The 125600-nt window shown below is 35.9% G+C and overlaps 4 protein-coding genes across 4 annotated transcripts in view; 1 reads left to right on the top strand and 3 right to left on the bottom strand.

Annotated features, from left to right (window-relative positions):
• Positions 1-8612: 8612 nt before the first annotated feature.
• On the bottom strand, positions 8613-31332 carry LOC111058822 (mucin-4). The gene is made up of 5 exons (XM_039435912.1): positions 31179-31332; positions 25076-25279; positions 21389-21465; positions 18320-18705; positions 8613-15071 (listed from the first exon to the last, which is right to left on the bottom strand). The coding sequence occupies exons 2-5, from the start codon at positions 25249-25251 to the stop codon at positions 9459-9461; spliced, it is 6252 nt and encodes a 2083-aa protein (XP_039291846.1). The 5' UTR covers positions 25252-25279; positions 31179-31332; the 3' UTR covers positions 8613-9458.
• Positions 31333-53312: 21980 nt separating this feature from the next.
• LOC111059595 (ubiquitin-conjugating enzyme E2 Q2) lies at positions 53313-84703 on the bottom strand. The gene is made up of 8 exons (XM_039435911.1): positions 84405-84703; positions 79595-79699; positions 77601-77837; positions 73777-73936; positions 70537-70757; positions 65118-65264; positions 58379-58445; positions 53313-54371 (listed from the first exon to the last, which is right to left on the bottom strand). Exons 1-8 carry the CDS (start codon positions 84564-84566, stop codon positions 54340-54342), a joined length of 1131 nt encoding a protein of 376 aa, XP_039291845.1. The 5' UTR covers positions 84567-84703; the 3' UTR covers positions 53313-54339.
• Positions 84704-87435: 2732 nt separating this feature from the next.
• Positions 87436-101059, top strand: LOC120353159. The gene is made up of 5 exons (XM_039435910.1): positions 87436-87652; positions 88994-89137; positions 91961-92090; positions 97626-98474; positions 98508-101059. The coding sequence occupies exons 4-5, from the start codon at positions 97866-97868 to the stop codon at positions 100947-100949; spliced, it is 3051 nt and encodes a 1016-aa protein (XP_039291844.1). The 5' UTR covers positions 87436-87652; positions 88994-89137; positions 91961-92090; positions 97626-97865; the 3' UTR covers positions 100950-101059.
• An 18097-nt stretch (positions 101060-119156) lies between these two features.
• Positions 119157-125600, bottom strand: part of LOC111059596 (hemicentin-1) — a 434222-nt gene continuing 427778 nt past the window's right edge. The window contains exons 7-8 of the mRNA XM_039435906.1: positions 121497-121640; positions 119157-119595 (exon numbers count right to left, since the gene is read on the bottom strand). Coding sequence (XP_039291840.1) covers positions 119489-119595; positions 121497-121640 — 251 coding nt within the window. The 3' untranslated portion in view covers positions 119157-119488. The remainder of the gene's footprint in view (positions 119596-121496; positions 121641-125600) is intronic.

Raw genomic sequence — 125600 nt, 5'->3', positions numbered from 1 at the left:
GTGAGGCTCTGTCATCAAGTTAATTTCATCATTGAGTCAAGTTCTATCATTTGGTAGGTACCTAATTCCACGATATATAGAAGAAATATTCATCTAAATACCGAGCCTAATTCAACAGAATCAAATCAGAGTTCTTAAAAATAACTGATGTACATACAGTCCATGAATTTTTTTTTTTAATTAAACGTAAAGTATCTTAGATTTGGCTGAAATTTGCACCATAATAAGGCTTGACCTGGGAAATGTTCGAGCCAAATTTGGCACCCCCAGCTACTATACAGGGTGAGTTATGGAGCTGCGAACATAAAATTTTAAATTTTCAAACGGTCATATCTCCTGAACGGTAAGAAATTTTGCAAATATGATTCCAGGTTTGTGTTTCTCGCATCAAAGAGCATAAGGTTACAAAGTTTGAGTTATTTTTATTTTTCACAAAAAATTGATGAAAATTGATGAAAGACAAAAAGTATCTCAGATTTGGCGCTAATTTGCACAATAGATGGAACTTGACCTGGGAAATGTCGGAGCTAAATTTGGCATTCCTAGCAACTATACAGGTTGAGTTATGAAGCTGCAAACATAAAATTTTCAAATGGTCATATCTCCTGAACGGTGAGGAATTTTGAAAATATGATCCCAGATTCGAGTTTCTCGCATCAAAGACCATATGAAAACCATCGTGAAAACCATGTTTCTGTTGCCCTGGTAGTATTTTAGTTGGCTCTAATTCTGTACCAGGGATTCAGAACACTTGAAGAGGTAGCAGGTTTTTTCAACGCCTTCCAATGCAAGCATAGGCAACCCGCAACACTGATCTAGTTTGTGTACCTCTTGCATGTTTCTGATGCCCTGGTAGAAATCTGGTCATTTCTAATATGCAAATGAGCTACTATTTGAGCGGGAAATTCAAATTTCTTATGATTAGCGGGAAATTCAAATTTCTCATGATTTATACTATTAGAGCGGGAAATTCAAATTTCTCATGATTCCCAAGATAATTTACGTCATTTGAATTCTGGAAACAGACAAAAAAATTCAATTACAATATTGAATATATTTAAAATATGAAATTCCAATATTGATTGTAATCATGGTCTAAACCATCGTGAAACACTGAAACAAAAAGTATCTCAGATTTGGCGCTAATTTGCACAATAGATGGAACTTGACCTGAGAAATGTCAGAGTCAAATTTGGCACCCCCAGCTACTTACAGGGTGAGTTATGAAGCTGCAAACATAAAATTATCAAAATTTAAAATGGTCATACCTCTGAACGGTAAGGAATTTTGCAAATATGATTCCAGATCCGTGTTTCTCGCATCAAAGACCATATGATCACGAAGTTTGAGCGATTTTTATTTTTTACAAATCAATGACAAAATCCATGGACAAACAACCATCGTGCAAACAGCGAGAGAAAGAAGTATCTCAGATTCGACTGAAATTTGCACCATAATTAAATATTATTATTTATATCATTGCTGAGAGTCTTAGCGATTTTAATTAATTTTTGGATTCATGAAAAATGAATCCGTTACCTGTTACTTTTTTCTGCTGTGCTGTTCTAATTCTCATCCAATACAAATGAGCTCAGTAGTCACAAAAATCCTGAGAAATTTGAATTTCCCGCTCAAATCAGTCAGTACCTCTTGCATGTTTCTGTTGCCCTGGTAGTATTTTAGTTGGCTCTAATTCTGTACCAGGAATTCAGAACACTTGAAGAGGTAGCAGGGTTTTTCAACGCCTTCCAATGCATGGATGATAGCATTTGGTACCGGTACCTATTCAACCAAATCCGATCACAGTTCTGAGTTCTTAAAAATTCATTACTTTTTCAATACTAGTAGTTCTGTGAACAGTAGACCTCACGCAGTATTATCATCCACAAGTACCTGATTGAAACTATAGACCTTATGGAAATACAGCAATAGACTGGCTTCTCCACACATCTGTGTAATCACTTTTCAGCTGATTTATGATGAATAATTCTATAGTCTGATTTTTACTCTAATATTGGCTTCTGAAAGAGGCTCCATTCTCCTTTTATATTATCCTTGAAATGCTAAATTAAAAAAAAAAACTTGTATATAAGGTCTATAGTTTCAATCAGGTACTTAAAGGATAATATAAAAGGAAAAAGGAGCCTCCTTCATACGCCAATATTAAATAAAAATCAGACTATAGAATTATTCATCATAAATCAGCTGACAAGTGATTACACAGATATGTGGAGAGGCCAGTCTATTGCTGTATTTCCATAAGGTCTATAGTTTTAATCACGTACGTGTGGATGAGAATACTGTGTGAGGTCTACTGTTCACAGAACTACTAGTTATATAGTCCATGAAATTTCTTTGAGTAAAACCAAAAGTATATTATCTTACACCTTTTTATTTTTATTGAAATTGGATGATCTTTTTCAATATAATTGAAAATTGATCATTACAAGAGTGAGAAAAAGTGGCAACTGAAATTTTCAAGTGGTCTAATAAGCGAGTTATGGGTTGTTGAAGTGCTAACTCAGTTTTCTTACCAGATCATAAACGGTTTCGAATTTTTTAAACTACATTCAGTATATTATTGGCTTTGTTCTAATATGCGTTTTTTCGCGATTTATGCCAAAATAAACAAGTTATCGAATTTACAAAAAAATGTTATTTATTTATGAACGATATGGGGAATAAAATATTTTAGTTTGGAAAGTTACTTTTTTTTTAATTTTTAAGAGAAGTTCTAATAATATAGTCAAAACTGTTTATGATCTGGAAAGAAAACAGAGTTTAGCACTTCAACAACCCATAACTCGCTTATTAAGCCACTTAAAAATTTCAGTTGCCACTTTTTCTCACTTTTATAATGTTTTATTTTGGAAAGATACATTTTTTGAATTTTTAAGAGAAGTTCTAATAATATAGTCGAAACCGTTTATGATCTGGAAAGAAAACAGAGTTTAGCACTTCAACAACCCATAACTCGCTTATTAGACCACTTAAAAATTTCAGTTGCCACTTTTTCTCACTTTTATAATGTTTTATTTTGGAAAGATACTTTTTTGAATTTTCAAGAGAAGTTAAAATAATATTGTCGAAACCGTTTATGATCTGGAAAGAAAACAGAGTTTAGCACTTCAACAACCCATAACTCGCTTATTAGACCACTTAAAAATTTCAGTTGCCACTTTTTCTCACTTTTATAATGTTTTATTTTGGAAAGATACTTTTTTGAATTTTCAAGAGAAGTTCAAATAATATTGTCGAAACCGTTTATGATCTGGAAAGAAAACAGAGGTTAGCACTTCAACAACCCATAACTCGCTTATTAGTCAACTTAAAAATTTCAGTTTCCAGTTTCTCACTCTTATAATGATCTTAACAATCATATTTGGAAAGATTATCCAATTTAAACTAGTAGTTCTGTGAACAGTAGACCTCACGCAGTATTCTCATCCACAAGTAACTGATTGAAACTATAGATCTTATAGAAATACAGCAATAGACTGGCTTCTCCACATATCTGTGTAATCACTTGTCAGCTGACTTATGATGAATAATTCTATAGTATGATTTTTACTCTAATATTGGCGTATGAAGGAGGCTCCTTTTTCCTTTTAAATTATCCTTGCAATGCAAAATTTCCAAAAACCTTGTATATACGTCGACGCGCAATTAAAAAAACTGGTGTGGCGCACTCACACAACTTTCCTTGCCGTTATTAAAATTGATCACCTGAAGCTAGTGTTCTCGCGCATCTCAAGTCTCTATTCAAAGATTTGAGCCAGCTGGTGACAGGGCAATAACGCTGGAGACACACATGAGGTCTGCTATCTCTTCATAGTGAATGATTTAATAGAATCAACAATAATTTGCAATTGAATAACCACATTTTCTCGAATTTAAAGCTAATTTTCAATTTTAGGTGAAAATGTTATTGAACATTGATTGTAGAAATTTCCATGCTCAATCTACTCCACTTGATTTTTTTTGTTTCAATTGTATCTGAAGCCTGTAATTGGGAATCTAAAATCGAACTTTGCATTGATGGGGCGGAGCTCCTGGAATTTTCACAGATATGAGACTTGTGGCAGTTGATAGAGACTCAATGACTGGTATATTAGGTATAAATTTGATCAAAATCATTGGAGCCGTTTTTGATAGAATGGCGAAAACCCCTGTTTTTGACAACATTTTAAACCCAGTTTTTGACAAAATTTCCGCCATTTTAGCCACCATCTTGAATTGCATTTGATTGAAATTGTTCGAATCGGATACTTAAGGTGCGTACAGACTTTCGTTCCGCTCCGCAACCGAACGTCACTCCAGCAGAGCGATTGATGATCGACCGGCGAGCAACAGTGGTTCGACCGGGGAACGCGAGAAGATCTTCCGTAACGTTCATGATCGGTGCGAGTAGAGAGCGGAAGCGGAGCGATGGCTGTGCGATGGTGGTACGAGGGCGGTACGTGCTCGGTGCGGGTTGGAAGCACGAGTATGTGTACGCAGCTTTATAGTATAAGGACCTTAAGTTTCAAGTCATTCCGTTAATTGGGAGATGAGATATCGTGTACACAGACGCACATACACTCATACACACACACACAGACCAATACCCAAAAGCCACTTTTTCGGACTCAGGGGACCTTGAAACGTATAGAAATTTAGAAATTGGGGTACCTTAATTTTTTCGGAAAGCAATACTTTCCTTACCTATGGTAATGGGACAAGGAAACTGTCTGGGCCTTAACATAAACTGTGTCTAATATCAAGTCTCAAGGATTATACAATAATAACAAAATGGAAGCAAATTAAATGAAGATTTATTCTTAACTAGAACAATATAAGTCTCAAACAATTTAAATACAAAATAAACATAATTAATGTATAGCTTATTAACAAAAACGTAACCCCATTTTATGATAAAGTAAAGACTGGAATATTGAAACAATATTGTTTTCTAGATTATGATCTTTGTGACTATGTGTCATATGGGACAACTGAGTTTTTCAATTTATACTTTGTACTTTCCGCTATAGCTTATAATTATACAGAGTGTTTCAGAAGTAAGTTAGTGTCGAACATTTCAGGGTATTGTTCCTGGATGATAGGAGACTACAAATGTCGTATTTGAAGTGTCCAAAACTCAGTGGTTATCATTATAGCTGCCATTTTGTTTTTTTCACTTAGGAATTTTTATCTCAAGAATGAAATGTTATATTGATCTGAAATTTGGCATGAATATTTATGCTATAAAGACCCAACTTTAAAAAATAAAATGAAACATTTTCGATGCACATATTCAAGATGGCGACAATTTCAAATTTTTGATGGCAAATTTCACGAAAACCGTTCACTTTACAGAAAATTTACAAGAGACAATAAAGTTGGGAAATTTTATCAATATTTCAAGGATACCTTATTCATTAAGATAGGTCAGAGAATAACAGAGAAATTAATTATTTTCGTACAGCATGCATGATTATGAACAAACAAGATCTTTTGAAAAACATTGTAAAATCAGCTGTATGGCCATATGGAGTTTCAAAGCTTCATCTCAAATACAATTGGAATTAAATATTTTATATTGATGTTTAAGGGCCGTTTGCATAGTCAAAGCTCAAACTTGATGTAATCAGCTGATGGCTTGAACTCAAAATGAAACACATTACAACAAACTGGACTTGATACGGATTTAATACAGTTTAGAATGGAATTTAGTTTAAACTGACACTGTGCAAACGGCCCTAAATGGTGGAAAGTGGTCATGCATGCAGTAATAAAAGATGTAATTTCTCTGTTATTCTTTGACCAATCTTAATAAATAAGCTATCCTTGAAATCTTGATAAAATTTTCTAACATTTTGTCTCTTATAATTTTTCAGTAAATTGTACGGTTTTTATGATATTTGCCAACGATATCAAAAATTTAAAATGGCCATCATTTTAAAAATTTACATACTAGAACATTTTTTTATTTTATTTTTCAAAGTTGAGTCTTTATACCATAAATATTCATACCAAATTTCAGATCAATACAAAATTTCTTTCTTGAGATAAAAATTCCTAAGTGAAAAAAAACAAGATGGCAGCTATAAGGATAACCACTGAGTTTTGGACACTTCAAATACGACATTTGTAGTCTCCTATCATCCAGCAACAATACCCTAAAATATTTGACACTACTTCTGAAACACTTTGTATATTTTGTATCAGATTAATTGCATATCATGTTAGTTAGAACATCTTCCGCTGTATAACAATATTAATGGAGAAAAAAAGGCAGCAGATTCAACCAAAAAGAAAAATACAAAAACCATCAAGGTAGTTCTAGAATTCAAGGCAACCGTCTATAATGGAACAAAATCATTCCATGAGAATTTTAAGATATAGTGTAGCACAATTTTTCTAAACTACTAACTGCATTTTCAATAAATTTGTACACGCCCGGTGAGTTTTATCAATTGAAAAAAATTTCAAGACTTTACTGAATAAACATGTAATATATATTTTTTACTTTCACTCTACTTTTATGATACAATATTTACAGTTTTGCATGTTTGAACATGGATCAAAGAAATGTAATTTGCTATTGAGTAAATTCCTCAATAATCCTTCCCTAGGTAAGATCAGTTGGAAAAAATGTCACGTTTTTTGGAAAAAATGTCACGTTTTTGGAAAAAATGTCACGTTTTTTGGAAAAAATGTCACGTTTTTTGGGAAAAATGTCACGATTAAATAAAATTGTCTCCTCATTCAAAACTGAAAAGGAATACCCCAATTTTTGAGATGAACAAACAATATTCACAATCTATTTTTTTACAGATTACAGACATCATTTCAACTATAGTGAGGTCCAAGTTATAATGGCAGTGTAGGAAGATAGGAGAAAAGGGTTGCCAGATCTCAGCTTTGCCACCCAAACAGCTGATATCTGATGAATTTAACTGTTCATTAATTTTGAAAAAAGTTAATCATATTTTAGTTGTCAAGAATAGTATATTTCGCACCTAGAGCAGAAAAACATTTTTGCGCGTGGTGCGAACGCTATTTTTCGCCACACACAAAAATAAAACAATATATATATGAGAATAGTTGTTTACTAAGCACTTCCGAAAGCAGAAGTGGAAGGTGATAGCTCTAGCAAATCTGAGGTAATCTGAATATCAGGAAACTGTCCAAGTATTTCCATTTTTTATTCTGATTTGTCTAAATAACCTAAAAGATGATGTTCATTTATGTGGGAGGTTGAGTTTATACTTTTTCATTATTTCAAATGACAATAAGATGATATTATTATAAATGTTTTAATTATTGAATAATGAACACAAATAATGAAAAGTTTTTTGATCACCTTTCTTAGTTCCATGTTAGCGGCTGGAAAGGGTACTCTTTCAGGCCTAGGCCGGAAAGAAACCTGTTCTGACGTCAGACGAGAGTCGTCTGCAAACAATGTCTTTCAAATCTACGTAGGGACTGGAAAACAGCTGCTTTCTGTGCAGTGTGGCGAAAAATAAATTTCTCAAATGTGTAATAATAAATTTTCATGATTGAGATAAAATATTTTGTCAATTAGTTGAATTTCTACATTGTTGGCAACGTCGCAAAGCATGAAAGAGATAGCGCCATCTGCTTTGTTGAATGATAGACAAGGATAGCAACACCATTGCAATTATAACGTGGACCTCGCTATAGTATGAAGGGGAATATATAAACAGAGAAATGATTTGAATATGTAAGGTAATTATGTAATTATAAAAAGCATTATAATAAATTACCTCAACACTCTTTTGCTCAAGAAAGCAATATAGAGAAGGAAAAGTGACAACCATGATTGTGTTCCTATAATTTTCACTGACTTTAATAAAATGTGAATCTTGTTGGTAATAAAAATTGACAATATATAAATAATAATATCATATTACATATTTACGTAAGTAAATATACGTATTGACTATACACATTTATCTAATTATGTACTTAAATATGTGTAATGAGAAAACCAGCAAACTCAATCTTGATATTACTATATTCAATATATTATTATAATCCAATAACAAACATGTGAATAGTTGAAAAAATTGTCTAGTGTCCCAAAAAATTGGATAGGTTCACAATTTATTGTTCAACATAAAGTTTTGATCACTGATAAACTAGAATATATCAATACATTTTGGAATAATGCAGATTAAAGTGGCTGAAATTTGTTCAAAGTAGAATGAAAAGACTGCATTAAATTCAAAACATAGAGGAGTGGCAACGGGGAATTTAATGTATCTTTCCATAAGCAACAGATGCTCTTTTGTATCTTCTCAAAAGCAACGCTTTGCATCCGATAAGATGCACAAGGAGCTTGTGCATATTACATTAACCCACGTGTATCTTCTCATAAGTAACGTGTTGCATCCGAAAAGATACACAAGGAGCTTTTATGCATCTTTCCTTAAGCAACTTGTATCTTCTCATAAGCAACGCGTTGCATCCGAAAAGATACACAAGGAGCTTCTATGCATCTTTCCATAAGCAACAGATGCTCTTCTGTATCTTCTCAAAAACAAAGTGTTGCACCCGAAAAGATACAAAAGAGCATCTCTTGTTTATGGAAAGAGAAATGTTCAAAAATGTTCCATGTTTTTGAACGAGTAGTATTGTAGTCTAATGGCCCTGTTTTGAGAAGTTGCTTTTGAGAAGATACAAAAGAGCTTCTGTTGCTTATGGAAAGATTCATAAAAGCTCTTAGTGTATCTTTTCAGATACAACACGTTCCTTTTGAGAAGATACAGAAGAGCATCTGTTGCTTATGGAAAGATTCATGGAAAGCTCTTAGTGTATCTTTTCGTATGCAGCACGTTGCTTTTGAGAAGATACGAAAGAGCATCTGTTGCTTATGGAAAAGATACATGTTGCATGTTTTTGAATTGGAAGTGTTGCAGTCTAGTGGCCTTCCGCCCATAGCAAAGCTAACGGACCCAGGCTTCACCTTCCATGTTACACTCCTACTTTGCCTTTCCACTATGTTTAGAATAATATACCAGTTGAGTGGAATGGAAAGATGCATTCCTTCTTTTGCTAGAGTGAAACAGAAAGATACATTCCTGCCTTGAGTGAGATGAGTTTCCTTCTTTTACATCAATTGAATATTGAAAGATACATTCCTGCCTTGAGAGAAATGAGTTTCCTTGTTTTACTTCAATTGAATATCAAAAGATACATTCCTTTTTTACATGAGTGAAATAATTGAAAGATAAATTCCTTCTTTTACTATAGTGAAACGGAAAGATACATTCCTGCCTTGAGAGAAATGAGTTTCCTTGTTTTACTTGAGTTAAATATTGAAAGATACATCCCTTCTTCTACTTGAGTAAAATGGTAAAAATAGATTCATTCTTTTACACAAGTGAAATAATTGAAAGATAAATCCCTTATGTTACTACAGTAAAATCGATAAAGCATTATCACTTCATCAACTATCTCTGTTCATCAGTTGTGTGCTGATTGGAACCATTATTGAATAAATCATCTTCACTGGACGCCACTTTTGTACCGTTGAGATCAAAACTACTACTGGCCGATGTCTCCTCAATGTTGAAGGTGCCAAACTCTGACTTGCCACACGAGGATGCCGCCGAATCCATGGTCGTTTCAGAGTAGTCGTCCTTTTTGGTCAGGTAGTCATCCTTTTTGGATGCTTCATCAGTCAGATGGAACGCAGCAAATGCTTCAGCTGACGAGTCAGTCACCAGCTGTTTGACGGCAGCTGTCAGACCTTGCTCCATGTTCGTGCTAGGAGCGGCATCTGACAAAATTGTAGTTTCTGTTGCAGGTTGACACATAAAGGTGGCAAGTTGTTCCTCGTTGTTGCTAGAAGTTGCTGCAGAATCTGAGTGGATAGTTGTCTCGGTTACAGATTGACTCATAAAAGCAGCGAGTGCTCCTTGCTCCACGTTGTTGCTAGAAGCAGAATCTGACAGGATTGTAGTTTCAGTTGCAGCAGGTTGTGACATGAAGGCATTAAGTTGCTCCTCGTTGTTGCTAGAAGTTGCTGCAGCATCTGAGTGGATAGTTGTCACAGTTGCAGGTTGACTCATGAAAGCAGCGAGTGCTCCTTGCTCCACGTTGGTGCTAGAAGCAGAATCTGACAGGATTGTAGTTTCAGTTGCAGCAGGTTGACAAATAAAGGTGGCAAGTTGCTCCTCGTTGTTACTAGAAGTTGCTGCAGCATCTGAGTGAATAGTTGTCGCAGTTGCAGGTTGACACATGAAGGCAGCAAGTTGCTCCTCCTTATTGCTAGAGGTTGCTGCAGCATCCGACAAAATTGTAGTTTCTGTTGCAGGTTGACACATAAAGGTGGCAAGTTGCCCCTCATTGCTGGAAGTTGCTCCTACACCAGGGTCTGACAGAATTGTAGTTTCAGTTACAGCTGGTTGCGACATGTAGGAAGCAAGTTGCCCCTTGTTGTTGCTAGAAGATGCTTCAACAGAATCTGACAAAATTGTAGTTTCTGTTGCAGGTTGACACATGAAGGCACCAAGTTGCTCCTCGTTGTTGCTAGAAGTTGCTGCGGGATCTGAGAGGATAGTTGTCTCGGTTGCAGGTTGACTCATAAAAGAAGCAAGTGCTCCTTGTTCCTCATTATTGCTCGAAGTTGCTACTGCAGCATCTGACAGAATTGTTGTTTCAGTTGCAGCCGGTTGCAACATAAAGGTGGCCAGTGATGTACTGATATCCGCTGCACTCGAAGTCACAATAATATTGTCAGCTGCTTCCTCAACAGTTTTGTTTGCAAGATTTGACAGTATAGTTGTCTCAGTTGCAGTAGGTTGTGACATGAAGGCAGCAAGCGAAGTACTAATATCTGCTGCACTTGAAGTCACAATGATATTATTATCAGCGCCAATCGACAGTTGAAACGTCAGTGGATTCCCACTTGAACCACTATCCACAAACACTGTATCCCTTGCAGGCTTCGCAGAATCTTCCAACAACACCGGCATGGAAGGGTTGCCCTTCAGGAATTTGGACTGGATTTGAAGTGAGGACACTGCTGAAGGCATTTCTAGCGGAGTCATGATCGGGGCCTGGTTGAGGGTGGATGATGTTTCGAGGACGTTGTGGGAGAGAGTGGGGGCTGGTGGAAGTGACTCCACCAGGACACAACTGGTTGTCTCCGGTTGGAGAACCTGAGTGTCAGCGAGTGCTTTGGCCAGAATGTCCTGACCATATCCAGAATGTCCACTGTCAGGCTGTGGAGGCACAACGTTCACTACATTTCCAGCCTCATCGATTGCCAACAGAAGGTTGTCGAGATCAGCATTGCCTGGGTCATAGTAAACAGTCTGTTGAGAGGTGGTTGATGTTTGTGACATCAATGTTGATGATGGCATTGCAGCTTCAGACTCAGATGTGCTAGCAGCAGCTAGATCCAACAAGGGAGAACTTTCCAAAGGTTTGTAGTTTCCATGCTCATCCACAGTCAGATACACATATGACTTGCGACCTTCAGAGTCTACAGTGGTTCCTTGCAGAATAGTGCCTTGTGGCATGTTCTTCATTGATGGTAGCAGCAGCATGTCCTGAGCTGTTGTTGTAATTGGGGAACTGGTTGACGGTTGGGCAGCTGCAGCTGTTGACACACTTGATTGGTTGGTGATGAAATTTTTCTTGGTCACCCGCTGCACTGGCTTTCTCTGCGTCTTTTGCAGGATATTCGGGCTGGCCGACTTTTTCGGAATAACAAGCTTCTTGTTCTGTGTTTGAAGCATATTATTCATGCTACTCGAATGAAGAATCTGTGCTTTGGATGTGGCAGCAATGAATGTAGCTGTTCCTGGTTTTGATGTAATAACTGTTTGGTTCTGAGGTGTTGCCAACACACCTTGGTTTGTTTGGATTAGAATTGTACTAGTAGAGGAGTTGGGCTGACCTTTAGTTACAAGCTTCAATGGTTGGGGTTTTGATGGTAGAGTTGATAGGACCAGTTTGGCCCCGGTTGTACTGGATGCCGATCCACTGGTCTTGGAGGCAATTAGACGCAGCTTGGAGCCATCACCTTTGCTGGCAATTGGTGTTAGGATCACACCTTTGTTGCCACTCATGGGGAAGTTGGAGGAGGCTTTGCTAGTTCCTAGTGTCAGTTTGGAGGAATCACTATTGCTGCTCAACAAAGTTGTGTTACTTTGCTTTGAAAAAGCGGCTGATAAACTACTCTTGTCAATTATGACACTTTTGGGCGCCTGAGATATTGCACCACTCTTGTCAATTAGTATCTTCTGACTTGTGTTGCCAGTTCCCTTGCCGACTACAACTGATCCTTTAGTGGTCAAGAAACGGGTGCCAGTTATGGTCTTCGATTGTGGTGCAAGAGTGCCCAGGACTTTTTGACCACTTGCACCACCCTGGGGACTAGTCAGTATCAGCACTTTGTTTCCACCAGCCGGTTGGATCATTTTCTGCAGACTTGTTTTGGATACAGCAGTTCCTGGAGGAGCGGTTGATTTCAAGATCAATACTTGTCCAGAGCCAGCTGCGCTTTGGACAATTCCTTTCGGTGAGACTGAAAGTTTTCCTTTCTGTGTTAGTAAGCCTCCTGGCACTGTCAGTTTTCCAGCCAATGGAGATGTCAGTTTACCGCCAACTTGCACTGATGGAGATTTCAGTTTGCCACCAACTTGCGTCATTTTGCCAACCTGTGATGATGATGATGATGATGATGATGATGATGCTGCAGCTATCCTGATAGCTCCTGAATTTGATTTCTTTGTCGGAGAAAGTATAACCTTTCTTGTTATTTTGTTACTGGTGGAAGTTGGTATCCTCACCAAAGTTGGTTGGTCCTTTCTAACGACTGCTGTTTTAGTCACAGGTCTTAGTTCACTCTGGTTCATCCTACTCAACTGGCCAGAACTGGTGATTACAGTCACAACTTTGTTCTCAGCTTTTTTGGGAGATGGTTTCGGTTTGATCAATGGGAACTGGGGGAGATGATGATTCTGCAATACATTCTGTGGTGCCTCAACAGCTTTCAAAATTGCCCCTTGTTGCAGTTGGTGGTCATCCTGGCCCAAGTCATCACCAATTATCACTGGCATAGAATCTATATCAAAATCCATCTCTTGATACATATTGTTCGCATCAGCCACTGTTTTACTTGTGTCAGCATTTGATGTCACTACAATGATCTGCATTTCACCTGGCAACCCTGATTCACTAGATATCGGTTTTGGTTGGTCTACAATCTCAATGAAACTTGATGACTGCTGTGATTTCTCTTTACTACTATAATTATCAATAATACAATCATCAACAAAATCATTCGATAGAAACCCTTGACTTTTGGGATGTTGTTCTTCTGGTAAAACACTTTCTCTTTCAGTTGTAGACAGAAACCCCCGACCTTTGAGACCATCTGTGGGACGTTGTTCTTCTGGTAAAACACTTTCTCTTTCAGTTGTAGACAGAAACCCCCGACCTTTGAGACCATCTGTGGGACGTTGTTCTTCTGGTAAAACACTTCCTCTTCCAGTTGTAGACAGGAACCCCCGACTTTTGGGACCATCTGTGGGACATTCTTCTGGTAAAACACTTTTGGTTGTAGACAGAAACCCCGGACTTTTGTGACCATGTGTGGGATGATGTTCTTCTGGTAAAACACTTTCTCTTTCAGTTGTAGACAGAAACTCCCGACCTTTGAGACCATCTGTGGGACATTGTTCTTCTGGTAAAACACTTTCTCTTCCAGTTGTAGACAGAAACCCCTGACTTTTGAGACCATCTGTTGGACGATGTTTTTCTGGTAAAACACTTCCGGTTGTACACAGAAACCCCTGACTTTTGGCACCATCTGTGGGACATTCTTCTGATAGAACACTTTCTCTTTCAGTTGTAACTATTGTCTCATCAATCTTGAAATCAACGACTTCTTCACTTTCTGTAACCACTTCTTCAACAATCGCTTCAAAACAAGAAGTTTCTTTCAAGGGAGTACTTTTTGTGTCAACCATGTGGTTGACAGATGTATAATTGGCAACGTTATCAGCATCACAAGGAGTGATACCTGTTTCCGATGTCTGTTTGTCAGGAGAAGTCGCTGCCTCCTCTCCTGACGTTTTCACTAAAAAATGCTGCTGATCAACTTTCGTCGTCACAACACACTCTGCCTCTTCAATGGTGGTATTGGATGGATCTTCTGGAGGATCAGGCTCAATGTTGCCATCATTTACCGCCTCACAAGTGTTTGCCAACGTTTTGTCATTCGGGGTGAACACATCAGGGATAACAGGCGCCATAGTCTCCTCCAGCAACGCTTTGAAAGCCGCATCAAACTCTTCTTTCGCTTTCTTTCTTTCTTTGCTCTTCCTCTCTTCTTCACTTTCCTCTGGCTGTGACACCGGCTCCTCCGTCACCTCCACTCTTGTCACCTTGTCATCTCTCTCCACTTCCACATCCTCTGTCCTCTTCTTCCTGTCACCCAACAGCCTCGGAATCTTCCTTCCAAACTGCATGATGGTCTCCTCTGGTTTGATGCCGTCTTCCGAGTCATCAAAATCGAAACAAGAGGTTTCTTTTGAGGGAGAACTTTTCGAATCATCCACTTTTGTACTAGTCTCTTGTTCCTTTGAGTTGTCAACTGGATTATCAACAGATTTAGCTTTGGAGCTACCAATATCGTTATCCCCCTCTTCTTCTTCATTATCGTCATCCCAGTCTTTGAGTAGATTGTCGCGGAACTCCTCAGTTTGCCTCTTCTCCTTGGCAGCCTTGTCTGCTTTATCTTTTGCCGATCGCTTCCGGCCAAAGATAGGCTTTTTGACTGGTGAAGGACTCGGAGAATCCTTGCCACTGCTTTTCAGTTCATCAGACTCTGCCTTCCTTTTGATAGGTGGTGAGCCGTCAACGTTGAGACGCTTCTCACTCATGGACCGTTTCTTCGCCTTCTTTCCGCCTGGCAGGGATGGGAGAAACGCGTCAGAATATCCAGCACTGTGCGACTTGTTGTGTAGAATAATCACGTTTATCCTTGAAGCAGAGAACCCGCACAGGTGGCAGTTGTACAGTTTGTCTGACTGCTGCTGTAGTAGTCTCTGTAACATTAAAAATTAGATCATTTATCCAATTCATATTGTATCTAATCTATTTCATATTGTACAGTTAGGCTAGGCACACACCAATTAGTCAAGACAAGACAATACAAGACACATTTAGTCACAATACTTCACATGTCTAATTGCAATGATTAATCAGTGTGTGTTGCTTCATAAGGAACTATGTGAAGTGTTGTGACTAATCGTGACTAGTCTTGTCTTGACTAACTGGAGTGTCCATCCCCTTACAGTTTTTCTGATGGTATTGAAGTAGGCCCTATTGATGGTAATAATTCACCTTGTCATATCACCAGTATATCATCTGAGCTTGACACATAACACAATAAGTTGAAACAAAACTTCCAAACTTTGACAATGTTACAGAGGTAGAAAAGGATAGCACTATCTGCATTAGAATGATAGCAACTAGAATAGATACAACACCAATTAAATTGATAGCAACACCAATGTTGATCAAATACTATCATTATATCGTGGACCTAAACACAGGACTATCGGCTTCAGTTGACACTGACTTGCTACATGATACAGTATCAACACAATATGATACAGTATCATCTAAGCTTGATACATAACACCATAATTCGATACAAAACTTCCAAGCTTTGGCAATGTTACAGAGGTAGAAAAGGATAGCACTATCTGCTTTGTTGAATGATAGACAAGGATAGCAACACCAATGTCAATCAAATACTGCCATTATAACGTGGACCTCACTATTGAACTATCGGCTTGTCATTACAATGTCAATATCACAAGTCCATATTGGCTTCAGTTAACACTAACATTTGCAATATAATGGTCCTTTACCATGGCATATCACCAGAAAATGATACAGTATCACCACACTTGATACATTATCGACACAATATGATACAGTATCATCTGAGCTTGGTACACAACACAATAAGTTGATACAAAACTTCCATACTTTGGCAACGTTGTGGAGGTAGAAAATGATAGCGCTATATGCTTTGTTGAATGATAGACAAGGATAGCAACACCAACGTCAATCAAATACTGCCATTATAACGTGTACCTCACTATTGGAAGATGATACAAAGATCACCACAATATGATACAGTATCAACACACGATATTATTATTATTAGCGTATGGCTTTGAATGGTGGGGAGACCCAAGGGTAGTTCCACCTCGCCGTATATACTCCAAAGTTCCCTAATGGAAAACCGGACACTAAGGTTATAGTCAGCACAATACTTTAAATTCACATTATGATACAGTATCATCTGAGCTTGATACATAACTCATCAATTTTATAGAAAACTTACAAACTTTGGTTCAACTCACACTTACGCGACTCAGGTCGAGAAGAGACTCGTTCTAGTTGATAGCATGTGTTTCCAAATGGTGACACTCAGACCAGTCGATTCTAGTCTCCGCGACGTCACCATTTGGAAACACATGCTCTCCACTAGAGTCCAGTCTCTTCTCCACCTGAGTCGCCTAAGTGTGAGTTGAGCCTTAGAGTGTTGTTGGAGTGTAAGAAGGGCACAGTATGAGAGACTACCAGCGTCACATAGCTTCACCAAAAACAACTACTAGGACTATTGGCTTCAGTTAACGCTCACATTTGAAACTTATCGGTCCTTCACCATGACTAATCACCATAAATGATACAGTATCAACACAGTATGACACAGTATCATCTGAGCTTGATACATAACACTATAAATTGATCCACAAATTCCAAACTTTGGCAATGTTGTGGAGGTAGAAAGGATAAATAGCACCATAGAGAAACAATAGCATAGTAGATATATCCCATGGTATAGGGTGTTTATGTCGCAACTTTTACTGTTATCCCAAGCCGATAGTTCACATAGTTCTTTCCTATGCAGCTGTGTGACGCTGGTAGTCTCCCAAATTGTGCCGTTCATACACTGTCACCCCAACAAAACATTAAAAATCTGGTGTGGCGCACTCACACAACTTTCCTTGCCGTTATGAAAATTCATCACCTGACGCTAGTGTTCCCGCGCATCTCAAGTCTACTATTCAAATATTTGAGCCAGCTGTTGACAGGGCAATAACGCTGGAGACACACATGAGGTCTGCTATCTCTTCATAGTGAATGATGGAGTGATCCGTGGTCTAGTGGATAGAGAGCTTGCGTAGCAGCATAGAGATCCCGGGTTCGAACCCACTCACAACCGAAAGTTTTTTAACCAGATCACTCCCGTGTTATCGGATGGGCACGTTAAACTGTCGGTCCCGGCTGAAGTATGACAGTCGTAAGGCCCATTGACGGCTCAAATTATATATTCAGGCGGTGGGACCTTCCCGCAAGGGACTCCCCACCAACATAGCCATACGAATTTACTTTTTATAGTGAATGATTTAATAGAATCAACAATAATTTGCAATTGAATAATCACATTTTCTCGAATTTAAAGCTTATTTTCAATTTTAGGTGAAAATGTTACTGAACATTAATTGTAGAGATTTTCATGCTCAATCTACTCCACTTGATTTTTTTTGTTTCAATTGTATCTGAAGCCTGATAATTGGGAATCTATCTGCATTGATGGGGCGGAGCTCCTGAAATGTTTACAGATATGGGACTTGTGGCAGTTGATAGAGCTTATCGATGACTATTTTAGGTATGAATTTTATCAAAATCGTTGGAGCCGTTTCCGAGAAAACCACGAAAAACCCTGTTTTTGACAACATTTTCGTCATTTTAGCCGCCATCTTGAATTGCATTTGATCGAAATTGTTCGTGTCGGATCCTTATAGAGGAAGGACCTTAAGTTCCAAATTTCAAGTCATTCCGTTAATTGGGAGATGAGATATCGTGTACACAGACGCACATACACTCATACACACACATACAGACCAATACCCAAAAACCAGTTTTTTGGACTCAGGGGACCTTGAAACGTATAGAAATTTAGTAATTGGGGTACCTTAATTTTTTTCGGAAAGCAATACTTTCCTTACCTATAGGGTAATAGGGCAAGGAAAGTAAAAATTGACAATAATCGACAGTAATCGGCTTGAGATAACAGTAAAAGTTGCTACATAAATTCCCTATGCCATGGGATATCTACTTACGCTATTGTTTCTCTATGATAGCACTATCTAGATACATTGTCATTTGTGATAAACAATCAATAAAGAATCAATCAATCAATCAATCTACTTTTTAGAATGATATAGACAAGGATAGCAACACCAACGTTGCCATTATAACGTGAACCCACCGGCTGACTCTGACTCCGTATGCGGACCTCGTGATCAGACCCTCTACCTAGCGCCTTGTTGATGAAGCGCGGATGTGTGACCAGTCTTGGCGTCGACCCACTCTGACGGTGTGTGGTCCCACTCTGACGGCGGCCGTTGGTCGGCGAATCACCGCCGGCGTCACGCAGTGACCGAATGCGCCACTCCGGCCTTGACTGCTTCTTCGCAGAGGCCGGCTTCTTGCTGGCGCCGAACAGCTCGCGGTAGTCCTCCTTCTGTTCGGGCTGAAACTCGGCCGAGTCAAGGATGTTCGGGTCGCCGTGCGTCAGGTGTTCGGCGGTCGCAACGTCGTTCGGGAACATTTTCATGTTGGAGGGCACGTTGCGGTTGCTCGAGCGACACATGTCTGCCAACACAAACAACATTATGAAAAATAATACCATAATAATTGAACGAATAAGGCGTTGATTGTACAGAGTGTCTGATAAGTCACTCCCAATTTTTAACAGCTATAATTTCTTTATCTATGGACAAATTTTGTTAGATAGAGCACTCCTTGAGGTATAAAATTGATTAAAAATTAAATACCATTTCAATTTATTGCCACAAACACTTTACAATTTGTGAGAATAATAATATTTATTTGCCATTAAATACAATTCTGTACAATAAGCATCGTAATTTGAAATTGAAATTGATTGAAATTGTTTGGAAAGGGTAGATGATATATACAGGATGGGTGAAAAGTCCGAGAACGGCTTAATATCTCATACACAAAGGTAATTTGACGGTGGGTGTGGTTGGGGATCCTACTCAAATTGAAAAAAAACTACATTACTATGACTTTAAAAATCTGATCCGCCATCTTCGATCTGCCATATTGAATGCAACTTTATTTTTTTAAATAGGAAGGTGGAAGAAATCATGCGATACATGATTTCGATACGGAATTTCAAGAAAAAATGAATGGTGAAAACCACACATCGATATCTCATACCGTTCAGAAGATATTCACATTATTAATCAATACTATTCAAAGCAGAAAGGAGAGAAAAAAGTTTGAGGGCGGCTCAATATCTCATACACAAAGGTAATTTGATGGTGGGTGTGATTGAAGATCCAACTCAAATTGAAAATACTACTTTACTATGACTTTACAAATCTGGTCAATATTTAAAGTCATAGTAAAGAAGTATTTTCAATTTGAGTTGGATCTTCAATCACACCCACCATCAAATTACCTTTGTGTATGAGATATTAAGCCGTTCTCAAACTTTTTTCTCTCCTTTCTGCTTTGAATAATATTGATTAATAACGTGAATATCACCCACCTCCAAATTACCTTTGTGTATGAGATATTAAGCCGTTCTCAAACTTTTCACCCACTCTGTATAGTGATATTGATTGATTGATTGAGTACTTTATTTATGTAGATTACAATATATACTGGCTTATACACTTATATACAATAGCTTACAATACAGCAAAATTATAGATGAATTTACATAATATAGACTAAGAAAATAATTATTGAACTGTATATGATATGAAAAAGTAATTTGTAATATGATAACTATAGATAATTATATTGTTATGCATCTACATATATTGGCGGAGCTTTGGACATATCAATGTCCATTCTTCGGAAACAATATTAAAAATATCCTCCCCACTAACTCTCTACCAAAATATCGGATAGAGGAGGAATTCATTTCCTTTCATATTATCCTTAAAGTGCAAACTTTCGGAAAAAACCTTGTGTATACATCGACGCGCAGTTGAAAAATGAATATGGAAGATGGGTACCTATTTGCAGATGATTTTGGTTTAAAAATAAATTGTCCCTCCAAGCATGATCTAGAAAGTGAGAGGAATCAAAGTTATTTGGTTCTAAAAGACTGGTGTGCAGCAAATAATCTTTCTCTCAATGATAGTAAAACAGCTGACATTAACTTTGAATTCAGAAAGGTTAAGGGTGAGACTCCATTGAAGTTTTTAGGTGTTTTTATTGACCCTTGTCTGTCGTGGGATGCACACATTGACTATTTGTCAGGTAGGATGGCCAAAGGATTGTATATGTTACGGAGACTTTGTGCAACTGTGGATGTGTCTGTAATATAGTTAGGTCCACGTTATAATGACGGTGGATAAAGATAGAAGAACAGCGTTGCCTATTCTCTGCCTTAATTAATTATATTTGTACATTGTCAAAAACAGAGATGGCATCGTTGCGGAGCTAGAAAATGATAGTACTACCTGCTTTGTCGAATGATAGACAAGGATAGCAACATCAAAGTTGATCAAATACTGTCATTATAACGTGGACCTCACTATACTGAATATTTACTATGCACACATCCAGAGTCTCCTTTCTTACGGAATAATGCTTTGGGCAAACAGTGTAAACGCCAAATCAATTTTTGTTCTTCAAAAGAAAGCAATAAGAATAATATGCAAGCTACCATATAATGCACATTGTAGACCTTATTTCATTCACCTAGGTATCCTGACGTTGCCGTCGTTATATGTCTTAAAAATATTATGTTATGTACGAGGCAATTTGAATAAGTATGATTCTAATAGCTTCCATAGTTTAAATACAAGAAATAGACACAAACTTAGAATTCCATTGTAGTCACACTAAATCACAAAGAAACTGGCACTTCACATCTATCAAATTATATAACTCCACACCTGACCACTTGAAGGAACTCACATGCACACAATTTAAGAAAGTATTGAAAGCAGTGTTAATTGATGAATGTTTGTACACCGTACATGACTATTTTAGAATAAATTGGAATCATTTATGTGATTCATGTTTCATTTTATTGTTCTGATACTGACTGATCTTAGTGTTTTGTGTTTGTTTTGACTTTAGTGTTGAAAAATTGAAGAAGTCCATGTGAATATTTTACGACCAATAAAATTCTATTCTATATTCCTGCCAAATCTCATCGAATTCTATCAACGCGTTTGGCCGTAATCGCGTTACATACAGACAGACAAAAGAAAATCCAAGCCCAACATAGACCTCACTACATTCGGCCAAATATAGTAAGATCATTTTGGAAGCAATTAATAATTACCTAATCCTTTTTTGATGAATTCATGTTTCTTGCGGCAGTTGTAGTGGTAGATTTGGTCCAGATTTTTCACGTACTCACTGAAAAAAAAGAAATTCTTCAGTAATTTCTAGGAGGTCAAATTAAGTTCTTTGCCGGTAGTGTGCCATTTTGTAAGTTAGAATATTTATGTTTTATCAATCTGCAATATTTTATGGCAAAATAGATGAATTTGAAAAAATAGAGTTCAGAACTCTACTAGTTTAGAACTCTATACAACGACTTTATCTTTTAGTCTGTTCGCAAATGTCATTCCGTGGTCACTTTTGGGTAACAGCCGTGGAAGATGTCTCAATTTCCCCGTTAGTTCTAACATAATAAGGATTGTGATGATGATAAGTCGAAATCACAGGCGAACACCTCGGAAACAAGATAGCCGCTACCATCAGCTAACAAGATGGTAGCTGATAGATGGTATCAGCTACCGTCTATAGAAGGTAATGACAAGACAGAGGATCGGTAACGTTGTTCTGCTATTTTTCTCCATTGCCATTATAACGTGAACCTCACTATGGATCTTCTTGCGTATCTTTTCGGATGCAACGCGTTGCTTTTGAGAGGATACAGAAGAGCATACTCACAAGGCATTGAATGAAAGACAAGGATAGCAATACCATTGCTAATCAAACATTGCCATTATAACGTGAACCTCACTATAGATCTTCTTGTGTATCTTTTCGGATGCAACGCGTTGCTTTTGAGAGGATACAGAAGGGCATCATACGAGCATACTCACAAGATCTACAGATGGAAATTACTGAGATATTGCAATTATTCAAATGCTAATGAATAATTATTATTATTAATAGTCCAGTCAATATAAACATAAAAAATGGGGTGTTCTTGCAATTTATATAGTAGTTCTGATTTTTTAATATATTATTTGGGTACATAAGAGAAGTCCAGAACCAATTTCTTCATGCAAAATTTCCTTGTGCTAGATACAGCATGGCCTAAAAACCTCGTATTTTCGGGTCATTTTCCAGTTTTCAGCTATTTCTGCCAAATCTCGTAATCGGACAGAAAATTTTGCTCTCGCCTTTTTTTAGATTATAGAATGCTGAATAAAATAAGATCAATCGGAACTCTCTATCTCCAATGAGTACTGAGTCATTCAAAAATGAATGAAATTTAAAGAAAAAATCAATTTTGATGAATTTTAGTATTTGATCAACAATATTTTCAGATTGTTACCATTTAGATGTATAATTCAAAATCCCTCTGGGCGTATTTTTGTGCTCTACAATCTGAGATCAGGTAGAGCGCTCTATCTCATATAGATTTCCAGGTACACCTGACAACAATGCTTCATCGTACTACACTTCATTCTTCTCGGCTTGTAAAGCGGTTCAAAATCATGCATCATAAAAGTCAAATTCGGTCGAAAAATTGAAAATTTATTGATCTCATTTTATTCATAATTTTATAATTAAAAAAAAAGGATAGAGCAAATTTTTCTGTCCGATTACGAGATTTGGCAGAAATAGCTGAAAACTGGAAAATGAGCCGAAAATACGAGGTTTTTGGGCCACCCTGTATCTAGCACAAGGAAATTTTACATGAAGAAATTGGTTCTGGACTTCTCTTATGTATCCAAATAATATATTAAAAAGTCAGAACTACAATATAAATTGCATGCACCAATGTATATAGTGACTGGACTATAAACGAAAATCCAAATTAAATGCTTTAATTCACCCCGAAGACTTCTTGAATAGTAGCGCTAATCGAATTTCCATCTACCTGTTAACCCTGTTGTCAATATTTGCAGTAGCAGAAATCTTCGGGGTGAATTACAGCATTTAATTTGGATTGTCGTTCAATAATAATAATAATCAATTCATTAGCATTTGAATAATTGCAATATCTCAGTTATTTCCATTTGTAAATTATCAATTCTACATTGTCGAAAGACAATCTGACAACAGAGAAAAGCAAGAAAGAGATAGCGCTATTTGCTTTGTTGAATGATAGACAAGGATAGCAATACCATTGCTAATCAAACACTGCCATTATAACGTACCTCACTATACAGAGTGTTTGAGAAGTAGTGTCGAACATTTTAGGGTATTGTTCCTGGATGATAGGAGACTACAAAAGTCGTATTTGAAGTGTCCAAAACTCAGCGGTTATCCTTATAGCTGCCATTTTGTTTTTTTCACTGGGGAATTTTTATCTCAAGAACGAAATGATGTATTGATCTGAAATATTAATGTTATGAAGACTCAACTTTAAAAAATAAAATAAAAAATTCTCGATGTAAATTTTCAAAATGGCGGCCATTTTAAATTTTTGATGGCAAATTTCACGAAAACCGTTCACTTTACAAAAAAATTACAAGAGACCAAAAAAATAGCAAATTTTATCAAGATTTCAATGATACCTTATTTATTGAGATTGGTCGAAGAATAACAGAGAAATTAATTATTTTCGCACTGCATACATGATTACTTTTCACTATTTGAACATCATTATCAAATTTTTAATTCCAAATGTATTTAAGATGAAGATTTGAAACTCTGTGTGGCTCCCTTCTTAGACCAGTTATAGATTAGACACGGCTCATTGTATATTCATACTGAAAGTCGATGAAGCCAACATCCAACTGCCAAATCCGCCCACCTTGACGTCACAAAAGTTTGTTGTGTAGGTGTTTGTGGTGCTTAAACCTTAGACCAGTTATAGATTAGACACGGCCCATTGTATATTCATACTGAAAGTCGATGAAGCCAACATCTAACTGCCAAATCCGCCCACCTTGACGTCACAAAAGTTTGTTGTGTAGGTGTTTGTGGTGTTTAACTTACATTGTTGTTATTCAATGCATTGTTGTTAGCTTGGTTGTGACGTCAAGGTGGGCGGATTTGGCAGTTAGATGTTGGCTTCAGAGGCTAGGCTTCCCAGCGTGTCTATTCTATAAATGGTCTAAGGTGGTTCCATATTGCCATACAGCTGATTTTACAATATTTTTCTGTAGATCTTGATTGTCTTATGCATGCATGCAGTTCGAAAATAATTAATTTCTCTGTTATTCTCTAACCAATCTTAATAAATAAAGTATCTTTGAAATCTTGATAAAATTTGACAACTTTTTTGTTTCTGGTAATTTTTTTGTAAAGTGAACGGTTTTCGTGAAATTTGCCATCAAAAATTCAAAATCGCCGCCATTTTGAAAATTTACATCGAAAATTTTTCATTTTTTTGAGTACTTACAGCAAAAATATTCCTCCCAAATTTCAGATCAATAAAACTTTTTGTTCTTGAGATAAAAATTCCCCAGTGAAAAAAACAAAATGGTAGCTATATAGGTGCGTACAGATTTACGCGCCGAGAACATGAGCAATTCACTTTTAATCAGCTGATGCCAAGTTTTTTATATCTGTATCTTAGCGTTTCTGTAAAAATACAGATATAATCAGTTGATTAAAAGAGAATTGGTCATGTTCGCGGCGCGTATATCTGTACGCACCTTAAAGATAACCGCTGAGTTTTGGACACTTCAAATACGACATTTTTAGTCTCCTATCATCCAGGAACAATACCCTAGAATGTTCGACACTACTTTTCTGAAACACCCTGAAGATCTTTTTGCGTATCTTGTCGGATGCAACGCGTTGCTTTTGAGAGGATACAGAGGTGCATCATACTTACAAGGCATCCTCCTGGAAGAACTTGACGACGGCAATGGGGCGCTTGCGCAGATTGCCGATGATATCCTCTGGCAGCTTGTCGTAGTCTTGCACTTGACTCGGCCACCAGACGCCGGCGCCAAGCTTCACCCACACCACGTCGCCCGGCGCATAGATCACCTCCGTTTGGTCGCACATTGCCACGCGTCTCGCCGCTCACACCATCCTGCAACAGGTCACACTCACTGTGTATCGATACGCAAGACAGGTTAGTATCAAAATTGATACGCAAGTGTATTAAAAGTTATACGGAAATGATACGGAAGTGAGTTGCGTGTATCAAGTTTGGTGGGAGATTTGATACGGAAGTGAGTTATGTGTATCAATAAAAATATAAATCTCAGTACCACAGCCTACTATAGATAGAAGGCCGGAACATGTTCAATATGGCAACGTGTGGTTCAGGCCGGAACATGTTCAATATGGCAACGTGTGGTTCAGGCCGACCATGCTTTATTTGATATGCATAGATTCATTACACCATTGGAAAAATTGTATTGAATGAAAAAGACTAAGAAATTGTCAAAAAAACCACTGATTTATTGATAATTAGAAAGACCGGTTTCGGTTATTACACCATTGTCAATCTCTGATAAACCTCGAGTTTATCAGAGATTGACAATGGTGTAATAACCGAAACCGGTCTTTCTAATTATCAATAAATCAGTGGTTTTTTTGACAATTTCTTAGTCTTTTTCATTCAATATGAATAATTACCACAATATCAACTTCTCAACTACACAAAAAGAAAAAATTGTATTTTGTAGAATCATTTGTATTATTGTATATTGTGAAATCATTTGTATCTGTTAGTAGGAATAGTAAGTATTTGATTTATGTCAATAATGTGATTATAAACCCACAAAGATATGTAAAGATAGATTAAACCAATGGTCGCCAAACTTATGAACCTGTGAGCTAGAATAGCATTTATAAATCTAGTGAGCTACCAAGGAATATTAGACTGAATAAAGTACGGTATGCATAATGAAATGTTCACACTTTTATTGCCTATAAAGTGTTGAAATCTACTTATCTCATAGCAAAAAGTATGAAAAAGTTGAAAGAAAGAAAGAAAGAAATATTTATTGCCAAAATCATTAAACAAACTTTACAAATGTGAAAAATATAAAAATTTTCATATACAATACATTACAAAAACTTAAAATTAAAATATTTTCCATTTAAACATCGATTATAATATTATCATTGGCGTTACCAGCAAAACTAAGTAATGTACATTTCAATGAGAGCAGTGGAACTGTTTTTGGTCGTCAAGTATTTTCTTGATGTTTGGAGTGCACATTGTAGCCGCCATTCTGATGCAGTTGTCTAAATGTTCATCATCCAGTCTGTTGCTATATCGATTTTTTATGAATTTCATAAAATGCCTTACACAAGTAAGTAGAGCTGAACATAGCTTTCAACCTCAATGGAACTTGAATAATATTTGGATATTTTACTTTGGGGACTTGAGGCCAAATATTTCCAGTTGTAGAGAGTGATCTGAGAGACAGATCATTTTGAAAATCCACAAATTCCATTTCAACTGAAGCCTGATCTCCACCAAAATGTTTTACTACACAAACTGAAAAATCTTCTGCATAGATATCTACAAAAGAGAGTTGAGGAATTGTACCATATTTGATGCTTTTAAAATCTTGAATTCCTTGATCAAACTGTTTCTCAAGTCTGATTTCTCTCAACATCGATTTTCTTCAGACTGGGAAAGTTCTTATAATCAAACTGGACGACATTCTTTTGCACGAGCATTTCTTTGAGCTACCAAAAACTACCCCACGAGCTACCGGTAGCTCGCGATCGACTGTTTGGCGACCACTGGATTAAACTATTGCTATTGGATATCAATTCTTCTGTGAATTGTGTTGTATACTATTATGCCTAGATATAATTGTGTTAATGAACAAAGTTGAATGAATTATCATAATTCCAGCAATTTATTCTTTCAATAGCCTATTAATTCATTATTAATATGAATTATCACTTCTCTTTATAAGACTACTTTGAAATTATTAAAACATGATATAAATCTTCAAGTACCGAACTCTTTGTATTTTTTTCTTCCAAAACACGACAAGTTCCAACTCATCTAAAGCCATTTTTCCTAAATAAAAAAAGATTAGTTGAAACAAGTCTTGTTTTAGAAGAAAAAAGAATAATAAAGGGTAGACTGCTTGATGATGTGTTTTGATATGAATAGATATTATTACGAACAAAAACTAGATGACAGTAGAATATATTCCTTTTAATAGATATTATTGAACTATCGATTATCTTTACGGTGTATAGTTAATTATAGATGCACAAAAAGCGAATGCATTAAATTCAAAAGTTTATTAAAAAGAATACAATATTCGACTTTCATATTTCTATTTTACATTTAGAAGTTACTATTTAATACTTTCATCTATTAATGAAATAAATTTGATCATTAAAATTGCTCGTAGGGAATAGACACAGAAAGTAAGTACAGTGAAATATATTGCCAAGCTAGGCATTACACTTGAAACTACTAGAACTAACGTTAAAATTAGTCTATCAGTTAATATTATATATTTTTTTACTATCATTGAATTTAATTTCTCAGTATTGGTATTTGATAAAGGGCATAAAGCTAGTAGTTAATCGGGAGTCTACCCAAGTGAATTCAATTTGCTCGACCTGAAGCTGAGCTTGACTGCGACGTTGCCAAGTTGTGTGCTCCAGCCTTTATCTAAAGTAAGCCATGTCAGTACCCTTTTAAATTATTTTTTGTCATAGTCATTTAATTTCAGCTGTTTTACATCCATGAAATGAAGCCGGTAAACAGCTGATTGTAGAGCAAATAAACATATGATTCTCATTACATCATACTATAATACTGTAATAAAATCATGTTTTCTTTACAGTCGAGTATGTTTCCTAGTTCCGAATTTGGAACAGCAAAACTGGCACAAAAACCGCCTTTTAGCGCTCCAGGTGGAAGTTTTGTCAACTACAATCAAGAAATTCATGATTCGAAACTTGTAAACTAGGTTATGTTTATAGAATGCATTTAGTAATGTCGGCACAAGCATGTTTTCTGTTTCTTAATTATTCTTTCCTAGATTATTATGACAAAAAATAGAGTACGTTACTTGGACGTAAATGTATTTTGCAGTGCTCGAATGAAATTCTAGTCTCGGCTAACGTCTCGAATGGAAACATCATTCTCGCCTGCTAAAGGTCACTTCCCGTCCTTGTGACTTAAGATACTATTGTCACAGCATGTTTCGCACACTTGTTGTGACAAAATAGTTTAAAAGGGTAGGACTACTGAGATTTATATTTTTATTTAAATTAAAAGTAGCCCTAAAGAGAAAAGACAATATCTGTATCAAGTTTGGTGGAGGATTTGATACGGAAGTGAGTTGTCTGTATCAAGTTTGGTGGAAGATTTGATACGGAAGTGAGTTGTCTGTATCAAGTTTGGTGGAAGATTTGATACGGAAGTGAGTTGTCTGCATCAAGTTTGGTGGGGGATTTGATACGGAAGTGAGTTGTCTGTATCAAGTTTGGTGCAGGATTTGATACGGAAGTGAGTTGTCTGTATCAAGTTTGGTGCAGGATTTGATACGGAAGTGAGCAATCTGTATCAAGTTTGGGAGATTTAAAATGGAAGTGAGTTGACTGCATCAAGTTTGGTGGGGTGGTCTGTATCAAGTATGGTGGAGGATTTGATACGGAAGTGAGTTGTCTGTATCAAGTATGGTGGAGGATTTGATACGGAAGTGAGTTGTCTGCATCAAGTTTGGTGGGGGATTTGATACGGAAGTGAGTTATCTGTATAAAGTTTGGGAGATTTAATATGGAAGTGAGTTGTGTGTATCGAATCTATAATAATATAATTGACCGAGCGAAGTGAGGTTCAAGATTCAAGTCGACGGTTTGGCATTTCTCTTAATGTTTGGATGTTTATATGTTGCGCATTTACGGTGAAACGCGGTCATAGATTTTCATGAAATTTGACAGGTATGTTCCTTTTTTAATTCCGCGTCGACGTATACACAAGGTATTTGGAAATTTTGCATTTCAAGGATAATATAAAAGGAAAAAGGAGCCTCCTTCATACGCCAATATTGGAGTAAAAATCAGACTATAGAATTATTCATCATGAATCAGCTGTCAAGTGATTACACAGATGTGTGGAGAAGTCAGTCTATTGCTGTAATTCCATAAGGTCTATAGTTTCAATCAGGTACTTGTGGATGAGAAAACTACGTGAGGTCTACTGTTCACAGAACTACTAGTATTGTTATGCATTTATAATAGATTGGTGGAGCTTTTAGAATAGTTAAAATAAAAGAACGTTAAATAAAATAAAGTTAAAGAATAATTAAAATATACTTCCAACTCACGTTGCGGAGTTGGAAAAGAATTGGCCTGTCTGTCTGCTATGTATAATTACATACTAGAAAAGCATACTATGTTAATCAGTAGAATGTTTAACATAAAACGATTTTATTCCATATTCACAAGATGGTTCAATTGGAATATGCTTAAATTATTATCAAAGACACAACCTAATCATCTATAGGACTATGATAGCGATAGTTAAATTCATGTTATAAAATTATCTCCTGACTAGCATTGCTTCGCTGTGTATGCTATGAAGAAATATAAAGATCTATCATAATATTTCAACATTCCAACTAAATTATAGAAAATGTAGAGGCCTACTTTATGTTCTTGTTTCTTGTTTGACATAATTATTAAGTTACTAGCAGGTAACCCGTGCTCCGCAAGGGTCCAATTGCTAACCTGACCAACTGAAATCTTGAAGATTTTAGAAAAGATCTATAAATTAAGAATCTATATGAAAACTAGCAGATAACCCGTGCTTCACAAGGGTCCAATTGCTAACCTGACCAACTGAAATCTCGAAGATTTTAGAATAGATCTATAACCATCCTCGGTGAATTAAGAATCACTTTGCAAAATTTCAAGTAAATCAGTTGAGTAGTTGACACGTGATGATGCATCATTCGTGCATTTCCTATCCCCTACATGTATAAGCCAGTTCTTTCCTTAATCATATTTTAGATTAATAAGAATCAAGAAATCTTGAATATTTTTTAATAGATCAAATAATATACCGAGATGACAAGAATTAAGAATTACAGTTATCTAATAATGAAAGCGGTAGAAAAATAAACATGACAACAATACCGTCCTATCATTCTTACTGACTACATAAAACGTGATCTTTCATTATTCGATTCTATCAGAATAGACAGGCCTAATTACTTCATAAAAGGATCCAAAATTATTAATAATTGAAGCTAAAACTTCAATAAATCATTGACTCAAAAGTGAGGTTAGAGTGTAACTGTAATCATAATTTTTAGAGTTGAGCTTAAAAAAGAAAAAAAAAACCTAAAATTTCAATACATCGTCTTTAGAAAAATCATTAACTCAAAAGTGAGGTTAGAGAATATAACTGTAAATATGTTTATAGTGCTAATATTTTTGTGGGTTTCTTCGTAAAAATTGAAATCCAATATTATACAAGCTAGAAGCCAATTAAGTAGGGAAATAAAGTGAAATTTGGTAATAACACGAGAAATACGTAAGTTATCACAATAACAAATCTAAGATGAAACCCATTTTGATTCAGAGAGTTGTGGTAAAGTTTTCTTTGCGCTGCACGTAAAAAACTAGGCTACATATAATCGATTGAGAATAAATTGAAACATTTAAAATTACTATTACAAAAATTAATTTGCATTTCCCATCGTTAAAGGTTTATGGTTATACCTAACTCTTATTTGTTACAGAACCGGACTGAAACTAAGCAATAAGTTAGGTTAATTCTATATTATTGCCATGATTCAAAACTTTAAGAAGCTAACATATAACCATTTTAATTATTTATAAATAAGATTAATTGTCTATTTTCCATAAAAAATAAACATTACACAGTTATGAATCTGTCATTCTATCACTGATTACGGTGCTTTCTAGGAGGCAGTCAAAACAAAAAAACAAGGTTTTACAAGTAAAAGTAAAACATTAATCTATATTACCTGATGATCAATAAAATCCACGCAAACAAATTGTTGACACAGAACAATACACAAAATGTTTAGAATTATTTCAGCTAAATTTAACACTTGAAACAGTCATAAAAACTAGGGAACTAAAGTGACATCACAATCTCACAAAGCTAGCGAGCCGACATATTGGATTTTGGTTACTTCACTTCAGTTTGTAGCCAACAATTTTAGCAACTTAACTCAGAAATAAAATATATATATTCATACATTATTGGATGAACAAATAAATTCATGAGAGATAATTGAATGAATTAATATCTCATAGCGTATAATTATTGAAAAAGCATGAATCATGATATTGACACTTATGTTAAACGACTCAGTCTCAGCGAAAAGCTTCTGTGAGCACCAAAAGTGTATCGATCGATTCTACGTCAAGAAAGTTGGCCGTCTAAGAATATCTCTGAAGAGCTCTATTCTCTATTGTGAGATTCACAGTTTAGTAACCTTACCATATTATCGTTGTTTGCATGACTTTCAAATAACTTTCTCAGATTTTATTTTTTCATTTTAAAAATAACTTCAATAAAATCAACTTGAAGCGTTATTTTTCATTGATGAAAATGTTTTTTTTTGTGAAACTTTTTTGTAATCTGATAGTAATTAAAATCAATTCACTTAAAACAATATTGAAACTCCAAGTAGCCTACCCTTTATTATTTAAAGTATTACAATGACTAGTTTCGACCATAACTTGGGTCATTTTCGAGTTGAAATGTGGAAAATAAATAAACAAGTTGATACTTTTTGATGATTCACTTATATGGGCTACTCTATTCAAATTAATAAAAACAATATAAAACTTGTAGTCTATGAATAAAATAGAAATATGAATCTCAGTACACTTTTAACGTATTTTATCACAACATGTTTCAGACATTAAACGCCATTTTCAAGTGCTTTAATGTCTGAAGGATGTTGTGATATAGTTATTTGTGCAACTAGTGCGCAAAGTGATAGTTTGCTGCACCGAAAGAAACGTTTACACCCGAGCCGTAGGCGAGGGCGGAATTGTTTCTTGAGTGCAGCAGAGGAACTTTGTGCACGTATTTCACATTTAATTTTTCCTACAGTTACCATTGAATATGAAAAGTGGGTAATTATGGATAAAATGATGGCTGAAATCCATCAAATATTTGTGTGTGTGATGCTGTTATTAATAACAACCTTAATTCATTTAAAAATTAATAATTCAATTGAAGTTGAAAATTCTCAGCCAAAGTTCTCATCTTTATTCATTCAAGAATCAGAAAAAATACAGATAAAACAAAAAATTGCATTCGAAATACACGCCAACAGCATGGCTGAATGGCTGAACCGACAAGCGCGCGACCTAGCGGGAAGAATCGTACCTAACTTCGTTTCATCCAACTAAAAGAGTATTCAGATATTAATTTAGACATGGTTAACTTACTAAATTACCGAAAAATAATAAAGTAAACTAAAAAATATTTATAAAATAACATATACAACAGAAAATATTTCATTGTAGTATATTCTAATGTTATTTTATTAATTTTATTGACATGGATTCCGAACGGTAATTATTTAACCTGAAAATTCGAATTTCATAATGTGTGTTTGCTACATTTCTCATTGCTTATAGTTGAAATAATTATTACTGTCAATAGAAAATAAACATTATTTATTATTAAATGATTATAAGTTATTATTTAATTATGATTTAGATAAACAGTATTCTTGTTTTGGATTTCTAGATTGGGATCTTATCATAAATGTAGGGTAGCCATTGAAATGATTCTTATCTAAATCTAACCACAGCCATTGTTACCAACATAATTTTTGTTTTCGTGCACTAATCCTCCATATAACCCACCAACTATTTTGTGTTGCCATGTTGCAAATGTGGAGTGCAGGAAAAATTTTTCTCGCACTAGAGCGGAAAAGTGATTCTTTGCGTTCTGTAATCAGTGCAGGAATGGCCACTTTCAAGGTAACTGTAGGAAAAGATATTTAAAAGTGTACCGAGATTTATATATATTTCTATTTAGGCTATACATTTTTAAAAGTAGCCCTAAAGAAAGAAGACAAAACTTGTAGTACCCGTTTTTTTTAACAATTATCTTTAATGTTTAAATGAAAGGGTACTGCAGTTTTTAAATCAACTTGATAGTAATTGTATCAAAACACTTTTAAAACTAGAATTGATATTCCAGAGAAATATATGAAACTATTATACAGATGGAAATTAATGAGAAATCGCATTTATACAAATGCCAATAATAAGTAATTATTCTTGTCAACTAACTAATATTTTCACTCACCTAGAATAGCCTGGACTCTGCGGATAGGGTCGCATGAATTGGGAATATCTGGAACTCAAAATATTTTGCAGCTAGCCGGAATTGGAAATATATGGAACTCCGAATATGTTGACAGGCGGAACTCCGAATATCGTGCAGGCCGGCGGAACTCAAAATATCTTGTCAGCTGGTGGAATTGGAAGTATGTGGAATTAGAAATATATCGAACTCAGAATATCGATCGTTATTAGCGAGACTGTGTTCATGTGGGATGAAACAAATTTATCGCAAACAAATGAAGGGTTCTATAGTTAACCTAAACTAAATTCATCAACAGCCATCAGTCTTGTTTGAAACAGAAACAGAGTTTTGAAAACTTGCATAATGTACATGACTATTATTTTATAAACCAATATAATTTTAATATATAATGAGCTATGAATTACCCTAAGTGGGTAACTATAGTGAGGTCCATGTTATAATGGCAGTGGAAAAGGATAGGAGAACAGTGTTTGTGATTCTCTGCCTTGACAGATTATATTTCTACATTGTTAAATAATGATCTGGTAGCGTTGCAGAGCTAGAAAAGTATAGCACTATCTGCTTTGTCGAATGACAGACAAGGATAGCAAGTCCAATGTTGATCAAATACTGACATTATAACGTGGACCGCACTATAGTCCATATCATTCCAGAAAATAAGTCAGACTTGAACCATTTCTCAATCACAAACACATTACCAGTACTCCCACTTTGGCACCGATATTTTGGGTTCCAGATATTTCCAATTCCGCCATCTGACAAACAAATAATTTGAGTTCCAGATACTCCCAATTCCGCCTAACAACATATTCGAGTTCCAGATATTTCCAATTCCGCTGTCTGACAAATATTTGGAATTCCACCCAGCAACAGTTTTCAAGCATAGGACATTTAACATTGATATTTTGAGTTCCAGATATTTCCAATTCCGCGGCCCCTGCGGATAGATTTAGCCCTTGCCGAAATTTTATAATTAGTCAGGCATGCGCAATTGGTTTCCTTCTAGAAGTATAGTGGGGTCCACGTTATAATGGCAGTATCTGATTAGTTATATGGTATTGCTATCCTTGTCTATCATTCAACAAAGCGGATAGGCTTTCTAGCTTCTCTCTGTTGCCAATAATGTAGGAACCCTACCTGTTCTGACGTCACACGAATGCACTACGGCTTTGTTTACGGAGGTAGTGATTAGGCCCGCCACAAAGTAGACTCACGCTAATCCAAGAAAAGCAACCCACGCCGTGATATGTTTTGTAAACCATTGCTTTAGAATTATTCATAATCAATCAGCTGACAAGTGGATTATTTATTGCATGTATTATTAACATTACACAGATGTCTGGAGAAGCCGAACAATGGTTTAAGGTAGGCGCACACAGATCCTCATCGGACGATTAGATTTGATGCATTGTTTTTAATTGGACTGCGCAAACCTATCTGCACATCGTATCGTATAGGCATGTGCACCCAATTGAAAACAATGCATCAAATCTAATCGTCAATACTATTTTATCAATTTGTAGAAAACAATTTTATATCAGGTATCAAAGTACATCAATGTTATTCCTAACCATTTCATCACTAGTAAATTGAATAGAAAACTGCTAATTGAAATTCATACATGGATAATCTCGAACATTGTAATTTTAGCAATGTAATTTCCTCATAGCTTAGTATAAAGACTTTTCATGTTTTTTACTTTCCTTGCCCTATTACCATAGGTAAGGAAAGTATTGCTTTCCGAAAAAAATTAAGGTACCTCAATTTCTATACGTTTCAAGGCCCCTGAGTCCAAAAAAGTGGTTTTGGGTATTGGTCTGTATGTGTGTGTGTGTGTGTGTGTGTGTGTGTGTGTGTGTATGAGTGTATGTGCGTCTGTGTACACGATATCTCATCTCCCAATCAACGGAATGACTTGAAATCTGGAACTTAAGGTCCTTCCCCTATAAGTATCCGACACGAACAATTTCGATCAAATGCAATTCAAGATGGCGGCTAAAATGACGAAAATGTTGTCAAAAACAGGGTTTTTCGTGATTTTCTCGGAAACGGCTCCAACGATTTTGATCAAATTCATACCTAGAAAAGTCATTGATGAGCTCTATCAACTGCCACAAGTCCCATATCTGTAAAAATTTCAGGAGCTCCGCCCCATCTATGCAAAGTTTGATTTTAGATTCTTAATTATCAAGCTTCAGATACAATTTAAACAAAAAATTTTGAGTGGAATAGATTGAGCATGAGAATCTCTACAATTAATGTTCAGTAACATTTTCACCTTAAATTGAAAATAAACTCGAAAATCGAGAAAATGTGATTATCCAATAATTGCAAACTATTGGCAACTGTTGATTCTATTAATGATTCACTATGAAGAGATAGCAGACCTCATGTGTCTCCAGCGTTATTGCCCTGTCACCAGCTGGCTCAAATATTTGAATAGTAGACTTGAGATGCGCGGGAACACTACCGTAGCGTCAGGTGATCAATTTTCAAAGCAAGGAAAGTTGTGTGAGTGCGCCACACCAGATTTTTATGTAATTTTCAACTATTCTTCACTTTCCCTATGCCTTCACTCTGCTCTTTCTCTTCCCTTCCTCACTCACTTTTTCTTTTCCCTATTTCAATTCAATTCAATTCAATTCTTTTTATTTGCCATCAATACAATTTACAATAAATTATTCAAGAAATTCATAGAAATAAAAATAAAACATAGCTTACAATCAAAACAAAAATTATAAATTAAATATATTTAAATCAAAATCTATTCATTAAGGCAACAACCCAGCAAGGAAAATCCTGTCCGCTGGGCGTGAGCATCAGTTCAATATTATTATATCGAATATTATTTTATTATTATAAATAAAAATAAATATGGCAAAATTTTAGAATCACGTAAGTAAACAAAAAAAATAAGGTTCAAATAAAAAAAATGTATATTATAAAATATTATCGAGAGTAAAGAAAAATGTCTCAATTATCCATTTATTTATCTGTGCCCCATGTCTATCCTCAGTTAAAAATAATATTTCTTAATAATATCCCATTATTTTCATGTACTGTTAAGCATTGAACACTCGGCCTCTGCGCTCAGGTTCCTCGAACCTTGCAGGGACTTCCCGTTTTAATATAGTTATGTATAATCCTATTAATGGTATTTTCTTTTTATATTGTATTTTACTTTTTTTCATTTATAACCATTTTGTCATTGTAATTATGTTTTGGGACAAATAAAGATTTTGATTTGAATCTAATCGTCCGTTGCATGACGATCTGTGACGTGCCAACCTTTACAAAACATCCCACGGTGTGGGTGCTTTTCGTGGATTAGCGTCGGTCTACTTTGCGGCGGGCCCAATGTCCGAAACATGTTGTGCCAAGATAATTTAAAAGGGTACTGAGATGTATTATGTATATTTTTATTCATATTATACAGTATTATTTTATAACATTTCAAAACTAGAAGACAGAAAAACGGAGTATAATAAGAAGCAGCATATTAAATGTAACGATTGTTACACCATTGTCAATCTCTGATAAACTTACTGATGAGTTTATCAGAGATTGACAATGGTGTAACAACCGAAACCGTCTAAGTACCTATCAATAATCTGTGGTTGACAATTTCTTAGTCTTTTTCAATAAATATAAATAATTACCACAATAATAATAATATCGAGTGACCTGGCTGGCTCAGGTCTGGTGTCAGGGTCTGAATTTTCAGGTCGCAGCTGATCAATTTCAGGGCCTCTGACATGACCTAACGACTGCTTTTTAGGCAGCCGGGACCGACGGCTTAACGTGTCCATCCGAAACACAATATCAACTTCTCAACTACACAAAAAGTGAGAAGCAGGATAAGTAGGACATCAACACCCGGTTGTACAAAAGTCTGTTAACTTTTAATCCCCATTAAACGCCACCAGAAACAAACAGAGAAGACTTCTTACCAAAAAACCTTGTATGATTGGTTCTTGTGGCATTTAATAATGATTTAAAGTCAACAGATTTTTGTGCAACAAGTCGCCGGTTGCACAAAAGTCTATTAACTTTTAATCCCCATTAAACGCCACCAGAAAAGACTTCTTACCAAAAAAAACCTTGTATGATTGGTTCTTGTGGCATTTAATAATGATTACAAGTTAACAGATTTTTGTGTAACAAGTCGCCGGTTGCACAAAAGTCTATTAACTTTTAATCGCGATTAAATGTCACGAGAGCCAATTAGAGAAGGCTTCTTATAAAAAATACCTTCTAGTTGTAAACAAACAGCTGAAGATGTGGCTGGTAAAGCCACAAAATCAGGCTCTGTGTATATTATAATATTTTATGCCAAAAAAAGTGGTTGACAATTTCAATTTGTGTTTTCACTTCTATGGTTGGTTTTCGTGGCCTTTAATCATGATTAAAATTTAACAGGCTTTTGTGCAACCGGACCATTATCAGTGCAAAGGCCATGATTATAAATAACAACACATCAGATATTAAGGAATAACTTCTAGTGTATAATAATAATATATCACAATATAAAACATACATCGACTAACTAAATGTTCAAAAAAATAAAGAGAATAGAACAAATTTGGTGACATAGTAACAAGATAAAAGAATTATTTCTTTAGGTGTGGGCACACTAGAGTATGATACAGTATCAACACAATATGATACAGTATCATCTCAACTTGATACACAACGCCATAATTTGATAAAATCTTTGTCCTGGCATACTTTACATTATATAGCTCAACTTTTCATCATTATGATACAGTATCAACACAATACGATACAGTACCATCTCAACTTGATACACAACACCATAATTTGATACAAAACTTCCAAACTGAATGTATTCTACACACCATGGCATATCTTCTTATGCTATCTTTACTGTATGGTATCACCACACATGATACAGTATCAACACAGAACGATACAGTATCATCTCAACTTGATACACAACACCATAATTTGATACAAAACTTCCAAACTGAATGTATTCTACACACCATGGCATATCTTCTTATGCTATCTTTTCGCTATATGATTCATCTCAACTTGATACACAACACCATAATTTGATACAAAACTTCCAAACTTTGAATAAATTCTAAAACCATAGTATATCTTGTTGTGCTCTATGATACCACTAAACAACGGAGAAATTATGAAAACATTGTGTCAATTATATAGAAATATAATATATGTAGATATAATAGCAACCTGAAATCTAATCATCGACCTGACCGTTATGTTTGCACCCTCAGCTGTATTCAAAGGTATTTTAATAGAAAAGTTAAATTTAAAGGTCAGTTATCTTTCTTGTCAGTAGACTTTTAAAAGGTCAATTAATCGGTACCTGAATGTCGAGATCATATGGCATAGAAATTCAACATACAATATTATATAAAGCTAGAAATTTATCGTATGAGATAAATATATTACCACAATATCATTATATTATCATATGAGATGAAATCAAATTTATCTAGATTCAGTAAGGCAAGTAAAATGTGATGCATGTACAAAAAATCATAATAATATCTACAATATAAAATAAATAAATAATATCAAATTGTAAATAATATCTCAAATTCCATGTTCTAAAAATGTCGAGTTGATAACGAAGAAGGAGAAGAAATCCCTATAGTGTGGTCCACGTTATAATGGCAGTGGATAAAGATAGAAGAATAGCGATGCCGATTCTCTGCATTAATTAATTATATTTCTACACTGTCAAAAACATAATTGGTATAGTTGTGGACCTAGAAAAGGATAGTACCACTGGCTTTGTCGAATGATAGACAAGGATAGCAAAACCAAAGTAGATTAAATACTGTCATTATAATGTGGACCTCACTATATTTTGTGCTATTGTTCCTGTAATGAGGTCCACGTTATAATGGCAGTGGAGAAAGATAGGAGAACAACGTTGCCGTGCCTCTGTCTTGTCAATGCCTTCTGTAGACGGTAGTTGATACAGGTTTATTGATGTATAATATCAACTGTTCATTCCAGTTTAAAATAATCAAACAAGAAATTATATTTTTCAATAATGAATTTTTATAATTAAGATGACATATTTAGTTAATAATTAATTCTACAATGTTGTAAGACGATCTGGCAACAGATCAAAGCGAGAAAGAGATAGCGTTATCCGCTTTGTGGAATGATAGGCAAGGATAGCAATACTATTGCTAATCAAACACTGCCATTATAACGTGGACCTCACTAAGGTATTTTTCTGATGTGTAATTGTCTACAAATTGTGTAATTGTCACCGTGATAATTTATTTATCTATTCATACATTTTCAGATGCAATTACAGATCACTTTATGAATATGATTGGGATTGGAAAACACTTGGTCCAAAATTATTCTACTCAGAAATTTTGATAACGTGATAAAAACTAGGTTTTGATTTTACTGTTAAAGATTAAAATGGTAGTTAGATAATTGTGTTTTTCATTCACAATAAGTACATTATCGAAATGATAGGGAGAGGAAATAGTATATTACGCTACAAGCACAGAAAGTTAGTGTTTACGGTATGAGGATAGTTTCCCGGGCGAAGCTTGCCGAGCCCGGGAATATGTTATCCGAATACCGTAAACACCTTTCTGAGAGAGTCGCGTACGATATTTTTCGCCACACTACAGGTATAGCTGCCGCCAAAAAGTTAGGCGGTTTCATGGGTCTCTTGTGCATTATAACAGCTGATGTTGTCAAGTAGAGTTGTCATCTAGCTTGGCAATAGATAGATGCATTGCATCAGCTGTGAGTAGGTTACACCATGTGACCCACAAAGCCGCCTAACTTTCTGGCATCAGCTATATAAGAATAATAAATTGAATAGGAATTTTTTATGAGGGGGGGGGGAGGAACTTTGATGTCTCATATCTCAAGAACCAGACGTCGTAGATTACTCAAAGTGGGGTGGAAATTTCCGATCTCACCCTCCTGAACACAATGTGGGAGGTTGAGTTTATACTGTTTTATTCTTTCAAATGACAATAAGATGATATTATTATAAATGTTCTAATTATTGAATGATGAACACAAATAATGAAAAGTTTTTTGATCACCTTTCTTAGTTCCATGCTAGCGGCTGGAAAGGGTATTCTTTCCAGCCTTAGCCAGAAAGAAACCTGTTCTGACGTCAGACGAGAGTCGTCTGCAAACAATGACTTTCAGATCTACGTGGGGACTGGAAAACAGCTGCTTTCTGTGCAGTGTGGCGAAAAGTACATTACCGAAATGATCGGGAGAGGAAAAAAAAGGTAACCTTGTGCTATTCCTCTCCCAAATCTGGATAATGTAACACTGTTACGATTATTTTTCTCCCAAATTTGGATAACGTAACACTGTTACGATTATGTTAGTTATATCATTTTGAAGTTGCCATCCCTGAGCAACTTTTCTGCAGCAACTAAATCACCAGTGTGCCCACACCCTTAGAAAAGTAGATATAGACGAATCAGCAATTACCTTAACGTTATCAGTCAACTCCTATGAAGATTTACACTAAACTGTACATAAACTATCATAAACAATTCCTTTGTAAATTAATCATCATCAGAAATACAACGAAATCGGCAAGATATTTGACACCAATAATTATACTCCAAATAAAACAAGTGACACTGAATTGTCCAAAATTTAAGGGCCGGATTCCGAGCTCGGGATTTGGCAAAGGAAAGCCAATTTTCTGACTCCAGCTGTTTATGAAGTCTAGAACTCAGGCTCAACTCACACTTAGGCGACTCAGGTGGAGAAGAGACTGGACTCTAGTGAAGAGCATGTGTTTCCAAATGGTGACACTCAGACCAGTCGATTCTAGTCTCCGCGACGTCACCATTTGGAAACACATGCTCTCCACTAGAGTCCAGTCTCTTCTCCACCTAAGTCGCCTAAGTAGTGAGTTGAGCGTAAGTTCTAGACTTCAAACAGCTGGAGTCAGAAAATTGGCTTTCCGAAACGGGGCGTAGTCATAGTCAACGTTTAAACTAAATTTCGAAAAACTAGAAAATCAAACACAAAGGAAATGAAGAGAAAATAGAGTAAAATTTTAGCAATTTTGAATTTTGTCAAGGAAAAACGTTTCCAATTACAGAAATTAGAAAATAAAGATTATCATAAAAACTGTGACTACGCCCCGTTTCGGAGAGCCAATTTTCTGACTCCAGCTGTTTAAAGTCTAGAACTTGGCTGAATCCTGAGCTAGGAAACCGGCCCTAAATCTTTCCATGAAAGCCCATATATTAAATTTGAAAACCACGCATGATTGTCAATTTAAATATATCCAATCATGAAAGTAAAGAAATTTCACGTAATTTGGAAATACAGTACGAGTCCCGTAGCTTTGCCTTGGTGACTTATGACACGGCAAGGTATGGTTCGCGGGGTAATATTCACGGCTTTACAAAAACATCAGGCTTCAGAGACCCTAGATCCCTAGATGGAGGAAGCTCCCTACACACAGAGATTATTCATGAATGAGAGAGTTGCAACGTATCACCAACAATGGAATGTCAGCTGATAGGCTGTGTTGTGCTAAGAAGACGTAACTCCAAAAAGCTCCTTATGTATCTTTTCGGATGCAATGGGTTGCTTTTGAGAAGCTACAGAAGAGCATCTGTTGCTTATGGGAAGATAAATAAAAGCTACTTGTGTATCTTTTCGGATACAATGAGTTGCTTTTTAGGAGATACAAAGGAGCATCTGTTGCTTATTCAAAGATACATTAAAGCTTCTTGTGTATCTTTTCGGACACGTTACTTTTGAGAAGATACATAAGATCATCAGTTGCTTATGGAAAGAAACATTAAAGCTATTTGTGTATCTTTTCGGATGCAATGCATTGCTTTTTAGAAGATACAAAAGAGCATAAGTTGCTTATGGATAGATACATTAAAGCTTCTTGAGTATATTTTCGGATGCAACACGTTGCTTTCAAGAAGATACAAAAGAGCATCTGTTGCTTATGGAAAGATACATTAAAAGCTTCTTGTCTATATTTTCGGATGCAATGGGTTGCTATTTAGGAGATACAGAAAAGAATCTGTTGCTTATTCAAAGACACATTAAAGCTACTTGTGTATCTTTTTGGATGCAACATGTTGCTTTCAAGAAGATACAAAGAAAGATACATGAAAGCTTCTTGTGTATCTTTTCGGATACAATGCATTGCTTTCAAGAAGGTTCAAAATAGCATCTGTTGCTTATGGATAGATACATTACAGCTACTTGTGTATCTTTTCGGATGCAATGCATTGCTTTTTAGAAGATACAAAAGAGCATAAGTTGCTTATGGATAGATACATTAAAGCTTCTTGAGTATATTTTCGGATGCAACACGTTGCTTTCAAGAAGATACAAAAGAGCATCTGTTGCTTATTCAAAGATACATTAAAGCTACTTGTGTATCTTTTCGGATGCAACACGTTGCTTTTGAGAAGATACAGAAGAGCATCTGTTGCTTATGGAGAGATACATTGAAGCTATTCGTGTATCTTTTCGGATGCATGCGTTCCTTCTGAGAAGATACAAAAGAGCATCAGTTGCTTATGGAAAGATACATCAAAGCTATTTGTGTATCTTTTCGGATACAATGGGTTACTTTTGAGAAGATACAAAGGAGCATCTGTTGTTTATGGAAAGATACATTAAAGCTCCTTCTGTATCTTTTCGGATGCAATGCGTTCCTTCTGAGAAGATACAAAGGAGCATCTGTCGCTTATGGAAAGATACATTAAAGCTACTTGTATATCTATTCGGATGCAACACGTTGCTTTCAAGAAGATACAAAAGAGCATCTATTGCTTATGGAAAGATACATTAAAGCTACTTGTGTATCTTTTCGGATGCAACACGTTGCTTTTGAGAAGATACAGAAGAGCATCTGTTGCTTATGGGAAGATACATTTTCAGAAATGTTGGATGTTTTTGAACGGGTAGTATTGTAGTCTAGTGGCCCACCGCCGATGGGCAAAGCTACAGGACCCGGGGTGTATGTATATTTTTTATCAACTTGTTTTATTCAGAAAATAATTTCCATTCAAAACCAAACTTTCCTTTGCATCTATTGTGTAAGAGACGGGAGTCACTTGAGCAGAATTTGTGCTTTACACTGAGAGAAAAATCAAGTGAATTCAATACAAATTAAACTCTAACTTATATTATATACAATGAACAAATTACCTACTAACAGAGCCGGTTTGCGAGCTCGGGATTTAGCCTAGTTCCAGACTTTGAACAGCTGGCGTCAGAAAATTGGCTTTCTGAAACGGGGCGTAGTCGAAGTCACGTTTAATAGTATATTTATTTATAAGGTTAGCAAAAAATACAAGAATCGGAAAAGAAAAAACAGGCTATTACCTAAAACCTCTTCAATTTCCTAATTTAGTTTTAAATTGTCCAAATATTATAGGTTATGTCCATTCAAATTTCTACACCAAATCACAATCTAAAATATAAATTAGAATAAAACAAACAATTTTAAATTTGAATGGATTAATAATAAAAGTTTCTTAAAAACGTGAAACAAACTATAAATTCACAAAATAAAGAATAAAAACATATTTCGCAGCTAGAGCAGAAAATGAGATTTTTCCGGCTCGAAATCGGTTTTCAAGTCCGAGGCCGTAGGCCGAGCACTAGAAAAGATTGAGAGCTGGAAAAACATTTTTGCCCGTGGTGCAAACCCTATTTTTCGCCACACACAAGAATAAATAAATAAATAAATATATATTTATATATATATATATATGAATTAGTTGTTTACTAAGCACTTCCGAAAGCAGAAGTGGAAGGTGATAGCTCTAGCAAATCTGAGGTAATCTGAATATCAGGCTAGTTCAACACTAAGGCCCAGTTGCACAACAGCCGGTTAAATTTTAACCGTGAATAATTTTACGAGAACCAATCAGAGAAGGCGTTTTTGAAAAGACGGCTTCCCTGATTGGTTCTCGTGGAATTAATCACGGTTAAAATTTAACCGGCTGTTGTGCAACCGGCACTAAGATTAGTACTGTTAAGAAGACACAGATATTAAAGACTTGTATTTTTCCCGCGCTTATTTACGGCTCCCAAACCGTATTTGAAAAATAGTATTTTTATTTTTTATTCTGATTTGTCTAAATAGATGATGTCAACCTAAAAGATGATGTTCAATTATGTGGGAGGTTGAGTTTATACTTTTTTATTCCTTCAAATGACTATAAGATGATATTATTATACATTTTTTAATTATTGAATAATGAACACAAATAATGAAACGTTTTTTGATCAGCTGTTTTTTGATCACCTTTCTTAGTTCCATGTTAGCGGCTGGAAAGGGTACTCTATTGGGCCTAGGCCGGAAAGAAACCTGTTCTGACGTCAGACGAGAGTCGTCTGCAAACAATGTCTTTCAGATCTACTTAGGGACTGGAAAACAGCTGCTTTCTGTGCAGTGTGGCGAAAATTAAATTTCGAGAAACTAGAAAATTGAACACAAAATAAAATAGAGAGAAAATAGTGTAAAGTTTCAGATTTACAATTATTCAGAAATAATGCTTCATTTCCAATTATAGAAATGGGAAAATAATGATTTATCTACTGCGACTATGCCTTGTTTCGGAAAACCAATTTTCTGACTCCAGCTGTTTAAAGTCTAGAACTTGGCTAAAACTCGAGCTCGCAAACCGGACCATAGTGAAATTCACGTTATAAAGTCAGGACCTGATAGCAACATTGGTGTTGCTATCCTTGTCTATCATTAGACAAAACAGATAGCTCTATCCTTTCCCAACTCCGCACTGTAGCCAAATCGATTCTAGATTATGAAGAAATATACTAAACTACTATAATATAACTTTTTGTGTAGTTGAGAAGTTGATATTGTGGTAATTGTTCATATTAAATAAAAATACTAAGAAATTGTTGTCAAAAACCACAGATTTAATGATAGATAGAAAGACCGGTTTCGGTTGTTACACCATTGTCAAACTCTGATACACTCTACTCTGTTTATCAGAGATTGACAATGGTGTAACAACCGAAACCGGTCTTTCTATCAATAAATCTGTGGTTTTTGACAATTTCTTAGTATTTTTATTTAATACTATAATATCGTTTGATAAAAAGAGTAGAGTTTGTCAGAGGTTGACAATGGTATAACAACCGAAACCGGTCTTTCTATCAATAAATCTGTGGTTTTTGACAATTTCTTAGTATTTTTATTTAATACTATAATATCGTTTGATAAAAAGAGTAGAGTTTGTCAGAGGTTGACAATGGTATAACAACCGAAACCGGTCTTTCTATCAATAAATCCGTGGTTTTTGACAATTTCTTAGTATTTTTATTTCATGATATAAGTTATTATTTACATAACCTCTAGACTGTGTATTCCAAATTAAGGTTTAGAGCAGTTTTGGGCGAATGCCTGTTATTTTACCTGAATTGTATTTTTGTATATGAATGAATAAATAATATAGTTTCAATTACAAAAAGTATTATTAAATCATGAAAATATATATTTTCCTGAGATAAAATTGATCATCTATAATATAAGGAAAGAACTGGCTTCTACACGTAGGGGATAGGAAATTCACGAATGACGCATCATCACTATGGTATCACCACAATATGATACAGTATCCCCACGATATGATACAGTATCATCTCACCTTGATACACAACATTATCACGTCTCAACTACTCAACTGATTAGCTTGAAATTTTGCATATGGATTCTTAATTTACCGAGGATGGTTATAAGCCTATTTTCAATTTATAAAGATTTCAGTAGGTCAAGTTTTCAATCAGACCCTTCCAGAGCACGGGCTTCCAGCTATAGTGAGGTCCACGTTATAATGGCAGTGAAGAAAGATAGGAAAACAACGTTGCCGAACCTCAGTCTTGTCAATGCCTTCTATAGACGGTAGCTGATACAGGTTTATTAATGTAATATTAACTGTTCATTCTCGTTTATTATATTAATTGAGCAAGAAATTATATTTTTCAAACTTTTCATAATTAAGATGGAATAATTTGTTAACTAATTATCATTTCTACATTGTTAAAAGACGATCTGGCCACAGAGCAAAGCGAGAAAGAGATAGCGCTAAATTATATTTTTATTTAAACATTTCATAATAAAGATGGAATAATTTGTTAACTAATTATCAATTCTACATTGTTGAAAGACGATCTGGCCACAGAGCAAAGCGAGAAAGAGATAGCGCTATCCGCTTTGTTGAATGATAGACAAGGATAACAACACCATTACTAAACAAATACTGCCATTATAACGGCCTGGAAGGGTCTGATTGACTTTACATACTAAAACCCTTAAGAATTTAAAATAAATTTACAGTTTTCTGTAAAGTGTAAAGTTTTTAGCTAAAAAAATTCTAGTTTAATTAAAATTTTAAAAATTAGACTTTTTGATGAGATGAGATTTCTCCGAAAAACCAAGGGATGTGACAGAAGAGATCATTTCAGGAATGAAGATATTAGGAAAGAATTGAAAATCTGCAGCATGAATGAAAGAGTTACGGAGAATCGGCATCAATGGAGGGAGCATGTTCAAAGAATGTCAGCTGAAAGAATACCATTTAAAGTCTATAATTATCAGCCAGTAGGCAAAAGAGATGTTGGCAGACCACGCAAGCGTTGGCAATAATAGGATTTTTTATGTTTATTTGAATAATTGGCTAGATGTGAGTCGGAATAGGTTAAAGCCTATCCTTGTTTGTAAGAAGAAGGAGAAGAAGAAGAATAAGAAGAAGACTTTTTGAATAATTACTAAGTTACTGTTCTAGATTTTTTTATTTTAGACTCTAATAGTATCTATTCGATTCAAAATTTACTTGTTTATCAGAGTATTGAAGAGCGTACTTTGAAAAGTGAAAGTGACATAACCAACATTATGATTTGGACAGTATAGTATAAATTGGAAATGGGACAGTTTTGGGCATGAGCCTGTTGTGCCTTTCCTCATGTTAAGTATTTGTTTACAATGTGATAAATAAATGAACAATATATAAAATAGGCCTATAACCATCCTCGGTAAATTGAGAATCTATGTGCAGAAATTCAAGTTAATCAGTTGAGTAGTTGAGACGTGATGATGCGTCATTCGTGAATTTCCTATCCCCTACGTGTATAAGCCAGTTACTTTCTGCATTATATTACTAGCAGGGTCTAATTAAAAACTTGATTAACTGAAAACTTGACCTACTGAAATCGTGAATAATTTAAAATAGGCCTATAACCGTCCTCGGTAGATTAAGAATCTATATGCAGAATTTCAAGTTAATGAGTTGAGTAGTTGAGACGTGATAATGTTGTGTATCAAGGTGAGATGATACTGTATCATATCGTGGGGATACTGTATCATTCATGGTGATACCATAGTGATGATGCGTCATTCGTGAATTTCCTATCCACCAAGTGTAGAAGCCGATTCTTTCCTTTATTATATTACTAGCAGGTAACCCGTGCTCCGCAAGGGTCTGATAATATTTGAGATAAATATTGAGTCAATAGGTCAGTATACCCAGATGACTTGAATCTGAATTATCTACTATAGAAGGCGGTGGAGATAAAATTGATCATTATTAACAAGAATCTACTTGAATCGGAACTATCCAGAAGGCAGTGGTAAATGAAAACATAGAGAAACAATAGCGTAAGTAGATATCCCATGGTGTAGGGCGTTTATGTCGCAACTTTTACTGTTATCTCAAGCCGATAGTTCACGAGTTTTTTCCCATGCAGCTGTGTGACGCTGGTAGTCTCTCAAATTGTACTGTTCTCACACTCTCACCCCAACAAAACAGTAAAAACTGACAATAATCGGCTTGAGATAACAGCAAAAGTTGCGACATAAACGGCCTATACCATTGGATATCTACTTACACTATTATTTCTCTATGATGAAAGTGACAAAACTGCCTCCCTATCATTTTCACTGACTTTATAAACGTGAATTTCACTAAAGATGTTAAAACACCAACCATTCAAGACTTGAAAAATTGTGCTGTTCTCACACTCTCACCCCAAAAAAACAGTAAAAAGTGACAATAATCGACAGTAATCGGCTTGAGATAACAGCAAAAGTTGCGACATAAACGCCCTATACCATGGGATATCTACTTACGCTATTGATGAAAGTGACAAAACTGCCTCCCTATCATTTTCACTGACTTTATAAACGTGAATTTCACTAAAGATGTTAAAACACCAACCATTCAAAACTTGAAAAATTATAATTCATAGTAAGTTACAAATTTTCATAGAATATAAATTAGTGGATAGAAACAATAAACTTAAATTTAAAATAGTTACATCGGGATATCGACAAATTAACATTGGCAGCTTCAAAACAAGTCCAGACCTGTACAAAATTACAACGTTGCCAAATTGTGCGAAACAGAGTGACTTTTGATATGACTGAATATATGAAACTAGACAACCCTGCATTAAGGCTCTGTAGGGTACACCTTTTTATCTCTATTTAAATTAAATAATCTTTTTCAATACAATATTGTTAAGAGTGAGAAAAAGTGGCAACTGAAATTTTTAAGTGGTCTAATAAGCGAGTTATGGGTTGTTGAAGTGCTAACTCCGTTTTTTTCCAGATCATAAACGGTTCCGAGTTTTTTAAAAAATACATTCAGAATATCAATGGCTTTATTCTAATATCCGTTTTTTCGCGATTGATGCCAAAATAAACAAGTTATCGAATTTACAAAAAATGTTACTTTTGTATTTATGAACGATATGGGGAATAAAATGTTTTAGTTTGGAAAGATACATTTTTTTGAATTTTTAAGAGAAGTTCTAATAATATAGTCGAAACCGTTTATGATCTGGAAAGAAACCGGAGTTAGCACTTCAACAACCCATAACTCGCTTATTAGACCACTTAAAAATTTCAGTTGCCACTTTTTCTCACTCTTAACAATTATATTGAAAAAGATTATCCAATTTAAATAATAAAAAAGTGTACCAAACAGCCTTAACTGTCTTGTTAAACCGTCAATTAATTAACGAAAACTCAAATTAAAAGCAGTATATTATTATTACTCATTAATGCGATTTCTCATCAATTTTTTATCTACAAACTGACAATTATTTTAAACTCGCATGAGAAGTTACAATCTGGCAACGCCGATATTCCGTCCAGCTATCAAACTTGTTTCATTGATTGCCGGTTGCAAAAAAGCCGGTTAAGTTTCAACAGTGATTAATTTCACGAGAACCAATCAGAGAGGAGACTGCTTCTCGTGGAATTAATAACAATTAAGTGCCGGTTTCCGAGCTCGAGATTTGGTTAAGTTCTAGACTTTAAACAGCTGGAGTCAGAAAATTGGCTTTCCGAAACGGGGCGTAGTCGCAGTTTTTATCTTCTCATTTCTATAATATTGGAAACGTTTTTCCTTGACTTATTAAACATTCCTAAATAATTCAAAAATAGCTGAAAATTTACACAATTTTCTCTTTACTTTATTTTGTGTTCAATTGTCTAGTTTTCTCTAAATTTAATTTAAACGTGGACTACGACTATACGCCCAGTTTCGGAAAACCAATTTTCTGACTCCAGCTGTTTAAAGTCTAGAACTTGGCCAAATCCCGAGCTCGGAAACCGGCCTGTGATTTAATTCACAGGAACAAATCTTATCAAAACGCTCTTCCAAAAACTAATTACAGTTGAAATTTAACCGGCTTTTGCACAATCGGGCCTGAGAGTATAAACAATCATTTTCAAACCTAAATTAACAACAATACAGAGTTAAAGCAACTATTCTTAATAGATCAGAGATGCTCAAAACATCGATAAATCGTTATCATACATATTTGGGTCACGATAGATCGAAATCGTTTTCTTCTTCAATATCAATATTTCGGTTGAGATATACATCGACACAGACGCTCGAAACATCGATATCATACATATTTGGGTCGTGATAGATCAAAATCGTTTTCTCCTTCAATATCAATATTTCGGTTGAGATATGCATAGAGACAGACGCTCGAAGCATCGATACATCGTTATCATAGATATTTGGGTCGCGATAGATCGATCCCTTCAATATCGTTATTTCGGTTGAGATATAATATCGACACTGACGTTCAAAACATCGATACATCATACATATTAGGGTCGCGTTGGATCGATTTTTCCTTCAATATCAATATTTCGGTTACGATGTATCGACACTGACGCTCGAAACATCGTTATCATAGATATTTGGGTCGCGATAGATCGGAATCGTTTTCTCCTTCAATATCAATATTTCGGTTGCGATATATCGACACTGATATTTTTCAAATTCGAGAACAGTCTATCGAAATCTCTGTAAATTTTGTAGTCACTTTTCACGATAATTGTCCGTAAATCGGCGAAGAAACACAACAGAAATTTCACGGATATTGTGTTCAACACAGGAGAGTGTTTAAAGAGTCCACGCTCTCACTTCAACATATATTCACCCTATCTTTCTCTCTCTGTTTACACACAAGGACGAGAGAACGGCCACTAAAAGAGATAAAATTTGTACATTCACTAAATTCTCATTGAATCAAGTTGATACCTAGCAATTTGCTTAAAAATAGTTTCAAATAAAGACGGATTCCCACCTAACAGTGACCGGTACCGTGAAAATATAATTCCCATGCTTTGTAATATAGGACTTTTCACACTCAGCAAGTATGAATCATCTCATTTCAAAACATGGGAATTATAATTACACGGTACTGGTATAGAGAAACAATAGCGTAAGTGAATATCCCATGGTATAGGGCGTTTATGTCGCAACTTTTACTGTTATCTCAAGCCGATTACTGTCGATTATTGTCAATTTTTACTGTTTTGTTGGGTGAGAGTGTATGAACGGCACAATTTGAGAGCCTACCAGTGTCACACAGCTTCACGGGGAAAAATTACATGGACTATCGGCTTGAGATAACAGTAAAAGTTGCGACATAAACAGTGGCGGCGTGTCCATGAGAGCACAAGAGCACGTGAACCCCCTATGAAATTGCTACAATAAATCAAAGTTCAAATCAATAGAAAATTGATTGAAGTAATAGTAATACTCAAATTTCTTGTAATATTAAAACAATAAGGAGCGCACCAAGCAAGGTACACGCATTGAAATAACCTTTTGAATTACGCGCTACAGCAAGCAGGATCACTGCTCCAAGCGTTAGTATGGTTTCAAATGGTAGCTGGGCGAGTTCAATTCCCTCCCCGTGGGGGGTGGGAGACTATTTACATTAGCTTTACGGTGAGCTGCCTTCGAAGCAGCTCATAGCTGTGATAGTGTGACTTTGCATTGGCGCCATTGCCTTCTAGAGCCGTTTCCACTTATGAACTGTTCTAGCTGGCACTGGCTACTATTTTGTTTACTGTTTGCAGTTTCGCGTTCGCGCTACATGTGTTGTCGATTTGAGGTTAATTCTTGTTTCTTCTTTCTTGTGTTTTGAAAAGTGAGAATGGAGGGTTCAAGAAAGGTTTCAGTTAGCTATTTAAAAGAGATAGTGTTCTCTAATTTATCAATCGAGGAAAAAATATATCGATTAAGGAAAGTGGTAGGCCTACACCGACAATTGATATACATCAGACTTCTACATCGAAATCCAGGACATACAAGAGAGATTTCAAAGACCAACAATATGAAAAGACATCTTGGCTGTGTGGTTGTGAAGAAACTAACAAACTTTATTGTTTTCTGTGCTTGTTGTTTGCTCGCGAAAAAGGCGATCCAGCATGGATTAAGAACGGTGTGTGTGATTTAGCTCATTTGACTCAAAAAATTAAAAAGCATGGTGATCGATGTTTTCGCAGCAAGGAAGGAGAGGAGGATGGATTTTATTTTCAAAAAATGCTCTGTAAATGCCAACTAGAAGGAGGGTGAGTGTTAACAAAGTCTCTAAAAGCATGTTAATCCTTATTTCTTTGATTGGAAATTATCTTACATCGAGGAAAAATTATTGCTGTTTTCTGTATATTTATGATTTGTACATGAATTATTCAATGGGAGTATGGGAGTACATCTTCTAGGTTGAGAATCCTGAGTATATCTAAATACTTATTATCATTAAACGAAAATCCAAATTATTATATAGGTACTTAATATAATACAACCCATTAGAATATTTTGTTACCTACGTAATAATATGATAGGCCTAGTACTCTTCTAGGAATAAAAAATTACATTCTACTACGTGAAACGAACAAAATTCACTTGAAACATGGGGTTTAACAAATTATTAAAGATCTAGATCTTGTTGCTCATGTTAAATGTGAACCCCCCATTAGTATTTGCACGAGCCGCCACTGGACATAAACGCCCTATACCATGGGCTATCTACTTATGCTATTGTTTCTCTATGCCAGTACCGTGAAAATATAATTCCCATGTTTTGAAATGAGACGATTCATGCTTGCTGAGCGTGAAAAGTCCTATTACAAAGCATGGGAATGATATTTTCACTGCACCGGTCATTGATAATGATATCATTTACAAGATACAAGAGTAGTTTGTATAATTTACATGTTATAACACCATGTGAGAATCCGGCTGACATTTGCAACAAAACGGTCCGCTACCATGGCATAAATGATACAGTATCACCACAAAATGATACAGTATCATCACACATGATACAGTATCACCACGAATGATACAGTATCACCACGCATGATACAGTATCAACACTAATGATACAGTATCATCACACATGATACAGTATCACCACGAATGATACAGTATCACCACGCATGATTCAGTATCAACACAAAATGATACAGTATCACCACGCATGATACAGTATCACCACGCATGATACAGTATCACCACAAAATGATACAGTATCACCACACATGAATCAGTATCAACACAAAATGATACAGTATCACCAAGAATGATTCAGTATCGCCACTTTTAACGTGATGAGACGGGCTGAACAAGATGGGAAGTGGTACAACAGTAGTTAGCACGCACGCGCACACTCACTCACTTTTCACTAGTGATAATAAGTCATTAATTTAATAATAATTATTCACAATGTCCCTCACTTTATATCGACTTACACCACCCGTCCTCAAAAGCTGTCAACACTTTACATTCCTAGTCAAGTTGGGTTCGATTTCAGTCACTGTTCACTCTAGTAGGACGAAGATGAAGGTTTTCACTCCAAATTTTGTGTCAATTACATGATACGAACGTAGTTTGGTATCATTTAAATGATACGGAAGTAGTTTTGTATCATGAAAATGATACGGAAGTAGTTCTGTATCATCTAAATGATACGGAACTAGAGTTTTGTATCATGAAAATGATACGTAACTAGTGTTTTGTATCATGTAGATGATACGGAAGTAGTTTTGTATCATGAAAATGATACGGAAGTAGAGATTTGTATCATTTAAGTGATACGAAAGAAGAGTTTTGTAAATTTATTAAATTAATGATGTGAAGAAACTCTACTCCCGTGTTATTTGAATGATACAAAACCACATTCGTTTAATAAATTTATAAAACTCTACTTTCGTATTATCTACATGATACAAAACTCTAGTTCCGTACCATCTACATGATACAAAAGTCTAGTTCCGTATCATCCACATGATACAAAACTCTACTTCCGTATCATTTTCATGAAACAAAACTACTATCGTATCAAGCAAATGATACAAAACTCCTAACGTTGCATCAATGCTCACTTACCCCCCCCCCCTCTTCAAAACTTTTCAACGACAGCTTCCACTTCCATTACACCCCCCTCCCCACAAACAAATACACACACTAGACGTCTTCTTATTCAGCTTCTTAGCCGTCTTCCTTCGGGGGAGTGAACCAGCCTGAAAAAGAAATTTGAAAATTTAAATAAATTTCAACCGTTTAGGCCCGCCGCAAAGTAGACCCACGCTAATCTACAAAAATCTGGTGTGGTACACTCACACAACTTTCCTTGCCGTTAAGAAAATTGATCACCTGACGCTAGTGTACTCGCGCATCTCAAGTCTACTATTCAAAGATATGAGACAGCTGGTGATAGGTCAATAACGCTGGAAACACACTATATCTGCTATCTCTTCGTAGTGAATGATTTAATAGAACCAACAGTTGCCAACAGTTTGCAATTTAATAATCACATTTTCTCGGATTTCAAGCTTATTTTCAATTCTAGGTGGAAATGTTACTGGACATTAATTGCAGAGATTTTCATGCTCAATCTTTTCTACTTGGAATTTATTGTTCAAATTGTATATGAAGACTGATGATTGGAAATCTAAAATCAAACTTTGCATAGATGGGGCGAAGCTCCTGAAATTTTTACTGATATGGGACTCGTGGCAGTTGATAGAGCTCATCAATGACTATTTTGGGTATAAATTTGATCAAAATCGTAGGAGCCGTTTTAGAGAAAATTACGAAAAACCCTGTTTTTGACAACATTTTCGCCATTATAGCCGCCATCTTGAATTGCATTTGATCCAAATTGTTCGTGTCGGATCCTTATAGTGAAAGGTCCTCACGTTCCAAATTTCAAGTCATTCGATTAACTGGGAGATGAGATATCGTGTACACAGACGCACATACACTCATACACACACACACACATACAGACCAATACCCAAAAACCACTTTTTGGACTCAGGGGACCTTGAAACATATAGAAATTTAGAAATTGGGGTACCTTAATTTTTCTCGGAAAGCAATACTTTCCTTACCTATGGTAATAGGGCAAGGAAAGTAAAAAGCAACCCACGCCGTGGGATGTTTTGTAAACCATTGCTAGGCTTCTCTAGATATCTGTTCAATGATGATAATACAATATCGAGGCACCGAGCTGCGCTCGTTATTTTTATTTATTGATAAACAGAACACAATTCTCTAAAATGATCGTGTTTATATTTTACAGCTGGCTATACGTCAGCTTATGAATTTCGGGTATGCAATATTTTGATTCTCCACAGAATCACTCGCTCACTTTTTACTATCCACAGACGACGAAAGTCTCAGCTGTTTCAGCCAAGGATGAATTATCCTTTTAATGTCGTTCAGCGAGTTTTCCCAAGGATGAGACCTAGTGCAATCAAATTTTTATATCATAAACCTACTATGTTCCAAATTTCGTGAAAATCGTTAGAGCCGTTTTCGAGATCCGTAAAACATAAATAACCAGATATAAAAATATAAACAGACATACAGAAATTTCTCGCTTAATATAATAGGATGCAATGAATAATCCACTTGTCCAGCTGATTGATTATGAATAATTCTATAGCAATGGTTTACAAAACATCCCACGGCGTGGGTTGCTTTTCGTGGATTAGCGTCGGTCTACTTTGCGGCGGGCCTTAGAGATGCATGGTCCATCATGAAAATATTGACATTAGTCACAAATGAAATGGATTTAGAATACATGTAATTGGATGGGAGATTTCACACGTAACGATTGTCGGCCGACACCCATAACTGTTCTCCGATTAGTTAATTCTCATCAACAGCTGATTCTCAGTCAATCATTTATCTATACTAGTAGTTCTGTGAACAGTAGACCTCACGCAGTATTCTCATCCACAAGTACCTTATTGAAACTATAGACCTTATGGAAATACAGCAATAGACTGGCTTCTCCACACATCTGTGTAATCACTTGTCAGCTGATTGATTTATGATGAATAATTCTATAGTCTGATTTTTACTCTAATATTGGCGTATGAAGGAGGCTCCTTTTTCCTTTTATATTATCCCTGAAATGCAAAATTTCCAAGAGCCTTGTATATACGTCGACGCGCAATTAAAAAAGGAACATACCTGTCAAATTTCATGGAAATCTATTACCGTGTTTTGCCGTAAATGCGCAACATATAAACATTTAGAGAAATGCCAAACCGTCGACTTGAATCTTAGACCTCACTTCGCTCGGTCAATAATAAGAAACTACATTTTACACTTGAACATATTTATGTCCACTATATTTTATTGTAATTGTATGACTGAAAAATGTATTTCTATTACAATTAGTATTATATTGTATTATTGACGTTTCCAATTGCCATTTTTTATGTGCTCAAAGGAATAAAAAAACTTTCTTATTCTTATCAGGGTCGGTTTCCGAGCTCGGGATTCAGCCAAGTTCTAGACTTTAAACAGCTGGAGTCAGAAGATTGGCTTTCCAAAACGGGGCGTAGTCGCAGTTTTCATGTCAATCTTTATTTTCTCATTTCTATAATTGGAAACGTTTTTCCTTGACAAAATTAAACATTCCTAAATAATTCAAAATAGCTGAAACTTTACACTATTTTCACTTTATTTTTTGTGTTCAATTTTCTAGTTTTTCGACATTTAATTTAAACGTGGACTGTAGCTCAACTGACACTTAGGCGACTCAGGTGGAGAAGAGACTGGACTCTAGTGGAGAGCATGTGTTTTGAAATGGTGACGTCGCGGAGACTAGAATCGACTGGTCTGAGTGTCACCATTTGGAAACACATGCTCTCCAATAGAGTCCAGTCTCTTCTCCACCTGAGTCGCCTAAGTGTCAGTTGAGCCCAAGTTCTAGACTTTAAACAGCTGAAGTCAGAAAATTGGCTTTCCGAAACGGGGCGTAGTCGCAGTCCACGTTTAAATTAAATTTCGAAAAACTAGAAAATTCAACACAAAATAAAATAAAGAGAAAAATAGTGTAAAGTTCCGGCTATTTTTAATTATTTGAGTATGTTTCATTTCATCACGGAGAAACCTTTACAATTATTATGGAAATGAGAAAATAAAGATTTATTGACCGAGCAAAGTGAGGTGTCTAAGATTCAAGTCGACGGTTTGGCATTTCTCTTAATGTTTATGTTTTTATGTTGCGCATTTACTGCGAAACGCGGTAATAGATTTTCATGAAATTTGACAGGTATGTTCCTTTTTAAATTGCGCGTCGACGTATATACAAGGTTTTTGGAAATTATGCATTTCAAGGATAATATAAACGAAAAAAGAGCCTCCGTCATACGCCAATATTAGAGTAAAAATCAGACTATAGAATTATTCATCATAAATCAGCTGTCTAGTGGACTATAATACTACCCGATCAAAAACATCGAACATCTTGGAAATGTATCTTTCCATTAACGTTAGTAGACAGTTGACTATAACACTACCCGTTCAAAAACATCGAACATCTTGAAAATTGTATCTTTCCATCAACGTTGTAGACAGTTGCAGCCAGACCTGATAACAGCGCTCACACTCACATTCCGGGACGACACGTCACGGTACGATATAGGACAGAAAGCTCTATGTTTATTTAGGATTTTTTCTGGACATTTTAAATTGATAAATTATTTATTAATTTTTGACATAACAACACACCACATAACAACACATAACAACAGGTCAATGTAACCATAGAGAAACAATAGCGTAAGTAGATATCACATGGAATTTATGTCGCAACTTCTACTGTTATCTCAAGCCGATTACTGTCGATTCTTGTCAATTTTTACTGTTTTGTTGGGTTGATAGTGTATGAACGGCACAATTTGAGAGACTACCAGCATCACACAGCTGCATAGGGAAGAACAACGTGAACTATCGGCTTGGGATAACAGTAAAAGTTGCGACATAAACGCCCTATACCATGGGATATCTACTTATGCTATCGTTTCTCTATGATGTAACTCACTGAGCGCGAGGTCTACTGTTCACAGAACTACTTGTTTTGCTGCAACCATTTACTGGAGTTGTGTCTCTTCTCGACCTGAGTCGCCTGAGTGTGAGTTGAGCCTTATTCGTAATTTTTCTATTCACCTATGAAATGTGTTCAATTATTTATGCTCACCCTGTACATGAATGTTTTCAAACTTACCATTTTTTTCGTGTATCTGAACTAGGGACTTGAAGGACTGTTGCGCCTTTGCAAGACTGTATTGACCCTGCAAACAAAAACACAGAAATTTACTCAACTCACTCCAAACAAAAATTTATCAGCCATAACATTAACATCCAGGCAGTCGCGCTGTTGTAAAAAGTACAACAGTGTCAGTTTCTTTGCAGCACAAAACTATTGAATGGGGTGGTGTCAGTGAATGAGTCACCTATGCATTCCAAAACTTTCCCCCCATCACTCCACTGAGTTGCAGTATCAACCGAGCAACCGTCCATATTGAAAAGGGATCTCTAACGTCCAGAATGAAAACCCAGGGTACAGGCTCTTCTAAATTGCAAATAAAAAAGGAACCGATTACTGCATAGATTAATTAACCTTCTGGCAGTCGCGCTGTTGTAAAAAGTACAACAGTGTCAGTTTCTTTGCAGCACAAAACTATTGAATGGGGTGGTATCAGTGAATGAGTCACCTATGCATTCCAAAACTTTCCCCCATCACTCCACTGAGTTGCAGTATCAACCGAGCAATGGTTCAGTCTTTAGATGCCATTAAGTCGCCACAGTGCATAAGATAGGGAAAAACTGTATACGGGGACTGTAAACGAACCAATAACACAGAATTGATGGCTTTGCTTGGTGTACCTTATTGGGCTATGAAATGGTAATCATCCAAATGTTCATAGGCGTAAAATAATCCAAGAAGATGTAAATACTTATTTGTATATCTAGAGTGAAAAGTACTGTTTTTTCTCCCTGAAGGAAAAGTTTGAAGCCCGAGGCGAAGCCGAGGGCAACAATCTTCCTGAAGGAGAAAAAACATTTTTCACTCGTGATATACACAACATTTTTCCTCCACCTACATTTTCATAAAAACTGCAAATAAAATAATTTTTATAATAGTACGTGACCAAACAATATGTTACAACATAATCTAAAAAGTAAACAGAAACAGCTGGCTTGTAATCACAGTTCTCCGCCGATGGCCGCCACAACTACAGCTATGATGAAGTTCCCGTTTCAAATTCGATTAGTTAATGAGGAATATTCGTTAGCTGGTATTTTGAATAACAAGGAATAAAAAAAAAATTACAATTTTTAGTAAACAGAAACACCCCTCCTGGGGAGTACAACACCTTGTCGTTGGTGGAGGGGCTTGCGTGCTCCAACGACCCTGAGAGCTATGCCGGCGGTTGATTGCGGAAGAAGGGATACCCATGCCGGACAGGTCGAAGGATAGGAGCCAGACGAAGAAGTACTCCAAAGAAGACGTCGTTGGGCTAATCCCCCACACGTCCGATTACACTGGATTCAAAGTACATTAAATAGCCTCGGACGGGACCGGAATTTTAGGAAGGATAGGAAATGCAAATATATACGATTTGGGACATGGAATATTCGAACGCTTACAGGAAAAGAGGTTGAGTTGGTAGAGGAGATGAAGAAGTATAAGATAAAGGCACTTGGCTTGAGTGAAACAAGAAGGAAGGGAGTGGGACAGAAGGACTTGGATGGAGGGTATGTTATGCGATACTCAGGAATACCAGAGGGAAGAAGAGCTAGTGGTGGAGTGGCTATAGTCATGGATGGAGACACCAACACAAGAGTTAAAAGCTGGGAGGCTGTAAGCCCTAGAATTATCAGAGTGGATCTTGACCTAGAAGAGAAAATAAGCATCATTCAAGTGTATGGCCCAACGGAAGATGCTAGTGTGGCTGAAAAGGATGAGTTTTGGCTACAACTAGATAGAGTGACCATAGAGGCTGAAGAAACAAGAAAACTTGTGGTGATGGGAGATTTCAATGGGAGAGTTGGATCTGATCAACAGGACGGGCACGGAAGTATGGGAAAATATGGATGTGAAACAATAAGAAATAACAATGGACAAAGACTAATTGAATACTCAGCACAGCACAATCTTCTCATTGGAAACACTTGGTTCATACACAAAAGAATTCATAAAATCACATTTGTGGGAGAAGGTAGGAAGCTGAGAGTATGATTGACTATATTCTGTACCAGGGTGACCTCAGGTATGCTTTCAAAGATGTCAAAGTCATCAGAGGAGCTGAACTAGACACTGACCATAGGTTACTAGTGGCAGATACTGGATTTGCAGAGAGGAAGGTCGAGCGACAGCGAGCATACACAAGAATAAAGCATGAAGAACTAAGGTGTATTGAGAACAGAGAAAGATACAAAACAGAGTTGTCAGACCAGATTGCAAATATGCAGAACAACTGTAATAATGTAGATAGTTTCTGGAATGAGCTGAAAGATGCTATTACAGGTGCTGCAAAGGGAGTGTGTGGCGAAAAAAGGCTGGGAAGGTTTAAGAGAAGGACAAGATGGTGGACAGAGGAGGTTCAGATGAAAGTGAAAGAGAAAAAGAAAGCATACAGAAAGTACATGATGACTAAGAGGCAGGAGGAGTACAGAATGTATGTTGAGAAAAGGAATGAGGCAAAGAGAACTATAAGGTTGGCAAAAACTAATTCATGGGAAGAATTTGGTCAAGATCTGCAACACCAACATGGACATGATAATGGTCGTTCATTTTGGAAAATTGTCAAGTGTTTAAAAGGAAAATATGGAAAGCAGATCAGAACAATAGCTGATGAAGAAGGAAGGTTGGTGTCACAGACAGAAGAGGTACTGGATAGATGGAGAAGATTCTATGAAGATAAGTTTCACAGGGATGATGATCAGAATGAGGATAATGAATATGAGCTCGAACAAATGATGGATGAGATAGATGGAATAACAAGTGGAATCGTTAGAGAAGAGGTAGAAGAATCCATTAAGAGGTTGAAGGTCGGCAAGGCAGCAGGAGAGGATGGTATTGTGCCAGAATTTATCAAATGGGGAGGAGATATATTGATTGATAGATTGTTGGATTTAATCAATGAAGCATGGCAGCAGGAAAGAGTCCCTGTGCAGTGGAGGAAGAATATTATAATCCCAATTCATAAGAAGGGTCTTACCACTGAGTGTGATAACTATAGAGCTGTAAGCTTATCTCAGGTGGCCATGAAAGTGTACACTGGTATACTTGAGAGGAGGCTGCGGAAAGTGGTGGAAGATGATATAGAAGAAGAACAAGCAGCGTTCAGACCGGGCAGGCAGACCCAGGAGCATATCTCTTCCCTTAGAAGTGTGTGTGCCAAATTTCTTGAGAAGGGAAGGAATGTATACCTAGCCTTTTTGGACCTGAAGGCTGCTTTCGACACAGTCCCAAGAAACCTAATATGGAGGGTATTGCATAGAAAGAGAGTGCCCACTAAGCTTATCAATGCAATTATTAGTGTGAATGAAGGAATGGTGGCAAGAGTGCGCATTGGTGGAGGAGTGTCAGAGGAGTTTGCCATGGAAAAAGGCGTGAAACAGGGTGACAGCCTCAGTCCTCTGCTATTCATTCTAATCATGGATGAAATACACAAAATATGTAAAAGAAGAACACAGAACACGCTGGTGGGTTACTGGAATATGAGGCCGATCGGTGCAAGAGCTCTTCTGTTCGCCGACGACATTGTCTTGATTTGTGATTCAAAAGAAAAATTGCAACAGTCAACAACTGAATGGGCAGAGGAATTGAAATCAAGGCATATGGTCTTAAATGTCAAGAAAAGCAAGGTGATGGCAGTGTCAAAAGGAATGAGAGATAATATGCATATTATGGTGAATGGAGAGGAGATGGAACAGGTGGAGAAATATGAATACCTGGGTACAGTGATTTCGGAGGATGGAAGGATTGATAGGGAGGTGCTGAACAGAGTGAGAAAGGGAGCTGTTGCCTACTATGCAATAAAAGACTGTATATTTGGAAAAAGAGAGCTTGATAAAAAGATAAAGAACCAGGTATACAGAACAATAATAGAGCCCATCATGCTATATGGAAGCGAAAGTTGGCCAATAAAATCAAGCCACGAAAATAAGATAAGGACTGGAGATGAAATGCCACAGAAAGACAGTTGGTAAGACCAGAAGGGATAGAGTAAGAAATACTAGAATAAGGGAAGAAGTGGGAATGAGAGATGTTGGGGAAAGAATAGAAACGAGGCAGCTGGGTTGGTATGGACATATACAACGGATGAGGGACGAAAGCAAGGCAAAACAGTTTGTAAATGTTAGAGTACAGGGAAGAAGAACGGTGGGGCGCCCGAGGTATTCATATGAGGATCGCATTGAGGAGATAGGGAGAAGAAGAGGGAAGACGGTTCGGGAGATGAGGAGGATGGCGATGGATAGGGATAAATGGAGGAAGTGGACCGAGGCTACCCCAACGCTGTAAGGCATACTGGGGAGAGACAAAGAAGAAGAAGTAAACAGAAACAGCTGGCTTGTAATCACAGTTCTCCTCCGACAGCACTATCTGTCGGCTAAAGTTGTAACAACAATGACAGCCACAACTACAGCTATGATGAAGTTCCCGTTTCAAATTTGATTAGTTAATAAGTAATATTCGTTGGCTGGTATTTTGAATAACTTGGATTGAAAGAAAAAAAATATAATTTTTTTCTAGTATAGTGATATGAAGTTTGTAATAATTTTAGCATACAAACATAAATTTCATATATTAATCAAACGTCTGGTTGAGGTATTGAATTTAGTTGGTTTAATAACTACTCTATATGCTTCCTCATCTGAGCTTAGACCTTCTAACCTATTACAATGTAAGTTTTTAAAATAGAGATGCTCCCCATGTTATTTAAATGGAGTCACTTTTACTCCCTAGGGAGTTTTTCTGTTTTTTCCTACCCAGAGCGAAAAAGTGACACTTTAGTATTATGTTTCAGGGAGTAAAGTAAGTACTTTAGACAGTAGGTGGAGGAAAAAGTAATTATACAATTGAATAATATTTTTTTACAGTAAACATAGTACATAACACTTGAAAAATTGGATGTTGTACAAAATACAACACGCGACTGCTCGTGTGATTGAGTAGGGCGCGACTACCGGAAGGTAAAAAGACAAATAGACTGAAACTAGCAGCCCAGACTGAAAAATCTGCTCAAAATGGCGCCGATATTCTGTCAGCTGTTCTATTGAAATCAGTAGAGAGTCAAGAGGAATTATCCCAAGTAGCATTTACTCAGTGAAATTTGGAACATAACCGCCCTATACAATGGCATTAAGCTATCTTATCTCTATGGTATGATACAGTATCAACACTATATGATACAGTATCAACACTATATGAAACAGTATTACCACAATCGCCCATATGAATAAAACCAGAGCAAATGCTCATGAGCAAGAGCATGGAGCATAAGGTTTTGCTCATGAGAAAAAGGTAGAAGCAAAAGCATTTGCTCATTTTTATATGAATAAGCTTTACTTTATGCTCCTGAACTCTGGAGCAAATGCTCACGTATTTTAAAGATTTTTCATCAGCTGATTCGCTTGTGTAGCCTTACTTTGTTGTTATAGCTCACGGAAGCGCTAAATATGCAAGTAGGGGGCACCGCTTGTGTTTGCGTCGTCTGCTCTGTTCTCTATTTATGAATAGTTTTAGGTTAGTTGAGTTTAGAATTTTCAAATAATAGCGTGAAAAAATGTCATCTCTATAATAATCTTCAGCATATTCTTATAATATCAATCGTCCACACTCTCATCTTCTTAAATGCCTATCTCCTATTTTGTGATGGCTATCTTTATATCAGGTACTATCTTTTGTATTTATTCTTTTGTAGGAATAATGGTGATATATAAATCATGGTTGAATCTAAAAAGAGTTTTATAGTTCTCAACTATTGGTTGTGATCGTATCTGGTATAGTTTCTTCTTCCTCGTACGAATTAGTTGAGCCATTTTACTATGAGCAAAAGGTGATAAGCTGCTCTAGACTGGACTCACCTTTTTTGAAGCATTTGCTTCAAAAGTTGAGCAAATGCTCTGGTTTATTCATACAATATTTTGAGTATAAGCTTTTACTTTTGAGCAAATGCTCAAACTATTTTTTTGATGAGCATGAGCAAAAGGTTTTGCTCACGTTTATTCATAGAAAATGAAGCACATTCTCCATATTTTAGAAGTATAAGCAAATGCTCAACTTTATTCATATGGCCCAATATGATACAGTATCATCTCAACTTGATACACAACACCATAATTTGATAGAAAACTTCCAAACTTTGAATGAATTCTACAAACCATGGCATATCTTCTTATGCTATCTTTTCTCTATGGAATCACCATAAATGATACAGAATCACCACACATGATACAGTATCACCACAAGAGGATACAGTATCATCTCAACTTGATACACAACACCTAAATTAGATACAAAACTTCCAAGCTTTGAATGAATTCTACAAACCATGGCATATCTTCTTATGCTATCTTTTCTCTATGGTATCACCATAAATGATACAGTATCACCACACATGATACAGTACCCCACGATATGATACAGTATCATCTCAACTTGATACACATCGCCATAATTTGATACAAAACTTCCAAACTGAATTAATTCTACAAACCAAAGCATATCTTCTTATGCTATCTTTTCTCTATGGTATCACCATAAATGATACAGTATCACCACACATGATACAGTATCAACACAATATGATACAGTATCATCTCAACTTGATACAAAACTTCTAAAAAGCTACCATAAATGATACAGTATCACCACACATGATACAGTATCCCCACAATATGATACAGTATAATCTCAACTTGATACAAAACGTCTAAAAAGCCAAGTTTACCTGATTGAGTAATTTTGGCGTGCCAAACTGAATTCGCGCCTTTCCCTTGACCAGTGTGGCAGCAATCTGCATTATGAGTGCTTCCACCGTGTACGCTGAGCTCCAGCCTTGCTTCGTCAGCAGCTCCATACAGATCGCGCCACCAATCTATAATATTACAGAGAGAAGATTAGATTAGATTAAATAGTATCCAAAGGATTGCTACACAATAGTTCAAGGAAATTAATGCAAGTATGTAAAAAACCTTTTTCCTACAGTTACGTTGAAAAGTGACCATTCCTGCACTGATTACAGAACGCAAAGAATCACTTTTCCGCTCTAGTGCGAAAAGTATTACCATAAATAAACGATAGCATAAGTAGATGGTATAGGGTGTTTATGTCGCAACTTTTACTGTTATCCCAAGCCGATAGTTCACGTAGTTCTTTTCTATGCAGCTGTGTGACGCTGGTAGTCTCTCATATTGTGCCGTTCATACACTATCACCCCAACAAAACAGTAAAAATTGACAATAATCGACAGTAATCGGCTTGAGATAACAGTAAAAGTTGCGACATAAATTCCCTATACCATGGGATATCTACTTACTCTATTGTTTCTCTATGGTATTACTTTGCGTACTCTTAATACTTTGCGTATTATCTTGCAGCCATCCCAATCAGCTGTTGACATTGTTGGCGTATATTTTAAATGCAAATTTGTTCTATCTATATTTTTTCTGATTTTGAAATAAATAAAAATGAGAACTCATTAAATTATACATTTTGAATATTATTAATTATTCATTATTTCAAATAAGATTTTTTTCATTCATTAATTAATTGGTTGAAAAATTATTTAGAAATTAAGATTTACTCAAAATTATCCAAATTTTCAAATTAGATTAATTTAATTTCTAATTTGAATAAATTATCAATTATTATTAATTTTCAATTGGATTATAGAGTTTAAAAAATTAAAGTTGATATTAATAACAAAATTATACAGACAAACATTTGATGGATTTCAGCCATCATTTTACCCATAATCAACCACTTATCATATTAAATGGCAACTGTAAGTAAAATTTAATGTGAAATACGTGCGCAAAGCTCCTCTGCTGCATTCAAGAAACCATTCCACCCTCGCCTGCGGCTCGTGCGTAAACGTTTCTTTCGGTGCAGCAAACTGTCACTTTGCGCACTAGTTGCACAAATAACTATTTCCTCCACCTCCTGTCTAAAGTGCTTACTTTACTCCCTGGAACATAATACTAAAGTGTCACTTTTTCGCTCTCGGGAGGAAAAAACAGAAAAACTCCCTAGAGCGTAAAAGTAACTCCATTTGAATAACATGGGGAGCACCTCTATTTTAAAAACGTACATTTGAAACAGTCTAGCCTCTGAAGCCAACATCTACTGCCATATCGCCAAATCGTGATGTCATCATCGGATAGAAAACTTTCAGATTGTGTCTATTTCAGAAGGATGTAAATTATTATTCATTAAAATGGTAAACTCCCGCTGCGCTCCCGCTGAAATAGACACAATCTGCAGTGGAAAACAATGTAAACAAACTCTACAGAAAAGTTTTCTATCTGATGCTGACGTCACGATTTGGAGATATGGCAGTAGATGTTGGCTTCATCGACTTTCAGTATGAATATACAATGAGCCGTGTCTATTCTATAACTGGGTCCTGTTTCATGAAAGTTACAAGTCCTGTAATACAGGAGAATCACCATTCCAATTACATCTATATATATAAAAGCGAAATGGCACTCACACACTGACTGACTGGCTGACTCACTCACTCACTCACTCGCAGAACTAAAAATCTACCGAACCAAAAACGTTCGAATTTGGTAGGTATGTTTAGTTGGCCCTTTAGAGGCGCACTGAGAAATCTTTTGGCAATATTTTAACTCTAAGGGTTGTTTTCAAGGGTTTAAAGTTCGTATTTTAGTATGCATATTCTTCTCCCAATCTCTTAATTATAATTGAAATTTCCATATCATATGTTACTATAGAACTATAATCTAGATAGAGTACCTCTTCGAAACAGTTGTTAACTGGCAACTAAATTAATAATTTTGTCAGGTTAGCATTAAGTTGAGTTGACTTTGTTAGGTTGGCACCAAGTTGAAGATTCAAATGCATTTATCGCGGAAAAATTGATTGGACACTGTTACTTCAATCTTGGGAATATTATATTACTAGCCGTCAGGCTCGCTTCACTCGCCATATCCGTTTAGCCAGACGTTTAGTCTGGACCCCCGACTGGATTGTCCTAACATGATAAAAATGCAGGCGAGCGAAGCGAGCCTGCTAATCTCATTCCTGGACGATCCAGTCGGAGGAGCCTGACGGCTAGTGCTCAATATAGCCGATAAAATCAGCTGTTCCTGTAATACAGGACTTCTAAATTTCTAGATGTCCTGTAATACAGGAACAGCTGATTTTATCGGCTATATTGAGCATGTAATTGGAATGGTGATTCTCCTGTATTACGTGACTTGTAACTTTTATGAAACAGGCCCCTGGTCTAAGATTTGAAATAGGTTAGAAGGTCTAAGCTCAGATGAGGAAGCATTATAGAGTAGTCTAAACCATGGTATTTAGATGAAAACGGTAGAGGCCACGAAATGTGTGCGCAGTGGCCAGCCAGCTAGATTGCGCCATCGCCACCAACCGAGGTTTTGAACATCTATTGGCAATGTTTATGAAACTTATTTGTTAAAAACAGATGATTGGATATAAAATGACGTCAGCTATACCGGAAATTTAGCAAAAACATGCGCGTGACACCTACCGTCTTTTTCTATATACCGTGGTCTAAACTAAATTCAATACCTCAACCAGACATGTGATTATATGAAATTTATGTTTGTATGCTGATATTATTACAAACTTCATATCACTATTCCAAAAAAATGTATATTTTTTATTCCATGTTATTCAAAATACCAGCCAACGAATATTCCTCATTAAGTTTGGTCCTCCGTAATTCCTTATTGTGCTACAATCTCACAAATTTTGAGGTTAGGATGATGTCTCAGCTCGACTTCGGCCGGATAGAGCCGGAAAATCCCATTCAACTCGAATCAAAAAATTGATCGGCCGGAGACGGCCGAATCTGTTGCAATGGACGAGCATCTATTTTCTTTGTTGAGGGATCGTTCGGACGAGTTCGGTAGTTTTCGGCCGATGCTAGTTCGGACGAAAACGGTTCCAGTGGACGGCCCACCTAAACGGGCGTCTCAGACGCACTGATTTTTGTTAGCTTGTTAGCCGGATACAGTATTTCTTTTGGGGCAAACTAGAGGAATATAGACACTCTCCATGAGAGGCCATGCATTCTGAAGACTATCTTAAGGTGCGGACAGATATACGCGCCGCGAAAATGAGCAATTCACCTTTAATCAGCTGATGCCAAGCTTTCTATATCTTTATCTTACATTTCTGTAAAAATACAGATATAGTCAGCTGATAAAAAGTGAATTGATCATGTTCGCGGCGCGAATATCTGTACGCACCTTTATATGCTGGGTAAAATTGATACCCAGTTATAGTGAGGTCCACGTTATAATGGCAGTGTTTGATTAGCAATGGTATTGCTATCCTTGTCTATCATTCAACAAAGCGGATAGCGCTATCTCTTTCTCGCTTTGCTCTGCTACCAGATCTTCTTACAACTATGTAAAATTAATGATAATATTAACCAAATATTTGATCTTAGTTATGAAATAGTTGAAAAATTAATTCATAAGCAATAGATGCTCTTTCGTATCTTCTCTGAAGCAACGTGTTGCATCCGAAAAGATACACGAGGAGCTTCAATGTATCTTTCCATAAGCAAAATAAGCACTTTTGTATCTTTTCGAAAGCAACGTTCTCCATCCGAAAAGATACACAAGAAGATTTTGTAAAGGTACCTATAGTAAGGTCCACGTTATAATGGCAGTGTTTGCTTAGCAATAGTATTGCTATCCTTGTCTATCATTCAACAAAGCGGATAGCGCTATCTCTCTCTCGCTTTGCTCTGTTGCCAGATCGGCTTTTAACAATGTAGAATTATCAATTAATTAACAAACTGTTTCATCTTAACTATAAGAATTCATTATGAAATTATTGAAAAACATAATCTCTTGCTTAATAAAATATAATTGATTATTTCAAACGAGAATGAACTGTTTTACATCAATAAACCTGTATCAGCTACCGTCTATAGAAGGCATTTGCAAGACAGAGGATCGGCAACGTTGTTCTCCTATCTTTCTCCACTGCCATCATAACATGGAACTTACTATATCTGCTGTAGAAGATGGTAGTAGAGGAAAATTGGCAACTATGTCGGCCTATAATCTTCACTGACTATAACCATAGAGAAACAATAGCGTAAGTAGATATCCCATGGTATAGGGAATTTATGTCGCAACTTTTACTGTTATCTCAAGCCGATTACTGTCGATTATTGTCGATTTTTACTGTTTTGTTGGGGTGAGAGTGTATGAACGGCACAATATGAGAGACTACCAGCGTCATAAAGCTTCACAGGAAAGAACTACGTGGACTATCAGCTTGAGATAACAGTAAAAGTTGCGACATAAACGCCCTGTACCATGGGATATCTACTTATGCTATTGTTTCTCTATGCTATAACGTGAATCTCTTCAAAGATACAGTCGGTGTATAGAGAAGATGAAGAAGTAGAAGAAGAAGACAGAAGAAGAAGAAGAAGAAGAAGAAGAAGAAGAAGAAGAAAATAGTTCTAGTGGACGGCCCACCTAAATCCCAAGCTCGAAAAGCTGCCCTTAAAGTGTTTGATACTCACGAGAACATAGCCGCCAGATATGATACACAATCACCACATTTGATACAGAATAACCACAAAATAATGCAGCATCAACACAATATGATACAGTATCATTTCAAATTGATACACAACACCATAATTTTGATACTCACGGGAACATAGCCGCCAGATATGATACACAATCACCACAATATGATACAGTATCATTTTAACTTGATAAACAACACCATAATTCGATACTCACTAGCACATAGCCGCCAGATATGATACACAATCATCACATTTGATACAGAATCACCACAACATGATGCAGCATCAACACAATATGATACAGTATCATTTCAACTTGATACACAACACCATAATTTGATACTCACTAGCACATAGCCGCCAGATATGATACACAATCACCACATTTGATACAGAATAACCACAAAATAATGCAGCATCAACACAATATGATACAGTATCATTTCAAATTGATACACAACACCATAATTTTGATACTCACGGGAACATAGCCGCCAGATATGATACACAATCACCACAACATGATGCAGCATCAACACAATATGATACAGTATCATTTCAAATTGATACACAACACCATAATTTTGATACTCACTAGCACATAGCCGCCAGATATGATAGGATGTACGACCCGCACAAAGGGCGGCTCAAACGGATAGGACTCCTTGAAGAGCATGTTGAGCAGAATGCTGTCTTTGCCCTCCTTCTCCTTCAACAGGACGAGGTCGTTGTGCAGCTGCGAGTCGGGGTCGACCGACTTGAGTCGGACGTTCCACTCGTACAGCGAATCGCTCACCAGCTCTATGCTGTAGATGCCTGAAACACACGACAACAGACAACACATTAGTAGACCTCACGCAGTATTCTCATCCACAAGTACCTGGTTGAAACTACAGACCTTATGGAAATACAGCAATAGACTGGCTTCTCCACACATCTGTGTAATCACTTGTCAGCTGATTTATGATGAATAATTCTATAGTCTGATTCTTACTCTAATATTGGCGTATAAAGGAGGCTCTTTTTTCCTTTTATACTAGTTGTTCTGTGAACAGTAGACCTCACGCAGTATCCTCATCCACAAGTACCTGATTGAAACTATAGACCTTATGGAAATACAGCAATAGACTGGCTTCTCCACACATCTGTGTAATCACTTGTCAGCTGATTTATGATGAATAATTCTATAGTCTGATTTTTACTCTAATATTGGCGTATGAAGGAGGCTCTTTTTTCCTTTTATATTATCCTTGAAATGCAAAATTTCCAAAAACCTTGTATATACGTCGACGCGCAATTAAAAAGGAACATACCTGTCAAATTTCATGAAAATCTATTACCGCGTTTCGCCGTAAATGCGCAACATATAAACATTTAAACATCAAGAGAAATGCCAAACCGTCGACTTGAATCTTAGACCTCACTTCGCACGGTCAATTAACATACTGTTGTGAATGTGCTTTTGTAATTAACACTTTATTCATTTATATTTTACAATATTGTGAACAGGATAAAAATAAAATACTTCATCATCTTTGAACATATCTCATTGTGCCTGGCCTTTATAAAGGGAACAAAATGAAAATAATTTTGAAGAAAATCTTTAGAGTTATAAAAGTAGGCCGGCACATCTAGTTGACCGAACGGAGTGAGGTCTAAGATTCAATTCAAGTCGAAGGTTTGGCATTTCTCTTAATGTTTATATATTTATATGTTGCGCATTTACGGCGAAACGCTGTAATAGATTTCCATGAAATTTGACAGGTATGTTCCTTCTTAAATTGCGCGTCAACGTATATACAAGGTTTTTGGAAATTTTGCGTTTCAAGGATAATATAAAAGGAAAAAGGAGCCTCCTTCATACGCCAATATTAGAGTTAAAAGCAGACTATAGAATTATTCATCATAGATCAGCTGACAAGTGATTACACAGATGTGTGGAGAAGCCAGTCTATTACTGTATTTGTATAAGGTCTATAGTTTCAATCAAAGACATTAAAGAGGTATGCATCTTTAAGCTGGGTTTACACCAAAGTTATTAACAAAATGGTTATAACTTAATCCTTATAGATTCTATTAGATTGAACGGAAGTTGACAAACACATATGTTCATCATGTGTATGATAAGTTATATTCAATCTAATATAACCCAAAAGGATTGAGTTATTAACATTTTTTTAATAAATTTGGTCTAATCGCAGCTTTAAGGTCTTTGGTTTCAATATTTTGTTTTGCAGTCATGGTATTATTGTGCGTGCCCATCAGTATCAATATTCTCACATTCGAAAAAACTAATTTAATAGGTGAATAAAAATAAACAAATGAACTAAATAATGCTGGAGAAATTATAATATTAGAGTTAATTGGAATAATATGAATAATAGCATCTGCTATTCAAAACCAATAAGCAAGAAGCACCTGGATGCAGAATGCCGCATCGCGCCTCCTCAGGTGTGCATCCAGCTAAAGTTTGTCATGAGATGCATTAACTATTTGGCGGTACAAAGTTCGCCGGGCCAGCTAGTAAAAATCTGGTGTGGTACACTTACACAACTTTCCTTGCTCATTGATCTATAAGCCTCATTAACGAGGATAATTTAGGAAATAACATTATGCCGATTGGCGGCTAAATAATTAAAACTACGATTATACTATTGTGATTGTGATCAGATTACATTTTCCTTTGTTTGAATTATGAAATTTGAGGATTTTTTAAAACTTGTCAAAACAGCTGTTCTACAAATAAAATATCGACATGAGTTCTTTTGAATAAACTGCTCTACCTATCTACCTCACGCACGAGAAGGAGGTTACAAAGTGAATTTCCCTGGGATGGGGTGGGCCCCCTGTTAGTTTCCCAGGGAGGAGACTCATGCCAGTTAATAGAGCTGATGAATAACTATACAGGATATGAATTTGAAAAAATCGGTCAAGTCATTTTTGAGAAAATAGTGATAAAAATTTGACAAAATTAATTTTTCTCAGGAATATTACGGAGCTCCTGCTATTTTCCCAGAAATGAGACTCATGTCAGTTGATAGGGCTTATAAATAGCTATGTAGGGTATAAATTTGAAGAAAATCGTTAGAGCCGTTTTCGAGAAAACCGTGAAAAACATGATTTTTTAGCCATTATCCGCAATTTTGAATTGAATTTCTTATTGTCGGATCCTCATGGTATAAGGACCTCAAGTTTAAAATTTCAAGTCAATCGGTTAATTAGGAATGGAGTTATCGTGTTCACAGACACACACACACACACACACACACATAGACCAACACACAAAAATCATGTTTTTGGACTCAGGGGACCTTGAAACGTATAGAAAACATGAAATTATGGTACCTTAAATTTTTTTGGAAAGCAATACTTTCCTTACCTATGGTAGTAGGGCAAGGAAAGTAATAATAAATTGAAGAATGTTTTATGAGGGGGGGGGGAACTTTGATGTCTCATATCTCAAGAACCAGACGTCGTAGGGTATTCAAAGTGGGGTGGAAATTTCCGATCTCACCCTCCTGAACACAATGCACCATATGGCACAGTTGTCCAAACACATTGTCAAAAATTTTCAAAAAGCGGCCGGAAATTTTTGATCACCTTTCTTAGTTCCATGTTAGCGGCTGGAAAGGGTACTCTTTCCGGCCTAGGCTGGAAAGAAACCTGTTCTGACGTCAGACGAGAGTCGTCTGCAAACAATATCTTTCAGATCTACGTAGGGACTGGAAAACAGCTGCTTTCTGTGCAGTGTGGCGGAAATAAATAAATAAGTGTACAGGTCACTGTATAGGGGGCAGGAAACGATTGAAAGAATAAGTGTGTAATGTAGTGGTACCTTTTTTGAATGTGTCGGAGCGATAGATGTCGCGCAACTCTTTCATGAGTCTGTCGGTGGCCTGCACTGACCCGGACACGGATCCCTTCAGGTAGTCCTGACGCTGATTCTGACGGAGTCGCTTCAGTGTCGCCTGATGCTCAGTGTCCATGTCCTCGCACTGCAACATATTATTTGCAACTAAAGTAGGAATGCACTTTGTATCTTCTCAAAAGCAACGTTCTCCATCCGAAAAGATACACAGGATCTTCAATGTATCTTACCATAAGCAACAGATGCTCTTTTGTATCTTCTCAAAAGCAACGTTCTCCATCCGAAAAGATACACAATGAGCTTCTATGTATCTTCCCATAAGCAACAGATGCTCTTCTGTATCTTTTCGAAAGCAAGGTTCTCCATCCGAAAAGATACACAAGGAGCTTCAATGTATCTACCCATAAGCAACAGATGCTCTTCTGTATCTTCTCAAAAGCAACGTGTTGCATCCGAAAAGATACACAGGATCTTCAATGTATCTTACCATAAGCAACAGATGCTCTTTTGTATCTTTTCGAAAGCAAGGTTCTTCATCCGAAAAGATACACAAGGAGCTTCAATGTATCTTCCCATAAGCAACAGATGCTCTTTTGTATCTTTTCGAAAGCAAGGTTCTCCATCCGAAACGATACACAAGAAGCTTCAATGTATCTTCCCATAAGCAACAGATGCTCTTTTGTATCTTCTCAAAAGCAACGTGTTGCATCCGAAAAGATACACAAGAAGATTTTGTAAAGGTATCTATATAGTGAGGTCCATGTTATAATGGCAGTGTTTGATTGGCAATGTTATTGCCATCCTTGTCTATCATTAAACAAAGCGGATAGCGCTATCTCTTCCTTGCTTAGCTCTGTCGCCAGATCGTCTTTTAACAATGTAGAATTAATAATTGATTAACAAAATATTTTATCTTTATAAAAATCATTATGAAATTATTGAAAAAAATAATCTCTTGCTTAATAAAATATAATTGATTACTTCAAACGAGAATGAACAGTTGATATTACATCAATAAACCTGTATCAGCTACCGTCTATAGACGGCATTGACAAGATCGGCAACGATGTCCTCCTATCTTTCTCCACTGCCATTGAGCAACTTATTACAACTAGAGTAGAAATGCAACAGATGCTCTTTTGTATCTTTTCGAAAGCAAGGTTCTCCATCCGAAAAGATACACAAGGAGCTTCAATGTATCTTCCCATAAGCAACAGATGCTCTTCTGTATCTTTTCGAAAGCAAGGTTCTCCATCCGAAAAGATACACAAGGAGCTTCAATGTATCTTCCCATAAGCAGCAGATGCTCTTTTGTATCTTTTCGAAAGCAAGGTTCTCCATCCGAAAAGATACACAAGGAGCTTCAATGTATCTTCCCATAAGCAACAGATGCTCTTTTGTATCTTCTCAAAAGCAACGTGTTGCATCCGAAAAAATACACATGGAGCTTTAGGACCGGTTTCCGAGCTCGGGATTCAGCCAAGTTCTAGACTTTAAACAGCTGGAGACAGAAAATTGGCTTTCCGAAACGGGGCGTAGTCGCAGACCATGTTTAAATTAAATTTCGAAATACTAGGAAATTGAACACAAAATAAAATAAAAGGAAAAATCTGGTGTGGCGCACTCACACAACTTTCCTTGCCGTTATGAAAATTGATCCCCTGACGCTAGTGTTCCCGCTCATCTCAAGTCTACTATTCAAAGATCCAATTCAGCTGGTGACAGGACAATAACGCTGGTGACACACGAGGTCTGCTATCTCTTCATAGTGAATAATTCAATAGAATCAACAGTTACCAACAGTTTGCAATTGAATAATCACATTTACTCGAATTTCGAGCTTATTTTTAATTTTAGGTGAAAATGCTCAATCTTTTCCTTTTGGAATTTTTTGTTCAAATTTTATTTGAATCCTGATAATTGGGAAACTAAAATCAAACTTTGTATAGATGTGGCGGAGCTCCTGAAATTTTTACAGATATGTGACTTGTGGCAGTTGATAGAGCTTATCAATAACTATTCTAGGTATGAATTTGATAAAAGTCGTTGGAGCCGTTTTTGAGAAAATCGCGAAAAGCCCTGTTTTTGACAACATTTTCGCCATTTTAGCCGTCATCTTGAATTACATTTGATAGAAATTGTTCGTGTCGGATCCTAATAGTGTAAGGACCTTACGTTCCAAATGAATTCCTCAAGTTCTAACCGAAACCGGTCTTTCGAAGTATCAATAAATCTGTGGTTTTTGACAATTTCTTACTTTTTTTCATTCAATATGAATAATTACCACAATATCAACTTCTCAACTACACAAAAAATCGATACTATTGATTGATAAAATACCAAATATCGATAGTAACGATACTTTTGTCTGACACAATACCAAGTATCGATAGTATCGATCGGTACCTTTGATTCGATTAGATACCAAATATCAATACTTTTGTTTGACCCTTAGACCAGTTATAGAATAGACACGGCCCATTGTATATATTCAAACTGAAAGTCGATGAAGCCAACATCTACTGCCATATCGCCCCATCGTGACGTCAGCATCGGATAGAAAACTTTTCTATAGTTTGTTTACATTGTTTTCTATTTCTATTTCAGCGGGAGTTTACCATTTTCATGAACTAGTAGTTCTGTGAACAGTAGACGTCACGCAGTATTCTCCTCCTCAAGTACCTGATTGAAACTATAGACCTTATGGAAATACAGCAATAGACTGGCTTCTCCACACATATGTGTGATCACTTGTCAGCTGATTTATGATGAATAATTCTATAGTCTAATTTTTACTCTAACATTGGTGTATGAAGGAGGCTCCTTTTTCCTTTTATACTAGTAGTTCTGTGAACAGTAGACCTCACGCAGTATTCTCATCCACAAGTACCTGATTGAAACTATAGACCTTATGGAAATACAGCAATAGACTGGCTTCTCCACACATCTGTGTAATCACTTGTCAGCTGATTTATGATGAATAATTCTATAGTCTGATTTTTACTCTAATATTGGCGTATGAAGGAGGCTCCTTTTTCTATTTATATTATCCTTGAAATGCAAAATTTCCAAAAACCTTGTATATACGTCGACGCGCAATTAAAAAAGGAACATACCTGTCAAATTTCATGAAAATCTATTACCGCGTTTCGCCGTAAATGCGCAACATATAAACATTTAAACATTAAGAGAAATGCCAAACCGTCAACTTGAATCTAAGCCCTTACTTCGCTCGGTCAATAATAATTTACTTCTATCTGAAATAGACACAATCTGCTATGGAAAACATTGTAAACAAACTACAGAAAAGTTTTCTATCCGATGCTGACGTCACGATATGGTGATATGGCAGTAGATGTTGACTTCAGGGGCTAGACTTCCCAGCGTGTCTATTCTACAACTGGTCCAAAGGTGCGTACAGACTTTCGCTCTGCTCCGCAACCGAACGTCACTCCGGCAGAGCGATTGATGATCGACCGGGGAGCAACAGTGGTTCGACCGGGGAACGCGAGAACAGCTAACATCTTCCGTAACGTTCATGATGGGTGCGACTGCAGAGCGGGGGCGGAGCGACTGCGGTACGATGGAGAAACGGGGGCGGAGCGTGCTCGGTGCGGGTTGGAAGCGCGTATATGTGTACGCAGCTCAAGGTTTGACCCAATACCAAATATCAATAGTATCGATAGTTTCGATCCGATACCAAGTATCGATACTTTTGCATCGATATAATTATCGATACTTTTGTATCGATATAACTATCGATACTTTTGTAGTATCGAAACAGGACTCACCTTGTTCTTGTTGGTGATGTCGGGCTCGTCCATTTCGAGATGCAGGTCATCATCGTCATCATCATCATCGTCATCTTCATCGTGCTGACTGCCGGGCAGGTCGTCCGAGGGCGGGGTGGGGGGTCCGCCCGACGGCCACAGACACCCCAACGAAAGGCGGTCAAGGTCGGCACTCGGCTCTGTGACGCCGTGCAGACGGCACAGTTCACGCACCACTATGCACACCTGGCTCATTACCTGAACAACGAGAAGAAAAACAAGATGAAGATAAGGTAAGAGAAGAAGAAATTACCATAGAGAAACGATAGCATAAGTAGATATCCCATGGTATAGGGCGTTTATGTCGCAACTTTTACTGTTATCCGAAGCCGATAGTTCACGTAGTTCTTTCCTATGCAGCTGTGTGACGTTGTTAGTCTCTCAAATTGTGCCGTTCATACACTATCACACCAACAAAACAGTGAGAATTGACAATAATCGACAGTAATCGGCTTGAGATAACAGTAAAAGTTGCGACATAAATTCCCTATACCATGGGATATCTACTTACGCTATTGTTTCTCTATGATATTACCTAATAATATCTAATATAATTCAATTTATTATGTAATAAATTCTATTGTTGTATTGTATTGTTTACTATAATTTTGTCAATAAAGGTTGTTTTACTACTACTACTACATAAGGTGGGAGAAGAAGAAGATGATGATAAGGAAGAAGGAGAAGAAGTAGACGGTAGGGGAAAGAAGTAGTAAAAGAAGAAGAGGGCAGTTGAAAGAGGTAGAAGATGAAGGAGGAGGAGAAGATGATGATAAGGAAGATGATGAAGAAGAGAGAAAAAAGATGATGAGAAAGACGAAGCAGAAGGATGAGGAGGAGGAGAAGGAGGTGGAGAAGAAGAAAGCAGGGAAAGAGGTAGATGATGAAAAGAGGAGAAAATGATGATAAGGAAGATGATGAAGAAGAGAAAAAAGATGATAAGACGAAGCAGAAGAATGAGTAGGAAGAGAAGGAGGTGGAGAAGAAGAAGGCGGGGGAAAGAGGTAGAAGATGAAAAAGAAGGGGAGGGGGAGGAGGAGGATTGATTGAGTACTTTATTTCTGTAGATTCCAATATATACTGGCTTATACACTTATATACAATAGCTTACAATACAGCAAAATTATAGATGAATTTACATAATATAGACTAAGAGAATAATTATTGAACTGTATATGATATGAAAATAGTTATTTGTGCAACTAGTGCGCAAAGTGTCAGTTTGCTGCACCGAAAGAAACGTTTACTGAATGGTTTCTTGAGTGCAGCAGAGGAACTTTGCGCACGTATTTCACATTAAGTTTTTCCTACAGTTACCATTGAATATGAAAAGTGGGTAATTATGGGTAAAATTGCCTGAAATGCATCAAATGTTTTTCTGTGTAATTTTTATATTGATAAAAACCTTAATCCTAAAATCCTAAAGTCCTCGTTGTCCTTGGTTATAATATATAATGAATAATAATTAGCGCGTTGTGCTTGGTTGCACCTCTGCTCACTATAGCAGCCACAGCAGTCACTGTTACCAACTTCATTTTGATTTTGCTGCACTGTTGCTCCATATAACCTACTAAGTATTTTGCGTTGCCATGTTGCAAATCTGGAGTGCAGAAAAATTTTTCCCGCACTAGAGCGGAAAAGTGATTCTTTGCGTTCTGTAATCAGTGCAGCAATGGCCACTTTTCAACGTAACTGTAGGAAAAGCAATTTGTAATATAATAACTATAGATAATAATCATATTGTAATGCATCTACATAAATTGGCGGAGCTTTGGACATATCAATGTCCATTCTAAGGAAACAATATTAAAAATATCCTCCCCACTAACTCTTTACCAAATAAGGAGGATGAGGAGGAAAAGAAAGAGAAGAAAAAGAAGAAGACAGAAGAAGAAGAAGTAGAAGAAGAAGAAGAAGAGGAAGAAGAAGAAGAAGAGGAAGAAGAAGAATCTTACGTGATTGTCCCGGCCTGTTGTGTTGCTCAGAATTTGTACGGCATTTGTAACACTTGTCTCCTCGGAGTCAGCAAACCACACAGGTGGAGTCGACGGATATGTCTCCTGCAAATTACAAATATTCAATTACAAATTACAAATATTTATTTAACTAATAGCAGATAACCCGTGCTCCACAATAATAAATAATAAATAAATGTTTATTTCCCAAAAAAACTAAAACTACAACATCAATTACACTAAATATTAGATAAATTACAATATTACATACAATAGTTAGTTACAAAAAATTCTTATAATGTGTCCTCTACTTGTTTAGTTTTTTACTTTCCTTGCCCTATTACCATAGGTAAGAATAGTATTGCTTTCCGAAAAAAATTAAGGTATCCCAATTTCTAAATTTCTATACGTTTCAAGGTCCCCTGAGTCCAAAAAGGTGGTTTTTGGGTATTGGTCTGTATGTGTGTGTGTGTGTGTGTGTGTGTATGAGTGTATGTGCGTCTGTGTACACGATATCTCATCTCTCAATTAACGGAATGACTTGAAATTTGGAACTTAAAGTCCTTACACTATAAGGATCTGACACGAACAATCAAAATCGTTGGATCCATTTTCGAGAAAATCGCGAGAACCCCTGTTATTGACAACATTTCCGCCATTTTAGCCGCCATCTTGAATTACATTTGATCGAAATTGTTCGTGTCGGATCCTTATATTGTAAGGACCTCAAGATTTCAAGACATTCCGTTAATTGGGAGATGAGATATCGTGTACACAGACGCACATACACTCATACACACAAACACACATACAGACCAATACCCAAAAACCACTTTTTTGGACTCAGGGGACCTTGAAACGTATAGAAATTTAGAAATTGGGGTACTTTATTTTTTCGGAAAGCAATACTTTCCTTACCTATGGTAATAGGGCAAGGAAAATAAAATGTCAAGTTAATCAGTTGAGTAGTTGAGACGTGATGATGCGTCATTCGTGAATTTTCCTATCCACTACGTGTATAAGCCAGTTCTTTCCTTTATTATATTATAGACTAGCCGTCAGGCTCGCTTCGCTTGCCATATCCGTCTTGGACCCCCGACTGGATTAGTCCAAAAATGAGATCAGTGGGCTCGCTTCGCTCGGCTGCATATTCCATTTCAGCATGCTTCATTCCATCAGAAAGTCAAAGTACTGAGAAAACGCAGAAAAGCTGAGAAAAATGTTGGAAAACGCTCATTTTGGGCGTGTCTTGTGCGTTATTTCAAATTCCTTCTAACACACAATTATTACACCCTATAGTGAGGTCCACGTTTAATGGCAGTGGATGAAGATAGGAGAACAGCGTTGTCGATTCTCTGCCTTAATTAATTATATTTTTGCATAGTCAAAAACAGATTTGACATCGTTGCGGAGCTAGAAAAGGATAGTACTTCCTGCTTTGTTGAATGATAGACAAGGATAGCAAAATCAAAGTTAATCAAATACTGTCATTATAACGTGGACCTCACTATAGCTTAGCTTCTGTACTGAATTTGAACAATTTCTGTTCATTTGTTCTCGATAAATCTGAGAAAAAGAAAAAAAAAAAACGCTGGAAAAACGCTAATTTTGGACGTATCTTTTGACGTTGATACAAATTCCTTCTAACACAACATTATTACACCCTAGCTGAGCTTCTGTACTAAATTTGAACAACTTCTGTTCATTTGTTCTCGATAAAGCTGAGAAAACGCTAAAAAACGCTGGAAAACGCAGATTTTGGGAGTATCTTTGGAAATTTTCCCAAATCAGTTCTTAGTGCGCCTCTAAAGGGCCAACTGAACATACCTACCAAATTTGAACATTTTGGTCCGATAGATTTTTTTTACTTTTACTTTTACTTCTTATGTCTTCTCCGCAGTCTGCTTGACCGGGGAATCGTCTTTTTCGTCCCATCGTGGGGGTGTCGGTGTTCACTTTTATTTAAGGTGTGAGAAGGTGTGGTCATCAATGAATTCTGCAATGCTATAGTATGGTCTGTCCATCAGGTATTGTTTTAGTCTTCTTGTGAAGGTGTTGTCATTCACTAGGGATTTTATGTTGCCAGGAAGCAGGTTAAACAGGTATGCCCCCGAATAGGCCGGAGATCTACTATACTTCTTAAGTCGATGCTGGGGGAGGCTTATGTCATCCATGTTGCGTGTTCTATAACTGTGCTTATCTCGTCTTAAAGCCGGACTTTGGTTTACCACTAGGATGATGGATTCCAGGATGTATATTGAGATCACTGTGAGGATACCTGTCTGCTTGAAGAGTGGTTTACAGTGTTCTATGTAGTTTTCTCTTAGTAGGATTCGCACTGCCCTTTTTTGTATCCTTAATATTCTCTCGAGATTTCCCTGTGCTGATGATCCCCATGCGACGATGCCATATCTCAGGTGTGACATAAATAATGAGTGATATGCGATTAGTGCTGTCCTCTCATCAGCAATATTTCTGATTCTGCGGATGACATATGTAGCAGAGGAGAGTTTTTTACACAAATAGTCCGTGTGTTGCCTCCAGGTCAGATGGTTGTCGATAATTACACCAAGGAACTTTGTGCTTTCCACTGTTTTTATATTACTGTTTTGTGGTTCATCCTGGGTTTGGTTTGTTGGGGTGAAGTTCATGTGTACTGTTTTTTCATTATTTATGGCCAGTTTCATTCTATTGCAGATTGAGGTAGCTTCAGTAAGAGTTGATTCAACTATATTGTTTCGATTTTTCCTTTCTGTTTGTGGGAAGTAGTATAGTTGTGTCGTCTGCAAATAGGATACACTTTTTTGTTTTCTTGTAATTCATCCGGAAGATCATTTATGTATATAAGAATTTTTAGTTCTGCGAGTGAGTGAGTGAATGAGTCAGTCAGTGAGTGAGTGCCATTTTGCTTTTATATATACAGATAAGTCAAATTATGACTGTACAGTTTATATGCTTACAATAAAATTTATCCAGTAATACCTAATCATTGATATAGAGTCTAGACATTGAAAATTATTTGAATTTATGATTGATCATTACTCGTAGTTCTGTGAACAGTAGACCTCGCGCTCAGTAAGTTACATTGACCTATTGTTATGTTTTCTCAAAAATTAATAAATAATTTAATGTCTAGAAAAAATCCTAAATAAACATAGAGCTTTCTGTCCTATCGTACCGTGACGTGTCGTCCCGGAATGTGAGTGTGAGCGCTGTTATCAGGTCTGGCTGCCGTCGATACACCAATCTAATCAACCTATCAGAGAACATTCTGTGTTGTCGAAAAATTGGTGTGTTGAAATTAACAAAATAAACTACCATAATGCTGATTTCCTACAAACTTAATTTCTCACTTTTCATGATTTTAGAAATCAATTTATTTTCAATAATATTTGTTGCAATTTTGATCATCAGATTAAAAAAGAAAAATGTTTTCTATCAATAACTCCAAACTCTAAACTAGAATCATGGCCTCAGCTTATGGAATGACAAAGTTAGTAGACAACACTGTCTATTAACGTTGATGGAAAGATACATTTTCAAGATGTTCGATGTTTTTGAACGGGTAGTATTATAGTCCACTAGACAGCTGATTTATAATGAATAGTTCTATAGTCTGATTTTTACAGTAACATTGGCGTTTAAAGGAGACTCCTTTTCCTTTTGTATTATCCTTGAAATGCAAAATTTCCAAAAACCTTGTAGCCTATATACGTCGACACGCAATTTAAAAAGGAATATACCTGTCAAATTTCATGGAAATCTATCACCGTGTTTCGCCGTAAATGCGCAACATATAAACATAAAGAGAAATGCCAAACTGTTGACTTGAATCTTAGACCTCACTTCGCTCGGTCAATGAACAAGCATCAACAACTAATTAATCAGTTCAGGAAACACGGGACTCATGGTTCTATTCCATAGTGTGGAATTAAGACCTGGTAAGCTATTTTACTCTATTTGGGTGTCAAGCAGCCTCTCTACAGCTTGAATGAACATGTAGGTTATTTTACTGTGATCAGAGAATTCAGACACTGCCTATTTGGAAACCCCAGTCCTTGGCAAAGACCTCAATTTAATAAGTTTAAAGTAAGTAATTTATCGGTAAAAATAATCTACTAAATAAAAAAATTGCAGCGTTGCTGTTCTATTTTTGCTGGAGTTTGAAAAAATAATCTGGTTTCAGCTAGTTACATATGTTTAATTTCTCAAAATTAACGTTTACTTTCTATCAGATAAATCAATATAATCTACAAATAAATAATGGGCATTCAAAAATAAAATTTATTATTCCTTCTATTAAATTAATAAGCTAACCTAAGTTAAGTAAAAAAAACATGTCTCATTATAAAACTAGAAGTAGCTATTCTAAATAGTCTTGATCTAACTTAGTCATAGTTTTAAAAGTTTATATAATGGAAGGTTATCAATGAAATAAAGTGACAGTACAGGTCATATTGAGCACGTAAACAAAATGTCATGTCAACTTTCAAAAATCAATTGTAATTAATACGTAATTTATAAATTATAGTAACATTCCTTTATTAGTTTGCATTTTAATATAATTTCAATTCAAACAAATAACAATTTCTGTTTTAAATTTCAGATTTAAGAAGCAAATTAAAACAATTAAACACAAACCAAAAACATTTCACACAGCCATGCATTACCCTGTACCCAGCTGACTAATTTGCCTTTGTCTCCAAAACCAGCTTGACAGCTAATTTCATTTTGAATTTTATTTTAAAGGCTCAATTTAGATTTTAAACACATTGGAATGATATAATATGAAATAAAGCAATAAACTTACCGTGATATTGGCGTGTATTTCGTATTTTTTGCCATTTCTTCCAACAAACCTGCAGTTTAGCTCATCTACACTGGCAGATACGATTTGAAAACGCTCGTGATTTTTGGGAAAAACTGCTTCCAATGTTTTTATTTCTTGTTTAAGTGTATTTAAACAAGCCATTTGAGTAAGTCGCGCATTTACAGACACAAAGTACAATTTGCAATTATGTTGAAACAGAGTATTTACTTGAATGTTTGACTACGCTTAAAATGAAAATGGCGTCGAATGAAACTGAGAAGTGAGAAGAGATGAGTGAGAAGGAGAAACTTTCTGTTTTCTATTGCAGGCTGTCAAGTGGTCAGTGCTACCACCTGTTACATAGATAAATAAAAAATATTCATAGCAAAAATTGTGAGGCAGGAATAATATATTTATAGAATTAAATGATAAGAAATTACTATTTGTTCAAAATGCATGGAAGATTCAATGGTTCATACAAAATGAGGAGTTGATGAGTACCATGATTCTCAATCGGCCAAATCACAGTACAAACTGTTTAAACGCATCTAAAACTGGAATTGCTCGAATTCAGAGAAGACACAAATTGATTATGCGAAGTGTGAATCTATAGTAAATTATCGATTTTTTTTTGTTGGACTACTTCTTGAATAGGGTCAAAAATACTGTAAATCCCAGTTGCACAGAAGCTGTTTTGAAATTCCAATCATTCTTTTCGAGAAAACCCTCTTCCCAGAAAAGCCTTTAGTCCAGTCAATTTCGACATGAAAAAGGTGGTGTGTTGGAATTTTTATCGTTATTCTGATTTTTTAATGTATTGTTTGGATATATAGGACAAATCCAGAACCAATTTTTTCATGCAAAATTTCTTCCTGCTAGACACAAAGTGGCCCAAAAACCATGTATTTTCGGTTCATTTTCCAGTTTTCAGCCATTTATGCCAAATCCTGTAATTGGTCAGAAAAATTTGCTCCTGCCTTTTTTTTAGATCATGAAATTCCTAATAAAATGGAATTATTTGAATCATTACATCTCTGATGAGTACTGAGTTAAAATTTTTCAAAAATGAGTGAAATTTGCAGAAGAAAATCATTTTTGAAGAGTTCTAGTATTTGATAATATTTTCCGATTGTTATTATTTGGATGTATTATTCAGTATCTCTCTATAGTGAGGTTCACGTTATAATGACAGTATTTGATCAACTTTGGTTTTGCTATCGTTGTCTATCAACCGACATAGCAGGTGGTACTATCCTTTTCGAGGTCAACAACGATGACAATAATGTTTTTGACAGTGTAGAAATATAATTAATCAATGCAGAGAATTGGCATCGCTATTCTTCTATCTTTATCCACTGCCATTATAACATGGATCACACTATAGGCTATTTTCATGGTTTTGTGCTCTACAATCTGAGACCAGGTAGAGCGCTCTATCTCAAATAGATTTCCAGGTACACCTGACAACAATGCTCCTTTTATTTTGAAAAACACCTTATTTTCAGCTTCAATCATCATCAACAACTCTATTGTTATCACATTGAGATTTTGCACAATGATATAAGTTCATAACATCATGTTCTTTGAGAATAACCCGTTAGATGTACTTAATTTAGTGGAGAGACACGCATATCTTCAATCTTCTTCAATCTTCATTTGTAGGACCATTAACCAGCCAGATGAGCTGGGTTGGTCATCACGTCAAAAATACAATATCACACAGAAGTTTTTGACAACACTGTCACGTCAAAAAATAAAACATAATGGCATAGATGGCTAAACACGGTGATGGCCACTAAATGTCAACTGTAGACTCCTGAAAAAATTCACTCAAGGAGTAGTATGGTCTGGCACGCAGCCAGGACTTGAGTCTCCTCTTAAACTCACTGTCACTCAAATGACGCACAGATGGAGGTAGCATATTAAACATTTTAATAGCGATATTGGGATAACAGTTCTGAGCCTTACTTAGCCTACATCGAGGAACATTGACTTCGAGAGCATTTCGAAGTGAGTAGGCACTCTGCAACCCCCTCAAATTCACTGTCAGATTAGTATTCCTAATACCAACCAGGGAAGCAAAGATGAACTGGCTAAAAACTGTGAGAATCCCAAGTCTGGCGAAGGAGGCATAAGGACACCTCATGGATCAAAATTTTAAACACTCATAGCTTTCGACACAATGATCGGATCTTATTCTACTACAGCTTGTTCTTCTCGGCTCGTCAAGGCGGTTCAAAATCATGCATCATAAGTCGAATTCGGTCGAAAAATAGAAAAAAATTCATCCTTGAGTTTATTGAATATTATAGAAACTTGTACTACTCTTTATTGAAAACTTTGAAATATATGAACAACTATAGTGTGGTCCACATTATAATGGCAGTGGATAAAGATAGAAGAATAGCGATGCCGATTCTTTACATTGATTTATTATATTTCTACACTGTCAAAAACATAATTGTCATTGTTGTGGATCTAGAAAAGGATAGTACCACCGGCTTCGTCAAATGATAGACAAGGATAGCAAAACCAAAGTTGATCGAATACTGTCATTATAACGTGGACCTCACTATAGTTTTGACCATAGGTCATTTTCAAGTTAAAATATACAAAAAATACATGATTTTTATTTTGTCCTTATTTGAAATTGAAAATTACCTATGGTAGAAAGTAGTCGTTAAAATATTTCAAAGTTTTTTTTATAAAGGGTACTACAAGTTTTTATATTGTTTTTATTAATTTGAACAAAAGTAGCCCATAGAAGTGATTTTATGGAATATTATAGATATTCTATCACACCTAGATTGCTACACAAAATAATATATTATATTGTATAGTTGTGTGTACGGTAGCCAACATTTGTAGATGAGAGAATAATTTTATTTTGTATACTTTTCAGTCAAGTGGCTATTGATGGAACTACTACTCAATACAGAGCGCCAGCACCATAAATATGTGTTGTCAGTCAGTAGTGTCAACTGCTTGTACTTCCCCTTCCAGAGCGACAAGCTTCGGGGCCAACATCTGTTTTGTGTTATCTACTTTCTACTGCCTTTTTTTTTGTTTTAGCACCCCCCGCCATGAAATATTGTTGCAACAAAACAAATTCCAACTTTCAATTTACCATGTTGACAACAATATATTTCTCTTCAAATTCAACTATCATTGTGTAAGGTTTTTCGAGTTTTCTAAAAAACACTTCCTCTACAGTGACAAGATCAAGTCAACAATATTGATTTTTTGAGGTTAGTTTTCTATTTATAACATTATTATTTTTATTGTAGTCGGGTTCTTGAAAATCTGAGTGATTGAATGAAATATTATTTTTGGTCGGTAAAATGGTAAAACTATTATAATTTACATTCTGCTAATTTCAACGTTTTCACAAATAAAAATAAACTTCTTTTGAGTTGCATATTAATAGGTCAACGTTATAATGACAGTAGAGAATAAGATAGGAGCACACCATTGCCAAACATCTGTCTTGTCAATGCCTTCTATAGACGGTAGATGATACAGGTTTATTGATTAAAATTAATAAAAACAGTATAAAAACTTGTAAAACCTTTTATTATTAAAAACGTTAAAATATTTTATGGACTACTTTCAATTATAGGTCATTTTCAAGTTAAGTGGAAAATAAATAAACAAATTGATACTATATAATATAAAAATATGCTTATTTTAATATGATTAATAAATTTATTATCCATTATTTTTGGTTGAAGTTATTAAAGTTTATTTACTTTCAATTTTATCAAAAATAGAATTATGTAAGTCAAATTGAATAATATATGTTTATCAAAATTATTATAATTTTGATATCAAAATTATTATAATTTCGATAAAATTAAAAAAAATTAAATTTATCAAAATTTAATAACGTCAACCGAAAATAATGAATAAGAAAATAATTTAATCATATGAAAATAAGCATAAATGTTCATTTATGATATAGTATCAACTTGTTTATTTATTTTCTACATTTTAACTTGAAAATGACCTAAGTTGAGGTCGAAACTAGTCGTTTAAATATTTTAAAGTTTAAAAAAAAAAAATAAAAAAGGGTACTACAAGATTTTTATATTGTTTTTATTTATTTGTTCAAAAGTAGCCAATGTGAATGACGTGTTTTTAGGTTTATTGATGTAAAATAACTGTTCATTCTTGTTTAAAATAATCAGTTATAACTTATTTAGCAAGAAATTATCATTTCCAATAATTTCATTATGAATTTTCATAATTAAGATAAAATATTCTGTTGATTAATTATTAATTATACATTGTTAAAAGACGATCTGGCAACAGAGCAAAGCGAGAAAGAGATAGCGCTATCTGCTATCATTGTTGAATGATAGACAAGGATAGCAATACCATTGCTAATCAAACACTGCCATTATAACGTGGACCTCTAGTATAGGTACCTATAAAAAATCTTCTTGTGTATCTTTTCGGATGCAACACGTTGCTTTTGAGATGATATTCTTCATCTTCTTTTTCATCTCTTCCTTGCTTTGCTCTGCTGCCAGATCATCTTTTAACAATGAAGAATTAATAATTGATTCTGTTTTTTTTATGGTTTTCAGGTGTTGATGTTGGAAAATCAGAAGAATATGGATAAGAACTACTGCCGTCTTTGCCTGAAGCACGATTTATGGAATTCTCCTCTCTCTGTTTTTTCTGAAGGATTCCAGATCTCTACAAAGATTTTAACGGTTCATGGAATTCAGGTTAGAATATTAGTAGTTCTGTGAACAGTAGACGTCACGCAGTATTCTCATCCACAAGTACCTGATTGAAACTATAGACCTTATGGAATAGCAATAGACTGGCTTCTCCACACATCTGTGTAATCACTTGTCAGCTGATTTATGATGAATAATTCTATAGTCTGATTTCTACTCTAATATTGGCGTATGAAGGAGGCTCCTTTTTCCTTTCATATTATCCTTGAAATGCAAAATTTCCAAAAACCTTGTATATACGTCGACGCGCAATTAAAAGAGGAACATACCTGTCAAATTTCATGAAAATCTATTACCGCGTTTCGCCGTAAATGCGCAACAAATAAACATATAAACATATAAACATATAAACATATAAACATATAAACATATAAACATATAAACATATAACATATAAACATATAACATATAAACAAATAAACATATAAACTATAAACAAATAAACATATAAACATATAAACATATAAACATATAAACATATAAACATTTAAACATTTAAACATTTAAACATTTAAACATTCAAACATTCAAACGATCAAATATTAAAACATTAAATATTAAAACATTCAAACATTTAAACATTAAGAGAAATGCCAAACCGTCGACTTGAATCTTAGACTTCACTTCGCTCGGTCAATTATTTTTTCACATTGAATATTACACAAATCAGATGGATACATTAAGGCTAGGCATACACCAGTTAGTCAAGACAAGACAAGACACGTTTAGTCACAATACTTCTCATAGTTGCTTATGAAGACATGTTTAATTGCAGTGACTAATCAGTGTGAGTTGAGTCATAAGCAACTATGTGAAGTATTGTGACTAAAAGTGTCTGATCATGTCTTGTCTTGACTAGCTGGTGTGCGCCTATAGTGAGGTACTCCTTATAATGGCAGTGAAGAAAGATAGGAGAACAACGTTGCCAAACCTCCGTCTTGTCAATGCCTTCTATAGACGGTAGCTGATACAGGTTTATTGATGTAATATTAACTGTTCATTCTCGTTTAAAATAATCAATTGTATTTTGTTAAACAAGAAATCATATTTTTAATGAGTTTTCATAACTCAGATGAAATATCTTGTTAATTAATTATTAATTGTTGAAAGACGATCTGGTAACCGAGCAAAGCAAGAAAGAGATCGTGAGTAGGGGGAAGTAGACAGTTAAAGGAAGCTTTTTTGCTCGAAAAACCACTCCTCCCTCTCCCCCCTCAATTTTTTGAATTTTGAAAAACCATAACACTGCAAGTTAACGCCCCTGTTTGGCATGTGTCTCTGTTCTATAAATTGATAATGAGCATGTTGCGTACTTGTTAGCATCAACAGATGGCTGAGGGGGGTGTGTCTCACTTCTATAAAAAGATCGCGGCACACATGCTGGTCTTATCAGCTCTAGTTCTGAGCTGCTACTAAACTAAAAAATCTGGTGTGGCGCACTCACACAACTTTCCTTGCCGTTATGAAAATTTATCACCTGACGCTAGTGTTCCCGCGCATATCAAGCCTACTATTCAGAAATTTGAGCCAGCTGGTGACAGGGCAATAACGCTGGAGACACACATGAGGTCTGCTATCTCTTCATAGTGAATGATTTAATAGAATCAACAATAATTTGCAATTAAATAATCACATTTTCTCGAATTTAAAGCTTATTTTCAATTTTAGGTGAAAATGTTACTGAACATTAACTGTAGAGATTTTCATGCTCAATCTACTCCACTTGATTTTTTTTGTTTCAATTGTATCTGAAGCCTGATAATTGGGAATCTATCTGCATTGATGGGGCGGAGCTCCTGAAATTTTTACAGATATGGGACTTGTGGCAGTTGATAGAGCTTATCGATGACTATTTTAGGTATGAATTTGATCAAAATCGTTGGATCCGTTTCCGAGAAAATCACGAAAAACCGTGTTTTTGACAACATGTTCGCCATTTTAGCCGCCATCTTGAATTGCATTTGATCGAAATTGTTTGTGTCGGATCCTTATAGTGAAAGGACCTTAAGTTCCAAATTTCAAGTCATTCCGTTGATTGGGAGATGAGATATCGTGTACACAGACGCACATACACTCATACACACACACACATACAGACCAATACCCAAAAACCACTTTTTTGGACTCAGGGGACCTTGAAACGTATAGAAATTTAGGAATTTCAGTACCTTAATTTTTTTCCGAAAGCAATACTTTCCTTACCTATGGTAATAGGGCAAGGAAAGTAAAAAGAATAAACAGAGAGCAATCCATTACACATGAAATTTGACAACTCAATTCTTTTAAGTTGCGTTTACACCAAAGTTTTCTACAAAATTCAGGCCTTGAAATAGTATTTCAAATGTGCGTACAGACTTATGCGCCACGAACACGCTAATTTCACCTCCCATCAGAGAGGGTAGAGAGTTAGTGGGGAGGAACATTGGTAGAGAGTTAGTGGGGAGGATATTTTTAATATTCTTTCCGAAGAATGGACAATGATATGTCCAAAGCTCCGCCAATTTATGTACATGCATTACAATATAACATCTATAGTTATTATATTACAAATTACTTTTTCATATCATATACAGATCAATAATTATTTTCTCAGTCTATATTATGTAAATTCATCTATAATTTTGCTGTATTGTAAGCTATTGTATATAAGTGTATAAGCCAGTATATATTGTAATCAACATAAATAAAGTACTCAAATCAATAATCAGTTGAGTAGTTGAGACGTGATGATGCGTCATTAGTGAATCTCTTATCCCCTACATGTTTAAGATGATTTTTCCCTCTATTATATAATTTGTGTGATTTCAGATTGCGGAAAGTGATTCATTCTCGAAAGTGATATGCCACCTATGTCTGGCCAAATTGGAATTCATGGATGACATAAGAAAAGAGTGTGCTAAATAGTAACTCCATTTTGAATAACATTGCTGGAGAACAGGTAGGTCTACAATGTCATCCATTCTTCTTCTGATAAGTTATTTATTTCTTTATTTATACAAGGTGTTTCAGAGGTAGTGTCGAACATTCTAGGGTATTGTCATAGCCACCTCTAATACAAGGCCGCGGCCTACGATATTGCAACGTTGCAGTGTAGGCCTAGAATCTAATACATTATTGGTGAAAAAGATTTAAAAAAATACCAGCTGATCTTTTCCACCAATCATGTATTAGATACTAGGCCTACACTGCGATGTTGCAATATCGTAGGCCGGAGCCTTGTATTAGATGTGGCTATGACAATACCCTATAATGTTCGAATCCACTCGACAGCTGATTTATGATATAGTCTGATTTTGACTCTAATATTGGCGTATGAAGGAGGCTCCTTTTCCTTTTATATTATCCTTAAAATCCATAATTTTCAAAAACCTTGTATATAAGCATAGCCACCTCTAATAAAAGGCCCCGGCCTACAATATTGCAACGTCGCAGTGTAGGCCTACAATCTAATACATGATTGGTGAAAAAGATCAGCTGGTATTTTTTTTAAATCTTTTTCACCAATCATGTATTAGATTCTAGCAAAGACCTTAAAGATGCATAGACTCACATGCAGCGCTAGTGTCGTACTTGGAATTGAAATCCGCCATTGAGGGGACAACCCATAAGATTATTACATACCAATGCCACCAATGCCTTTGTGATCAAAGTATATATAAATATATAATATCTCGTGCTAAAATACCCCAATGGCGGCCTTCAATTTCAAGTAAGAGCTATCATTGGGAAAACATAGACATTGTGGGTCTATATCTCTTTAAGGTCTTTGGATTCTAGGCCTACACTGCGACGTTGCAATATCGTAGGCCGGGGCCTTGTATTAGAGGGGGCTATGGTATTGTTCCTGGATGCTAGGAGACTACAAATGTCGTATTTGAAGTGTCCAAAACTCAGCGGTTATCCTTAGAGCTCCCATTTTGTATTTTCTACTTAGATTATTTTTATCTCAAGAACGAAATGTTGTATTGATCTGAAATATTTGGCTTGAATATTGATGTTATAAAGACTCAACTTTAAAAAATTCTACCGCCAAATAGTTAATGCATCTCATGACAAACTTTAGCTGGATGTAATCGCACAACTGAGGAGGCGCGATGCGGCATTTTGCATCCAGGTGCTTCTTGCTTATTGGTTTTGAATAGCAGATGATATTATTCATATTATTCCAATTATCAATTTTAATATTAACTAGCCGTCAGGCTCGCTTCGCTCGCCGTATCCGTCTAGCCAGGGGGCTCCGCCCCCTGGACCCCCGACTGGATCATCCGAAAATGAGATCAGCGTCCTCGCCTGCATGTAGACCTCAGTGGAACCTCTGTACCGAATTTGAACGTATTATGTCAATTTGATCTCGAAAACACCTGTTACTATATCGGCGTATCTTTGGCGAACAAAATTCTTCCACCTCAGCTAAACTTGTGTACTGAATTTTTTAAAATATTTCCATCAATTATTAAAGAGGTGAGGAAACGCAGAGAAGCTGAGAAAACGCTAATTTTGGCTAATTGGATAAATTGGTATTTAGGAGGCCCTGGATGAATGCATTTCAATCTTCAACTTGGTGCCAACCTAACAAAGTCAACTCAACTTAATGCCAATCTGACAAAATTTTTAATTTAGTTACCAGAACAACTGTTTCGAAGAGGTACTCTGTCTAGATTATAGTTCTATATTAACATATGGTGTGGATATTTCAATTATAATTTAAAGATATTGGAATAAGAAGAATATACATGCTAAAAGACGAACTTTAAACCCTTAAAAACCACCCTTAGAGTTAAAATATCGCCAAAAGATTTCTTAGTGCGCCTCTAAAGGGCCAACTGAACACACCTACCAAATTTGAACGTTTTTGGTCCGGTAGATTTTTAGTTCTGCGAGTTAGTGAGTGAGTCAATCAGTCAGTGAGTGAGTGAGTGCCATTTCGCTTTTATATATATAGATAAATAGTCCAAAAAGTAGGTTATGTTCCATACACTCGAATTCAGGTCTAAATTTCAGTCCAAAAATTTGAAAACAGAAAAGTTATAATTGGGGTTGTTTACAAACCAAATTCAATAACAAAATAACTCTCACTAATCACTTAAAACTGTAAAATAATTATAAACTTTGAAAATTATTATATAAAATTACTCTAATTTAGAATGATATACCATGATGTCATGTCAACAAATCAGATTATTTTGATCAAATCTTTTAAAAATTTCAAGAAGACATTAATTTCTCATGAGATAAGCTGATGGATTAAGAGCCCCCATCAGCTGAGTGCATCTGCTAAAAAAGTTCCATGGTTGAAGGATTAAAAGAGAAATCAACTTTTTTGATGAATTTGGAATCATCGCAAAAATATGTGTTTATTTTGAATAATATAATTATTATTTCTGATCAATTATGGATAATTCTACATTACCCGGTATATTTTTAGTTCTGCGAGTGAGTGAGTGAGTCAGTCAGTGAGTGAGTGCCATTTCGCTTTTATATATATATATATATATAGATAGATAGATAATTTTCCAACTGCAAAATAAATAATTTACTAAAAATCAATTAATTCCAAACACCGGAGACATCACAATTATTCAAAACAAAGCAATATTATTATTAAACGAAATTCTCAATTATCACCCCGTAGTAAATCACCCCGAAGACTTCTGCTACTGCAAATATTGTCAACAGGTTAAACAGCTAGATGGAAATTCGATACAAAATTATTTGTCAGCCCGGGAATGACAAAATAATTTTTGTATAGTAGCGCTCATCGAATTTCCATCTAGCTGTTTACCCTGTTGACAATATTTGCAGTAGCAGAAGTCTTCGGGGTGATTTACAGCATTTAATTAAGAATTTCGTTCAATAATAATTATTTATTTCTTTTCTGTATAGGGCTACTTGTAATATAAATATAAAGAAAATAAAAATTGATGAATATTTCAAAAAAGGGTACTGAGATTTTTATTTTCTTTATATTTAATTATTTATTATTTAGCATTTGAACAATAATGCAACTTCCAATTTGTTTCCATCTGTAGTTATTCATTTATTTTTGTCATAGTCAATCAATCTTAGCGGTTTTCCATGCATGAAATCAAGCCGGTAAACAGCTGTTTGCAGAACAAATAAACATATGATTCTCATTACAGCATATTCTACTGTAATGAACTCATATATTTTCTTCACAGTCGAGTGTGTTTCCTATAGTGAGGTCCACGTTATAATGGCAGTGGAAAAAGATAGGAGATCAATGTTGCCGATCCTCTGTCTTGTCAATGCCTTCCATAGACGGTAGCTGATACAGGTTTATTGATGTAATATGAACTGTTCATTCTCGTTTAGAATAATCAATTATATATTATTAAGCAAGAAATCATATTTTTCAATAATAAATTTTCATGATTTAGATGCAATATTTTGTTAATTTATTATCAATTCTACATTTTTGAAAGACGATCTGGCAACAGAGCAAAGCGAGAAAGAGATAGTGCTATCTGCTTTATAGAATGATAGACAAGGATAGTAATACCATTGCTTATCAAACACTGCCGTTATAACGTGGGCCTCACTATAGGATTGGACACTTGCAGTTGAGGTCTTGTACCTATGAAGTACTGTGTTCCAAGAGGATCTCCATCCCAGGCAACAAGCGTGGTGTCTTCTGAAAATTTATGGCAGAAGGTTTATCAACCTTCAAAATTCAAAATTTTAAATCATCATTTCTGGACCGAAAATCAAGTGACGAAGCAGTGTGTGACTATATAACCTTATCTTTTGGACAACATTAACATTTTATCAAAATTTTTGGAGAGAAATAGTACAGGCTTAGCCTAGTTTTTCCTCCAATGTCATAATTGTATAATGATTATAGTATTTTATACAATAAATAAATAAAATAAAAAAATAAAATAAAATAAAAATAGTACTTCTTCCCCCTTCATGATGAGATCATTCATGAAGATAAGGAGAAGTAGAGGGTCAAGAATTGATCCTTGTTCTACCATGTCTCAAGCCCATATAAACTCGTTGTACAATGTTGCCAAGTTGAACAATCTGTGTGTTTAAGGCTGTGCAAAGGCTATAAATAAACTTTTCCTCCACCTACTGTCCAAAGTACTTACTTTACTCCCTTAAATATAATACTAAAGTGTCACTTTTTCGCTCTCGGTAGTAAAAAACAGAAAAACTTCCTAGGGAGGAAAAGTGACTCCATTTAAATAACATGGGAAGCATCTCTATTTTAAAAACTCACATGGTAATAGGTTAGAAGGTCTAAGCTCAGATGAGAAAGCATAATAGAGGTGTCTGTCATTGAGTCAACTGAATTCAATACCACAACCAGAAATTTGATCAACTCATGAAATATATGTTTGTATGATATTATATTCTTAATATTAGTAGACGATGAAAATTTATACAATTTTAAAAATATTTTATTCTATTCAAAAATACCAGCCAACAAATATTTTGGATCTGCAATTCAAAATCTGAACCGCGCGATCTGGAGTCAGCCATGTTTGGTGGCTGCCCAGCTGATATAATTGTTACAACTTTTGCCGATAGATAACGCAATCGGCAGTGCCAATCAGTCGACCAGTTTTTAGGTTTTAGATGCCAGGTTATGTTGTTAGGAAACATTGTCACCAATACGTAAGTTATTAGAATGATTTTATTTGCAGAGTCTATAAAAAAATAATGTAGATGGAGGAAAAATGTTGTGTACATCACGAGCAAAAAATACTTTTTCTCCCTCAGGAAAATTGTTGCCCTCGGCTTCGCCTCAGGCTTCAAACTTTTTCCCACAGGGAGAAAAAGTCGTACTTTTCACTCTAGATATACAAATAACTATTCTACTCGTGATATTTTTCAAAGTTTTTCGGTTTGTATTACATCAAGCTATCAAAATGAAAAAGTTTTCTCAGGAAAACATTTTTTCTGCAATCATTACTTTTTGAGATATGAGCACCTGAAGTTTGAATTTTTGGGACAGAACATTTCAAATTCGGTAAGAGATAAATCCATGAGATTTATCTCATGGATTCATGGTATTGTTGATCTAGTAAAACAAAAATTTTCTGAAAATATCAATTTTTGAAAAAGTTATTCAATTTACTAAAAATAACTCAACTAAAAGTTATTTTTGGTTATTCTTAGTAAATTGAATAACTATCTTAAAAATGTATATTTTCAGAAAATGTTTATTCTACTAGATCAACAATACCATGAAGAATCTATCCTCTAAATCTCATGGATTTATCTCTTACCGAATTTGAAATGTTCTGTCCCAAAAATTTAATCTTTAGGCGCTCATATCTCAAAAAGTAATGATCAGAAAAAAAACTTTTTCATTTTGATAGCTTGATGATATACAAATCAAAAAACTTTGAAAAATATCACGAGTAGAAAGTTTATTTTTAGCCTTTGCAACAGGCGGTGTTTAATTTTGTAACAGGTGATAAAATTTGATTTTATTCTTTGACAGGCAGTGTTGGGTGATAGATCAACCTGCGAATTGAGCGAAGAAGAAGGTGGTGGAGAAGAAGAAGAAGAAGAGGATGGAGAAGAAGAAGAAACAACAGAGAGAGCGTGCAACAAATGTAAGTTTGTGACAAGCTGCGCCAGTGAGCTGTCAGTGCATCTAGAACTCCACAACAGGGTGTCCCCCAGAAATTGTCCGCGTTGCGAAGTGACTGTCCTCACCGAAAACGAACTTGCCGAGCACATGAAGCAAAAACACAAACACAAAACGCTGGCAATCCACTACTGCACCCAGTGTTGCACTCTTATATACGGCAACAGTCAGTTCTACCATCATTTTAGGACACAACATGGCGGTGGACTAACGGATAGACATCAGAATAAGAAGAGGAAGAGATCGGAGAACCGGAAGAGCAGGCGCCGGAAAGAGAGGGTGAAACCGGTTGAGGGTGAGAGAGGCTGGAAACCAGTTGAAACCCACAGGGAGAGGATTGTGTTGAAAATCAGCAAAACATCTGAAGATGGTAGCAGTACCAGGGGCGAACTGATGCAAACTAATTCGAAGAATTCTGAAGCTGGCCACAAGCAGTTGTCGAACAATTCTCAAGGACATCAGTTGCAAACTTCACAAGTAGCAATTGGCAACAAGCAGTTTTCGAGCAATTCTCAAGCACATCAGTTGCAAACTTCACAAGTAGCAATTGTGAATGAGCCGTTTTCAAGCAACTCTCAAGGACATCAGTTGCAAACTTCGAGCAATTCACAAGTTGCAAATATCAACAAGCAATTTTCGAGCAACTCTCAGGGACATCAGTTGCAAACTTCACAAGTAGCACTTGTCAACAAGCAGTTTTCGAGCAATTCCCAGGTACATCAGTTGCAAACATCGAGCAATTCTCAAGGGCATCAGTTGCAAACATCGAGCAATTCTCAAGGACACCATTTGCAAACTTCACAAGCTGCAATTGTCAACAAGCCATTTTTGAGCAACTCTCAAGGACATCAGTTGCAAACATCGAGCAATTCTCAAGTTGGTCACAAGCAATTTTCGAGCAATTCTCAAGGACATCAGTTGCAAACATCGAGCAATTCACAAGTAGCTACCTCAGGTATGAACAACGCCCAGCCATCATCCACTGACGTCATCAACTCTCAGTCAACCAAAGAGAATATTTGTTGGAGAACTGAAAATGGTGATGCAACACCATCTAAGAAGGGCAGATTTGACCTTGGAGATAGCCAGAGGAGAAGATTGGATGGGAAAACCGAATTCCCTCAGAGTAGATTGAATGAGAAGACCATAACCTGTGACACATCTCTTTCCAGTACTGATAAATGTCATCCATCTGAAGGATACATTCATTCAAGGACTGAAATTCCTGAAGATAGTCACACTCCTAAAAAGAGAGGATTAAGTGCCGGGTTTGTTCCAAATAGTAAGGGGAATATTACAAGCGGGGGTCATGAAAAGGGTGTGGATATTGTGAAGAATTGTATGGAGAATATTACAGGCAAAGGGAAAATTATAAGGGAAAAGGGAATATTACATGAAAAGGGTGTGGATATTGTAAAGAATGGTATGGAGAATATTACGGGCAAAGGAAAAATGATAAGGGAAAAGGGAATATTATATGAAAAGGGTGTGGATATTGTGAAGGGAACAACTGTTTTCCCAGGTAAAGAAAACAGCAGAGATTGGATTATTGAGAAAGATCGAACAGCTGTTTCACCAGGTTCACATTGCAGTGACGATTGGAACATTGGTGCAACAGCTGTTTCATCAGCTAAAGGAAACAGTGGAGATTGGAGCATTGAGAAAGACCGAACAGCTGTTTCACCAGGTTCACATTGCAGTGATGATTGGAACATTGGTGCAACAGCTGTTCCATCAGCTAAACAAAACAGCGGGGATTGCAGCATTGAAAATGAGCGAACAGCTGTTTCACCAGGTTCACATTGCAGTGATGATTGGAACATTGGTACGACAGCTGTTCCATCAGCTGAAGAGAACAGTGAGGATTGGAGCATTGAGAAAGACCGAACAGCTGTTTCACCAGCTAAACAAAACAGTAAAGATTGGAACATTACAGATGAGGAGATGAGTGATGGAGACACTGTGAAGGTCAAGGATCTGGCGAAAGTTGGTAGCAGTATTCTAGTTGACCTGAATGAGTCATACCATGATCTAGTAATTGATGAGGAAGATCTAGGGAATGGCATGAAAGTGAACCAACCACAAACTGCCAAACGAATCCTATCTGTTGGGCATCTTGGGAAAATGCCCCATGAAACTTCTGGTGAGGTTGAAGATGACATAGATGAGGAAGATGACATAGATGAGGAAGATTTAGTGAAAGACATGAAAGTGAAAAAACTACAAACTGCCAAAGATGATTTGTTGATCATAGATGAGGAAGATCTAGAGAATGGAATGAGAGCAAACCAACGACAAACTTCCAAAGATGATTTGTTGATCACAGATGAGGAAGATCTAGCTAATGGAATGAAAGCGAACCAACAACAAACTGCCAAACGTATCTCATCTGCTGGGCTTCATCAGGAACCTGGAAAAATGCTCAATGAAACTTCTGGTGAGGTTGAAGACGATATGGTGATCATCGATGATAGAGAACCTGGAAGGTTGAAAGCTAACAAACTGACAACAGCCAGGAAACAGGTGTCTCCTCAGAGAATACCCAGTGAAAACTTGGCCAAAGTTGAACTATCTCCTCGCAGACATCCTCGGAAAATGCCCAGTGAACACTTTGCCAGAGTTGATGATGACAAATTGTTACCTTGGAAACCCGATTCGACTCTTGAAATGGCTTTGAATGAATGGGATCACAAACCTCATCCAACAGCTTTAGCAAACAAACTGAAAACTGCCAGAAAACATGTGTATTTTCCTAGACATCCTCAGAAAATGCCAAGTGTCAAAGTTGATGATGACAAATTTTCACCCAATTTGAGTCTTATGAATGAAACCGTTTTAGATGAATGGGACCAGATAACAGCCTCCGACAAGATCTACATCGATGTTGATGACATAGATCATGATGACGTGATTATGATGGATGATCACGATGACTTAGATCATGATGACGTAGTGATGACAAATGATCACGATGATGTGCCAGTGACAACAAATGATGATGGGCCGATGACGACAAACAATGACGATGACGTTTCTGAAGTGTTGTCGACGTCGGTTGCTGACGGCAGCAGCAGCAGCGGCTGTAGTTGTTGTTCTTCGCTGAACAATAATTTTGACGACCTGGAGAGCTTGATAGAGGTAAAGGATGAGTACCCTAGTCCTAGCTATGATTAACCTTAGTGCAATCTACGCAGATAGGTCTCAGCTCAAGTTGTATATCAAGAAGAAGAAGAAGAAGAAGAAGAAGAAGAAGAAGAAGAAGAAGAAGAAGAAGAAGAAGAAGACAGGAGAAGTAGGAGAAGAAGAAGAAACAGTTGAAGAAGGAGGAGAAGACCGGAGTGAAAAAGAAGGAGAAGAAGACAGAAGGGAAAAAGAAGGAGAAGAAGAAGACAGGAGATCATGAAGAAAAAGGAAACAGGATGTGAAAAAGAAGAAAAAGTAGAAGTAGGAGGAGGAGGAGACAGGAGAAGGAGAAGAAGAAGATGAAGAAGAGGAGGAAGAAGACAGCAGGTGAAAAAGAAGAAAAAGTAGGAGGAGGACGAGACAGAAGAAGGATAAGGAGAAGAAGATGAAGAAGAAGAAGAAGAAGAAGAAGAAGAAACAGTTGAAGAAGGAGGAGATGACAAGAGGGGGGAAAGAAGAAGACGGGAGGGAAAAAAGAAGAAGATGAAGAAGCAGAATAAGAAGAAGAAGACTGAAGAAGAAGGAAGAGGAGAAATCAGAAGGGGAAGATGAAGAGACAGGAAAAGATAAGGAAGAAAAGCTAGATTTTTTTTCAAATATAAATTGAGGCGATTTCCCACATATCAGTATGATTTTATAGTATAGATACCCTAGGGCAAAATTTCTAAAATCACATGATTTTTGTTCAATTGATATTATTGTTTTGGCTTTATTCTCAAGTATTTTTAGTTCTTTTGTTATTAATTTCGTTTTATTATATTCTGTAGTATTATTTTTCAGCCAGTTCATAATATTATAGCCTAGTTATAAGGTGCCATAACATAGATGCTATAATAGATATTTATGTATTAAGAGCGTAATGCGCGACTTTATCGCTCGCGCAAAACATTTATCACGTGATAATTTTGCAAGAGTAATAAAGAAGCATTACGTGCGAATTACATACAACATTTTTTCTACAACTGCACAAACCTGTTAAATCACTTATATCTGGCGGAGTTTATAATAATAATTCGTCTACACTGATATCCATCATGGCTGTAGAATCGGTACAACTACCGACTTTTTAGGTTAAGATCTGACCGAGAGTGGTTTGTCTTTTGGCGAGCTGCTTATCATCAGCTGATTAGGGAGTGTAAAGAAACTCTTCTGCGCATGCGCGAATGATTTGCAAACGTGAAGAAAATCTACTGCGCATGCGCAGATGGTTAGCGAGCGAAAAAGTAGATTCTCCTCAGAAATAAGCTGTTTTACGAGGAGAATTGAGTATGTAAATTCTTTCTTTACGCCCAGTTGTAGAAAAATAAGTTTATGTTATATTAGTTATGAAAACTCATTAGGAAATTATTAAACATTAATTTATGGTTTACTAAAATATAATTTACTTTATGTGCAGTTGAGAAGTTGATATTGTAGTAATTATTCATATTAAATAAAAAGACTAAGAAATTGTCAAAAACCACAGATTTATTGATAGTTAGAAAGACGTGTTTCGGTTGTTACACCATTGTCAATCCCTGATAAACTAGATACAAGAGCAGCAGAATTTATGCTGTTTATTATTTTCCCAAGATTTGTTTCATTTTATTTTATTTATTGTATCTAAAATCACTTGATCATGAATTATTATCACATTTGAAGCGTGAGGTTGGACTTTCTTGTCGGTTAATTTTTTTGAGATTTGCAAACATTTTGAGAATTTGTGTTCAGTTTTTCTTGTTTTTCAATCGATCTATCAAAATTGCAATAATATTGTATTGTGTTAGCCCGTTATTGAAATAATTAATCAATGAATAATTCAATAAAATTGTCTGGTGCTTGTCTATATCGTCATAGCTACCTCTAATACAAGACCCTGTCCTACGATATTGCAACGTCGCAGTGTAGGCCTTAGAATCTAATAAATGATTAGTGAAAAAGTTCAGCTGGTATTTTTAAAATCTTTTTCCCCACACTGCACAGAAAGCAGCTGTTTTCCAGTCCCTAAGTAGATCTGAAAGACATTGTTTGCAGACGACTCTCGTCTGACGTCAGAACAGGTTTCTTTCCGGCCTAGGCCGGAAAGAGTGCCCTTTCCAGCCACTAACATGGAACTAAGAAAGGTGATCAAAAAACAGCTGATCAAAAAACTTTTCATTATTTGTGTTCATTATTCAATAATTGGAACATTTATAATAATATCATCTTATTGTCATTTGAAAGAATAAAAAAGTATAAACTCAACCTCCCACATAATTGAACATCATCTTTTAGGCTATTTAGACAAATCAGAATAAAAAATAAAAATACTTGGACAATTTCCTGATATTCAGATTACCTCAGATTTGCTAGAGCTATCACCCTCCACTTCTGCTTTCGGAAGTGCTTAGTAAACAACTATTCTCATAATTATATTGTTTATTTTTGTGTGTGGTGAAAAATAGCGTTCGCACCATGGGGAAAAATGTTTTTCTGGCTCTCAATCTTTCCTAGTCCTCGGCCTACGGCCTCGGACTTGAAAACAGATTTCGAGCCGGAAAAATCTCATTTTCTGCTCTAGGTGCGAAATATACTATTTCACCAATCATGTATTGGATTCTAGGCCTACACTGCGACGTTGCAATTTCGAAGGCCGGGGCCTTGTATTAGAGGTGGCTATGATAATTGTCCATTAGTTTGATAAAAAGGTAATCAAAATATTTTATTATATAATATATAAAAATTTATTGTATTGTGATATTAGGAATGACAATAATTCTAGTGAAATTTATATACAAAAGATAATACCTATATTTTATACATTATTAGCTGCCATTTTTTATAAAAAAATTATAATAAATAGAATTAAGGTTCAACTGACACTTAGGCGACTCAGGTGGAGAAGAGACTGGACTCTAGTGGAGAGCATGTGTTTCCAAATGGTGACACTCAGACCAGTCGATTCTAGTCTCCGCGACGTCACCATTTCAAAACACATGCTCTCCACTAGAGTCCAGTCTCTTCTCCACCTGAGTCATATTAGGGTAGACACAACCATGGAGAAACAATAGCATAAGTAGTTATCCCATGGTATAGGGCGTTTATGTCGCAACTTTTACTGTTATCTCAAGCCGATTACTGTCGATTTTCACTGTTTTGTTGGGGTAAGAGTGTATGAACGGCACAATATGAGAGACTACCAGCGTCATAAAGCTTCACAGGAAATAACTACGTGGACTATCAGCTTGAGATAAGAGTAAAAGTTGCGACATAAACGCCCTATACCATGGGATATCTACTTATGCTATTGTTTCTCTATGATACAACCCAGTTAGTCAAGACAAGACACGTTTAGTCACAATACTTCTCATAGTTGCTTATGAAGACATGTCTAATTCCAGTGACTAATCGGTTTGTGTTGCTTCATAAGCAACTATGTGAAGTTTTGTGACTAAACGTGACTAGTCTTGTCTTGACTAAAGGGTGTGTGTCTACCCTAACACGACTCGGGTGGAGAAGAGACTGGACTCTAGTGGAGAGCATGTGTTTCCAAATGGTGACGTCGCGGAGACTAGAATCGACTGGTCTGAGTGTCACCATTTGGAAACACATGCTCTCCACTAGAGTCCAGTCTCTTCTCCACCTGAGTCGCCTAAGTGTCAGTTGAGCCTTGGAAATAAATTAAGTGGAGGTATTATGATATTAGTCTTTAAAAGACATGTTAAGATTATTCTAGTATGAAAGTAAACTTTTGCCATAAATAAGTACTTAAAATAATGCTTAATCTTTATAAGACTTGTCTACACTACTTAAGACTTTCTAAGACTTATCTTACTTATAAAGTGTGTTTTGTATATTCCACATGAGTTGATTGATAATTTGTAATGATTTTTATTCAATAAATTTTTCATTTTTGTTAATGACCTTTTTTATTTGGACCTAGCAGGTAACCCGTGCTCCGCAAGGGCACGTTTAAAAATCTGGTGTGGCGCACTCACACAACATTCCTTGCCGTTATGAAATTTTCACCTGACGCTAGTGTTCACGCGCATCTCAAGTCGACTATATTCAAAGATCCAAGCCAGCTGGTGACAGGACAATAATGCTGGAGACACACGAAGTCTGCTATCTCTTCATAGTGAATGATTTAATAGAATCAACAGTTGCCGCAACAGTTTGCAAATTGAATAATCACATTTTCTGGAATTTCGAGCTTATTTTCAATTTTAGGTGAAAATATTAATAAATATTAACTGTAGAGATTTTCATGCTCAATCTTTTCCACTTGAAATTTCTTGTTCAAATTGTATCTGAGGCCTGATAATTGGGAATCTAAAATCAAACATTGCATGGATGGGGGGAGCTCCTCGAATTTTTACAGATATGAGACTTGTGGCAGTTGATAGAGCTTATCAATGAATATTTTATGTATAAATTTGATTAAGATCGTTGGAGCCGTTTTCGAGAAAATCGCGAAAAGACAACATTTTCGCCATTTTAGTCGCCATCTTGAATTGCATTTGATCGAAATTGTTCGTGTCGGATCCTTACAGTGTAAGGACCTTAAGTTCCAAATTTCAAGTCATTCTGTTAATTGGGAGATGAGATATCGTGTACTCATACACACACACACACACACATACAGACCAATACCCAAAAACCACTTTTTTGGATTCAGGGGACCTTGAAACGTATAGAAATTTTGAAATTGGGGAACCTCAATTTTTTCGGAAAGCAACTTTCCTTACCTATGGTAATAGGGCAAGGATAGTAAAAACTTGACGTAGGTACTCGAAGAATTTTAAATAGGCCTATAATATTCAAACCGTTGAATACACTATTTTATCTATTCACTCTCAAGCAAAGTTTAAAACTCTGCAAGCTTGTTTCAATGAACTGGATAAATTAAAAACTATATGAACTGAAAACTTCACCTACTGAAATCTTTGAGGATTGAAAATATGCCTATAACCATCCTCGGTAAATTAAGAATCTATGTGGAAAATTTAAAGTTAATCAGTTGAGTAGTTGAGACGTGATGATGCGTCATTCGTGAATTTCCTATCCCCTACGTGTATAAGCCAGTTCTTCTGCTAGGACAGAATCTAGCAATTTACTCTGATGGACATTATTAGAAGAAGCTGTGGTTTATAACTGCGCGAGGTCTACTGTTCACAGAACTACTGGTGATAAATCATTGCGAATTTTATCTCTATTCACTTTAAAACTGTTATACTTTCATACTTACAAAAAGTAGAGTGAGGTCCACGTTATAATGGCAGTGGAGAAAGATAGGAGAACAACGTTGCCGATCCTCTGTCTTGTCAATGCCTTCTACAGACGGTAGCTGATACAGGTTTATTGATGTAATATTAACTGTTCACTCTCGTTTAAAATAATCAATTATATTTTATCAAGCAAGAAACGTAACTATAGAGAGGTCTAGGTTATAACGGCAGTGGAGAAAGATAGCAGAACAACGTTGCCGATCCTCTGTCTTGTCAATGCCTTCTATAGACGGTAGCTGATACAGGTTTATTGATGTAATATTAACCGTTCATTCTATATTGAGGTCCACGTTATAATGGCAGTGGAAAAATATAAAAATAGGAAGAATAATACATTTTATTAGTATTGTTAGATAGTTTATTATTTTTATATAGTATTTTATTATACTTTTTGTGTAGTTGAGAAGTTGATATTGTGGTAATTATTCATATTGAATGAAAAAGACTAAGAAATTGACAAAAACCACAGATTTATTGATACTTAGAAAGACCGGTTTCGGTTATTATACACCATTGTCAATCTCTGATAAACTAAGTAGGTATTTATTGATAACCTATCAATAAATCTGTGGTTTTTGACAATTTCTTAGTCTTTTCATTCAATATTTTATTACATATAAATGTAGGGCAACAACTCTGCCGATCCTGTCTTGTCAATGCCTTCTATAGACGGTAGCTGATACAGGTTTATTCTGGCGATACTGCCTTGTTAACTGTTCATTCTCGTTTAAAATAATCAATAATTTATATAAAAGCGAAATGGCACTCACTCACTGACTGACTCACTGACTGACTGACTCACTGACTCACTCGCAGAACTTAGAATCTACCGGACCAAAAACGTTCAAATTTGGTAGGTATGTTAAGTTAGCCCTTTAGAGGCGCACTAAGAACGGATTTGAAAAAAATCCAAAGATATGCCCGAAATCTGCGTTTTTCCAGCGTTTTCTCAGCTTTATCGAGAACAAATGAACAGAAATAATGTTCAAATTTACTACAGAAGGTCACCTGGGGTTTAATAATGTTGTGTTAGAAGGAATTTGAAATAACGTCAAAGATACACCCGAAATTAGCGGTTTTTTGCGTTTTCTCAGTTATTTCATCAAGTAATTGACAGAAAATTTCCAAATTTTGTGTAGAGGTTCAGCTAGGATCTAAAAATTTTGTGATGAGGTGACTTTAATATTTCATCAAAGATACGCCCAAAATCAGCGTTTTTCCAACGTTTTTCTCAGCTTTTCTGCGTTTTCTCAGTTTTTTGACTTTCTAATGGAATGAAGTATGCTAAAATGAAAAATGCAGGCGAGCGAAGCGAGCCCGCTGATCTCATTTCCGGACGATCCAATCGGGGGTCCAGGGGTCGGAGCTCCCTGGCCAGACGGATATGGCGAGCGAAGCGAGCCTGACAGCTAGTTATATATAAATGTAGGGTAACAACTCTGCCGATCCTGTCTTGTCAATGCCTTCTATAGACGGTAGCTGATACAGGTTTATTGATGTAATATTAACTGTTCATTCTCGTTTAAAATAATCAATTATACTTTATTGAGCGAGAAATTAATTTTTTCAATAATTTCATAGTAAAGATGAAATATTTTGTTAATTAATTATTAATTCTACATTGTTAAAAGACGATCTGGCAACAGAGGTAAGCGAGAACGAGATACCGCTATCAGCTTTGTTGAATGATAGACAAGGATAGCACAATACCATTGCTGATCAAACACTGCCATTATAACGTGGACCTCACTATAGGAATAAGTAGATTTTATTGTTTTATTGACCAACAAAACCGATCTGTATAATAAGGGTTCAAAGAATATATGTTTTGAAAACTCAAAGTTGATTGATGTGAAAGCATTCCAAGGTTATCGTAGAACATACAAACGAATTCACATACGGACAACGAACGACTTGAGGCTAGCAAGTCAAAAGTAGAAACTATAGTGAGGTCCACGTTATAATGGCAGTGTTTGATAAGCAATGGTATTGCTATCCTTGTCTATCATTCAACAAAGCAGATAGCGCTATCTTTTTCTCGCTTTGCTCTGTTTCCAGATCGTCTTTTAACAATGTAGAATTAATTAACAAAATATTTCCTCCTAATTATGAAAATTCATTATGAAATTATTGCAAAATATAATTTCTTGCTTAATAAAATACTAATAGTTCTGTGAACAGTAGACCTCACGCAGAATTCTCATCCACAATTACCTGATTGAAACTATAGACCTTATGGAAATACAGCAATAGACTGGCTTCTCCACACATCTGTGTAATCACTTGTCAGCTGATCTATGATGAATAATTCTATAGTCTGATTTTTACTCTAATATTGGCGTATGAAGGAGGCTCCTTTTTCCTTTTATATTATCCTTGAAATGCAAAATTTCCAAAAACCTTGTATATACGTCGACGCCCAATTAAAAAAGGAACATACCTCTCAAATTTTATGAAAATCTATTACCGCGTTTCTCCGTAAATGCGCAACATATAAACATTTAAGCATTTAGAGAAATGCCAAACCGTCGACTTGAATCTTAGACCTCACTTCGCTCGGTCAATAGTTGATCATTTTAAACGAGAATGAACAGTTAATATTACATCAATGAACCTGTATCAGCTACCTTCTATAGAAGGCATTGACAAGACAGAGGATCGGCAACGTTGTTCTGCTATCTTTCTCCACTGCCATTATAACGTGGACCTCACTAACTACGCTGGAACGATTTGAATACTGGTCAACAGTTGTCGTTCTTAAAGGTTGAACATTAGAAAAAATTGAGACGCATGACCTTTAAAATTTTTTATCTCCAAAAAAGATCAAAGACATTGTGAGATCTACATTATTAGTACATCGTTTTATTTACAAATATTTACAATAATGAATTTCACATTTATATTTCTTTACTAACAAGAAGTGGTAACAAGTAAAATGAATATGAAATAAACAATATCTAAGTAGATATATTTTACAAAACGCCTCTTATGTATCTTTCGGATGCAACACGTTGCTTTTGAGAAGATACAGAAGAGCATTTGTTGCTTATGGGAAGATACATTGAAGCTTCTTGTGTATCTTTTTGGATGCAGCACGTTGCTTTTGAGAAGATATAAAAGAGCATCTGTTGGTCATGGAAAGATAGATTAAAGATTCTTGTGTATCTTTTTGGATGCAACACGTTGCTTTTGAGATGATACAGACGAGCATCTGTTGTTTATGGAAAGATACATTGAAGCTTGTTGTGTATCTTTTCGGATGCAAGACGTTCCTTTTGAGAAGATACAAAAGAACATCTGTTGCTAATTGAAAGATACATTGAAGCTTCTTGTGTATCTTTTTGGATGCAACATGCTGCATTTTAGAAGATACATTCCAGCTTCTTGTGTATGCAACATGTTGCTCCTGAGAAGATACAGAAGAGCATCTGTTGGTCATGGAAAGATAGATTAAAGATCCTTGTGTATGTTTTTGGATGCAACACGTTGCTTTGAGATGATACAGAAGAGTATCTGTTGCTTATGGAAAGATACATTGAAGCTTCTTGTGTATCTTTTCGGATGCAGCACGTTGCTTTTGAGAAGATACAGAAGAGCATCAGTTGCTTATGGAAAGATACACATTGAAGATCCTTGTGTATCTTTTTGGATGCAACACGCTGCATTTTAGAAGATACATTCCAGCTTCTTGTGTATCTTTTCAGATGCAAAACGTTGCTTTTGAGAGGATACAAGAGAGCATCTGTTGCTTATGGAAAGATATATTGAAGCTTCCTGTGTATCTTTTCGGATGCAACACGTTGCTTTTGAGAAAATACAGAAAAGCATCTGTTATTGCTTATGGAAAGATATATTGACGCTCCTTGTGTATCTTTTCGGATGCAAGACGTTCCTTTTGAGAAGATACAAAAGAGCATCTGTTGCTAATTGGAAGATATATTGAAGTTCCTTGTGTATCTTTCCGGATGCAACAGGTTGCATTTGAGAAGATACAGAAGAGCATCTGTTGCTAATTGAAAGATACATTGACGCTCCTTGTGTATCTTTTCGGATGCAAGACGTTCCTTTTGAGAAGATACAAAAGAGCATCTGTTGCTAATTGAAAGATACATTGAAGCTTCTCGTGTATCTTTTCGGATGCAACACGTTGCATTTGAGAAGATACAGAATAGCATATCTGTTGCTTATGGAAAGATACATTCACAAGTGAAAGGAAGATGAAATAAATAATAAGGTTGTAAATAAAAATAGAAATCTAAAGTTGGGTTTACACCAAAGCTATTAACAAAATGTTGATAGCTTAATCCTTATAGATTTTATTAGATTGATTGGAACTTGACAAACACATATGTTCATCATGTGTATGATGAGTTATGATCAATCCAATAAAATCTATAATGATTAAGTTATTAACATTTTGTTGATAACTTTGGTGTAAACCCAGCTCAAGTACTTTTTTTAAATTGTGTTTATTCACAATCTTTATTTAGTCATATTTCTATCTTTCTTTACATTCAAGAGTAGCCCTATATAAAGGAGAAGATAATAAGGTAGATATATTTCAAAAAAGTATAGGGAACTTGGAACTAATTTTGACAGATAATTTAATTTCAGTTAAAATTTCAAAATCAATTGAAAGTACGGTATATAGTTTTTTATTATTGAAAATGAAGTCATTCAAACATATTTAGTTCATGTTACATTGGACCATAAGAATAAAGTTGAGCATTTGCTTATACTTCTAAAATATGGAGCATTTGCTTCATTTTCTATTAATAAACGTGAGCAAAACCTTTTGCTCATGCTCATCAAAAAAATTGTTTGAGCATTATCAACTCAAATGTAAAAGCTTATACTCAAAATTGTATGAATAAACTACAGCATTTGCTCAACTTTTGAAGCAAAATTGCTTCAAAAAAGGTGAGTCTAGTCTAGAGCAGCTTTTCATCTTTTGATCATAGTAAAATGGCTCAACTAATTCGTATGAGGAAGAGGAAACTATACCAGATACGATCACAACCAATAGTTGATAACTATAAAACTCTTTCAGATTCAACCATGATATATATCACTATTATTCCTACAAAAGAATACATACAAAATATACCGTAGCTATCTGATATAAAGATAGCCATCACAAAATAGGAAATAGGCATTTAAGAAGATGAGAGTGTAGACGATTATAAGAAGGCTATTGATCTAAGATTATGCTGAAGATTATTGTAGAGATGACATTTTTTACGCTATTATTTCAAAATTCTAAACTCAACTAACCTAAAACTCAATTAATGGATAGAAAACAGAGCAGACGACGCAAACACAAGCGGTGTCTCCTACTTGCATATTTAGCGCTTCCGTGAGCTATAAAAACAAAGTAAGTCGAATCAGCTGATGAAAATTTTTTAAAATACATGAGCATTTGCTCCAGAGTTCAGGAGCATAATGTAAGAGTATAAGGTGAAGCTTAGAGGGTGTAAAGGAATAAAGGTTTATTCATATAAAAATGAGCAAATGCTTCTACCTAATGCTCATGAGCAAAACCTTATGCTCCATGCTCATGCTCATGAGCATATGCTTTGGTTTTATTCATATGGTCCAATATTGTATGTGGTAAATGAGAACAACTAAAGAGTTTCTAAATTAAAAAAATTCGATAATATTGGAATTTATGAAAATTTGTAAAAATAATAATATTGTTCCAGCCTTACCTACCTTTCACCATACCTACAAATTATTCAGAATATTTCTGTGGAACATAATACTCTACATTTTAATAAAAACTAGAAATCATATCCAGTAGGAAAAATTTAGCAGAGGAATCTCTACTTACATAAAAAATTAGTGATAGAAAAGTTTTCCACAATAGAAATATAAATTTCATAGATTTACATCACTAACAGCAATAATTTACAATAAAAACAAAAACGATAATCGATTTTTACAAAACGTTCTTTCTTTTGTGAGAATATATTTTCACCAAAAGAATTAGCCTATATTATTAATCTTTATTATACACACGTCTCTGAAAATGAACTCATTGAGCCCCCTTACAATAAGATAACACATAATTTATGATTGTTTTATTTATATAATATTTTTCTCTCATTTTTATAACGTTTTCTATATTATTGAGTCATTTTTAGGGTTCACAGTTTGACTCGAAAATCTATTATCTTGCTAATTTATAAGAGTTTTTTATTTCTATCACAATTAAATTGTTGTCTCACTCCGATAACTTATTTTTTATACATTTATTCTTCTCTTTCTAACACAGTTATCACAAGAACTTTGTTTTCATCCAGTTTTCATAATATAAAAAATAATAAACTTACAAGATTCATTCTGTAGCTATGCCCCGGTGATTTTAGGAAAGGTATGGTTGGCAGGGTAATATTCACGGTTTTGCAAAAGCATCAGGCTTCAGAGACCCTAGATCCCTAGATGGAGGAAGCTCCCTACACACAGAGATTCTTCATGAATGAGAGAGTTGCAACGTATCACCAACAATGGAAAGAGCTTGTTGAACGAAAGTCAGCTGATGGCTGTGTTGTGCTTAAAGGACATAACTCCAAAAAGCTCCTTGTTAAAACTCAATTTGCATCATCCTTGATTTTTGAACTTAGCGCGTTGCCAGTATAGCCAACGTTTGGCAGATTTAGTCTGCATTGTTTTCAGTATTTGTATCTTTGTAATAATTTCAATTTGTTGTCTAGTATTATTTGATTAATTTCAATTTGTTGTCTAGTATTATTTGATTAATTTCAAATTTGTCCTTTTCACTTGCTTTTGAATAATATTTGTGTTTTGTATCTTTATTCTTGCATTTCTCACTTGCGGAAATCGTTGTAGGTAGGTTTTGCTCCACTCGGCTTGTGTGGCGCTGGTGTGCTGCTTCTTTGTTTCAACTCAATTCCGGAATGTGGGAATTGGCCAGCTCTTGTTTTCAATTTTCGAATTTGAATTTTATTCCAGCTGAATATTCAGTACTTTCATGTTTCATTGGCATATTTGCGATAAATATTGGCCTAATTCAATCAAACAACTTGTATGTCTTCACGGATTGTGTTTGAATCTCAAACTTCTGGTAGGTGTAACCTCACTTTCCATTTGAACACGCTTTTCTGAACTCAATTTTTAGAATTTAGTTTAAAGCTCTTTCCAATTTTACATTGTTCATCTATTTCAATCTTTTTAAAAAAATGTCAATTTAGCATTTTGATTCCATTGCATTTCTGCAAAATTCCAAGATCATCAAGATTGCTTGATGTTTCTACAAATCTTTATTTCATATTCTTGTTTTCAAACTCTTTGTACTCTGAACTCTGTGTAGTTCAGAGCGCTGTTGCTACAGTCAACATATTTTCTTACCGTAGGGTATTTTCTTTTCCTCTGTCCACAGTTTGGATTTTGGGAAACTCAATCATTCTCTCTACATCTCTCGAATCAATCTGCTACCGAATCTGTTCTACAATTCTACCTACGATCGAATCTACCGATAAAGGTCTGCAGTCTCTATTGACAGTCGAAATTGCATCCACTTTGGGGTTCCATATACCCTCCCACTCACTTGGTCGACTGTGCAATTTAGCATTCCACTTTGGGGTTACATATACCCTCCCACTCTCTGGCCGGTATGGTGATGATGATTTCCATTGCCGGAGCATTTCTTACAAATGCCTACAATCTTCGACAGCTTTCGACATCCTCAAGATACTCAGGTTGAGTAATTGTATATTCATCATAAATTTGTAATATCATCCATTCTTATTCATTCATCTGTCTATTTTCATTCATTCATTATCATTCATACTGCTATTGTTCATTTACTTATATAGATTTATCTTACTTATGAGCTGTGCCTACAAAAGGCAATCAAAGAGTTCGTAATTTCAGGACATTGAATAATATTCAAAATTTTGAATACAAAATCATTTTATTTTTTGAATTTGTTTCTTCACAATTTGAAAGTCTTTACAATTGGCATCACATTCAACTTATGTATTTTGAAACTTACATCACAATTAATTCAACAATAAAAATAACAATTATTCACTACTTGATTTTGCAATTATTCGCATTACCTATTGTTTTGGTAGGACGAGTTGTATTCAGGACTCAGCCTACCTGGTCCTCTATTAATTTTGCTACCAGAAAAGTTATTTTGATAGATATCAGGCGCATATTTATCACTCCTTGTATATCTTTCCGGAATCATCACGGTGCTTTTGAGAGGATACAAAAGAGCATTTGTTGCTTATGGGAAGATAGATCAGAGCTCATTGTTTCCTTTAAGATGCAACCTATTGCTGTTTAGAAGATACAAAAGAGCATCTGTTGCTTATGGAAAGATACATTGAAGCTCATTGTGTTTCTTTCAAGATGCAACCCATTGCTGTTTAGAAGATACAAAAGAGCATCTGTTGCTTATGGAAAGATACATTGAAGCTCATTGTTTTTCTTTTCGGATGCAATCCATTGCTGTTTAGAAGATACAAAAGAGCATCTGTTGCTTATGGAAAGATACATTGGAGCTCAATGTGTTTCCTTTAAGCTGCAACCCATTGCTGTTTAGAAGATACAAAAGAGCATCTGTTGCTTATGAGAAGATAATATATTAAAGATCCCTGTGTTTCTTTTCGGATGCTACACGTTGCTTTTGAGAGGATACAAAAGAGCATCTGTCGCTTATGAGAAGATAATATATTAAAGATCCCTGTGTTTCTTTTCGGATGCTACACGTTGCTTTTGAGAGGATACAAGAGAGCCTCTGTTGCTTATGGAAAGATACATTGAAGCTTCTTGTGTATATTTTCGGATGCAACACGTTGCTTTTGAGAAGATTCAAGAGAGCATCTGTCGCTTATGAGAAGATAATATATTGAAGCTCATTGTGTATCTTTTCGGATGCTACACGTTGCTTTTGAGTAGATACAAAAGAGCATCTGTTGCTTATGGAGAGATACATTGAAGCTCCTTGTGTTTTTTCCGGATACATCACGTTGCTTTTGAGAGGATACAAAAGAACATCTGTTGCTTATGGAAATATACATTGACGCTCATTGTGTTTCTTTTAAGATGCAACACGTTGCTTTTGAGTAGATAAAAAAGAGCATCTGTCGCTTATGAGAAGATAATATATTAAAGATCCCTGTGTTTCTTTTCAGATGCTACACGTTGCTTTTGAGAGGATACAAAAGACCATCTGTTGCTTATGGAAAGATACATTAGAGCTCATTGTGTTTCTTTCAAGATGCAACCCATTGCTGTTTAGTAGATACAAAAGAGTATCAGTTGCTTATGGAAAGATACATTAGAGCTCCTTGTGTATCTTTTCGGATGCAACACGTTGATTTCAAGTAGATACAAAAGAGCATCTGTTGCTTATGGAAAGATACATTAGAGCTCCTTGTGTTTCTTTTAAGATGCAACACGTTGCTTTTGAGAAGATACATAAGAGTATCAGTTGCTTATGGAAGATACATTGAAGCTCATTGTGTTTCTTTCAAGATGCAACCCATTGCTGTTTAGTAGATACAAAAGAGCATCTGTTGCCTATGAAAAGATACATTAAAGCTCCTTGTGTATTTTCCGGATGCAACACGTTGCTTTTGAGATGATACAAAGGAGCATCTGTTGTTTCTGGAAAGATACATTAGAGCTCCTTGTGTATCTTTTCGGATGCAACACGTTGCTTTTGAGTAGATACAAAAGAGCATCTGTTGCTTATGAAAAGATACATTGAAGCTCCTTTTTATACTTGAAGGAAGCTTCCTCCATCTAGGGATCTAGGGTTTCTGAAGCCTGATGTTTTTTGGAAAGACGTGAATATTACCCCGCGGACCATACCTTGCCTATATAATTATTATGCTGTTTCAAAGGCATGGAAGCAAAGCTACGGGACTTGTACTGTAATATCTAGGCTACACCTCTTGGTCTCCAGACAAATTTATCACTTTTCTTAACATATTGAAACATTGATTCAACAACATTTAACACCAAAACACCAATGATAACATTTTTTTCTTGTTAGAATTTTGTCTCTTCCTTTACTCGTTGTTCTGTCAAGCCATCTAGCCATAGATAAAAAATAGCATAAGAAGATATCCCATGGTAAAGGTCGTTCATGCCCAAAGTTACTCGTTAACTCAAGCCGATTACTGTCGTCTACTGTCATAGCCACCTCTAATACAAGGCCCCGGCTTACGATATTGCAACGTCGTAGTGTAGGCCTAGAATATAATAAACTAGCCGTCAGACTCGCTTCGCTCGCCATATCCGTCTAGCCAGGGGGCTCCGCCCCCTGGACCCCCGACTGGATCGTCCAGAAATGAGGTCAGCAGGCTCGCTTCGCTCGCCTGCATTTTTCAATTGAGTATTTTTATCATATGTTAGGACAATCCAGTCGGGGGTCCAGACTAAACGTCTAGCTAAACGGATATGGCGAGCGAAGCGAGCCTGACGGCTAGTAATATAATATTCCCAGGATTGAAGTAGCAGTGCCCAATCAATTTTTCCGCGATGCATTTAAATCTTCAACTTGGTGCCAACCTAACAAAGTCAACTCAACTCAATGCCAACCTGACAAAATTATTAATTTAGTTGCCAGTTAACAACTGTTTCGAGGAGGTACTCTATCTAGATTATAGTTCTAAAGTAACATAGTATGATATGGAAATTTCAATTATAATTAAGAGATTGGGAGAAGAAGAATATACATGCTAAAAGACGAACTTTAAACCCTTAAAAACCTCCCTTACAGTTAAAATATTGCCAAAAGATTTCTTAGTGCGCCTCTAAAGGGCCAACTGAACATACCTACCAAATTTGAACGTTTTTGGTCCGGTAGATTTTTAGTTCTGCGATTGTGTGAGTGAGTGAGTGAGTGAGTCAGTCAGTCAGTCAGTCAGTCAGTGAGTGAGTGCCATTTCGCTTTTATATATATAGATGATTGGTGAAAAAGATCAGCTGGTATTTTTTTAATTTTTTTCATCAATCATGTATTAGGGTCTAGGCCTACACTACGACGTTGCAATATCGTAGGCCGGGGTCTTGTATGAGAGGTGGCTATGCTACTGTCTATTATTAGTGTGTTGTTGGGAGTGTAAGAGTGTGAGAAGGGCACAATATGAGAGACTACCAGCGTCACATAGCTTCACCAAAAACAACTACTAGGACTATCGGCTTCAGTTATCACTCACATTTGCAACATAGACACCCTATACACTGTCTATTATTAGTGTGTTGTTGGGAGTGTAAGAGTGTGAGAAGGGCACAATATGAGAGACTACCAGCGTCACATAGCTTCACCAAAAACAACTACTAGGACTATCGGCTTCAGTTATCACTCACATTTGCAACATAGACACCCTATACACTGTCTATTATTAGTGTGTTGTTGGGAGTGTAAGAGTGTGAGAAGGGCACAATATGAGAGACTACCAGCGTCACATAGCTTCACCAAAAACAACTACTAGGACTATCGGCTTCAGTTATCACTCACATTTGCAACATAGACACCTATACACTGTCTATTATTAGTGTGTTGTTGGGAGTGTAAGAGTGTAAGAAGGGCACAGTATGAGAGACTACCAGCGTCACATAGCTTCACCAAAAACAACTACTAGGACTATCGGCTTCAGTTAACACTCACATTTGCAACATAGACACCCTATACACTGTCTATTATTAGTGTGTTGTTGGGAGTGTAAGAGTGTGAGAAGGGCACAATATGAGAGACTACCAGCGTCACATAGCTTCACCAAAAACAACTACTAGGACTATCGGCTTCAGTTATCACTCACATTTGCAACATAGACACCCTATACACTGTCTATTATTAGTGTGTTGTTGGGAGTGTAAGAGTGTAAGAAGGGCACAGTATGAGAGACTACCAGCGTCACATAGCTTCACCAAAAACAACTACTAGGACTATCGGCTTCAGTTAACACTCACATTTGCAACATAGACACCCTATACACTGTCTATTATTAGTGTGTTGTTGGGAGTGTAAGAGTGTAAGAAGGGCACAGTATGAGAGACTACCAGCGTCACATAGCTTCACCAAAAACAACTACTAGGACTATCGGCTTCAGTTAACACTCACATTTGCAACATAGACACCCTATACACTGTCTATTATTAGTGTGTGTTGGGAGTGTAAGAGTGTAAGAAGGGCACAGTATGAGAGACTACCAGCGTCACATAGCTTCACCAAAAACAACTACTAGGACTATCGGCTTCAGTTATCACTCACATTTGCAACATAGACACCCTATACACTGTCTATTATTAGTGTGTTGTTGGGAGTGTAAGAGTGTAAGAAGGGCACAGTATGAGAGACTACCAGCGTCACATAGCTTCACCAAAAACAACTACTAGGACTATCGGCTTCAGTTAACACTCACATTTGCAACATAACGGTCCAACACCATGGCATATCACTACACATGATACAGTATCAACACAATATGATACAGTATCATCTCAACTTTATGAACATTACCATAATTTGATACAAAACTTCCAATCTTTGAATGAGTTTCACAAACCATGGCATAGGCTATCATCTTATATGCTATCACCACAAAATGATACAGTATCATCACAATATGCTACAGTATCATCTCAACATGAAACCCAACACCATAATTTGATACAGAACTTCTTAACTTTGTATATAGATTGTACAAATCATGGCATATCTTCTTATGCTATCTTTTCTCTAAGGTATCTCCATCACCTTGATTGATAGAGTATCACAACAAATGACACATTATCACCACAATATGATACAGTATTATCTCAAATTGATACACAACACCATAATTTGATACATAACCTCCTAACTTTGAATGAATTCTACAAACCATTGCATGTCTTCTTATGCTATCATTTCTCTCTATGGTATCACCTCAATATGATACAGTTCCATCTCAATATGATACAGTATCACAACACATGATACAGTATTAACAAAATATGATACACAACACCATAATTTGATACAGAACTTCTCAACTTTGAATGAATTGTACAAACCATGGCATATCTTCTCTACCTTTTTTCTAAGGTATACACATCACCTTAAATGATACAGTATCACAACAAACGATACAGTATCACCACAATATGATACAGTATCATCTCAACTTGATACACAACACCATTAATTGATACAGAACTTCCCAACTTTGAATGGATTGTACAAACCGTGACATATCTTCTTATCTTTTTTTCTTGGTTGTATTGCTCTGTCTAACAGAGACAGAGACAGAGCAGGGTGAATCAGCTGATCATAATCACAGATGACGCAATGAAGAGTGTGAGAGTGAGAGCGACCAGCCTGTAGCCAGCGCTATGCTCTCCATGCTGCATAGCGGCAGGATGCTCACCTGATACAGAAACGAACAAATTGATAAATTGGCAACATGAATTTTCTATCCCCTACGTTTATAAGCCAGGTCTTTTTTTTATTATATTTTAGATTGTGACTAAGGTAATGCTTCTGAAGACCCGCTGTTACAATAAAACAGAATAAAAATCTATTGTATTGCAATGTAGGCCTATCACCAACAATCGAAAGTGCATGGTGAACAATTGTCAGCTGATAGGTTGTGTTGTTCTGAGATGACATAGCTCCAAAAAGCTACTAGTGTATTTTTCGAATGCAACATGTTGCTTTCGAGAAGATACAAAAGAGCATCTGTTGCTTATGGAAAGATACATTAGAGCTCCTTGTATTTCTTTTCGAGTGCAACACGTTGCTTTTGAGAAGATACATAAGAGCATCTGTTGCTTATAGAAAGATACATTAAAACTCCTTGTATCTTTTCGGATGCAACATGTTGCTTTTGAGGAGATACAAGAGAGCATCTGTTGCTTATGGGAAGATACATTGAAGCTCCTTGTGTTTATTTTCGGATGCAACACGTTGCTTTTGAGAAAATACAAAATAGCATCTGTCGCTTATGGAAAGATACATTAAAGCTCCTTGTATCTTTTCGGATTCAGAATAAAACACAGTGATAATAGTACTCTAAATTCTGAAATAAACAATAAATATTTATTATCATTATTTGAATAATAATTTCTAATAGGCCCGCGTATGATGAATTTTCTTTTTCATATTTCAAATAGCCTATTCCGCTGGTTTTAAATTATTATATATATGTTGTAAAGTCTTTGCTGCCAGCCTGAACGACTAATTAATAATCTAGTAATATTAATATTGTATAAAATACTTCCTACTTTATTCCTCCTTCCTTTCAGTTCTTAATTAACTCCTTATTTACCATGCTTATAATAATGTTATTTATTAACTCTATTACTTTTATTTCTGATTATTATGTTCTTTTTTATTTTCTCATTATTATTGTAATTCCTTTTTTTTTCATTTCTTGTATTCACGATAAATAGCCTAATTTTATTTTATTTGTACTTTATTTTAATTTAAAGTTGTGAAAATTTTGTTTTGATATGGCACCTGCTGAAAAACCCATGGGTTTAGCAGGACCCAACATTGTAAAAAATTATTTACCAATAAAATTGATTGAAATTGAAATTGAATGCAACACGTTGCTTTTGAGAAGATACATAAGAGCATCTGTTGCTTATGGGAAGATACATTAAAGCTCCTTGTATCTTTTCGGATGCAACACGTTGCTTTTGAGAAGATACATAAGAGCATCTGTTGCTTATGGGAAGATATATTAAAGCTCCCTGTGTATCTTTTCGGATGCAACACGTTGCTTTTGACAAGATACAAAAGAGCATCTGTAGCTTATGGAAAGATACATTTTCAAAAATGTTGGATGTTTTTGAACGGGTAGTATTGTAGTCTAGTGGACCTCAGCCAATAGGCAAAGCTACCGGACCCGGACTATTCTTCAATGATTGATTCTATAAGTACATCATCAAAATGACAGGGAGAGAAAAAATAAGGTAACCTTGTGCTATTCCTCTCCCAAATTTTGGTAGAGAGTTAGTGGGGAGGATATTTTTAATATTCTTTCCGAAGAATGGACATTGATATGTCCAAAGCTCCGCCAATTTATGTACATGCATAACAATATAATTATTATCTATAGTTATTATAAATTACAAATTGCTTTTCATATCATATACAGTTCAATAATTATTTTCTTAGTCTATATCATGTAAATTCATCTATAATTTTGATGTATTGTAAGCTATTGTATATAAGTGTATAAGACAGTATATATTGTGATCTACATAAATAAAGTACTCAATCAATCAATCAAATACCTTTAATCCATTCAAATTATGTACATACCATTGAGTACATGCACGTAGACTGATGCAGGTTTGGCATTGGATGGGACACATGTGTAGTTCCCCGAATCTGTCAATGATGCTTTCGTCACAAGCAGTTTACTAGTTGTTCCAGCTTCCGTCTTCTCAGTCTCCAGGGATATTCCTGCAAATCAAACATTTTCAATAAATTTTTGTGAAGTGAAAAACTGCAAGATTCAACCTATTTCGGACAAAATGTAAATTCCCATGGCTTTTGTTGGTGGGGAGTCCCTTGCGGGAAGGTCACACCTCGCCTGAATATATTAGTTAAGCCATAGAGAAACAATAGCTTAAGTACAGATGTGTGGAGAAGCCAGTCTATTGCTGTATTTCCATTAAGGTCTATAGTTCCAATCAGGTACTTGTAGATGAGAATACTGCGTGAGGTCTACTGTTCACAGAACTACTAGTATAAAAGGAAAAAGGAGCCTCCTTCATACGCCAATATTGGTGTAAAAATCAGACTATAGAATTATTCATCATAAATCAGCTGACAAGTGATTACACAGATGTGTGGAGAAGCCAGTCTATTGCTGTATTTCCATAAGGTCTATAGTTACAATCAGGTACTTGTGGATGAGAATACTGCGTGAGGTCTACTGTTCAAAGAACTACTAGTAATCATTGCGTCATACAACCTGATCGCTCATCGGACGACACCATTACACATAGACTGAAGTCTTAAGGCTCATTTTCGGCTCAATTAGGCTTAACCATAGAGAAACAATAGCGTAAGTGGATATCCCATGGTATAGGGCGTTTATGTCGCAACTTTTACTGTTATCTCAAGCTGATAGTCCACATAGTTCTTTCCTGTGAAGCTTTATGACGCTGGTGGTCTCTCATATTGTGCCGTTCACACACTCTTACCTGGTCAAAACAGTAGAATTCGACAATAATCGACAGGAGCCTAATCAGCTTGAGATAACAGTAAAAGTTACGACACAAACGCTCTATACCATGGGATATCTACTTACGCTATTGTTTCTCTATGGTTAAGCCTAATTGAGCTGAAAATGAGCCTTAAGACTTAAGTCTATGTGTAATGGTGTCGTCCGATGAGCGATCAGGTTGTATGACGCAATGATTACTAGTAGTTCTGTGAACAGTAGACAGTAGTCCCTGTGAACAGGGACCGATATCTGGAGTACAAAAGCATAAAAAATGTATTATGGAAGAAGAAATTATAATAAAATTCATACAGAAATGTTCTATCTAATCACAGTGAATTGAGATTAATTTCCAAAGGGAAGGCAGAAATTTTCCTCACAAAGGCCCAGTTGCACAAAAGCAGGTTAGATTTTAATCCTGATTAACTTCACGTGAACCAAATCAGAGAAGATCATTTCAAAATATGGATCTACTGGAATTAACCATGATTGAAAATAACCTGATTTTATTGCAACCGGCACTAAGTACCTGATTGAATGATTACAAAAGTTCAACAGCTGAGTCATAATTTTGACACAGTCCCACACACATGAACTCGCTCACTCACTTCCATCACCAACAGACGACGAAATAATCATTATCAGCTGTTTTTCTAAGGATGATTGATAATTATCCTTTTAATGTCCTTCAGGGATGAGACCTAGTTCAATCGAATTGTTATATTATAAACCTACTAGTAGTTCTGTGAACAGTAGACCTCACGCAGTATTCTCATCCACAAGTACCTGATTGAAACTAAAGACCTTATGAAAATACAGCAATGGACTGGCTTCTCCACACATCTGTGTAATCACTTATCAGCTGATTTATGATGAATCATTCTATAGTCTGATTTTTACTCCAATATTGGCGTATGAAGGTGGCTCCTGTTTCCTTTTATACTAGTAGTTCTGTGAACAGTAGACCTCACGCAGTATTCTCATCCACAAGTACCTGATTGAAACTATAGACCTTATGGAAATACAGCAATAGACTGGCTTCTACACACATCTGTGTAATCACTTGTCAGCTGATTTATGATGAATAATTCTATAGTCTGATTTTTACTCCAATATTGGCGCATGAAGGTGGCTTCTTTTCCCTTAAATATTATCCTTGAAATGCAAAATTTCCAAAAACCTAGTATATACGTCGACGCGCAATTTGAAAAGGAACATACCTGTCAAATTTCATGAAAATCTATTACCGCGTTTCGCCGTAAATGCGCAACATTTAAACATTAAGAAAAATGCCAAACCGTCGTCTTGAATCTTAGACCTCACTTCGCTCGGTCAATTGAATTTCGATAATTGAACACAAAATAAAATTAAGAGAAAATAGTGTAAAGCTCCAGCTATTTTGAATTATTTAGGAATGTTTAATTTTGTCAAGGAAACCCGTTTCTAATTATGGAAATGAGGGAATAAAGATTATCATGAAACCTGCGACTACGCCCCGTTTCGGAAGCCAATTTTCTGACTACAGCTGTTTAAAGTTTAGAACTTGGCTAAATCACGAGCTCGGAAACCGCCCTCAATGTTTCTCGTGGTCATTCTTTACATATCCTATTATATTAAGCGAGCAATTTCTGTATATCTGTTTATATTTTTATTTTTATCTGGTTATCTGTTTATTTATGTTCAACGGATCTCGAAAACGGCTCTAACGATTTACACGAAATTTGAAACATAGTAGATTTATGATATAAAGATTCTTGAATGAAAAAGACTAAGAAATTGTCAAAAAACCACTGATTTATTGATAATTAGAAAGGCCAGCTTAAATATGAATTTCGGGGATGCGATATTTTGATTTTCCACAGAATCACTCGCTCACTTTTATCATCCACAGATGAGACGATAGTCTCAGCTGTTCCAGCCAAGGATGAATTATCCTTTTAATGTCGTTCAGCGAGTTTTCCCAGGGATGAGACCTAGTGCAATCGAATCTTTATATATCTTTATATATATATATCACTTTTTGTATAGTTGAGAAGTTGATATTGTGGTAATTATTCATATTGAATGAAAAAGACTAAGAAATTGTCAAAAAACCACTGATTTATTGATAATTAGAAAGACCGGTTTCGGTTATTACACCATTGTCAATCTCTGATGAACTAAAACTAAATACAAGAGCAGCAGAATTCATACTAGTAGGCGAGTAGGCCAACTGCTATTGGTCGAGGGCATGAACGCCTGTCATTGGCCTAGCTAGACAGTCTCCTCCCCCTCAACGGTGTGACAGAATCGCCATGATAAAATTTTTATTATCATGGCGATTCTGTTGCTTAAGCCACCATTGTGTCACACCGTTGAGTGGGAGGAGACTGTCTAGCTAGGCCAATGGCAGGCGTTCATGCCCTCGACCAATAGCAGTACTCGCCTACTAGTATAAATTCTGCTGCTCTTGTATTTAGTTTTAGTTCATCAGAGATTGACAATGGTGTAATAACCGAAACCGGTCTTTCTAACTATCAATAAATCAGTGTTTTTTGACAATTTCTTAGTCTTTTTCATTCAATATGAATAATTACCACGATATCAACTTCTCAACTACACAAAAAGTGAAAAAAATATATATATAAAGATTCGATTGCACTAGGTCTCATCCCTGGGAAAACTCGCTGAACGACATTAAAAGGATAATTCATCCTTGGCTGGAACAGTTGAGACTTTCGTCTTATCTGTGGATGATAAAAAGTTTGAATGTTCAGATGTTTATAAGTTGCGCATTTACAGCGAAACGCGGTAATAGATTTTCATGAAATTTGACTGGTATGTTCCTTTTATAATTGCGCGTCGACGTATATACAAGGTTTTTGGAAATTTTTTATTTAAAGGATAATATTAAAGGAAAAAGGAGCCTCCTTCATACGCCAATATTAGAGTAAAAATCAGACTATAGAATTATTCATCATAAATCAGCTGACAAGTGATTACACAGATGTGTGGAGAAGTCAGTCTATTACTGTATTTCCATAAGGTCTACAGTTTCAATCAGGTACTTGTGGATGAGAGTACTGCGTGAGGTCTACTGTTCACAGAACTACTAGTATAAAAGGAAAAAGGAGCCTCCTTCATACGCCAATATTAGAGTAAAAATCAGACTATAGAATTATTAATCATGAATCAGCTGACAAGTGATTACACAG

This window comes from Nilaparvata lugens, chromosome 9, assembly GCF_014356525.2.
Source record: "Nilaparvata lugens isolate BPH chromosome 9, ASM1435652v1, whole genome shotgun sequence".
NCBI lineage: Eukaryota > Metazoa > Arthropoda > Insecta > Hemiptera > Delphacidae > Nilaparvata > Nilaparvata lugens.
This window is presented reverse-complemented; position numbering and strand designations above follow the sequence as displayed.

What these genes read in the sequence shown, in the direction of transcription:
- LOC111058822 (XM_039435912.1), bottom strand. Translation starts at nt 25,251, where the DNA reads ATGTGCGACCAAACGGAGGTGATCTATGCGCCGGGCGACGTGGTGTGG. An exon ending in TTCTTCCAGGAGGATGCCTT is followed by an intron (nt 21,466 to 25,075) that starts GTAAGTATGATG and finishes CTTTTTTTTCAG; the next exon opens with TGAGTACGTGAAAAATCTGG. An exon ending in ATTCATCAAAAAAGGATTAG is followed by an intron (nt 18,706 to 21,388) that starts GTAATTATTAAT and finishes TTGTGTTGGCAG; the next exon opens with ACATGTGTCGCTCGAGCAAC.
- LOC111059595 (XM_039435911.1), bottom strand. Translation starts at nt 84,566, where the DNA reads ATGGCTTGTTTAAATACACTTAAACAAGAAATAAAAACATTGGAAGCA. An exon ending in CAACAGGCCGGGACAATCAC is followed by an intron (nt 77,838 to 79,594) that starts GTAAGATTCTTC and finishes CTCGTTGTTCAG; the next exon opens with GTAATGAGCCAGGTGTGCAT. An exon ending in ACATCACCAACAAGAACAAG is followed by an intron (nt 73,937 to 77,600) that starts GTGAGTCCTGTT and finishes AATATGTTGCAG; the next exon opens with TGCGAGGACATGGACACTGA.
- LOC120353159 (XM_039435910.1), top strand. Translation starts at nt 97,866, where the DNA reads ATGAAGCAAAAACACAAACACAAAACGCTGGCAATCCACTACTGCACC. An exon ending in CACTTGTCAACAAGCAGTTT is followed by an intron (nt 98,475 to 98,507) that starts TCGAGCAATTCC and finishes CAGTTGCAAACA; the next exon opens with TCGAGCAATTCTCAAGGGCA.